Source organism: Notamacropus eugenii, chromosome 1, assembly GCF_028372415.1.
Source record: "Notamacropus eugenii isolate mMacEug1 chromosome 1, mMacEug1.pri_v2, whole genome shotgun sequence".
Lineage (NCBI taxonomy): Eukaryota > Metazoa > Chordata > Mammalia > Diprotodontia > Macropodidae > Notamacropus > Notamacropus eugenii.
In genome coordinates this window covers 114,352,510-114,496,688 of record NC_092872.1, presented here as the reverse complement: position 1 = coordinate 114,496,688, position 144,179 = coordinate 114,352,510, and the positions used below count along the sequence as shown (strand labels likewise).

The window sequence follows — 144,179 nt, the reverse complement described above, 5'->3', positions numbered from 1 at the left end:
TATCTGATGGCATTTGTATTCACCTCGGGCAGACAATGAGCAACTGCTCATTTCATCAAAGAACTATTTATGAGGCTGTAAAAAAGATGAGTTTCTCCGAATAGTCTCCAAATTAAACTTTTTAAAGTTTAATGTTGGCACACAAGAATAATTACAGTTATAAACCATTAAGCATTTAGAGAAAATTTATAGGACTGGAAGGAGAAAATTTACAGCTGTGGCCTAATACAATAAATTTTCACTGTAAAAGCAGTTCCACAGAAACATTTCTATTCTGGACTTTAGAAAAAGAAAATACCATATTAAGATCACCCAAATACCCAGATAATATACTTGGACATTATTTATATAGAAAGATGAATACCTTTGTAAGATTCTGTTAATTAACCTTGTAGGAAAGAAGTCAGTATTTTTTAACATCAAGAAATACAGTGCTACAAAATTATTTGTAAAGATAAACTACAAACATTGTCTTTTCGTAGAAGACATTTCAGGGCCTTAAAATTCCCTTTCTTTTCCTCTCATCCCCAATTTAAGATGTAGTGAGTATTAAAAATAAGATCAACTATGTCTCTGAACTAATATCAGAATTTAATTTGACTTTTTCTTAGTAAAACTCTTTCAGCTTAATACTTGAATACTCCAACAAATCTATGACTTCAAGCATGTAAGTATTCCATCCAACTTTACAGATCTCAACCCCTCCCTGCCTGTGTATCTTGTAATGTTATTATCTATCCTTTCATAATTTCCCCAGGGAAGATTCATCCCAGAGGAGTTACTGGGGCTATCTTCACTTTTTCAAGACATCATGAGGATGCTTTTTGACTGTTTTTTTATTCACTTTTTCCATGTGAGCAACTAATTTTTTCTATGTGTATTTGACGATATTCCTTACAATTTTTTTCTCAGATCCTCATTTCTATTATACTACAGATTGTTCACATGTCAAAATGTGCCTCTCTACTGTCCATTGGGTGACCTTCCACTTAAAATTTTAAATATAACAGTGTAAGGAGACATACTCTTAGTGCCTCCCATAGATCGCTCATTATCTATAGGTACTCTTGTTAGAGGTGCTTTGTCTCATTGGCTGTCTGTTTTAACAGTCAATATTCATAATTCTTTGCAGGTGTAAAGTGATTATTCATCTAATTTGAAGGTCTAGGTGATGTAGTTACTGAGGCACCTAAGGAAAAAAAATAAGAAAATAGGTTTTTTATAGTTGTTAGTTGCTTTTAAGAAATCCAACCAAATTTTTTTTTATCTGAATGACTCAAAGATCAATGATTTTTCCCACTTTTCACAAAAGCTTACCTGAGAGTTATGCTTTTCATAAGGTGCTATTATTTCTTTTAGATCAGCTTTTTTCAGACACATAAGTTGAAACGTCACTAAAGAATGTAGAGCATAGGGCATTGAATTGGAGGCAGAAAGACCTGGATTCTAATTCCTCATCAGACATGTATTAGCTGGGTGATTTGAGGCAAACGATTTAACCTCTTTGTGCCTCATCTTCTTCCTCTTCATAATGAAAGGATTGGATTTGATGACTTCTAATGACCTCTTGATATAAATAGGTGACCCTCTGAATCAAATAGAAGATAAGACTTGTAACGAAAGAAATTTTTCAATCTACTTATCTTTACAGTTTACATCAGCAAGGTCAAATTTGGGCTCACATCCAAACACAAATAGGAATTCTCTTAGCATGTCTGCATGAGAACATCAAATAAGACAAGAATTAGTGTCTATGTGTACTATGCCAATTAGTGGAATTTAAAAAATCTCCTTACGAATTCATCAGAGGAGAAAGAAATGTTAAGAGTGATCAGAGAACCACCTTTCATATTCATAAAAGTTAGAATGAACATGAGATTATGCCATCAAGCACAATATAAACATAATAATATCAATACAAGGCAGAGACCGGCACTGGATCTGTGATTGCATAGTGTAGGGAAGCTGAGTTGTGAAACTCCATCTCAATTATAGATAGATACCTTTGTGACACCTTAAGGTCTTAGAGAGTAATTCAAAATAATGAGAGATTAAATTACTTGTGCATAAACACATAGCCATTTTGTTTTAGTGACAGTATTTGAACACGGGTCTTGTATTTGAGTCCAATTCTTTAATTACTATACCACTCTGCCAATAAAAGAACAAGAACAAGTTGTTTTAGTGAATAGATGAGAAAAGAAATAGATAATTGATAGATAGTATAAGTAGATGGATAGATAGGAAGACAGATTGGTAGGTAGATAGATAGACAGACAGACAGACAGGTAGGTAGGTGGGTAGATAGATATAGATAGATAGATAGATAGATAGATAGATAGATAGATAGATAGATAGATAGATAGATAGATAGATAGAAATATAGGTAGGTAGGTAGGTAGGTAGGTAGGTAGGTAGGTAGGTAGGTAGATAGGTAGGTAGGTAGATAGATAGGTAGGTAAGTAGATAGGAAAATAAATGCAATAGTATGATGGCAAAACACTGAGTGAATAGTAAGAGATTCTCAGTTCAAATCCCAGCAAGTATGTGCTTGCAGTATGACTTCCGACAAGTCATTTAATATCCACTTTTCTCTCTAGTTTTCTCATCCATAAATGCATGTTTTGGACTTTTTAGCTTTAGAAGTACCTTACATATCTAGATTTGTGATTCTATGACCATGTTGCCAGAGTATTCAATAGTTTCCTCTTTCGATTTCACTTGTTGTTTGTTCTTCATTCAAAAAAGAGGAGCATGACATCTGAAAGGTGATGTCATAACTTGCAAATAATCGCTACATATAGGACAATAATCCTAACAGAGTTTTTACTTCTCAAGTGTCTGTCAATAACTACCACTCCAAAAGTCACATAAATTTAGTATAAGTCTACTTAGAGAGCCAGAGGAAATATGGATTCATATTCTATGTCTCAGTCTTGCTAGTCGAATGAGCAAAGCTTCATAGAATACTAGTATAATGTGGAAACAATCAGAGGATGTATATGATGTCACTGATAATTGTTTGGTAAACCTCTCTACAACATCTCAAACGAATGAACATAACCTTTCCTTGAAGATTGCCAGTTGGAATAATCACATTTCCTCCTCAAACAGTCCATTCTACTATTTATGTCCTCTTGGGTCAAGCAGAAGAGGATCATAGTTTCTCTGACAAGAGTTTACCTAGGCAGACCAGTCTAGCGTGCAGAGTACAGACTAGCCTATCTTTCAGAGCACAGACCAGCTCAGCATGAGAAGTGCAGACCAGTGAAGAGCTGTAGGGACAGGACATGGAACAGGTTTCAGGGCACCACCAGCAGCAGTTCCCAGAATGCTCAACCTACAAACTCCAGAAAACTTCAAAGGGCAGCAGAAGAGCTCCTTCATCCAGGAGAGAGGAGTGAGGTTTGGACTTCCAGCAGCAAGCACTGCAGCAGCAACTGCCATTTTTGAAGCCATCCGCCTAGAGCCGCTGAGGGAACAGAACAGCTGATCTAAATCTCAGCCCTGAGTGGGAGCCCTTAGCCTAAAGCCTCTTGGGGAACTGAGCAATTGATCTGATTCTCAGCCCTGAGCTCCATCAAGGGGTGAGGAGCAGCACTGGTAGTGGAGGTGGAAGAGGTTGTGGTGAGAGAATTCCAATTCTGGGCAGAAAGGTTTTTGGTTGCTCGCAGATCAGTGTGCAGGTGAGGAGAGGAGTAAACTCCCTTCGCTTGGTGGTGCCACATTGGATGAACTGAGTATACTCTCCTCTTCACAAAGGACTCAAAAGTCAGGTAACTCACTGGGAAAATGCCCAAAAAAGGGCATTAGGACCATAGAAGGTTACTTTCTTGGTGAACAGGTATTTTCTTCCTTCCTTTCAGATGAGGAAGAACAAAGTATAAAATCACAGGAAGTCAAGGTTTCGGGGTCCAAAACTTCCAAAATAAGTATGCAATGGTCTTAGGTCATGGAAGACCTCAAAAAGGATTTGGAAAATCAAGTAACTGAGTTGGAGGAAAAATTGGGAAGAGAAATGAGGGAGATGTAAGAAAATCATGAAAAGCGAGTCAACAGCTTGCTAAAGGAGACCCAATAAAATGCTGAAGAAAATAACACCTTTAAAAATAGGTTAACTCGCTTGACAAAGGAAATCCAAAAAGCCACTGAGGAGAAGAATGCTTTAAAAAGCAGAATTAGCCAAATGGAAAAGGATGTTCAAAAGCTCACTGAATAAAATAGTACTTTAAAAATTAGAACTCAGCACTTGGAAGTCAATGCCTTTATGAGAAAACAAGAAATTACAAAACAAAACCAAAAGAGTGAAAAAATAGAAGATAATGTGAAATATATCATTGGAAAAACAACTGACCTGGAAAATAAATTCAGGAGAGACAATTTAAAAATTATGGGACTACTTGAATGATCAAAAAAGAGATTAGACATTATCTTTCAAGAAATTATCAAGGAAAATTGCCCTGATTTTTCAGAACCAGAGGGCAAAATAAATATTGAAAGAATCCACAGATCACTTCCTGAAAGATATCTGAAAAGAGAAACTCCTAAGAATACTGTAGCCAGATATCAGAGTTCCAAAATATTACAAGCAGCTAGAAAGAAAAAAAAATCGAATATTTTGGAAACACAATCAGGATAACACAGGATCTAGCACGTTCTACACAAAGGAATTGAAGGACTTGGAATATGATATTTCAGAAGTCAAAGGAACTCATATTAAAACCAAGAATCACATACTCAGCAAAGTTGAGTATAATGTTTCAGGGGGAAGAAATAGTCACTCAACGAAATAGAGGACTTCCAAGAATTCTTGATGAAAAGACTAGAACTGAATTGAAAATTTGACTTTCAACGCAAGAATCAAGAGAAGCATGAAAAGATAAGCAGGAAATTGAAATCATAGAGAACTTTGTAAAGTTGAACTGCTTAATTTCCTACATGGAAAGATAATATTTGTAACTCTTGAGACTTTTCTCAGTATTTGGGTTGTTGGAGGAATTATACCCCCCCACACACACACACACATACACAGAGCACAAGGTGAGTCAAATAAGAAGAGATGATACCCAAAAAATAAAACTGAGTGGTGAGAGGGAAATATATTGGGAGGAGAAAGGGAAAAATGGAATGATGTAAATTATTACTCTTAAAGGAGGCAAGAAAAAGCTTTTTTAGTGGAGGAGAAAAGGGAGGAGGTTGGAGGGGAAAAGGAAAGCTTACTCTCTTTACATTTGGCTTAAGGAGGTAATGACATGCTCACTCACTTTGGTACGAAATTATGTCTTGCACTACAGAAGTGTAGGGGAGAAGGGTACAAGTGGAGTGAGTGAGATGATAGAAGGGAGGGCAAATGGGGAAAGGGTGTAATCAGAAGTGAACACTTGTGGGGAGGAACAGGGTCAAAAGAGAGAATAGAATAAATGGGGGGGCAGGATAGGATGGAGGGAAATACAGTTAGTCTTACACAACATGCCTGCTATGTCTTTTGCAAAACTAGACATATAGATCCTATATTGAATTTCTTGTCTTCTCAGTTGGGATGGGTGGGAAGGGAGAAAAGGAGAGAAGTTGGAAGTCAAAATAGTAGGAACGAATGCTGAGAATTGTTTTTGCATACAACTGGGAAATAAGAAATACAGGCAATGAGGTACAGAAATCTATCTTGCTCAAAAAGAAAGGAGAGAAGGGGATAAGGGAAGAGAAGTGTGTTATAAGGACCACATATTGAGGGAAGGGATAATCAGAATGCAAGGCGTTATAGGGTGGGGGGATGGGAGAGATGGGGAGAAAATTTGGAACTCAAAATTTTGTGGAAATGAATTTTGAAAAGCAAAAATAAATAAATAAACTTAAAATAAGAATTTACCTTCTGATCTCATTATTTTACACATAAGGAAAATGGTTTTAGTTTCAGGGTCATGAATCAACATCATTTAAACTTTTTCGAATATATACATTTAGTGTTCTTTCTGGTGGTGAATGAGAACAACCCCTCAGATAGTGGGACAGGACTTGCTCCAAGGTGTACAATTGAATGCCACACTCAGTTGCTACTCCCCAACCACAGAATAGAAACGGGCACAGGGGGAACTCTCTCAGGCACTATCTCTGCCCCCCCCCCTACATCTGTCTCTCTCTGTCTTTCTTTTTCTCTTTCTCTCAGTGTGTGTGTGTGTGTGTGTGTGTGTGTGTGTGTGTGTGTGTGTGTGTGTATAGGGGAGCATTGGACTGGAGGATATATTGACATGTGTTTCCAGTGTTTTCCATGTGGTAACAGAAGCGGTAAAGGGTTGTTACTATATCTTATAAAATTCCCAACCTGTACTACATACACAGTAGTTTTCATTGCCTGACTCATAGCAAACTTCACAGTGATGCATATCACAGCTTTTGAATATTATGGCACTAAAAAATCAAGGCGGAAAAGCAATGGGAGAAGAGGGGAAAGTAACACGTTATTGATGAAGGTAAGAATCATTCTAACCATTCTGGAAAGTAATTTGGAACTCGGTCAAAAATGTTCTTAAAATTTGAATGCTTTGACCCAGTGCTACTCCAAGGAGATCAAAGAAAGGAAAAGGATAGATAGCAATATAGTGTACTATGCATATATACGTACATATACAATTATAAACCATAATATATGAATATATGTATATGACATCTATATTGTTATCCGTCTTATCTAGATATAGTAAAATATAGGTATTAAACAGCTCATTTTGTTGCGTTCAAGAACTGGAACACATGGTACTGCTAATCAATAAGGGAGTGGTTTCTTTTTCTGATTTAGGTGGGCACATAGGAGGAAGAAAGTAATATAGTTTTTTTTTTTATCTTTTACCTTAAAATTAAATTAAAAAAAAAAAAACATTTATCCCTCTCCTATATGATGATTTGTCAAATAAGGATAGGTATTATATGCTCACTCCTGTTTTGATGTTAGGTAGATCACTTTCCCAAGAGCCATCATTACTAATGACTTTATTCAGGGTAGCTTTTGTCTTTCTGACGTCATTGCAACATATTTTTAATAACAGGGTTGAACATTTGTATCCCCTTAATGACCACTATTTAGAAACGTGAAAGGAAATTTGTATTAAGGACCTACTATATTCCATGAACTGTGCTACACTCTTCACAAATATCAACTGATTTTATCACATTGCCTGTCAAGGAACGTCTTACTGTATTTTTTGTGGATATAGGAATATTCACAGAAGTGTTGGACTGACCAGTAATGTTAAAACAGCAGACATTTTCCACAAGTACACATTAATTTACGCAAAGGATAGCAGAAGCTGTATTCTGAAATACTTATTCACCTGAGGAATAATGGGGTAAGTAAAGAGAAATTACAAATATTTATGGATGACTGTTTTCTGAGTCAGAGAAAATCAGATTTCAATTCCCAGAAGAAAAAAATACTCATGTGTATCTCTATTACTGGGTGATGTTTTCAGATCTTAGATGCTATCATGTGAGGGTCACAAGAGGATAAAAAGGATAGTTTGATGTTGCAAAGTGCTAGCCTCTGAATAACCCATGTTATGACATCTCATAATTCTTTGTAGCTTTTTTTTTTTATGGAGAGACATTTAACAGTGGTGTCAAACTCAAATAGAAACATAACCCAATAATCCATATGTAGGGATTCTTGCAGCCTGCATCTTGACCAAATTTAAAATGTGAAGTTATCTATGTTTATTGAATTTTTTTGTATTTTGTTATGCATTTCCCAATAATATTTAAATCTGTTGTGGGCTGTGTGCTGGAGTGTTGCTGGCTGCAGGGTGGCATCTTTGAAACTTCTGATATAAAGTATGTCCCCCACTCAAAAGGATAAGCAACATATGAGAAAGTCAGGGAGTTTATTGAAAGAAAATTTCTTTCTCCTTTCTGATTACTTTTCTAACTCTTACATAACAAAGCAAATTCTAGGAATTGGTCAACTCAGTCTCTCCCATATGTTGGAAATATCCAGAGACAGAGAATCCCAGAAAAAGAGAAGGGCATGTATGTCAGACAGAATGTGTATTTGAATAAAAAGCAGGGAGAAACTTTTATATATCTGACACCACAAAGTCAAAGTGTTTCTCTAAATCACCACAGGGACAAACACCATTAAGTTATGCTTCAAAGTGAGTACAACAAGGGAGTCACGTTTATTTTTATTCATGATTGAGTAAGTAGCATGCTAGTTATGGCGATTTATTTTGTCATCTAATTGTCCATCTAAGACTACTAATGAAAAGACAAAGCACAACCGAGGTTTATGTCCTTCATTTCATTTCTACTGGTGATCTTGACCAATTTCTTTCTCTTAGGATATATTTGCTACTGATAACTACCTTAAACACCTGTGATTTTGCATCTGTGGGGTCAAAATTTTTCCCTTGCTATCAATAAGAGTAAAAATTAACATGTAGGTGGTGTATTTTCCTTTCACCTTATAGAAATGGTGCTCTTTTCACATGATAAAAGAACTTATAACAGCGAATATCACTGTGAAGAAACTTACATATTTTTGTCTTAATTGAATTTTAGTTTTAATTAAACAGTTTCAGTGTTCTGTCTTTCACAATGAGTTTGAGGACAATGAGCATGAGTCACTCTGTACTGTAATCCTAGCATTCTCTTTTAAACAAACCAACAAACAAAAACCATTTTATTTCAGTGAATCAACAAACATTTATTAATGATCTACTATGTTCAGGGAATATGCTGCCCAAATTTACATCTTTATTTCACCCTTTTATATTTAACTTTGCTTTATGCATTGTCCTTTCCTTCTTTTATTTCATTAGTCTCTCTATGTCCATCTGTGCCTTCCCTCCCTTGCAATAACCTATCAATTTGGTTGGAACTTTCCTGTCCTTAAAATAAAATAAATCCATCTCTCAAACTAGATATACTTTTAAGCCACCGTCTTATATTTATTTTTTGTAACAATCAAACTTATTGAAAAAAAGACTATTTGAAGAGATTGCCATTTAGTTTTTATAACATTTTTATACCTGATATACATAGGAGATACTTATGTATTTTTTTTTAAATTGTTCAATGAATTTACAGTAATTCCACCTCATTGCGGCAAGCTTACTGAAAGCTTTTGGTCTATATTTTATTAAATTCCTTCATTCCCTAAACTTTTGAACACTTGAGATTTGCTGCTCTAGCAGAACATCACTTTTACTTCACTTAATTGACAACATCAACACCTTTTATATCCCTCATCTTCTTTGACTACTCTGTAATATTTGACCATGTATTCTTTCTCAAAACTCTTCTTTTCTGACACTGATTTTTCTTGGTTTTCCTTTAATATTTCTACTCCCATATCTTTTTTTCTTAATGTTTTCCATTTTTCATGCTCTTCAATTTTCCTTTTGATTCTTCCTATCATTCCCTCTTCTCTCTCCCTTGACTATTTCATTTGTTCCTACATGTTCCATTTTCTCCTCTAGATCAGATCACACAAAAATTTATATCTTTATTGTTTACATTTTTCAACATTTATAATTCACATTTTGACTTTTTTTGTTCATCTATACAAAGATTGGTATTAAAATTTTCAGAAAAATTTATGCTATGTACCATTTCCTAGACAAAGAGCAATTGCTTCTAAACTTTAAAACTTTACTTATCCTACTTTCTCTGCCAGACATGCCCTCCTTACACTTTCCCACTTCTAAATTCCAAAGTGTTCTTTAAATTCCAGTTCAAATGACACTTTCTCTATGAAGTCTTCCCTCATTTCCCAGATCCTCTCAGGCATGGTGGAACTTATTTCTATATTCTCCGACCTTCTTCTTTCTCTGTATTCCTTTCATGAAGGACATTTTACTCTAACTTTTTCTCTTTGAATTATTGGCATTTCGTGTCTCCTCTCTTGGTCGACTATTATAATAAGCCACATTTATATAGCACTTTTAAGTTGAGTCTCACAATAACTGACAAGTAGGGATTTTGATCTTAAATTAAATATAAGGAAAAAAGAACAAAAAATGTTATATGATTTACTCATGGTCATTCAAAACCTAAGTGTCAGAAGATTTTTTTTTCTTGTAAATCTACTTATTTTCAGTTTTCAACATTCACTTCCACAAATTTTGAATTTCACTTTTCCTCCCCATTTCTCCCCTACCCTCACTCCAGGACATCATGTAGTCTGATTGATTTTTCCTCCTTTCTATCATCTTCCCCCCATCTCCTTCCCTCCTATTTTCCTGTAGGATAAGATAAATTTCTCTACCACATTGGTTACATTTTTTATTTCCCAGTTGCACGTAAAAACAGCCTCTAACATTCGTTTTTAAAGATCTGAATTCCACATTCTCTCACCCCTTCCCTGCCCACCATCATTGAGAAGCCAAGCAATTTGATTAAGGCTATGCATGTGTGGTCATGAAAAATACCTCCACAACATTTATTCAGTTCTCTCCTTTGACCTGTCCTTCTATTAAAGTGTTTGCTTTCAATTACTCCTTCCACCAATATAAGTAGGTTTTGCAATTAAAACTAATCTAGTTGGCAAACTGGTATGCATGCCAAAAGGAGTGAATGGCAGGCTCATAGCAATGTGCTTGTGACTTGCAGGAAAACACCATACTATCAACATCAGTGTCAATGCTCCCACCATGACAAAACCTGATGAAGTCAAATAAAAATTTTATGAAGACCTAGAGACCCTTATATCAATGTGTCAAAAGAAGACAAGCTTATAATTCTGGGTGACTTTGATGTTAGAGTAGACTCAGACTACCAGACTTGGTAGAGAGTCCCAGGGAGGAATGGAGTTGGAAAAAACAATAACAATGGTCATTTACTGCTTATGACGTGTACATCACATGACCTTCCCTTCACCAACTCTGTTTTCCTTTCACCAAAATGCAATAAAACGTCATGGACACAACCTCCAAGCAAACAATGGCATCTAATAGACTATGTATTTGTAAGGAGAAGAAACAGACAAAATGTGAGAGTGGCAAAGGCAATGTGTGGTGCAGAGTGCTGTACTGATCATTAACTTATCCTTACCAAGCTAAATAATAGCATTCATCAAAAGTGCCTCCCAAGGCAAAGAAGAAGAATTAATGTCATCAAATTAAAGGTCTTGTCTGAGCATGAACAGTTTATTGATACCTTGAAGGGAAACTTGAGCCAACAGTCACTAAGCAACAGTAGAGCAGAAAAGGAGTGCGCAGCGATTTGATGTATAGCAATGCATTTGCTCATTGGGGTCAGAACACTGGCAGACACCAAAACTGGTTTGATTAAAATGATGGGGAAATCCAGAAGCTGTTAAATAATAAATGATAACTCCACAGGACTTGCCAGGAAGGTAATTCATTTAGTTCTAAGAAGACATCATTTAATTCCATCAAAAATAAAGTACAAACAAAGCTTAGAGAGATGCAGGATTCCTGGCTCAGTATGTAGGCAGATGAAATTCAGTTTTATTCTGTTAGTAACAATTCAAAGCACTTTTATGATTCCTTGAAAGCTATTTATGGACAAAAAACCTATGGTGTATCAGAACTATTCAGTGCTGATAGAGTCACATTGAATAGTGTAAGGACATGATTCTAGACAAATGGGCTGAACACTTCCACAGAGTTCTTAACAAACTGTTATCAGTCAATGCTGAGGCCATTAATCGTTTACCTCAAGTGGAAGTCAACTCCTTCCTTAGCTGAACTTCCAACTGAAGATGAGGTTTTGAGTGCCATTAGGCTCTTTTCATATGACAAAGCAACTGGTGCTGATTCTATCCCAGTTGAGATTGACAAGGTACGGGGACCGTTGCTCATACAAAAGCTGACTGAAATTTTCCGGGTTATATAGCAAGAGGAGGTTACCCCCAGGAGTTCAACGATGCCTCCATCGTCCATCTGTAACAAAAATGTAAAGGGAATAAATTCTTCTGTGACAATCACAGGGACATCTCATTCTTGCTAGAGTCCTCCTTAATAGACCAATCCTTCACCTGGATCATATACCTGAGAGCCAGTGTGACTTCAGAAATAGTTGAGAAACAGTCAATATGGTGCTTACTACCTGAGAACTACAAGAAAAATGCAAGGAGTGGATCTGACTAAGGCTTTTCACACTGTTAGTCGTGAGGGCTTATGGAAAATTATGTCAAAATTTGGTTGCCCAGAGAAGTTCATCAGCATTATACGTCAATTTCATGATGGAATGTTTGTCCAAGTTCTGGACAGTGAACAATACTCTTATGCGTTGCAATTCACCAGCGGAGTAAAACAAGGCTGTGTGCTTGCCCTGATGTTTTTTTCGCATGATGTTTTGTCATGTTGACTAGTGCTTTCAGTGATGATGATGAACAAGGTATCAAGGTAAACTACCAGACTGATGGTAAGCTCTTCAATTTAAAAAGGCTACAAGCTCAGACCAAAGTGGAGGGAGTTTTGGTGAATGATATTCTGTTTGCAGATGACTGTGCACTCAGTGCAGATTCTGAAGCTGAGATGCAGTGAAATATGGATCAATTCTCTAGTCCCTGTGACAAGGCTGGACTATACTCCCCCCTCAGCCAGGTGATTAGCTTCTTCCACTGAATATTGAAACAGTCTTTAGCATTTTTGGTTTGAGAAGTCTGGAAACCACAGCCATAGCCAGGGATTCAGTCCCCTATTTCGTGTTCCTGCTCAGTCTGTTCCATTCTCTGCATACCACTCCAAACCTGGCGCAATAGACCCTTCCTCTTAACCTTCCAGATTGTCTTGACTAAAAACCTGCTTCATTCTGTTATTTTGTGGCTTCTGCTGCTCTAGAAATTGTTTAGAGTAATTTTTAGACGTTTTTGAGGGGTTTAGGGGAGAGCTGTAACAGGTTTCTGCTCCTACTCGGCTATCTTAATTCTGCCCCTCTAGAAGTAGGTTTTAAACCAGGGTCTACCTCACACTAAGTCCAGTACTCTGTTTACCAAAGCAGACACACTCCCATACAGAATATACAAGAAGAAAAATGATTGTGATCCATCTTTGTGTTGGAAATGCATAGCTTATCTAGTAGGCATTCAGTAAGTGTTCCTTTTTATGTTGAGTGAATTATATTAATTAAATCCTGTTGCTTTTCAGTTGGCCAAAACAATGTATTAGTTATTTCTCAGAAATCCATGATTTATTTTGTAACGTGATTAAACTTTGAGTTTAATACCAGTGATTTGACTGATAATTGAAAGAATTCTAAAAATTCTAAAGTTAAAGGGTTTTTCTCCAAGTTGGTATTTTCTGTAAAGTGTTCATAGACATCAATGATCAGAATAGATTTCTATAAAGAATAGGCGCACTTATTTAAGATAAAAACAAGATATAAAAATGAATTCCATCTGTCCATTCTCTATTGTAATATTACTCAGTCTTTTAGAAAGGGAGAAATATAGACTTTAAATAAGATCCTCTAGAGCAAATGCATGGAGGAGCAAAGCATTCAGTAGGTGAAGAAATGGCACTACTCTCCACGAATAAAGCTAAGAATATTTGTATGTCCACTGTCTGAGCATAATGGTCCTCTAGGAAATATAGAAATGGATTATTATTTAACATCTTTCTTAGTGATATTTTGTTTACTAATTATGTAATGATTAGCTTAATTTTAGTTCCTAAGAAGCACGAAAAGAGTGGAAAGAACAGGAGAGAAAAGAAAATGGCTTATGGAGTCAGAACAAAAGAAACATTTCTTTAGTGTATTGAACTCTTAATGTTTGATATTTTACTACTTGCAGACCCAGAATCTCTTGCCTTGTCAAGTGAAGGAACGAGAGTAACGGATGTTGGGTGATTACAATTTCTGTGTTGTTTTCTAGCCATCAGAAGTCTAAAATGTTTCCAGAATTGCTGCAGCTGCAACTGATGCCATTACAATGAACATAACAATTTGCAAATATATATATGGAGTAGGACCTTACTGACATGGAGCTTTTCCCTAGCTGAATAAACTATTTGACCTGTCTAGCCAAGATTCCCCTTCCCTTTCTTTACCTTTCCATTTCTTTCCTTTAACTTTCCTTCTTTTTCCTCTTCTTTCCTTTTCAATTGACCTCTTTTGAAGCATGGCTAGAAATGTGTTACCTGTACCAAAAGGTTAAGGATGTGATAGTGATAGTCATGTTCTTTACAGAATACAGAGATTTTTTTATGAAATAGTTGGCATACATAAAATAGTACATTAATGATCCTGTCTTTCCATAAGGTTAACAATATTCTGATCTTTTGTCATTTCTGCTAAATTTCTGGTTGTCTGCATTTTTATTTGGATTTTTTTCCCGTATTTATTTGGATTTTTTTATGGATAGGTATGTGGAAAATACTTTCATTTTTATATTTTTAATAGTTTAATTATTCCTTTGTAAACTGTTTGTCCATGTATTTTACCATCTTAGACATTGGGAATTACCTTTAGTCACATATTTCTGTTAGCTGTGTCTGTAACTTGAATATTGCATATTTATCTGAGATATTTGACATAAAAGTTTTTCTAACTCAACCAAATATAGTCTATTCTTTTCCTAGATGCTTTTATTATGTTCATGAAAAAAGGTTTCAATTTCACCAAATTTATGTACTTTTTATTTTATAATTATCTTTTCCCCTTATTGAGTTATTTTTTTTTTACCCTAACCTATTGTCATAACTGTGAAAGGCTAACTGAACCGATGCTTTAACTTTAATATTCAGGCCATGCATCCATTTTGAGTTTATTATGGTATGTGATATAAAATGTTAGTCTAAACATGTTTTCTGCCAGTTTAGTTTCTAGTTTTCACAGAAATTTTTGTAAAGTAGGGCATTATTTCCTAGTGATTTATGTTTTCGGATTTATTGAGTTCAGCATAATTCACCAAACCAAAATCCTGACAAAAAAAGGAATTATTTTCTAAATATACAGTAATTACAGCTGAATCTACACGAAAAGACAGAAACAGTGTAAAAGTGTAAATATCATTAGAAAACTTAGATACTTAGCATTTGTATTCAGTGATTACATTCCCTAAATCATTCCTTCAACAAAAGCGCTGAGTGTAAGCAATTTTACACATTTATGACTCGGGATCCAGCTGTTGACATAATACTTATTTAATCCATGGGAGTGACTTGACCAGTTCTAAGATGTGGGGCACATTGATTCAGACCAATCTTGGGAAGGAAAGGAACACTTATAAGGGTGAGAATGATCAAATAAGGAAGAAGATAATGGAAGGTTAGAATATACATCTACATACACGTGTGTATATATAACGTACATACATATACACACATATATAAGATATATATACATATATATAACCACACATACATATATACACACACATAAACAAACACGTGTGTGTGTGTGTGTGTTTGTTTCACAGAGTATAGCATAGTGACATAACCTAGAGAGGAAAAGTGTCCCATCCAAAAAAAAAGAGAGAAATAAAAAGTGAATTGAAGTCTATATTCTCTCCCCCAAATTTAAGTCTTGGCAGACACATGAAACTTGTCCAAATATAGATCCTACACAGGAGAGTGAGGATACCCAATAAGCTTGTCTTTGATGGTCTTTATAGTAATAATAAAAGGAGGAACCAAAGAATGAAAATTAATTTGAATAATTCAATTAACTGAATCTATAAATCACTACCAAAAAGTGACAAAAACAAAAAAGATCAGATGCAGTCTTCAAATTCCTTGACCTGTAGTAGTTAAAATTTAAAAGTTCAATACTAACAACAAAATTTCAAGCACTAAGGAGGAAGGTCTTTATATATGAAAGAAAGAAAACTTGAAAAATGCAAGATTATCCGAAAAACTGGAAAAGAGAATGAATTACTTCATTCCAAAAGAGGAAAAAATCTCAAATTATAATCCCCAAAGAGTTATGTTATAATCCTGAGTGAAAGCTTAAAAAAGGGCATTCAGCAAAGAAGACTATTGAATCATTACCGCAAAAGCAAAAGTGAATAGATTATTCAACTTGCAAGCATTTTGAACAAGGAAAACATAAAAAGACAAATAAATATGATTATTAATTTTTTCATGCTTAGGAGTAAGTGTTTAGAGATTTCTTTTTGGCATAAAAGACATTATAAAGAAGGATAATCGAGGTTCAAAAAGATCTTAAGGAATTAAAGACATTTTTAAGAGCTTAAGACTTTAATAGCAATAAAGAATGATAAACAACTCTCTTTTCATTTGTTTGTTTTCATTTTTTTTGCCTTAGCATATGTGACATAGAAGTCACAAGTATACTACAAGTATGGGGATCAAAATGAACAGAAACATACATACATACAAAATAACTCTTACCGTGTCTCATAAATTTAATTTTTTTCAGTCAGATTTTGTAAATCTTCCAGAGGAACCAGATAGTCTGAACAGCTCCCCTCTAAAAAGCTCTCTTAAAGATATGAAGGGATATTTTGCCTTTCACCAAGTTTTTGCAAAGATAAGAGATTCAGATTAATGTTAGCACCTATCAACTCGGCACATACTGAATGAACCTCCAAAACTGTTAAAGGAAAGCTATCTACTTATGCAATTTTAGTCACATATGTCAGGAACCCATTATTAATTAATTGCATAAATGTCTGTTTGGAAAGAGTTTCTCTGACCTTTAAAATTTGTCCTGGCTAACTCAGAAAAGAGCTCACCATTCATGAAGTTCCCACCTCACTTTTTTTTACAATAATTATGAAACAAAAGATGAAATTCCATAGCAGAACAGAATCAAATAGATTAAGTACATATTTTTAAGTTCACTAAACAAAAAGATTAATGTTAATGGTTAAATTCACCTTCAGGTGAGATGTCTATCAAAAACCATTATATCCTCTAATGACTTCTTTCCCTTTTTAATTCTGCCAATGGCAAATAAAAAGTTCTCTCTCTTCAGATGGTTAACAAAAATGATATTTCTACTCTTAGTTTGACCACTCCATACTCCCTTTAATTGTCTGGATGTTCATTCTGTCTATGGGGATTAAACGCACACTTTATTTTGATTAACCATTCAAAAGAGACTGATTAAGTTTTCTTTCAAGAAGGAACAAGTACTTAAGATCAGAGCACTTACAGTACTAATCTTGAATTAAAACAAACAAAAAAAAAAACTATTGTGTCATGCTTCCATAACACTTGAAAGAGACAGTAAAGGAGCATGCGAGAAGGTGGGGGAAATTTGGATTCGTTTTCTATGGAATAAAGTCTACTAGTGATTTTCTTTTGTGAAAATGAGGAAGGAAATGAAAAATTTTCATAAATGCTGAGAAGTGAGATAAGCGGCAGAAACTAGAAGATCATACAACCTCGTAAAATCAATAGGCTAGCAGGGAAGGTATAATAATTGCTTTTCAGTTGGGGTAGCATATGACTAAAAGCAAGTGAAGCGATAACATTCGTTAAAAACTACAAGGATGAAGTCATGTCAATATAAAAAAGGGATATTATTATGGGTTTTGTGTGAGGGGAACCTTCATATCAGGGTATCCCCTTCCTAAGAAAAGGGCCTGGATGTCAGTTCAACACTCACAATATCCACTCCTAATCCTACCCTATTGCTTTTTTTCTTGGAGGTAGAGAAAATCTCTCAAAGGAGATTTCTCTAAATGATTCTGCCTTGTGAGAATTTTCATTGACTGAATCTCATTCTTGGAAATCCCTCCCTCTGAATCTCTGTCTCTGAATTACTTCTCAGATAAAGTCATACTTTTTCCAAGGAGCCATTTTTGGTCCTCCAAACATTTCTTTTCTTTTCTCAGAGAATATAGCCCTCCTAAACTTATCTTGTACATATTGTATTTGTATAGATGTTTATACGTTATCTCCACCAAGGCAGCAAAGTGCCAGAGTAGATAAAGAACTGGACTGGAGGCAAGATGACTTGAGTTTAGATCAGGAGACACCTAAGAACTGTTTCACTCTGGGTAAGTAACTTTACCTCTGCCTGCTTCAGTTTGATCAAAGTAAAATGCGTATAATAAGGCCTATTTCAGTATTTCTGTGGGGATCAAAAGAATTAAATATTGTAACATGCTAAGCATAGTATCACATATGAATTGCTCATGTTTCTTGTCTTCTCCAAGGATAGTACCTTTGATGTCTGTGATTGCACTTTTTTGGCCTTTATTGGTAACCCAATTGCTGAGCATTTTGCTTGAAATATAGTAAGTGCTTAATAAATAAATGTGGATTTAACTTGAAAGAAGATATAGCATATGTTGTGTAAAAATATAGACCTTGCTAACATTTCACAATAATTGCTGTGCGTTGCTCACATAACCAACTAACAATTATTGAGTATTGACCGTGTACCAGAAGTCTGCCACAAAACTGCTAACTCTGGAGACAATATCTGGAGGGATATAATTTAATGAATGAAAGCTTTCCCATATCCATTCTATATCCAATACCCATAATTTTATAGACAAATTTACATCCACCCTTTTTACCCATGTAGCGCTGGATTTCCAGCATCCTACCACAGAATTTGTTGTTGTGAAGATGAGATCCTCAAGAAGACACCATCCCAGAATTTGTCAAATGTTAAGATTTTGAATTTACCTTTCTGGCATGTTGTATTTTGAAGAATTATGACAGAGAGAAGCTGGAAGGAGAGTGTTCCATCTCCAACTTGTGTCATACAGTTGGGCAGAGTCAAGTTGAAGCTCTGACATCTGAATGCTTGTTCTCCCACCCCTTCCACTCAGAACATTCTGAGTTGTGAGCTACCAGTCACACATATGATCTGAAAGTGATAATTAGTCAAGCAAAGAAAGTATCACAGTAAGTAATACCCTCTAAGTCTTTTTTCTGATCCCAGCAAGATAGTAGTTTCTCATTTAATAAACAATGCCCTCTTCAATTACCAATAATACTTTCATTGATAGTATTTTCTTATCTTTTCCGTAGAGTCACCTCCTCAACTCGGAACTGAGTCAGAGTCAAGAAGACAATATATACCTGACTATAACAATGTCAACGTGCAGAACACAATCATAAAACAACTGAAAATGAAAGTTGTAAAATAACAAAGAACAAAAGTGGCTTAAAAATATAGATATGAGAAGATATCTTTTCCCATCCCTTTATAGAGGTTTGACTAAGGGTAACCACATTTGGGAAATATTGCTTGTATTTTCATATTTTTGAAAACATTAATCAATTATTTTTAATTTTTGTGTGTTTTCTTCTCTCGACCCTCCCCGATTATTTGGTATTTGGAATGACTCCGGTAGCACGAAATGATATGTGAGGAATGTGAGTTATAGGAAAACAAATAATACCAATGAAAATACATTTTATAAAACATAATAAAGTTGTATCAAGTATTTAATTGATTCAGAGGACCAAAACTAGAAATTTAGACACAGCTTCTTGGACAACTAAATTGAAAAAAAAAAAGCCGAGACTGCAAAAAGTTTTGAAATGCTTTTGAATAGGGTAAAATATTGTGGAAAATTGAAACGCAGTCAACCTGTACCCAAGTGAACCAACAGTCTATTTTTCCCGGATATATTTTATTTCTTTTAAATACTAGAGAATGTACACGTGTCATTTTATTCCAATTCTACACTAGAATCACTCCACGGTAAGTTCCCAGAATGAATTTGACTTCATATAAAACACTTGTGGAAGAGCTACCTAAGTTGTAGGGCACATGAAACAAATTAAATTGAAATTTTCAGCACCCGAAAATAGTACAGTAACATGCCACATATTTCTACAAATGTTATTTATTCAACTTTTGATAGGAAGGATTATCTCATTCCCTGTATTTCTGTCTCTGATACCTGACACAAAGTGGCCACAAATTAAAGGTTAGTTGATTGATTAACTTTCTTTGATTATATGACTGATGATATTTTTTTTGCCTCAGCTATACATATAAATTATTATAACATCAGAAGTGATTCTGACAAGAGGGCAAAGTAGGTCAGAAAATTTCAAAATCTCTCTATTTCCATCACAAGCAAGACATACTATCCCCTCAGAGTGAATGTAGAGCACTAAAAATAAAGACGTGTTGGGGAAGAAGAGTAGACCTCCTGGTACAATGGGAGAGGAATAGGAAAAAAATCCCATTACTGAGGTTTGGTCCCTTGAAGTGTAAATACCTCCAGGCTATTTCCACTGAAATAGAAAGTGACAAGCCTGGGGCTAGCTTGGTTGGGAGGTAGCCTTGGCCCTAGTTACAGGGATTTCCACATCCAAGACAGTGTGGGGAGTTCGCATCTGAAAAGGGGAAGATTGAGGAAACTGTTGTGATAAGGGACACTGCGTCTAACTGCGCTACCAGCAAGCTGCCCTAAGCAAGAAGGAACCAGGAAGTGAGTAGTGAGTGCAGAAGCAGTGGGGCAGGGATTCTGCTGGCTGTTGATACTTACAGAAGGGCAGAGTTCTAGGTTCAAATCCCAGGCTGGAGGAGAGAAGGAAAAGAGGACCTGAAGCCAGAAGTAGTACTCCCATACTCCAGGACTAGAGATAATAACAAGTTGCTACAAAAAACAAAACAAAACAAAACACAGCAAAACAACGTGAAAATGATTGAGCTGGCAAAGGCAAAAGAACCCACCATAGAAAGTTACTATCTGAATAGAGAAGCCCAGGGTACATCATCAGAGGAGGAAACTGAAGGAAAATAAAAAGTTCCTCTTAGTCCAAAGTGTAATGTCAAATAGTTACCTGCCAAAAAAAAAACTCATATAAGAATTTTATAAAGGACTTTTAATAACAAATGAGAGGGACTGAAAAATAATTTTAAAAAATAAGAACAATCCAAGAAAAGCAAGATTATGAAAAAAAAGGTTTTCAACTAGAAAAGGATGTTAGAATCTTTTATTTTTTTAATTATTTATCGATTGGCTTAGTTATTTGTTTGTTCATTCATTTATCTTTCTGTTTATCTGTTTATTTATTTATTTTTAATTTTCAACATTTTCTGTCATAAGACTTTGAGTTTTAATTTGTCCCCCTTAGCTCTGCTCTTTCTTCCCCAAGATGTTAGGCAATCTGATAAAGACTATATGTGTACGTTTGTATTAAATATATTTCCACAGCGGTCATGTTGTGAAAGAATCAGAACAATAGGGGAAAAAATTAGTAGAAAAACAAACACAAAAGAAACAGAAAAATAGCATGCCTCAATCTGCATTCATACGCCATAGCTCTTTCTGTGGTTATGGATAATATTTTCCATCATGATTCTTTTTCAATTGTCTTAGATCATTGCCTGGCGTGAAAGAGATAAGTCTGGTAAAGTATGTACAGTGTTCTCCTGGTTCTTCTCGCTTCACTCAGCAGGAGACAGAATATTTTTTTAGTTTATTTATTTTTAGTTTCCAACGTTCACTTCCATAAGTTATAAGTTTTCTCCCTCTCCTTCCCCTTACTGTAGCCCATACATATACATTTCTATTATATAAGACACAAATATAAGTAGATTTTTAACACATAAAATTGTAAGGAATACTTGGGGCAGTTAATTTGAATTTTAAAAATGAGCAATTGCAAGCTAATAATTTTGACAAATAATAGAATATCGAAATAGTACTATTTTTATTAATTAATATTTAATATGATGTTTTGCCAAATGTTAATTAAATGCCATATAATATTTTACAATTTTAATGTATTAATAATTTCGTAATTACATAGTTATTGATTACATAATTATGAGTTAATCACACAGCCAACAGATATACCTTACCATTTATAGAGTTTTTAAGATCATCCAATTTTTTACAGGTCAGTAAATTTGATTGACCGGCAAGTACTGTAAACAGAACATGAAAATCGTCTCGTGAATACATATTCAGTTGACATCATAGCTATTATGGCCTCACTGGGTTGGACTGGAAAGTGAAGGTCTCAATTGCACTTAGCAGCTAAACCAATTTCACAGAACCTAAAAGTATGGAGTTACTAAAAACTACTAAGTGGTGTGAATTCCCCTGAATACTAAAGGAACATATCATAATTTCAGAGTTGAAACTAAATCAGGGTAAACTGGATTTTGTCCCAAAGTACAAACAGCCAGGCTGGAGCAATACTTTATAAGGCAAAGTCTCCAAGCCCACTATTTCCAAGCCTCATGAGACTTTAACAGAACCATGAAATTAATTGTTTCCTCTCCCTCAGTCGTGCTGAGGTTGCCATTCTCAGTGTCTGATCTTCTACCTCTGTACCAGAACATAACCCCTTTCCTCCTTCTTTCTCTCACTACTTTCATCTCCTTCTCACAGGCACAAGGTTTAGAAAGGTTGAAGGTTATATTTAGTTGGCCATAATGCATAGGTGGAAGATGCTGAAAGCGATTCTCTGTGAAGTGGATCATTCCCTTCTCCCATTTTGACTGCATCCAATACGAATTGTCCTTTGAACTGCAATCATAAAGAGGAAATGTGGTGTATACAGGAGAGTGCTAGAAATGCAATCTGGAAGATATAGGTTTAAATTGTTCTTCTGACATTTACTTTATGTGAGACCCTAAGCAGGTCACTTCATATCTCTTTCACTTGGTGTCCTTATCATTAGAATGAGGAAGTTAGATTTTGTGACATTTAAGGTTTTTCAAACTCTAAATCTGTGATCCAAAGTTTTCATCACAGGCACTGAGATAGTGCTGCATACTTTCATAGCATAGAGATCAGTGATATTAATCTTGCCAGGTACTTTTTAACATCTTATGGAGAAGCTAAATGCATGAATTAAATGGTAGTACCTAAAACATCTTCAGCTTCCCCAGTCCCAGACTCACCATTTCTGCCTATATTGTGAAAACTCTTCCATGGATATCTGTTTTGATACGAGACAGATTTCTCCATTCTTCTCCATTTACCCTTCTCCTAGTGAATTTCTCTATTTCATTCTTTCATTTTTCTTTTAAGATTCTCCCAGAATAATGCCCACATTCGTTTCCTCGGTCTACTATATTTCTTTTAACTGCCCTAAAGATAACATTCTTAGGGGTCACAAGTACCTCCTCATATCATAATGCAAATAGTTTAATCCTGTTAAATCCCTTGATTTCTCACTCATTTTTACCTTTTTATATTTCTCTTGAATGTTGTTCTTGAACGACAAATTTTCTACTCCTCTCTGGTGTTTTCACAAGGAATTCTTGAAAGTCTCCTATATCATTGAATATCTGTCTTTTCCCCATAGGGTTACACTCAATTTTGATGGGAGGGTTATTCTTTAGTATAATTTGAGCTTCTTTGCCTTTCAGAAAATCATATTCCAAGCCCTGAACTACATTACAGAGGTAGCTGTTAAATCTTTTGTTATTCTGACTGTGGCTATATACAGTTTGAATTGTTTATTACTGAATGCTAGCAATGTTTCCTCTTTGACATCTCAGTTCTGGTTTATAAGTATAATATTTCAAGGATTATTCATGTGGGGATTTCTTTCATGTAATTGGTGAATTCTTTCATTTTTTTCTTTTCCTTTTGATTCTAAGATATCTGCGAAGTTTTGTAATCACTTGAAATATGACATCTAGGGTTGTATGTATGTGTGTAACAGCTTTTAAGTAGTTATGTAATTCTTTTTTTAAAATTATTTTTATTTTTTATTTTACTTCTTTTCAGTGTACTACAATCACTTCCATATAACTTATATTTTTCCCTCTCTTTTCCCACTACCTTCCCACTCCCTCCCTGAGATGGCATCCAATTTTATATAGGTTCTGCATATACGTTCCTAAATACATTTTCACCTTAGTCATGTTGCATAGAACAATTAAAATGAATGGGAGAAATCATAAAACAAAACATAATACGGGAAAAAATGATCTGCTTCAATCTGTGATTGAATTCCATAGTTCTTCCTCTGGATTTGGAAGGCATTTTCCCTTGAAACCACTGGGAATTTTTTAAGTCCTTGCATTGCAATGAAGTACTAAATCTATCACAAAAATTCTCACAAACTGTGGTTGCTGCTGTGTACAAAATTCGCCTGATTCTGCTCCTTTCACTCAGCATCAGTTCATGTAAGTCTTCCCAGGCCTCTCTGAAGTCTTCCTGTTCACCATTTCTCCTACCACGATAGTATTCCATTACATTCATATACCACGATTTATTCAGCCATTCCCCAATTGATGGGCATCCTCTTGATTTCCAGTTCTTGGCCACCTCAAAGAGAGCTGCCATAAAAATTTTGTGCATGTGGTACCCTTTTCTATTTTTATAATCTTTGGGGATACAGCCCTAGAAGCACTATTGCTAGGTCAAAGCGTATGCACATTTTTGTACCCCTTCGGACATAGTACCAAATTGCTCTCCAGAATGGCTCGATTAGATCACATCTCCCACCAACAACGAATTAGTGTTCCAACTCTCCCATATCTTCTCCAACATTTATCATCTTCCTGCTTTGTCATGTTAGCCAATCTGATAGGTGCGATATAGTGTCTCAAAATTATTTTGATTTTCATCTCTCCAATCGGTAGTGATTTAGAGCGTTTTTGCATAGGACTATAGCTTTACCTTCTTCCTCTAGTCATATAATTCTCATATTTCTTTTTTTCTATTTTCCAAGTAAGTTGCTTTAGTCTTTGCGATATTTTGCATTTTCTTCTCCTTTCTAGTAGTTCAATTTTGTTTTATTAATTTTTGATGTTTCATGGAATCATTAATTCCCACTTGATAAATTTTTTTTATTTTTTAGGAAATTCTTTTCTTCAATGATGTGTTGGGCCTTCTTTGCACCAATTCTGATTCTTAAAGTTTTTTTATTCAGTCATGTGAGTGTGTGCATATATATGTGTTTTATCAAGTTTTACCTGGAACTGAATAATGAATGGCAGAACTGACACATGATTCCCCAATTCTACACCCAGTTCTAGTACAGGAGTCCTACGGGTATATTTTTCGGCACAGGTGTTCGTCTCCTTACTGTCCTTGGTTTCTGTTTCTGCCCCATAGATTACAGAAGGTATTCCTCCACTCATTACCTGTGTGTGAAATGTTGCACTATTAACCAGCACCTAATCCATCTTTCTGCAGACTTTTATTTCTAAGCTGACTAAGACAGGAAAAATGACTCACTGCAACTTTCTGTTGGATTTCTCGCTCAAAATTCTGTTAGGTCTTCTCTGTGTATGTTTTATAAGACAGGTTCACGGGAGATTTGTCAGTTAAGATCCAGCAGTCCACCATTGTGACTCTTCCCTTCAGTGATGATATATCCAAATGACTGTGTTCTTGCTATCTAATTAGAATCAATTGAAGATATTAAAAGAATATGAGGAAAGTTTAATAGAAGTGTTAGATTATTAACATTCACAAATATTAATCAAGCAATTATTATGTACTACAACCTATGCAAGGTCCTGGGAATGTCAAACCAAAAGTGAGGCGATTCTTGAAATGAAAGACTTATACTGTTGTTGGAAGAGAGAACATGTAGATATAGATAAAGATAGTTGTAGATATATGTGACTAGCTCAGTGCTGAGTCTGGAGTCAGGTAGACCTGAGTTCAAATACAGTCTCATACACTAACTGTATGACATCAAGCAAGTCACTTAACCCTGCTTCTTTCATTTTCCTAATCTGTAAAATGAACTGAAAAAGGAAATGGCAAATCACGTCAGTATTTTTGCCAAGGAAACTGAAAATGGTGAACCAAATAATTGGACATGACTGAAATGACTTACCAACAACAACCACATACACACAAACAAGTACACATGTGTGCATGGATATATGCATGTATGTATACGTGTCTGTAGAGAAGGTACAAATAGATGGTAAAGGGAGGGTTAGAACAAACATTCGCGGAAAAAGTGAAGCTAAGGCTGAACCCTACAGGAAACTAAGGATCTCTGAATCAAAGGTGGAAAGGGAGTGAATTTGAGTCATGACAGATAGCCACGGCAAAGTCAGACATAAATAATGGATTGTTGTAAATGACAAATTTCAGAATCAATTTGGTCATACTGTAGATTACAAGAAGAGCTATAATGTATATTAGTATCAGAAAGTTAGACTAGGGCTACATTCTGAAGGAATTTCAAAACAAAGTAGGAGTTTATTTTTTACTTTAGAGGTAATATAAGGCCACCAGTTTTTACAAAGTAGGAAGTTTCTTCTTCAGGAAACTTGTTTTGACATTTGGGTAAAAGATGTTTCAGAATAGAGAGATACATAGGGCAAGGTAGCAATTGTCATTATGATATTTCAAGTATGTGCTGAACACTCAAATTAGGCTGATAGCCATGTGAATAGAGTTAAATTTATGGGTTTTAGAAATATTATGAAAGTAGAAGAAAAAATGGATCAAATATGGATGATTTCAAACTGGCACTTGACAAATGACAGCATAGGGGAGCCTTAGCCAAGTATTGAGTATGTCTATATCTATATATAGATATCTTTATATATCTAGCTATAGTGATATAAAGATATATGTACACATATATGCATGTGTTTTGTGTGTATATGTGTATGTATTGTAAATGTTTATATATGTACATATATATCGGTGTATGCACACAATTCACATATATCCATATGTAAATGTTTGTAAGTACGTATTATATAGCATGTGAACACATGTATGTGCACACACGCATAATCTCAAGGAGAGGCACTGACCCTGTGAAGATGAAAATAACTGTCACCTGGCCATATCTGAAACATGAGATTTTTTAAAAATTATTTTTATTTACCAATTGAAATTCATGAAAACTATGCCATCATCTCAAAATCTCCAAGATCTTACCTTGAGGTGTTATATATGATCAAGGAAAATCAATACCAGTGGAGTGAAAAGGGCCATCTGACCGGATTCTATCATTGGAATGAGGAATATGAAAAGATTTTTTTTAAAATAAATTTTCAACTGCCTCATGCATGTTACAATATTGGCTTATTTAGTTCTTGTGTTTCACAATGATTTTAGACTAGAGAGCTTAGGAAGCATTTCGTTTCCAGGGAGGAAAGGTTTGCTTGTGTCTATGGTATCTACAAGTTGATGAATGCTATTTTGTGTTAATGTTATGTCGCTTAGTATGCATGATTTCCTATTGTTTTTGTTTTTCTGTTTTTTTGTACTTGGAGGAGAGGATAGGGGAAGCATTGATTTTGTTGCCAGGAAGAGTGCAAAGTGAAAGATCATTAATTCCCCCATAATTTACACCTTCAATATCGAACACCCAGTCTTGCTATGTGAATATCTTGAGCAGGTAGATGCCATTGATAGCTTCCTGGAATTGGAGTCAGGAAGAATTGAGTTTAAAGTCAATCTGAGAAATTTACTTGCTGTGTCATTCTAAGCAACTTACTTAACCTTTATTTGTTTCATCTTCTTCATCTCAAAAATGAGGATAATAATAGCATCTTACTGGAGGGCTGTGAGGATAAAATGAAATAATATTTATCAAGTGTTTGCAGACATTGAAATGCTATGTACATTTGAGTTATTGTTATTCCTATTGAATTAGTATTTTCATGAATGCAGGAAGACAATAGCAGCATGAAGAGAAGTGAAGTGATTTCTCTTATGCTAACTCAAAGAATTAATTATACAAATAAGCTTTGTATCTTGGGGAAAGTTGTGGAATCAGGAAAACCTGACTGTACACACCGTGGCTAAATGATCCCGGGATCTCACTACTCCACAACTCTCACAATTAGCACAGTATTTTGATTGGTTTTTAAATTTTTTTTTTATTCATAGAAAGCTTAAATTTACCTGTTTAAAACATGTATTCCATTACTCCTAGATCTGTCCTCTTCTACTAAAGAGAAAAATGTTTTAAGGAAAGCCTTCAAATACTTGAATGCAGATAAAATATCACCACCTTAATCTTCTAATTTTTGGGCTAAATATTCCAAGCTCCATCAACTGGTGGTCATAGAACAGACTTATATTCTTTTAACTCCTATAGTGCCTTTCTATGGGTGCTTTCCAGTTTATCAATTCTTCTCTAATAACAGTGTCCAGAATCAAACTCAATCCTCCTGATGCCATCTGACTATGAGACCTGAGTACAATGAGTATATTGTCACATTATTGCTGAAAGCTTTCCATATATTATGTATGCCAAGATTACATTAGATTGTTTTTGGCTGCTTCATAACACAGGTGATTCATATTGAGCCAGCAGTTGATTAAAATTCAGAATTTTTTTAAACTACCATCTAAGCATGCTTCCCCTATAATTTATTACTTTTGAAGTTGCTTTTTTAAGGCCAGGTAAAACTTTCTCCAGTTCAGCCGTTTTTTCAGTCATATATAATTCTTTGTGACCTCATTATGGGTTTTCTTGGCAAAAATACTGGACTGGTTTGTTATTTCCATCCTTCTCCAACTCATTTTACATGGGGAGTGGTTGAGGCAAATAAGGGTAAATGACTTGCCCAGGTTCACATTTTGGTATCCACTGTGTTAACTGATACTCCTAAGTTTGATTCATATTCAAGTGAGAGAAGCATATAATCATTGATTTTGTCCAAGTATGTTTACAGGTAAAAATTTTTATCAATTAGACTTTGAATATGCAAGTAAAATATAGAAACAATCAGAGAACCCTAAAACACAGAATTGAAGACTTTCTATGGAGTTTACATTGAACCATTAATGATTAATCTTAAGTACAAAAATCCAATTAGTTATATCATTTTAAAATATTATTTTATTCCTGTTTCATAAAAAGGCACATTACACAAGCCCCCAAATATGTGTGCATCTTGAATCTATTACCTCTTTTTCAAGATGAGAGTTACATATATTTTCATGTAGATATAGATATGGATAGATAGATAAATAGATAGACAGACAGACAGGTAGATGATAGATAGATAGATAGATAGATAGATAGATAGATAGATAGATAGATAGATAGATAGATAGATAGATAGACAGACAGATGAAAGTCAATCGTGACTGGTCATTTCATCAGTCAGAGATTTTATGTTTTCTACTGTAAAACACATGCTATAAATATTTTGTGCATGTGAGTCCTTTCCTTCTGTCTATGATATTGTTAGGGAACAGGACTAGTAGAAGTAATCTAACATTATGGAAACAATGAACATGAAATTACACTTTGAGAGACAACTAGGGATAGAAGAGACTATTATGCTATGATTAACAGAGTTATAAAGAGTTGGACAAGACTGAATCACTGAAAAATACTTCTCAATTCATCTAATTTCAATGACATCTAGTTTATATCTCTCCATCTTTTCCACAAAAAGAGGATGAAGTGTCAAATGTTTAGCTAAAATCACAGTATTCTATATCTACAGCATTCTGTAGAAATGTTATTTAGTGACCCTGTCAAAAAAAAATAAGAAAGAAGATCTGCCTGGAAGGACTTGTTCTTGATGAAGTAATGGTGGATTTTGTAATCATTGCTTCCCTTTGTTAATTATTAATCATCTTTTAATAAACCATTTTAGAATTTGTCATTTAATCAAATTACTGAACTCTGTTAAATTTCTTTCTCTTCTCTTTTTAGAAAATGGTAATAACATTCACCCTTCCCTAACTTTACTCCACTGCTCAAATTTCTGATGATCTTTCAACAGATAAAAGATAGGATCTGTGGGACTTGCTAGCACCCAGAGGAACATTGATCCTTTGGAAAGATAGCACAAAAAAAAATCCCAGTGCAACTGAAGAGTGACAATACAAAAAAAAAAAAAAAATTCCCAGAACCCAATTAATACAAACCCCGTGGTAAGAGATCCCTAACAAAGACTACCCTGAAGTGATTCAGAAGCTAGAACACAGCATTTTTAAGTGGGTATGGAAGCTCCAAAATGCAGAAGCAAAGAGGAAGCGTCTCAAGCAGAGCCTGCTGCTTTCAATTGCCTGGAAGCACTGTAACAAGATGGAGAATATAGGCAGGGCATAGATACAAAGACTCCTTTGAGCTCAGTAGGAGGGGGTAGAGGGTGAAGATGGCTCCAAGCATAGCCTGATGGTAGGAGTAGCCCTGAAGGCTAGTGGTAGAAGGAAGGCAAAATGCAGAGCCCAACACAGAGCCCAACAAAAGCCTTAGCGCAGGAGTCTACTGAAGGGCAGTCCATGAATAGCCACACTCCGACCCATGATATTCAGGAGAGCAAGGGTATGTCTTGACCAAAGCACAGTTCACTCTTCAAAAGAAAAAAAAAACTATACGACTGAGAGAAATGATAAATGTCATGAAGGAATACTTTGGAATGAGAAATGCAGGATGGAAATCGAAGAGGAGTAAAGTAAGAGGAAGAGTTTCCTTACTAAGCTGCCTTCTAAGAAATCTAAAGAAATTCTTAGGGAAAAAAACCAAGGAATAAAACAACATATACATATATATATATATATATATATATACATATATATATACACATACATACATACATACATACATTCACACACATACACACATATATGTAAAATGAAGATATAAAATGTAATTGATGAGAAAAATTTATGGCAAGAATTATTTCCTTAGAATGAAATGTACCCTAGAATGAAATGCATCACCCTAGAAATGAATTCCATGACAAATAGGGTGGAACAAAAAGACAACAATGACTCAATTAGACAACAAAAATATTAAAGCAAAATAATTTAAGAAAGAAAATAGAAGAAATTTTATTAAATATATTAAAAACAGGTGATCAAGAAAATAATTGAAGGAGAAATATTTAAAAAATGACCAGCCTCTCCAAAAAGTATGGCAGCAAAAATATCTGAATACTTTACTTTAATAAATCACACATAGAAACTGTACAGAACTTCTGAATTTGAGGGCAAAATGAAAATTTGAGAATTTGCCAATCACCTACTGAAAGAAACAACAAAATCAAAACTTCCAGGAACAGCAGAGCCTCAATGTAGATCTTTTCAATCATTGATCATATGCTTTAAGAAGTCAAAAAGAGTTCAGATCTCAAGTGTTACATGGGATTTGGCAACTACTACTGAGGGGAAAAAAGAGAATGTGTAATATGATATTCCTCCCAAAAAAGATTTTAAGGCATAAAATTAAAAAAAAAATAGTGTCTTGGAAAACTAAATGCATTTACGTAGGGAGAAAACTGAACTTTTAATTAAATAATGTAAAAGAAATCCAGTTGAAAAGGACAACATTGAGGATACCATTTGAAATGGAGAAACAGGATGCAGATATGGAAAGAAAGCTGTGTGGACAGCAAGTTAATATGTGGAGATATATTTATTATATATTGATAGTGGAATAAGAAGCAAATGTTCTCTCAGAAACTCTCTACCTTTGTGGGTCACTAAGATAGATAAAGGTAAAAGAAGACCTGTGAGTGGTTTTGTTCTGATTTGATGATTTATGAAGACAAAAATGGAAAGGGCTGTCTTTACTGAGGAAGAAAGACACAGGGAGACATAAATTATGATAACATTATAGGATATCTATTTTGGAAGAAGATGGAGAGGATCAGACTCTCATCAACCTCACTTTCATCTGAATCAAATAAAGGAAGATGGAATGCAATTACACATTTACACGCAAATCAAGGTATGAAAATGCAGTAAATTCAAAAGAGAAAGAAAGAGATAGGATGAGGTAGACTGGAAGGAAGACTTTAATTGGCATGTTACAAGAGCAAGGGTATTCGAATAAAGACAATTCAAAGTCCTAAAAAATAAAGGCAAGATTAGTAAAACTGAGAGTAAAAAAGATTGAATTAATATATTGAAGTAAGAGTTGGCTTTATGAAAAACAAATAAAATAGATATACCAGAGAAGAAAACAAAATGACTGCTGTAAATGTGAAAAAAGTGAAAAAAAAACTAATGAAGATGAAATTTAAACAATTACAAGAAATTATTTTGTCTACATATATGCTAATACGTTTAAATACTTCAGTTAAATGGAAGAACATTTACAAAAAAAATATATAAATTGTCTAGATTAACAGGAGGGAAGCAAAATGACTCAAGACCTATTATACAAAAAAAAAAAAAAGAAGAAATTGACTAGACTGTAAATGAACTTCTTAAGACAGAAACACTCGGACTCCAACGATTTACAAGTGAATTCTATCAAACATTTGAAGTTCAAATAATTCCAATATTAAATTAGTTGAAATAATAGATACACAAAGGATCCTACCAAATTCCTTTGATGAAATAAATAAGACATTGTTGCCTAAGCCAGGAAGAGTGAAAACAGAAAAAGAAAATTGTAGACAAATATCAATAATGAAAATGGATGAATAAACTAAATAAACAGCTAGCTAAAAATTACAATAATATATAACAAAAATTATATATTATGATCAAGTAAGGTTTATACTAAGAATGAAGAGATGGTTTAACATAAGGAAAACTATTAACATATTGGATTGTGTGTCCGTCTTTCGTTCCCCAAGAAGACCATGCCACTGGAGAAATACTGACATGACTTGCACTTGACTTTTGTTTTGAGTGAGGGAGGGAGATGCAGGTCACTAGTCTCACTTCTCCTCCAGAGTCATCTGAATCTAGTGACCAGGTATTCATCAGGATGACTGGAGATGATCCAGGGTGAGGCAATTTGAGTTAAGTGACTTGCTCAAGGTCACATAACTAGTGAATGTCTAGTATCTGAGGTGAGATTAGAACTCAGGTCCTCTTGACTTCTGCGCTGCTGATGATCTACTGCACAACTTAGCTGTCCAACATAATGGGTTACATCAATAATGAAAGTAAAAAAAATCACATGGTAATATCAATAAATACAGAAAAAGTTTTTCACAAAATTCAACACTGTTTTATTAAAAACACTAGAAAGTAATAGTATAAATTAATTTTTCTTAAATTGATAAAAAAAAACATTTATCTAAAATCACCAGCAGAGGTGGAGCCAAGATGGTGGAGTAGAAAGACACACATACACTAGCTCTGAACCCACAGCCCATAAAATATCTATAAAAAAGAACTCCCAACAAATTCTGGAGCAGCAGAAGCCACAGAACAACAGAGCAGAGCAGATTTCTGTTCCAGAAAGCCTTGAAAACCTCTCACAAAAGGTCTGTTGTGCCCCAGACCCAGAGCCGAGCCCAGCTCTACCTTGGCCGCGCAGCACGGAAAGGAGCCCATCTGAGCGGGTTTCAGGGACAAAATCTCCAGTGGCCCCAAGGGTCCCTCCACCCACGAGGCCTAAAGGTTGGTGAAAGGATCTTCTCGGCTTGCCAAGAGGGGAGTGGGGTGCCCCCATAACTCAGGCCCCCTTGGGAGGCAGCAGCAGAGTTGGGAGCAGAAAGGGGCTCCCCAAGCAGGCAGGAGCTCAGATTAGTTGTTGAAGGTCTCCCCATAAACCCCCTGAGGGAACTGAGCCCCGAGAGGAGGCCCTGCTCCAACCTGAGCAGCTGAACTTAATCTCACACTGAATAGCAGCCCCACCCCCGCCCAAAGCCCTGAGGCTGGGAAGCAGCATTTGAATCTCAGACCCCATGTGCTGGCTGGGCGGATCTGGAGGCGTGGTGGGGGGTGGAAAGAAAACTCAGAAGTCAAGTCACTTGCTGGGAAAATGCCCATAAAAGGGGGGAAAAAAAAAAGATTATAGAAGGTTACTTTCTGGGTGAACAGATAATTCCTCGCTTCCTTTTGGATGAGGAAACAACAATGCTTACCATCAGGGAAAGACACAGAAGTCAAGGCTTCTGAATCCCACACACCCAAAATAAATATAGCATAGGCTCAGGCCATGGAAGAGCTCAAAAAGGATTTTGAAAATCAAGCAAGAGAGGTGGAGGAAAAACTGGGAAGACAAATGAGAGAGATGAAAGAAAAGCATGAAAAGCAGGTCCACACCTTGCTAAAGGAGACCCAAAAAAATGCTGAAGAAAATAACACCTTGAAAAATAGGCTAACTCAATTGGCAAAAGAGGTTCAAAAAGCCAATGAGGAGAAGAATGCTATAAAAAGCAGAATTAGACAAATGGAAAAGGAGGTTCAAAAGCTCACTGAAGAAAATAGTTCTTTCAAAATTAGAATGGAACAGATGGAGGCTAATGACTTTATGAGAAACCAAGAAATCACAAAACAAAACCAAAAGAATGAAAAAATGGAAGATAATGTGAAATAGCTCATTGGAAAAACAACTGACCTGGAAAATAGATCCAGGAGAGACAATTTAAAAATTAGGGGACTACCTGAAAGCCATGATCAGAAAAAGAGCCTAGACATCACCTTTCATGAAATTATCAAGGAAAACTACCCTGAGATTCTAGAACCAGAGGACACAATAAGTATTCAAGAATCCACCAATCAGTTCCTGAAAGAGATCCAAAAAGAGAAACTCCTAGGAACATTGTGACCAAATTCCAGAGTTCCCTGGTCAAGAAGAAAATATTGCAAATAGCTAGAAAGAAACAATTCAAGTATTGTGAAAATACAATCAGGATAACACAAGATCTAGCAGCTTCTATATTAAGGGATTGAAGGGTGTGGAATAGGATATTCCAGAAGTCAAAGGAATTAGGACTAAAACCAAGAATCACCTACCCAGCAAAACTGAGTATAATACTTCAGGGGGAAAAATGGTCTTTCAATGAAATCGAGGATTTTCAAGCATTCTTGATGAAAAGACCAGAGCTGAAAATAAAATATGACTTTCAAATACAAGAATGAAGAGAAGCACGAAAAGGTAAACAGCAAAGAGAAGTCATAAGGGACTTACTAAAGTTGAACTGTTTACATTCCTACACGGAAAGACAATATTTGTAATTCTTGAAACTTTTTAGTATCTGGGTAGTGGGTGGGATTATACACAGACACACACACACACACACACACACACACACACACACAGAGACAGAGCACAGAGTAAATTGAAGAGGATGGGACCATATGTTAAAAAATGAAATTAAGCGGTGAGAGAGAAATATATCGGGAGGTGAAAGGGAGAAATAGAATGGGGCAAATTATCTCTCATAAAAGAGGCAAGCAAAAGACTTTTCAATGGAGGGAAAAAGAAGGGAGATGAGAGAAAAACATGAAGTCTACTCTCATCACATTCCACTAAAGGAAGGAATAAAATGCACAGTCATTTTGGTATGGAAACCTATCTTACAATACAGGAAAGTGGGGGATAAGGGGTCAGCAGGGTAGGGGGGATGATGGAAGGGAGGGCATGGGGAGGAGGGAGCAATCTGAGGTCAACACTCATGGGGAGGGACAGGATCAAAAGAGAGAATAGAAGCAATGGAGGGGCAGGATAGGATGGAGGGAAATAGTTAGTCTTATACAACACGACTATTATGGAAGTCATCTGCAAAACGACACAGATATGGCCTATATTGAATTGCTTGCTTTCCAAAGGGAAGAGGGGGGAGAGAGGGGGAGGGAAACGAAGTTGGAACTCAAAGTTTTAGTAACAACTGTGAAGTACTGTTCTTGCTACTAGGAAACAAGAAATACAGGTAAAGGGGTATAGAAAGTCATTTGACCCTACAGGACAAAAGAGAAGATGGAGACAAGGGCAGAGAGGGATGATAGAAGAGAGAGCAGATTGGTGATAGGGGCAATTAGAATGCTCGGTGTTTGCAGGTGGGGGGAGGGGACAAAAGGGGAGAAAAATTTGGAACCCAAAATTTTGTGAAAATGAATGCTAAAAATTAAATAAATAAATAAATAAATAAAATAATAAAAATAAAATAAAATCACCAGCAAACATTATTTATAAAGGGAGTAAAGCAGAAACCTTCTCAGTGATGTCAGGTGTGAAAAAAGGATTCCAATTGTCACCACTACATTAATCAGTAATGTAATAGAAATCATAGCAATAGCAATAAGAGAAGAAAGAAATGTAATCACAATAGGGAATGAGCTAATAAAAATATCTTTTTGCAGAAAATGTGATTATATACTTGGAAAATCCCAAAGACTCAAGGAAAATATTAATTGAAACCAATAATAATTTTAGAAAAGTAGCAGGATATAGAGTAAATCCACATAAAATATTAGCATCCCTACATGTCATAAACAAACTTCAAGAAAGGGTAGTAAAAAAAATATTCCATTTAAAATGATTCTGAACAGTATAGCATATCTTGGAGAACACTTGCCAAAATAAGCCCTGAAATTACAAAATCGAAATTATATTTTTAAAATTATGCAAATAAAATCGCATTTAAATATTTGGAGAAGTATTGTTCATAGGTAGCCATGGCAATTAAAATAAAAGTGATATTCATACCCAAACCAATTTATATATTCATTGCTATCCAAATTAAATTACCATTGTATTTGCTGGTTAAGAAAAAATATGTAATAAATTTCATTTGAAAAAGAAGAAAAGAATATCAAAAGTAATAATGGAAAAGAATGCAAAGGATGGAGACTTAGCAGCACCATGTTAAAGTATATTATAAGGCAGTAATTATCAAAAGAGTCTGGTACTGGCTAAGAACTTTTTCTAAATAATAAAGTTTGATCAGTGAAGTAGAGTAGAAATGGAAGAGCAAATAATCTTTACAACCGAATGTTTGACAGTGTAAAGACTTAAGATGTTGGGATAAGAATTCTTTATTTCATAAAAATTGTTAGGAAAACTGTCAGAAAATGAACAGAGACCATTTATGAAGAAAAGGTCAAAATGCATACAAGACAAAGATACAGAGAGAGATTTGCAAGAAATTTAGATGAACATAGAAAATGGTACTCATCAAACTTATGGACAGGCAAATGATACATGAAGAAATGAGAGATAGTGAGCAAAGTTAAGTATGAATACGATTATTTCAATATCAAAAAATTTAAACAAATTTTTGAACAAATAAAGAAGCAGAGAGGATAGGAGGAATAGGAGGAAAGCAGAAAATTTTTATACAGTTTATCAGATAAAGGTCTCTAAAATATATTACTGCCAAATCTACAAGAATACAAGTCATCCTTGGTTGATAAATGGCCAAAGGATATGAATGGGTAGTTTTCTACTGAAGATATCAAAACAATTCACAGTAATAGGAAAAATGTGCTGCTCTAAAACCATTATTGATTAGAGAAATGCAAATTAAAACATCCTTGAGAAATAAAATTTTACACCTACTCGATTGGTTAAAAACAGATGGAGAAAGTGAGAAATATTGGAGAGAATGGGGAACATTGGGACTAATTCACTGTTAATTGAATTGTGAACTAACTCAGCTATTTTGGAGAGCAATCTGGAATTAGGCCCAATGTGCTATTAACGTAGCTATGTACTATACCTATTTCCATCTTAGCCATGTTGCAAAAGAAAATGCACTACAAATAAAACAATTAAAACAGTCTTTTTTAAAAAAAGTATGCTTAAAGCTACATTTCCTCCTCTCTTCCTTTTTCCTCCAAAAGCACATCTCTTTTTTGCCTATCAGTTTTTATATCATGTCAACATAATCAGTTCACCTCTGCCCCCTCTCTCTGTGTGGAATTCTTCAAACTGCCCATAATAAAGGGTGAAGTTCTTCGACTATACAAGTATCATTTTCCCATGTAGAAATCTAAATAGTTGAAACACATTAAATTCTTTATGGTGAATCCCTGATCCCATGTGATTGCAATCACTATCGATCCTCAGGATCCCTGATCTCTTGATTCTGGAAGTGACACTGCCCATCAGGGCTTCTATTTCCTCTTGACTTCAATTCCTCCTCTGTGCCAATGAGCTATGATCCAGAAGTGAATATAGGCGATGGATTTTCCAAACAGCAACTGCCCTCTGCCCAGTGTTAGCAAAGGGATACCTATAATCTCTTTCTCACCAGTTGCCAAATCCTCTTACTTTATCTGTTTGGAGAGCTCCCAAAGATGTTACTGATTATGTGAATACCACCTCAATCCCACCATACGGACTCTGGGATTGCCTCCACTCCCCACGTCACAGACCTCTCTTTCCAATCTCCTATGTTGTCTTCTAGTGGGAAAATGTTGCACTCTGACATTTTGTATGCTCTTTCTCTCCAGAATTTGATATGAGGTGCTATTATATTTCTTTGTAGGGGACAGATGAAAGATCTCATTTGAATATTTTCTCTTCCGTTTTGTCTTTGCCCTTTGTCTTAAGTATATTTGTCACCACTCATTAAATAATATTTTCTTTTGTCCTCTTCCATTCTAAATAAAGTACTTTGTTCAGTTTTTTCTTGAAATTTTAAAAGGAAATTTAATTTCCATGGGTGCACTTCCATATACCCTCAAGATCTGCCTTTATGATTTTTTCACCCCACTTTGCTATTTTTCAGTTTTGCTAAACTTAGAATTTGCTTTTTTTCTTTCTTCTCTCTAGTCATCTAATTATTTTTCTTCTTTTTCTCTAAGTCAAGTGTTCAAAATGCCCCTTCGTCTCTACTCCTCAACTTATTTTGATGTACATTTTTTTCATTTTTATTCATTTTTCTAAAACAAGACTCAACAAAATTGTTTCTTTCCTATCCTTTTCATGATTTTATTTTCTTTTTTAAGTATTTATTCTTAGACTAATGATTCTTATATTTGGTCATTATTTCTTTATCCTCTCTATTCCTCATGAACATTAAGCAATTAATGTACCTCCCCCTTTTTGGATTCTCTCTTCTAAATAGTTTCTATCTCATCACTCTGTAAGTATTGCCCTCTGCCCCAAACTTTAATTTTATTAACTATTGTGCTTCAATCTTAAAGGGAACGCTTCCTGAAGGAGACATGGAATTAGCCAATGGTACAAATTTGTGTGTCCATTATTCTTCCATTCTTGCTTCCCTATCGTTTTCCTTACTCATCACGAAGTTTTCTCTTTTTTCACGTGTTCTCATTTTTCTGCATGTCAATTTCCCTGTGCTCTTGAGATCAGATGTTATTCAAGGAAATGCAGTGCTTTTTCAGAGACTTTTCCCTGTCTAAAATAAAATCCCTGGGTATTCGATCTGTAAGTAAGATCTTTATACTTTTTAAAGAATACCTATCTTCCATAATGGGCTCTTCTTCTGTCAGACTTCCTCCCACTAGTGAACTGAGACTTCACTTCCTTCTTTCCTCATTTTTCAGTCTCTGCTTTTGCTATTGAATTTTCCTATTGACTTCATTTTTCCTTGGAGAATATTGAAGTTATTTCCTTTCATTGTTCAGTATTTATTTATAATAAATAAATGGACCCACAACACATTTCCTTCCATCTTTTTCTTTTGTCTGATTTTTAATTGTTCTCCCAGACTATTTAATCTAATAAAATTATTAGTAATAATGATATTAGAATTATTATTAGTGATGATGATAAACAACATCAGCAAAAACAGCAAAAATGACAAAACAGTGAAGAATAAAAAGATGATGATGATGATGATGATGATGATGATGATGATGATTATGATGATGATGATGATGATGATGATGATGATGATGATGATGGTGCATGATTGTGGTGGTGATGATAGCTTTTTATGTTGGGTGATGTGAAGCTGTGTCTATATCATTTCAGGAGTATTCTGCCCAAAGTAGTTTCTGCACTTAAGTTACACTTTTAGCCATGTTTCGAAACGTACTTTTGGAAAAAATCTTTTAATGATCTTTCTTGACATTTTGTTTCATTGTTGATGGTTTTTTAAGTCTATGTTTTTAAACCAATAAGTATCTTTCTCATTCTAGTTTTTTTCCCCCACCTTTTCTAGCCCAAGTAATTTCTTCTTTTAGTGTTAATTAATCAATCTGTTTTACTACTCAACATTCACTTCCAAAAGATTTTGACTTTCAAATTTTTCCCCATATCTCCCCTCCTTTGTTCCAAGATGGTATGCATAGTGATTACCCCTTCTCCCAATCTGACCTTCCTTCTATGACCCCCATCCCTTTCTTTTATCCCCTTCCCTTCTATTTTTCTGTAGGGAAAGATAGATTTCTAAATCTCATTGTCTATGTAGACAACATATCTTATTTTCTAGTAGCATGTAAAAACATTTTTTAACATTCAGTTTTAAAACGTTGAGTTCCACATTCTTTCTCCCTTTCTTTTTCCTCACCTTTCCTAGTTGAAAATGAAAGCAATATTATATAGGTTATATATGTGTAGTCATGAAAATCCCTTTCCTAGTGGTCATGTTGTGAAAGGCATACTATATTTCCCTCCATTTTATCCGGCCCTCCATTTATTGTATTCCTCCTTTCACCCTGTCCCTCCTCAAAAGTGTTTCCTTCTGACTACCCCCTCGTCCCATTAGCCCTCCCTTCTATCATTCCTCTGTATGTAATTCCCTTAACTACTACTTTTGTTATAGTAAGACAGATTTTCGTGCCTTATGTTATTGCCTTCATAAGTCAAATTGGATGACAATAAGGTTTACTCCTTTCCTCTCAGCTTCCCCTATTCCCTTCAATTGTAAAAGATTTTACTTGCCTGTTTTATTTGAGATAATTTTCCCCATTTTACCTCTTCTTTTCTCCTTCTCCCAGTACATTCATCTCTCACCACTTAATTTTATATTTTAGATGTTATTGCTTCAGATTCAACTCACCATGTGCCTCTGTATCTCTCTCTTTTTATCTAATCTATATTTCTCTACCCATCTCTCTATCTATATTCCCCTACATATCTGTACATTTCCCTCTCTCTCTCTCTCTCTCTCTCTATCTCTCTCTCTCTCTCTCTCTCTCTCCCTCTCTCTATCTCTCTCTCCCTCTCTCTCTCTCTCTCTCTCTCTCTCTCTCTCTCTCCCTCTCTCTCTCTCTCTCTCCCTCTCTCTCTCTCTCTCTCTCTCTCTCTCTCTCTCTCTCTATATATATATATATATATATATATACATATATATATACACACATATATATATATTTACATACATAGGTCTATATATGCAAACATATATACATACACACATATATACATATATGTATATACATATATGTATACGTGTGTGTATATACATGTGCGTATGTTCCCTCCAACTATCCTAGTACTGAGATAGGTCTCATGAGTTACAAAAGTCATCCTTCCATGTATGAGTAGAAAGAGTACAACTTTAATAAGTCCTTGATGATTTCTCTTTCCTCTTTACCTTTTCATGCTTCTCTTGATTCTTGCATTTGATGTGTTCAGCTCTGGTCTTTTCATTAAGAATGCTTGAAAGTCCTCTATTTAACTGAACATTCAATCCCTCTCCCTCAAAGTATAATACTCAGTTTTGCTAGGTAGATGATTCTTGGTTTTAATCCCAGCTTCTTTGACCTCCTGAATATCATATTCCAAGTCCACTGATCTTTTAATACAGAGGCCACTAAGTCTTTTGTTGTCTTGATTGTGTTTCTATAATACTTGAATTGTTTCTTTCTGGCTGCTTGTAATATTGTCTACTTGACCTGGAAGCTCTGAAATTTCGCTACAGTATTCCTAGGTGTTTTCCTTTTGTGATCTCAATCATGAGGTGATCAGTAGATTCTTTTCTATATCTCTTTTCCACTCTCATCGAAGAATATCAAAGCAGTTTCCCTTGATAATTTCTTGAAAGATGATGTCTAAACACTTTTTTTTTTAAATCATGACTTTCAGGTAGTCCAATAATTTTTTTAAAAATTATCTCTCCAGGATCTATATTATATATTAATTGTTTTTCCAGTGAAATAATTCGTGTTGTCTTCTATTCATTCTTTTGATTTTGTTTCAATATTTTTTTATTTATCATAAAATCCTTTGCTTCCATTTTCTCCCTTCTGGTATGTAAGGAATTGTTTTCTTCAGTGAGCTTTTGAACCTCCACTTCCATTTGGTCAATTCCGTTTTGAAGGCATTTTTCTCCTCATTGGTTTTTCTGACTTCTTTTGCCATTTGAATAAGTCTATTTTTAAGGTGTTGTTTTCTGTAGCATTTGGAGGGGAGGTCACTTTTAGCAAGCTGTTGACTAGGTTTTTTTTTTCTTCTAATTTTCTTGCATCTCTTTCACTTTTCTTCCCAATTTTTCCTCCACTTCTCCTCCTTAATGTTCAGAATCCTTTTTGAGTTCTTACATGACCTGGGACAAATTCACATTTTTATTGGAGGCTTTTTGTGTAGGAGCTATGACTTTGTTGTCTTGCGGTTGTATTATTTTGATCTTTCTTGACTTCAAAGTAAGATTTTGTTGTCTGATTTTTCTCTGTTCTTTCCAGATTTATTTGGACTGGGAATTTGTTTCATTCTCTCATTTTGTGGGTTTTGTTTCTCTGTTTAGTACCAATTTTATAGGTATCTGGAGGGGTTTGGGAGAGAGCTCAAGCTAGTCCTTGCTTTTGCTCCACAGTCTTGGCTCTGCCCCCTGTCAGTACTTTCATTACTTGTCCCTTATTTGTTGCTATATGTATTCACGCTTATCCCTCTCCACCTCCCCAATGCCCCATAATCTATAGAACCTTAAATAACCTGCCCATGCATTCAAAAATGTGACTGAAATTTTGGTCTCCCTAACTCCATAGCCTGGGTTTTTTTAATTGTATCCTCTGCCATAACTTAAATCCTTAAATGGATTTATGATCTCATAGATATTAGTTTTTACTCTATGAGTATGAGTAATGATCTCCCCACACATTCTTTTCCTATGTAAATATTGTGTATATTTTCCAAGTAATCACATATGAGGGATCTCTCAATCAATTTTAGGTCTTCATTTTTTTTGCTTTTATTGTCTCAAGATCATTGCTTTTATTATTTCAGGAATACCCGCTTTCTTTAATTCTCACTATATTCCTGACTAACTTCTTTTTCTAGGCATATGTGTTCCAAATCACATTGCTTGTGAAACTGTTTAAAACAAAGGTTGTCTTGATGATTTTACTCATGATCACTTCCTGAATTAATAATGCATTTTTCACTTTAGCATAATCAAGTGCCTCTGACTGAATAATGTGATTAAAGAAGATCTTTTCCACCCATTTATGGGCCTGCAAAGATTTGTAGGAAGTTTCATACCTTTTTCTAATGAGGCCCTGGTTTTTAAAGCTTGTGATGTCCTCTGGCTCTGAAAAATGTATAAATACTTTCAGGTAAGCTATACTTTGGGGCTTGCTGACTGGAAGTGTTTTATTTGGCCAGATGAGCCTCGAGGAAGCTGCTAAAGGAGTTCCCAGCTTTGAAAACTCAAATGTTGCTGCTTCTCTCTCTCTTTGGTAACTATATATAATGGTCAGGCAGTTGACTCTGTCCGTTGATCTGTGATTCATGTATTGCTCTGTCAGGTAGTTGGAAGCACTCTGTTGGTCTGTATTACTCTGTATTTTCTCTGAAGCTCAGGGTGTTGTCTTTTTCCCGTGAACTAAGTGAATAATATATGTGCTTTATTAAAGTGATTGATGACCCTTCAAACATTGTCTTTCCTTTTAGAAAAACAGATCAAAGAACCTGTTATAGCAGCCCAGCCCCTGTGTATGTCAGGGTGCTTTATACTACACTTACCAATACCCAAAAAAAATTACTGAAAGAAATTATTTCTCTCTCATATTAGCAGCTAATTATTATAACTGGAGAGGTCCAATTTTCCCCCTATCATAATTACTTGTCCATTTTTTCCAGAACAGGGCTGATATACAATAAGATTAATATTCTCTACATTCAGTATTGCTATTTTGCCAAACTAAATCAGGCTTGGGTTAGGTATACAAAATCTTTGTCTAAATTATCCAAGTCTGGAGGTGGTCTAGGTTTAGAGATAGTCTCTGTCCAAGAATAACCTAATGTCACTCTCAGCTCCTCAGTGGAATGAGCTCACTTTTTTTTGTAAATTTCACCCCTCACTAATTGCTAACCAGTCAGAGTTGATGGCAAACTTCTAAACCACTCCTCTTCCAGAAGGGCATAAAAACCGTGAGATCACCTCCATGATTGTGTTTGGTGTAAGAGAAAGATGGCCATATGAACATTCTTTTGTTAAAATGTTGGCATTAATAATAAAATAATTAAATTACCCAGAAATTGTGTGTTTTGAGACTTTTTAAGCTGTTAAACTTAATGTTATAGAAACTACCCTTGCAATAAAGAATTAATTAAGAGTAATAAACCAATACATTGGTCATGTTTGAGAACATAAGTTGCATTTCACAATATTTATTCCTTTGTATGTTCAATTCATCTTTATCAATATGTTACAACCTGCTCTCACTCAATAAGCATTTTTTTTTCTTTTTTCTTGGCTTCCTTACGATTGTGAATTTTCTGAGATTTTTGTATTCTGTTATTTGAAGCTACATAGCATATATGAAATACTAATATCATAAAGAGATTGGATTTTGAGGTGGAGAATAGTTTGCATTCATGGCAGAAAAAATTGCACAGCCTCTCAAATAACATAGTTAGCTACTTGTCATGGATCAAGACAAGAAATGTTATTTGTCAATTTTCTTTAAGCTATTAAATTTCCTTTGTAGTCTTATTATTAGACCATACTTACTAATATGAATAGAATAAAGTAACAAGGAACTTTTTGTGGGTGAATTTAGGTTGTTTTCCAGTACTTTTGCTAAAAATGCTCATGTATTGACAGATGGGCTAGATTCTCTCCCCCCATCCCCCAGCCTTGAGGAAATGATGTGAGTTAATTCCTCAATTCGTGCAATGCACTAGACTTCTGTCAACAACAACACAAACTAACTAAATTGAAATGATGAAAACAGATATTACCAGGCCAAGCTGACAATAGTGGCCATTTGCTATTTGTCATGACTGAATCATTTTGATAACAATTATTAATATTTACTGTGATAGAAATTGAAATAAACGAACCATTAATTTGGCACAAAGGGATCCAGTTCTAGTGCATGTCACCTATTAAATCTTTTTGAACACTCTTCCAGTTTCATGTTCTAATTTCATTTCAACTATTCATTGTCAAAGGCCACTAAGGTCCTTGAAAAAGGCAAAGTCATAATAGGGGATAGAATTTCTAAATGTTTTTAAAATATAAAATAAGAGTTTTATAAATAAGAGTTTGACATTACCTGCACAATAATCAATGATATCTAATAACTGAAAAGAAAGTTGATTATTAGGCATTGTTCCTCAATAGGAACAAAATATATTTTGTTTTGTTTATTTAAAGAAATTTTAGTAACTACATTCATAGCAGAAAACATCAACAGCAATAACATGAGAATCCTAGTCATGCAATAGTTTATTATTGCAGAAATTCTGATATAATTTCTTTAAAGTTCTAATAAAAATACCAGCCTGCTAAAAGAAAGAAGCAAATCATTGCTGTTGACAACTAGACTTACACCCATACATGTGCTTGCGTGTGTAACCATACTCAATATATTTACATATACATATATATGTACACACACAAACACACCGACACACATAGAGTTGCTTATTCTTATGTATGTGTGTATATTCTACTATAAAAATATAGCAAGATATAGTATGTTAAATGAACTCAATATATGGTATGATGGTGGAAATATTAATTTCCCATCATTAAATGACTGAAAACCATTAACAGGGTTTCTTGGTAATTAAGTGAAAGAGATGAAATTGAAGAGAATTTATGTGAATGTTGTCCCTCTGGAAGCGGAAGGCTCGTAATCTGGCTACCTTTTTTTAAAAGTTATTAAAAGGAGAAGGTGTATTTCATTGGACTGATTCATTTTCTTTAACTCCAAAGGGGAAGAGTAGAACCAATGGGTAGAAGTTAGAGGTGATCGATTTCGGTTTCCTCGAAGGCAGTATTTGATAGCACTTAAAGATATGAAAATGGAATGAGTTCCCTCATAAAGTGGTAAGTTTCAAATAATTGAAAGTATTTAAGAAGAGTCTGATGACATTTTGTCAGAGATATTTTAGCAGGGATACAACCATAATTCCAGAGGCTGGTCTTTATGGTTTCTTGCAAAACTAATATTCCATTACACAAAAAAAATATATACACTTTTAAAGTCTGAATCCCAAATTTTCCAAAACAATGAGTTCCAATACAATTTTACGGACTTTTGAGGTTATACTTCTTTTTACCTGGCAGAGCAACACAAATATTTATTTTTATATATAAAAGTTGGTTGATTTTTGTCCTTTCTAAAAGAGGACAAAATGACATCACCATGATAAAGCAAAGTTCCAGTGTATAAAAGTATCAGTGTGTAGAAAGAGAAATCCCGTTTTAAGCTCTGTTAGACACTATAAAATATATGGGAGTCGACCTGCCCAAACAAACCAAGGGAACATATGAACACAATTACAAATCACTATTGCCACAAATAAAACTACATCCAAGTATGTGAAAAAACATCATTTGCCCGTGGGTAGGCCAAGATAATATAATAAAAATGACATTTCTACAGAAATTAATTAGCTTAAGCAGTGCCATATGAATCAAACCACCAGATAATTATTTTCTAGTGCTAGAAAAAATAATATTAAAATCCATTGGGAAGAACAAAAGTCCAGAATATCAAAGGAACTAATGAAAAGAAATACAAATAAGGTGACATAGCCCTCTCCGATCTTAAATTGTGTTATAAAGCAGCTATCATCAAAACCACTTTGTGAAGATGGCAGAGTAGAAAGACACATATACGCTAGCTCCGAACCCACAGCACATAAAACATCTGTAAAAAAAGAACTCCAAACAAATTCTGGAGCAGCAGAAGCCACAGAACAATGGAGCGGACGAGATTTCTGTTCCAGAGAGCCTGAAAACATCTCGCAAAAGGTCCGTCGCGCTGTGGACCTGGAGCCGAGCCCAGCCCTGCGTTGGCTGCGACACTGAGAAGAGCAGATCCGAGCAGGCTTCAGGGGCAGAATCTCTAGCAGCTGCACGAGTCCCTCCATCCACAGGTTAAAAGGGTTGGTGAGAGGGTCTCTTTGGCGGGTCGAGAAGGGAGTGGGGTGCCCCCATAACTCAGGTCCCCTCGGGAGGCAGCAGCAGAGTTGGGAGTAGACCAGGGCTCCCCAAGCAGGCAGGAGCCTGGATCCATTGTTGAAAGTCTCTGCATAAACCCCTGAGGGAACTGAGCCCGTGGGGAGGCAATGCCCCCACCTGAGCACCTGAACTCGATCTCACACTGAATAGCAGCCGCCCCCTCCTCAAGCCCTGAGGCTGGGAAGCAGCATTTGAATCCCAGACCCCAAGCTCTGGCTACGAGGATCCAGAGGCGAAGAGGGTATGAAGAGAACATTCAGAAGTTAAGTCACTGGCTGGGAAATTGCCCAGAAAAGGGAAAAAAAATAAGACTATAGAAGGCTACTTTTTTGGTGAACAGGTATTCCCTCCCTTCCTTTCTGATGAGGAAGAACAATGCTTACCATCAGGGAAAGACACAGAAGTCAAGGCTTCTGTATCCCAGGCCACTCAATGGGCTCAGGCCATGGAAGAGCTCAAAAAGGATTTTGAAAATCAAGCAAAAGAGGTGGAGGAAAAACTGGGAAGAGAAATGAGAGACAAGCAAGCAAAGTATGAAAAACAAATAAACACCCTGCTAAAGGAGACCCAAAAAAAATGCTGAAGAAAATAACACCCTGAAAAACAGGCTAACTCAACTGGCAAAAGAGGTTCAAAAAGCCAACGAGGAGAAGAATGCTTTCAGAAGGAGAATTAGCCAAATGGAAAAGGAAGTTCAAAAGCTCACTAAAGAAAATAGTTCTTTCAAAATTAAAATGGAACAGATGGAGGCTAATGACTTTATGAGAAACCAAGAAATCACAAAACAAAACCAAAAGAACGAAAAGATGGAAGATAATGTGAAATATCTCATTGGAAAAACAACTGACCTGGAAAATAGATCCAGGAGAGACAATTTAAAAATTATGAGACTACCTGAAAGCCATGATCAAAAAAAGAGCCTAGACATCATCTTTCATGAAATTATCAAGGAAAACTGCCCTGAGATTCTAGAACCAGAGGGCAAAATAAGTATTCAAGGAATCCACTGATCACCTCCTGAAAGAGATCCAAAAAGAGAAACTCCTAGGAACATTGTGGCCAAATTCCAGAGTTCCCAGGTCAAGGAGAAAATATTGCAAGCAGCTAGAAAGAAACAATTCAAGTGGAATTGTGGAAATACAATCAGGATAACACAAGATCTAGCAGCTTCTACCTTAACGGAGAGAAGGGCATGGAATAGGATATTCCAGAAGTCAAAGGAATTAGGACTAAAACCAAGAATCACCTACCCAGAAAAACTGAGTATAATACTTCAGGGGAAAAATTGGTCTTTCAAAGGAAATGAGGACTTTCAAGCATTATTCATGAAAAGACCAGAGCTGAGAAGAAAATTTGACTTTCAAATACAGGAATGAAGAGAAGCATGAAAAGGTAAACAGCAAAGAGAAGTCTTAAGGGACTTGCTGAAGTTGAACTGTTTACATTCCTACATGGAAAGACAATATTAGTAACTCTTGAAACATTTCAGTATCTGGGTACTGGGTGGGATTACACACACACATGCACACGCACACACACATAGAGACAGAGTGCACAGAGTGAATTGAAGAGGATGGAATCATATCTTTAAAAAATGAAATCAAGCAGTGAGAGAGAAATATATGGAGGAGAAAGGGACAAATGGAATGGGGCAAAATTATCTCTCATAAAAGAGGCAAGCAAAAGACTTATTAGTGGAGGGATAAAGAGGGGAGGTGAGAGAAAAACATGAAGTTTACCCTCATCACATCCCACTAAAGGAAGGAATAAAATGCACACTCATTTTGGTATGAAAACCTATCTTACAATACAGGAAAGTGGGGGAGAAGGGGATAAGCAGGGTGGGGGGGAGGATGGAAGGGAGGGCATAGGGAGGAGGAAGCAATTTGAGGTCGACACTCATGAGGAGAAACAGGATCAAAAGAGAGAACAGAAGTAATTGGGGGCCGGATAGGATGGAGGGAAATATAGTTAGTCTTATACAACACGACTATTATGGAAATCATTTGCAAAACTACACAGATTTGGCCTATATTGAATTGCTTGCCTTCCAAAGAGAGGGGCTGGAGAGGCAGGGAGGAACAGAAGTTGGAACTCAAAGTTTTAGGAACAACTGTGGAGTACTGTTCCTGCCACTAGGAAATAAGAAATACAGGTAAAGGGGTATAGAAATTTATTTGGCCCTACAGGACAGAGGAGAGAATGGAGACAAGGGCAGAGAGGGATGATAGAGGAGAGACCATATTGGTGATGAGGGCAATTGGAATGCTTGGTGTTTTGGGATGGGGGGAGGGGACAAGGGGGGAGAAAACTTGGAACCCAAAATTTTGTGAAAATGCATGTTAAAAGTTAAATAAATAAAATAAATAAATAAATAAATAAAAACATCAAAAACCCCACCTTGTACTGGTTAAGAAACAGAGATAGACAAGTGGAATAGATTAGATACTCAAAACAGTTATCAATTCAAATAGGAATCTGCTGACTGATAAACCCAAAGACCCCAGGATCTGGGATAAGAACTTACTGACAAACATTGCTAGGAACCTGGATAACAATGTGGCAGGAAATGGGCATAACCCGAAGCCTGAAACTTTACACAAAAATAAAGTCCAAAAGGATATGTGATCTAGGTATAAATACTATTCGATAAGGAAATGAGGGGAGCAAGGAATAGTGTATTTCTCAGATTTGTGGAGAATGGAGAAATTTACTACCAAACAAGGGATAGAGAACATTATGAAGTTTAAAATGGATAACTTTGATTCCATTAAACTTAAATGTTTTTGTACAAACACAATGCAAGAAAGATGAGGAGAGAAGCAGAAAACTGAGAAAGAATTTTTGCACCTAGTGTCTGTTATAAAGTCCTCATTTCTAAAATGTACAGAGAACTCTGCTAAATGTAAAAGAATACACGTCATTTTCCAACTAATAAATGGTCAAAAGTTATGACCTAGCAGTTTTCAGAGGAATAAATTAAAGCTATCTATAGGCATATGAAAAAATGCTCTAAATCAGTATTTATTAGAGAGATGCAAATCAAAACAACTTCGAGGTACCACATCACAGATATCAGATTAGTAACATGACAAAACAGGAAGATGATAAATGGAAAAAATGTGGGAGAGTTGCATCACTAATTCATTGTTGGTGGAGTTGTGAACTGATTCAATCTATCTGAAGAGAAGTTTGAAACTATGCCCAAAGGATTAGAAAAATGTGCATATCCTTTGACCCAGCAATATTGCTTCTAAGACTGTATCCCAAAGATATCATCAAAATGGGAAAAGGTCCCACGTATACAAAAATATTTACAGCAGTTCTTTTTGTGGTGGCCAAAAACTGGAAATCAAGAGGATGCCCATCATTTGGGGAATGGTTGAACAAGTTATGGTATATGATTGTAATGGAATACTATCACACTATAAGTAATGATGAACAGGTAGAATTCAGGGAGACCTGGAAGGACTGATGCTAAGTGAAAGGAGCAGAACCAGAAGAACTTTGAACACAGCATGAACCACAATGTGTGAGTTTTTCTGGTAGGTTTAGACCTTCATAGCAATGTAAGGACCTAAAAAATTTTCCCACTGGACTTTTGAGGAAAAATATCTTCTACATTCAAAGAAAGAACTATGGAATGGGATCGCAGAATGAAGACCATTTTCTCTTTTGTTACTTTTTATGTTTTCTCCCATTCATTTTAATTCTTCTATGCAACATGAATACAATGAAAATATTTTTCATAAGAATGTATGTGTAGAACTCATATAAGGTTGTGTGCTGTCTTGGGGAGGAGGGAGACACAAGGGCAAAGGAGAGGGGGGGAGGGGGAAAGTTGAAGATATATGAAAGTGATTTTTGAAAACTAAAAACAAATGGATTAATTAATTTAAAAAATAAAATTAATTTAAAAAATAGTTCATTCAAATAATAATTCACTCTTCCAGTCATCTTATTTTCATAGAATATATTATTTTTTCAAAACTCAAATTATGCCCATTCCTAGAAGTGCTTTTTACATACTAAATATTCAATAAATATTTTTAAAATTTAATTTAATCATTTCTTAGGAAAATACATAGGCAATAATAATATAGAATATATATTATAGTGAATATATATAATATATAATATAGAAAATATAGAATATATATTATAGTGAATATATATAATATATAATATAGAGAATTACATATTTGGGTTGGAATATAAACCATTTAATATTATTTAGTTCTTTATTATTTCCCTTTTCTGTTTAACTTTTTATGCTTCTTTTAGTCTTGTATTTGAAATTCAAAATTTCTGTTCACTCTGGTCTTTTAATCAAGGATACTTCAAAGTCCTCTATTTCAGTGAATATCATTTTCCCCTAAAGAATAATACTTAGTTTTGCTTGGTAGGTGATTCTTGGCTGCAGTCTTAGATCCTTATCCTAATGTCATATTTCAAGCCCTCCAATCCTTTAATATAGAAGCTGCTAAATCTTGTGTTATCCTGAGTGTGGCTGCATAGTACTTAATTTTTGAGTGTTTTCAGTATTTTCTCCTTTACCTGGAAGCTCTAGAATTTGACTATAAGATTCCTGACAATTTTCATTTTGAAACCTCTTTTAGGAGGTGATTAATGGATTCTTTCAACTCATATTTTGCTCTCTAGTCCTAAAATATCAAGGCAGTTTTACTTGATTTCTTGAAAGGAAATTTCTAGGCTACTTTATTGATTATGGCTTTCAAATAGTCAAATAATCCTTAAATTAACTGTCCTTAATCTATTTTCCTGATGGCTAAATTTCTCCAATGATAGAGTTTACATTTCTTCTATTTCTCGGTTTGTTTTACATTTCTTCTATTTTTTTGGTTTGTTTTACTGTTTCTTGATGTTTTGTGGACTCATTAACTCCTTGGTCCATTCCAAGTAATACAGGATTATTTTCTTCACTGAACTTTTGTAACTCTTTTTTTTTGGTCAATTTGGTCAGTTTTGGCTTTTGACAAATTCTTCTCTTCAGTGATTTTTTTGTGTATCATTTTCTCTTTGTCCAATTCTGCTTTCCATAACAGTATATATCGTGCATCCTTTTACCATTTGGCCTACTCTGTTATTTTTGTTTCTGTGTAACAGACTTTTATTGACATGTTGACCAACTGCTTTAGGTTAGTTATTTTAAGATACAATAGTCCTGTGAAGTAAGTAGTACACATATCATTAGCCCCATTTCTAAATGAGGCAACTGGGTCACCAAAGTTAAACAGCTTGCAAGGACCAGAGCTGAGATTCAAGCACACATTTATTTTTTAATTTAATTAATTTATTTGTTTTCATTTTTCGGCAGTCACTTACATAAGTTTTAAGCCTACTCTGTTTTTTAAAGTGCTATTTTCTTTAGCATTTTTGTGCCTCTTTTATGAAAATATTTAATATTTCGCATCATTTTCTTTCATCACTCTCATTCCTCTTCCTCCTTTTTTTCTTTACCACTAATTTTAATTTGAAAATTCTTTTGGAGCTTTTCCATCACCTGAGACAAATTCAAATTTTTAATTGAAACATTGGATGTAGGAGCTTTGATTCTGTTGTTTTCTTTTGAGTGTGCATGTTTTTATGTTCCTTGTCACCATAGTAACTTTCTGTAGTCAGAGTTTTTCTGCACTTTGCTCATTTTTCCAGCCTGTTACTTTTGTATGTCATTAAAGTTGGTCTCTGATTCAAGAGTAGGGTTCATTCTGTCCCAAGTTTCAGTGGTTTTTGTCCAGATTTTTTCAGAGATACTTGCAGTGAGTTGTGAGTTTTCAGTTCTCCCCATGTGATGTGACATAATGAGAGGTGTTTTTACTACTCTCTTAGCCTGTGTTCTGCGTTATGAGTGACCACAATCACCCTTTTCTGTCCTGGAACTGTGTTGAGTTTCCCTGCTCAACTGCAACTATAAGCTATCTTGTGCTTACCTTCTTTCTTTTCCTGTTACTACCACTCAAAACTGCGATTCACATTTGAGTAAGGGCGAAGCAGTGGAGTGCTACTCCCAGTGCCAACATAGAGAACCCTATAATCTTCTGACCACTTGTTTTACCACCTTATCTTCTGTGCATTGGGAACTCTGGAAGCCATTGCTGCAGCTGCTGATTCAGTGACTTCTAAGGCTTACTTCTGGTTTGCTGGGGCTGGTCTAAAATGGTGTGGCCTGTACTGGACTGTGCTCCACTATCCTTCTGATGCAACAGACCTTTTCTGCTGACCTTCTAAGTTGTCTTGGGATAGAAATTCTTCTTTTTTTCAGTCTTTGATTTTGTGGGTTCTATCATTGTGAAACTTATTTAAGGAAATATTTTAAAGTTATTTGGAAGTGTTTCGGTGGAGCTCAGAGAAGTCCCTGCCTTTTTTTCCTTTCATTTTGTCTCTGACCCCTAAAGTTCACCATTTTTGTGAACATGTGGAACTAATATAGAATAAGCAGAAATATAGAGGGGGAGAGAGGCAAAATATCTGTCAGAAGAGTTGGAACCAGATGGGAATTGCTTTTTTTTTTCCTATGAAGCATTGCCTTCCATTCTTTGTTCTTTGTAGTACGAATACAAATGGGCCCAAACAATTGAAAAAAATATTTTACTTTTGTTTGATTGATTCTCTATCACATTGCCCACAGCTGTTGTTTCAAGTCATGTCTCTGTGAAGAACATGACATCAGAGAGAGGATGACATGACTTGCAATTGACTTTACTACTCTGTTGGCCTGTGTTCTGCATTATGAGTGACTAAAATCACCCTGCTGCGTCATTTTCTCCTCTAGAGCCCTCTAGAGCAGTTCAGTGGTCAGATATAGATCAGGATGGCTGGAGATGACCCAGAATGCCCCCAAACAGGTAAATTTCAATGGCCAAAAGCTACCTACTTAGTTCAGGGTTTACTGGTAAGCTTTATTTCTCAAAGAACAAGCCTTAAATCAATTTACTTGGAATCTCACCTATTGGATAACAATAGTTCCTTGTGCCAGAACCAGTTAATGATTTTTTTTTGGGGGGGGGGGGGCAGTCCTAGCTCTAGGTGAATGTAACTGTTTCTCTTTTTGCCAACAGCCCTGAGGGTATGCTCCTTAAGTTTGATTTTTTTTAAATTAAAGGGGCCATCCCTTGACTCATTTCTTAAATAGACTATTCATTGCTGAATGGACCTCACTCAGAGAAAAAACTTTAGATTAAAAGGGTGAAGACTTTCTGCTGCATCCTGGGTCATTGACAGCAGTACTGAAGGATATCTGGCCACTGGACCCAGATAGCTCTGGAGGAGAAATTGAGGCTGGTGACTTTGCACAGTCTTCAATCACTTAAATCAAAGTCAATTGCAAGTAATATCATCTGCCTGATGTCATGATCCTCTTTAAAGAGGAAGGACAAACGACAACCACTACAATGCTCTACCGTTCACAATCAACTTTCTATAGTAAAGCTCTTTATGTAAATTTCTGTCATTTTCTTGACTTTTTTCCCCTAAATTTAATTGTTTTCAATGTTCAACAGTCACTTGCATGTTTCAAATTTTCTCCTCCTTCCTACCTTCTTTCCAAAGACAGCATGCAAACTTACATAGCTCTTTATATATGTTATTATTAAACACATTTCACACTAGCCATATTGCATAGAAGAATTTAAAATATGGGAGAAAGCTTGAGTAAAACTAAATAAATCCAAAACATAACAAAAGAGAAAATAATTTGCTTCATCCTGCTTTCTGACTCCATGTTTCTTTCTCTGGATATGGACTACATTTTGCATCATGAGTGCTTTAGAAATGTTTAAGGTCCTTGCATTGTTGTGAAGGGCTAATTCTATCAAAAACAGTCCCTACATACTATGGTTGTTACTGTTTAGAATGTTCTACTCACTTGACTCAACATCCGTTCATATAAGCCTATCCAGGTATTTCTGAAGACTTCCTGTTTGTCATTTCTTATTGCACAATAGTATCCCATTATATTCACACAGCACAGCTTGCTCAGCCATACCCCAACTGATGTGCATTCCCTCGATTTCTGGTTCTTGGCCATCACAAGAGGAGCAGCTGTAAATATTTTTGTACATGTGGGTCTTTTGCCCATTGTTTGATCTCTTTGGGGTACAATGCTAGAAGTGCTATTGCTGGGTCAAAGGGTATGCACAGTTTCATAGGCTTTTGGGCACAGATCCAAATTGCTCTCCAGAGTGATTGGAACAGTTCCCAGCTTCAATAACAATGAATTAGTGTTCCACCTCTCTCACATCTTCCCCAACATTTATCATTTTTTGGTTTTGTCATGTAAGCCAATCTGATAGGTGTGCTGCGGTTCCTCAGAGTGGTTATGATTTGCATCTCCTTAATCAATAGTGATTTAGAGCATATTTTTCTGTAAATATTGTTAGTTTTTTCCTCTGAAAACTGTCTGTTCATAGCCTTTGAGCATTTATCAATTGGGGAAAACCTTGTATTCTTGCAAATTTGACTCAGTTCTCTACTAATTTTAGAGATGCAGCTTGTATCACAGACAAGAGTTCTAAAAATTCTTTCTTAGTTTTTTGCTACCTGACTAATCTTGGTTGCATTGGCTTTGTTTGTGCTAAACTTCCCAATTTAATGTTATCAAAATTATCCATTTTGCATTTCATAATGTTCTCTATCTCTTGTTTGTCATAACAAGAGATTATTTGTTTGTTCCTCATTCTCCATTAATCTGTCAAAAAAAAATTTCCTTCCTCTCCTAATTTGTTTATAGTTTCAGCATTTGTACGTAGATCCTGAACCCATTTGAACTTTTTTCTGGTATATGGTGTGAGGCATTGGTTTATGCTCAGTCTCTTTCACACTATTTTCCAGTTTTCCCAGCAGTTTTTGTCAAACACTGAGCTCTTATCGCAGAAGCTGGGGTCCTTAGGTTTATCAAACAGCAGACATTGACTACTGTTTTATGTGTATCCATCCTATTTCATTGATCTACCCGACCTATTTATTGGCTTGTACCAAGTGATTTTTGTTGATTGCTGTTTTATAATACAATTTAATAAATGGTCGACTAGGCTACATTACCTAGCTTTTCTTCTCATTAATTCCTTTGATTTTCTGGATATTTTGTACTTTCAAATGAATTTAGAGGTCATTTTTCTAGGTCTATGAAATCGGTTTTTTTTTGATAGTTTGAGTATTATGACACTGAATAAATAAGTTAATTTAGGTAGAATTGTCATTTTTATTATATTAGTTCAGCCTTCACACAGGAAACTGAAGTTTTTCCAATTATTTGGATCTGACTTTCTTTGTGTGAAAAGTGTTCTGCAATTGTGCTCATTAGTTCCTGGGTTTGTTTGGGCAGACAGACCTGCAAATATTTTATATTGTCTACAGTAATGTTGAATGGGATTCCTCTTTATATTTCTTACTGTAAGAATTTTTTAAAATAATATATAGAAATGCAGATCATTTATGTGTGTTTGTTTTGTATCCTACAATTCTGCTAAAGTTGTTTATTAGTTCAAGTGTATTTTTTATTTGATTCTCTAGGATTATCTAAGTATTTCAGCATATCGTGGACGAAGAGTGATAACTTACTTTCTTCTTTGCCTACTCTAATTCTTTCAGTGACTTTTTTCTACTATTATTGCTAAAGCTAACATTTCTAGTACCATAGTGAATAATAGTGGTGATAATGGACATGCTTCTTTCACCCATATCTTATTGGAAATGCGTCTAGCTTATCCCTACAGTATATAATGCTTGCTGATGGTTTTGGGTAGAAATTAACCATTTTAAGGAATGTTCCATTTATCTCTATGCTTTACAGTGTTTTCAGTAGGAAATGGTGTTATATTTTGTCAAAAGCTTTTTTCTGCATCTATTCACACAACCATGATGCTTCTTCTAGTTTTGTTTTTGATATGATCAATTATGCTGATAATTTTCCTAATATTGAGCAAAGGCTACATTCCTCTTGTAAATTCTGGCTGATCAAAATGTATTATACAAGATAAATTGCTGCAGTCTTTTTGCCAATATCTTATTTAAAATATCTGCATCTGTATTCATTAGGAAAATTGGGCTCTAATTTTCTTTCTCTGTTTTGGCTCTTCCCCAGTTAAGTATCAGCACTATATCAGTATCATGGAAAGAATTTGATATGATTCCTTCTTCTCCAATTTTCCCCAATAGTCTATATACTATTGGAATCAACTGTTCTTTCAAAGCTTCATGCAATTCACTTGTAAATCTATATTGTGGAATTTTTTTTTCTAAGGACGTCATTGATGGTTTTTCCAATTATTTTTCAAAGATAGGGTTATTTAGGCATTTTATTTCCTCTTCTGTTAATACAGGCAACTGATATTTTGGTAAATATTCATCCATTTCACTGATTGTCAAATTTAAGGGTATAGAATTGGACAAAGGAATTTCTAGTTATGGTTTTAACTTCCTGTTCGTTGGAGGTTAATTCCTCCTTTTCATTTTGATAGTAGTATTTTGATTTTCTTCTTTCTTTTTTAAGAATCAAATTGAACAGAGATTTATCAATTTTATTGTTTTTTTCATAAAAGCACCCCTTAGTTTTCCTTATTATTTCAATGGTTTTCTTAATGTCAATTTTACTGACCTTTCCTTTGGTTTTCAGCATTTCTAATATGGTATATAATTGGATATTTTCAATTGGTTCTTTTTCTAATTTTCAATTGCATGCCCAATTCACTGATTTTTTTCTTTCTCTATTTTATTCATGTAAGCATTCAGAGATACAAAACTTCCCCGAATAGTGCTTTTGCTGCATTCCATTAGTTGGGGTATGTTGTCTTATTAGTGTCATTTTCTTGAATTGAATTTTACATTATTTCTATGATTTGTTGTTTGATCCACTTATTACTTAGGATTTAACTTCCTATTTATTTTACTTTGAATTTCCTATTAGTTTTTGATCTATTTTTCCATGCCCTTTTATTACGTAGTTATTTTTTTCATTGCATTATGATCTGAAAAGAATTAATTGACTGTATCTGCCATTCTGCACTGGATTGTGGGTTTTTTAATGCGCAATTGCATTGTTAATTTTTGTGAATGTATCATGTGCCACTGAGAAGAAGATATATTTATTTCTATCCCCCTTCAAATTTCTCCAGAGGTCTGTGATATCTACCTTATGCAGAATTCTATTCACCTTCTTAACTTCTTTTTTACTATTATTATTATTTTTTAATGTTTAACAATCACTGCCATACAATTGAGATTTTATCCTCCCCACACCTACCCCCCAAAACCCCCCTCCCTCCCCACGACTGCATACAATTCTGTACAGGTTCTACATATACTTTCCTATTGAGTATATTTTCACTATAGTCATGCTGTGTAGTCAGACTAAAATAAATGAAAGAAATATAACAAATCAAAACATGATACACAAACACATACACATACACAAACATGATCTGCTACATTTTGCGAATGACTTCCATATTTCTTTCTCTGAGTGTGGAAGGCATTTTGCCTTGAGAACCACCATTGGGATTTTTATTTTTTATAAGAAGTTCTTGCGTTATTACAAAATTCCAAGTCTATCAGAAAAAACTCTTACACACTGTGGTCGTTGCTGTGCACAAAGTTCTCCTGGTTCTGCTCCTTTCACTCAGCATCAGGTCATATAAGTCCTTCCAGGCCTCTCTGAAGTCTTCCTGTTCATCATTTCTTATGGCACAATAGTACTCCATTACATTCATATACCATAATTTATTCAGCCATTCCCCAATTGATGGACATCCCCTTGACTTCCAGTTTTTGGCAACTACATAGAGTGCTGCTATAAATATTTTTGTACATGTGGGACCCTTTCCCATTTTTATGATCTCTTGGGGATATAGTCCTAGTAGCGATATTGCTGGGTCAAAGGGTATGCACATTTTTGTAGCCCTTTGGGCATAGTTCCAAATTGCTCTCCAGAATGGTTGGATGCGCTCGCAGCTCCACCAACAATGAATTAGTGTTTCAACTCTCCCACATCCTCTCCAGCATTTATCATTTTCTTGTTCTGTCATGTTTGCCAATCTTATAGGTGTGATGTGGTACCTCAGAGTTGTTTTGATTTGCATCTCTCTAACCAATAGTGATTTAGAGCATTTTTTCATATGATTATAGATAGCTTTAATTTCTTCCTCTGAAAATTGCCTGTTCATATCCTTTGACCATTTATCAATTGGGGAATGACTTGTATGATTATACATTTGGGTCAGTTCTCTATATATTCTAGAAATGAGGCCTTATCCCCGAGCTTAGCTGTAAAAATTCTTTCCCAATTTACTACATCCCTCCGGATTTTGGTTGCATTGGGTTTGGTTGTGCAAAAACTTCTCAGTTTAATATAATCAAAGTTATCCATTTTGCATTTCATAATGCTTTCTATCTCTCCTTTAGTAAAGAATTCTTCCCTTCTCCACAGATCTGATAAATACACTATTCCTTGCTTCTCCAGTTTATTCATGGTATCAATCTTTATACCTAAATCGTGTACCCATTTGGACTTTATTCTTGTGTACGGTGTCAGGTATGGGTCTATGCCTAATTTCCGCCACACTGTTATCCAGTTTTCCCAGCAATTTTTGTCAAACAATGAGTTCTTATCCCAGAAGCTGGGGTCCTTGGGTTTATCAAACAGAAAGTTGCTATATTCCTTGCCTACTGCATCTTGAGTGCCAAGTCTATTCCACTTGTCTACCTCTCTGTTTCTTAGCCAATACCAAGTGGTTTTGATAATTGCTGCTTTATAGTACAATTTGAGGTCTGGTAGCACTAGGCCACCTTCCCAAGCATTTCTTTTCATTAGTCCCTTTGATATTCTGGACCTTTTGTTTTTCCAAATGAATTTTGATATTATTTCATCCAGCTCTAGAAAATAATTGTCTGATAGTTTAATTGGTATGGCACTAAATAAGTATATTAATTTAGGTAGAATTGTCATTTTTATTATATTAGCATGGCCTACCCATGAGCTTCTTAACTGCTTTCTTCTTTATTTTGAGGTTAGATTTATCAAGTTCATAGAGGGGAGAGGTGAGGATCCCGCCAGCATAGTTTTGCTGCCCATTTCTTCCTGTAATTCCCTTAACTTTTCCTCTAAAGATCTGCATGCTGTACCACCTGGTGCATATTTCTTTGGTAATATTACTTAATGCACTATGGAGCATTTTAGTAGGATATTCTTTCCTTCTTTATCTCACTTGATTAGATCTATTTTTGCTTTTGCCTTTTTTTCTTCAGTTTTGGATTTCTACCTCAGTTTTTTTTTACTTCAGCTGAAACATAATGTATTCTGTTCCAGTATTTTATCTTTACCCTGAGTACATTTGTTTCAAATGTGTATCTTGTAAACAACATATTGTAGAACTACAATATATGCAGCATATTTTAGGATGCTTTTTAACGCATTCTGCTATCTGCCTGTGTTTTATAGGAGAGTTCATCCCATTTACCCTCCCAATTATGAATACCATCCATGTCTTTCTTTCCATCCAATTCCACTCCCCAATTGTGCTTTTATTTCTCGTTTCTCCCTTACCTTCCTCAACACAGTTTTACTTTCTAATACCACCTCCCTCAGCCTTCTCTCCCTTCTATTGCCCCCCTCCTTTGTCTCTCCCCTTTCCTTCAATATGTCTTCCCTCCCTTCTGCTCATGGCCTCTCTTTCTTTCCCTTTTTCCCCTTCTAATGCCTGTAGTTCAAGTCAGATTTCTATACTTAACTGTGAACTTTGGACCTCTTTTTTCATTTGACCTATTCTACTTTTTAAGGCTTTTTTGTCCTCTGTGGCTTTTTGTACTTCTTTTGATATTTTAATTAGTCTAATTTTAAGATATTAAAGTGTTTTGAGATGTTTGGGGGTGACTGCTAGCTCTTTCCTGCTTTTACTCTGCCATCTTGGCTCAATTCCTTTATGACTCCCCTTTTTTTCTTTCGTTTTTGTTTTATTTATTTAAGTTTTCAACATCCATTTCCATAAAATTTTGAGTTTCAAATTTTCTACCCATCTATCCCCTCCCCCACCTCAAAATGCCTTGTATTCTGATTACTCCTTCCACCAATATGCCTTCCCTTCCTAAAATTTTGAATTCCAACTTCTCTTCCTTCTTCCCTTCCCACCTATCCCCACTGAGAAGACAGTCACTTCAATACAGGCTATATATGTGTAGTTTTGCAAATGACTTCCATAATATTCATGTTGTGTAAGAATAACTATATTTCCCTCCATCCTATCCTGCCCTCCCATTTTTTATATTCTCTCTTTTGACCTTGTCCCTCCCCAAAGGTGTTTATTTTTAATTGCTCCCTCCTCCCATTTTCCCTCCCTTCCATCATTGCCCCCATCCTATTTGTTCACTTCCCTCCTGCTTTCCTGTAGTATAAGATAGGTTTTTGTACCTAATTGAGTGTGCATGTTACTCCTTCACTGAGTCAAATGTGATGAGAGTAAGCTTCACTTTTTTCCCTCTCACCTCCCCCCTTTTCGTCTCCATTGAAACAGCTTTTTCTTCCCTCTGTTATGAGAGATAATTTGTCCAATTTCATTTCGCCCTTTCTCTTCCCAATACATTCCTCTCTCACCCCTTAATTTTATATTTTTCGATATGTTCAACTCAAACTTCCTGTTCAACTCGAATTATACTCTCTGTCTCTCTATCTCTGTCTCTGTCTCTGCCTCTCTCTCTCTAAGTGTGTGTGTGATTGTGAGTATGTGTGTGTGTGTGTGTGTGTGTATAATCCCTCCAACTACCCAGATATTGAGAAAAGTTTCAAGAGTTAAAAATGTTTTCTTTCCATGTAGGAATGTAAACTGTTCAACTTTAGTAGGTTCCTTGCGATTTCTCTTTCCTGTTTACCCTTTCATGCTTCCCTTGATTCTTGTATTTGAAAGTCAAGTTTTCTTCTCAGCTCTGATCTTTTCATCAAGAATGCTTGGAAGTCCTCTATTTCATTGAATGATCATTTTCTCCCCGAAATATTATACTCAGTTTTGCTGAGTAGATAGTTATTGGTTTTATTTTTAGTTCCTTTGACTTCTGGAATATCACATTCCACCCCTTTCAGTCCTTTAATGTAGAAGATGCTAGATCTTGTGTTTTACTGATTGTATTTCCACAGTACTCAAATTGTTTCTTTTTTTTTTTTATTTACCTCCTTAACCTCTTTCTTGTTTATTTTAAGGTTGGATTTATCTAGTTCAGAGAGGGGGAGGTTGAGGTCCCCCACTAGTATAGTTTTGCTATCAATTTCTTCCTTCAACTCCCCCAACCTCTCCTCTAAGAATCTGGATGCTATACCACTTGGAGCATACATGTTTAGTAATGATATTGCTTCATTGTCTATGGTGCCTTTTAGTAGGATATAGTTTCCATCCTTATCCCTTTTGATTAGATCTATTTCTGCTTTTGCTTTGTCTGAGATTAGGATTGCTACTCCTGCCTTTCTTACATGAGCTGAAGCACAATATATTCTGCTCCATCCTTTGACCTTTATCCTATGTGTATCCCCCCGTTTCAAATGTGTTTCTTGTAAGCAGCATATTGTTGGATTATGGCTTTTAATCCATTCTGCTATCCGTCTCCGTTTTATGGGAGAGTTCATGCCATTCACATTCACAGTTATGATTACAATCTGTGTATTTCCCTCCACCCTCTTTCCCACCATTTGTGCTTTTAACTCTCCCATCTCCCTTCCCCTCCTCAATAGTATTCACTTTTCTCCCCCTCCTCCTGCAGCCTTCCCCTCCTTCTTTTAGCCCCCCTCCCTTTTAGTCCCCTTTACTCTTATTGCTTCTTTCCTCCCTTTTAGCCACCCTCCCCTTTCTTCCCCCTTCCCCTCCTACTACCTATAGAGCTAGTTAGGATTATCTACTTAAGGTTATTGTTCCCTCCTTTGAACAAATCAGATGAGAGTACCTCTCAAACAATGCTCATCTCCCTCCCCTCCTTCCCTCTACTATAGTTTTGTACTTCTTCCTGTGATATAATTTGCCATTTTCTGCTTCCCCCTTTCCACACCTCCTATTACATTCCCTTCTCATACTTAAATCATATTTTTGACATGACATCATTTACTTTATGCCCGTTCCCTCTACATATATCCCTTTTATCATAATAGCTGCACAGTTCTCAAGATTAACAGGTATCATCTTCCCTTACAGGGAGGTAAACAGATTGCCCTAATTGAGTTGCAAGTTTTTGTTTTTGTTTTTTCCCCTCTGTTTACCTTTTTATGATTCTCTGGAGACCTGCATTTGAAGATCAAATTGTCTATTGAGTTCTGGTGTTTTGGTCAGGAAGCTCTGGAAATCCCTTATTTCGTTGAATGACTTTCTCCTTGCCTGAAATGTTATGCTGAACTTTGCTGGGTAGTTGATCCTTAGTTGAAGTCCCAACTCCTTTGCCTTACGGAATATTGGGTTCCAATTCTTTCGATCTTTTAATGTAGAAGCTGCAAGGTCCTGTGTGATCCTGACTGTGTGACCTTGATATTTAAATTGTTTCTTTCTGGCTGCTTGTAGTATTTTCTCCTTCACTTGATAGCTCTGGAATTTGGCAACTATATTTCTTGGGGTTTTGAGTTTGGGATCCCTTTCCGGTGGGGAACGGTGGATTCTTTCGATGACTATTTTGCCCTCTGAGTCTAGTACTTCTGGGCAGTTTTCCTTGATGATTTCCTGGAAGATATTGTCCAGACTCTTTTCTTCATCATGGGTTTCTGGCAGGCCAATAATTCTTAGATTTTCTCTCCTGGATCTATTTTCCAGGTCAGTTGTTTTTCCAATTAATTATTTTAGATTTTCTTCCATCTTTTCATTCTTTAGATTTTGTTTGACTGACTCTTGTTGCCTCATTGAGTCATTAGTTTCTACTTGCCCAATTCTAATCTTGATCGTATTGTTTTCTTCAGTTAGCTTTCGCATCTCCTTTTCCATCTGGCCAATTTTTCCCTTTAAGGAGCTATTTTCTCCATTTAATTTTTGTACTTCTTTTTCCATTCGACCAATTTTCCCCATTAGGTTTTGGGTTTCCTTTTCCATCTGATCAATTTTCCCTATTAGGTTTTGAGTTTCCTTTTCCGTTTGATTAACTCTTCCTTTTAGGGAATTATTCTCTCCAGTTAATTTTTGAACTTCCTTTTCCATTTCTTCAATTTTCTTTTTCAGATTGATGTTCTCATCAGTGAATTCTTTTTTTATGGTTTTAAAATCATTGGCCAGTTTTTCTTTTATATCCTTCTTCAGACGTTCCAGGTAATCTAGTTGTGCTTGCGAGAAATTCATAGTCCCATCTGAGGTTTCAGATGGAAGTACAGTCTCAGCTCTGACCTCTTTGGTGTTTGTGTTTTGGTCCTTATCCCCATAGAAAGATTCTATGGTTTTTTCACTTTTCGTCTGCTTTTTCCGATTCATGATGTTGGCTGAGTGTTGTAGCTTTTGGTTCTTTCAGTCAGAAGATACAGATCTTTTAAGTTGAGTTGATGTTTGTCTAGGCTAAAAGCAGGCTTTTTTTTTGTTGTTGTCGTTGTTGTTTCCCAGATCAACCCTGGGTTTAGCTTGATAGGTGTGTGGGAGGTGTGGTCTGGTCTCAGGCTATCTCCTCAGCTGGCCTGAGGCAAAGGCAAGGTCCAGGGGGATGGTGATCCCAGCTTCCCTATTGTCTTCCCTTTTCCCCTGGAGGGCTGGGGCACGCCTAGAGGCTAATGCGTGTTCCCGCCCCTCCTGGGGCTCGTCTCCCGGGCTGAGGCTTGCTTGGGTCTCAGTGCGAATTTTTCTCTGCCCTGGGTCGTCTGTCCCTCCAGATAGCCTCCACCACGGTAGGAAGAATCCCCCTTTGCCACCTCTCCAGCCTCTGGTGTTATGAGACCACCCGCCCCCTTCTGCTGCTCCCACTGATCCGGGATCAATCTGGGGAAGAATTTTATGGTTCCCTCACGGTCATCGGGGGGGAGGGGAGAGCACTTACTGATCACTCCGGCATCCCAGCTCCTGGATGTTCAAGTAGTGACCCACTGAAGTCCCGTCTTTAGGCTGAAGATTTCAAAGGCTGTTGCGCTGATATCGTTGGCTCGGCCTGGCTTATCTCCTGCTCCGCTGGTCTCGCCCGCCACTCTCGGGCCCCTCGGGTCGCCTCCGCCCTGCCGCACCGACGGCGCTGCGCTGTGCGCCGGGGTCTTACCCCCGCGGAACAGATCCCTCCCGTGGACCTTCCAGTCCAGCCTGGGCTCCGAATCTGTCAAAGTCCGTCTCCCACTGGATTCTACACCTCCAAAGTCTGGTCAGACTCTCCCCCCAGATATATCCAGAGTTTTTCCAGGAGCTTAGGTGAGTCGTTGCTTTCACTCCGCCATCTTGGCTCCTCAAATTGTTTCTTTTAGCTACTTGCAATATTTTCTCCTTGACCTGGGAACTCTGAAATTGACTCCATTTTCCCTTCTCTTTCTCAACTAAGTTTTACTTTTTTTCTACTGCCTCCCTCAATCTTCCTTCCCTCATATCCACTGCTTCCTCTTTTTTCCCCTTCCCCCTCCTACTGCCTATGACATAGAATTTATAACAAACATTCCTATTATTGTATGATGGACCTGGGAACTTCTTGAAGGGATGAGAAATGTTGGTAAAATAACATAGTGTAATCATTTCTTTTTAAATTTATCAATTTATTTTTAGTTTTCAACATTCATTTCAGCAAGATTTTAAGTTCCAAAGCAATAAAACTAAAGTACTATGAAATGCTGACAAAATGGAGATTTACAGTGATGTTTATTTAAAATATTTCAATGCAAACTTTCGGGTGGATAAATGTAATATCTACATATTTCATTATATTATTGCTTCATGAATTCATCCTTGTTGGTACTTCCTTTACCATCACACACTAATCTTTTCGCAGAGTTTTGTTTTTTTTTAAATCAGTTACTTTGGTTCAAAAAGCAAAAGAAGTCATTATCTACTAGACAATTGTTCCTTGGTTAAATTCTCTGAACTAAGAGGTATTGTGCATCATTGCATGAGAGAAATATTTTCTGTCCCCAGATTTGCCTTCAAAGTCTTCCTGACTTTATAGGGCTGGCCAAAGTCCAGATTCTGTTGGCATCTGTGGTTATCTCTCACAACATGAGGAGATATTCAAATAGGACTTTAGTGGAATATTATTTATATGTGTACTCAAAATCAGGAAATATAAGATTGTTTGCTTTATTTGCTAGGGAACATATGAAATATTTCCCTAATAGCCATGAATTCATGAAGCAATAATATGTTTAGTGAATTATCAATAGCAGTAATTAAATCATGTACCTGCAAAAATATGTGAAAAATTAGACTACTGGAGCATTTTGATCTTTTTGAGGACTTCAGCATTATGGATGTGTCTTAATGAACCCTGGTCCTAAGTAGTAGATAGTTTGGCTTCTGGGTTCTACTCTTTAAAATTTTGGTGTTAAAATCCCTCCCAATATCTGTAAGAAATGACTGAAAAATTTCGAGAGCAGCAGAACCCACAAAATAACAGTGTAATGATTTCTTTCTTTTTGAATTAATTAATTAATTTTTAGTTTTCAACATTCATTTCAGCAAGACTTTGAGTTCCAAATTTTCTTCCCACCTCTCCCTACCCCCACCCCAAGACATTGCTTCCATTCCGACATAGTAAATTTGTAACTTATAAGACTTTTCTCATTATTAGAGTAGTTAGAATGAGTATATACAGACAGAGATCACAGGTGTGAGTTGAGTATAAAAAGATAATATCTAAAAAATAAAATTAAAGGATGAGAGTGGAATGTATTGGGAGAAAGTAAAAGGAAAAGGTCAGCTGGGGCAAATTATCTCATACACCTTCATTGAAGCAGACCTGGGAGACCATTGTACACAACAGCAGTCATATTGTGAGATGACTGACTTTGGTAGACTTAGCTCTTTTCAGCAAGGCAACAAATAAAACCACTTCAGACAACTCACGATGTAAAATGTCATCCACATCCAGAAAAAGATATATATGGATTCTGAATGCAAATCAAAGCATGGTATTTCCTCTTTTTTTATTTTTACTTTCCTTGTCCATTACATGAGAGTGTTGAGCAGCATGACTTTTGAATTCCTTTCCAATTCAACGTCAGTGTCTATCACAATAGACTAAAATGACTTCAGCCTGGATCCAAACAGACCTGTGACTTTGGGCAAGTCATATTGATTTGTTAAGCATGTTTCCTCATCTACAAAAATGGGGATAATACTATATATTCCTTTCCAAATTATAAAATTGTTTTAATATAAAATGAGATAATATAAGGAAAAGTACTTTGAAATGTAATGAACTATTAGCATCCTATGTCTTGAACATTATTTATAGCATTTAGAATATTTCAAGTTGATCCCTCAAGCAAATAGTCACAATCACACTAAAACTATTAAAGTGCTTAAATTAATCACATTTTTATTAGTGGAGGGTTTTGTTTTGACTATTTGCTGGTACTTTGCATAAGGCTACAGTAAATTGACAGCAATAATCAGAAAATGCAGTCTGTGACAGATGCCAAAATATTCATTCAGAATTTTCTTGTAACTAGCTATGTAATCTTGGATAATTCATTTAGCATCTTGCAATCTAACTTCAGTAACAATAACAAATACCTAGCTTTTTTATAACACTTTAGGGATTGCAAATTACTTAAAGAATGTTTACTCACTTGCCTCTAGTAACCATCCTCTGAGTCAGGTGGTCTTATTATCCCCATATTATACTTGAGGTAACTGAGGCAGAGAGAGGTTAAGTTGCTTCTCGAGGTTCATGTAGATAGAAAATGTGAGATAGAATTTGACCTCAGCCTTAACTCCACGTCCTCCATTCTATCCACTGTGCCTTCTAGTTTGCCATTTCCTCATTCATATAATGAAATAATTGGAGTAATCCATTCAGAGTTTCTTCAAGTATTAAAGGTCTCTTATTCTGTAAGAACCATAAAACACTGGTAAATCAATGTGTTTTAATGTATATTTTACGTTTTTGCTTGGCAAAATAATTAAATACAATATTTTCCTTATAGAAGTTCCTATCTTTTTCATTTTGGTCTTGATTGCTATTATTGTACAATGGGCCTATAATATAAACAGTACATCTCACACTTTCTCTTTCATTCACCAACCTTTCTATGGCCCAAGAGAGCACTTTGTCTTTAGCAATTAGCTGAATACTAACACAGCCTGATCAGTTCCTACCCTATGCTTTCTTATTCTTAATCATGATATTATGGCAGAAATGGAAGTATTAGAAAAAAAGTCAAACACCTTGATTTTGCTAATATTTGCAAAAAGATTTTGACACTTTGCAACAGAGAGAAGTCAAAAGGGACAAATCATTAAGAATTACCCTGTGTATTTGTGTTGTGGAACCATATTCTCATTAGAGATCAAATACAGATTACAACCTATCAAGATCTTCTCATTCTTTGTTTATACAACGATGTACACATCCTTGGCCATGTCTTTTCTTAAGTATTTCATTTATCTGGGTCTAGTTCTGGTGTAAAAAAGAGAGACTTTTATAACACATCCCTTTTTATTTACTAGCTATATAGGTAAAAGTAAATAATTTATTCTCTCTGAGGTTCACTTTCCTTGTCAATAAAAGGAAATATTGAGAAGTATTATTGTTGTTTAGTCATTTCAATCGTGTCCAACTCTGTGCAACCACATTTTCGGATTTTTGGCAAAGATAATGGAGTTGTAAGTCATTTCCTTCTCTGGCTAATTTTAAAGATGAGGAACTGAGGCAACAGGGTTGAGAGATTTGCCCAGAATCACACAACTAGCAAGTAGCTGAAACTGACTTGAACTTATAATGAATTTTCCTGATTCCAAACCCACTGCATGACTTGGTTCCACTTCATAAGTATAATATTTAGTAAAGTTATTGTGAAAATCAGCTTAAATAATATATTTAAATCACTTTGCTATGCTTAAATACCATATGAATGTTTGTTACTATTACCATTATTGTTATGCATGGACACCAGTGCAAAACTTGGGATATTTATCTTGTGATATTCACTGCTCATATGATATTCATCTGTATCTGTATCTAACCAATCAACTCATCACCTTTTCTACTTAAATGTGTTCTTAGCAATATCTCTTATAACACTTTTTTCTTACTAGTCATCAGTGGTAAGATTTCCGTTATAAATTCCCATTCTTCTCTTGAGGATCCTTTCAATCCTTTGAGGGAAATATAATATTTCACATTACATTTCCTCCAAGTACAGTAGCTCAAAAGGCTTCTCAAAGATGAATAGTGTGAGGCAGTATAATGTATAAATTAGAAGAAGCAGCAGTATGAGGACATTGTATGAGGGAAGATGTAAAAGCAGTCAGTCATAAGATCAATAAAAGACACAGATATTAGAGGACAAACGTAAGAGACAGAAGTGATGTGCATTTTCATCAGAGATCTGAAATAAGAAGGAAAGTGAAGTAAAAGAGGCATAAATAAGAAGATTATTCCAAAAGGAAAATAAAAAGCTACAAAGAAGAACGTTATTGCTCCAGCAAAGGCAAGAGTTTACCAAGAGAAAAATAAAAATGTATTGAAAGCTTGTTCTAAATCCATGTTTCCAAACTGCTGGCTTGGGTTAGAAAGTTGTAGTGGTTTACAAGCTTTTTACATGAAAGCAGAGCTATTAAAATATAAGTAGAAATGACTTCTAAAAGTTTGCATTACCTGGTTCTTTCTTTCCTTGAGAATATTTTTATACATTGCCCTTTTTACCCTGCTCCCATATACTCTACTCCCAAAGGACACATCATGTCTTGACTTGGTGTTGTCACTGGCTTCCCCCATGCTTTGGATTTTCTCTCATCTTATCCCCTTATCTCTGTCTCCTGACATATCTCCTTCATGTCTCAGCTAAAATGTCACTATCTTCAAAAATGTTTTCCTTTCTCTTTTAATTCATGTGTCTACATCCATCCATCCATACACACATATGCATGTACACACAAGCATACACACATGTATATGTACACATATGTGAATATATCTTATTTTTTATAAACAATTGTGAATATGCTGTCTTCCCATTATAATATTAACTCTTTGAGAGCAGGGTCTGATTTTTTAATTTTTTTTTCTTCGCAACCCTAGCATTTAACTCAATGTCTAATACATACTAAGAAATTAATAATACATGTTGATGTAACTATAACTGCTCTTCTTACTCCCCTTCTACCTCTCTTTCTCACCTGGAGAGGCAGAGTGATGTAATAAATGTAGTGTGGAACTGAGAGGTAGGAAGACTCAGTTTTTAACCATACTTTAACTATGCATACATACTTGCTGTATTGTCAATTCTCCTACTTGCAAATTTGGACTTCATTTGCAAAATTGGAAAAATCTTACCTTTCCTACCTTCATCATAATGTTGTTATAAAAATCAAATTAAATAACATTTTCAAAATTCTTTGTAAACCTTAAAGGGCTAAACATATTTCAGCTACTATTGTTACTTCTTTCCCTCATTTGCCAAGAATCTGCAGTGAAATTTGAAGAGTCCAGCAATCGGAGGTACATATTTAAATACATTACCAGTCTACACCTTCATTTAAGTCAAGAAAACCTGAGCTATATAGCAAAACGAAGTCAACCATTTTCTTACTACTTCACTTTTCTCTATTTCCACTTAATTTACTTATTGCCATTGTAATTTAAGTGGAAAGATCTTTCCCATTCATTAACAGACCCTTGTGACCTGCTTAAGTCACATGTAAGCCTAAGCCTCATGATTTGGAGTCACATGAAGACTGTGGAGAGAAGAGTTTGCTGAAGGGGTGGAGTAGGAAGGGTGGGGCAGGAACAGGCAGAGCTACAGCATAGCTGAGAGGAAGTTAGACATGAAAGCAGTCAGAGTTAGGAAGAATGCAGGAAAGCAAGCAGCTGGCTAGGGTGAGAGAGAGAGATTGTTTGTGATTTTGTTTAAGGGAGCCTACTTGTTATGTGTTTAATGGAGCTAGTTTGTGGGAAGCCTAGCAGGCAAAAAAGCTTAGGGCTGGTGTTGTGTTCTGCAGTGTTATTATGTATAGAGTTTTGTTCCTGTGAATGATTTGGTTTACTGGTGTAGGAATAAATGTTTTGATTCAGTCTTCCATGTGGAGAGTCTGTGGTATTTCCCCAATTTAGAATTGTGCTGAGATATTCATTGCCACTGTGGGTGATGTGACTATTACTTTAGTGCTATATCTGTCAATGAGAATTATTCACTGAGAGATATAAGAAACTTTAGAGGAAGAGTTTTTAACCTGGAGTCCATGAATTTAAAAAAAAATAGTTTGATAATTATATTTCAATATACTTGGTCTCCTTTGATATCTTACGTATTTTATTTTATGTATTTAAAACATTTTCCCTTAAAGATTATCAAAGAGTTCCATCCTGCACTAAAAGGTTGAGAGACTTTGCTTTAGAATTTCATTTATTCAAAACCTTTGAGTTACAGTTTGGGAATGTGAGACAAAGAAAAGTTTGTTCAAGATTAAATAGGAAACAAATACCAGTGGCAAAAGTCAAACAACGTTCCTCTTGTTCACACCTGAAACACTACAGAGGTTCTCAGAAGATTAACCATTTTACATATTTGAAAAATGGTAACTTAGAAAATAGTTGATCAGGTTGTACGAAGTAGATAAGGCTGGAGATCTGTAGTACAGATTGAACTAAGCTCATATATGGTGAAAGTGTTGAAACAGAAAATCTTAGTAATGATTACAGTTGAAAGTCCACATATGTTGCTTGAATTTGGGGCAAGTTATCTAACATATCTCAGTATTCCGATCTGCAAAATTAGAACACTATCAATTCTGCATCTGCTAAGATAGTTTTGAAAAAAGTAAAATATCCTTGGAAATTCTAAAATACTGTAGAAATATGCTGAATTATTACTGCAGTCTTGTATCTGAATCACCATGAAGATGTTGTTGCTTTTTTTTCAAAATCCAGTAGGACTAGTATTACGGAACGAGAAAACTGTATGAGTTTACTTGGAAAATTATGGGAGAGAAGGGGGGTACCTAAAAGAGGATATTGAAAAGGCAGTTTGAGTTTTGTGTGGTTTCCTCTATCATTTCACCATGTGACGAAAGACTTAGATCCAAAAAGTTTTGTTCTCATCCCTGCTTTTCCCTTTAGAGAGATCTTGACAAGCCACTGAGTTACCACCAGTAAGACCAATAAGAATTTAGTTAATTGACTTGTTATCTCTCTGATAAAGGCAAACATTAAGGTCACATGGTGACAAGAAAGAGGATGAAGTACAAAATTCTTTATCTTCCCTTTCTTTTTTTTTTTTTTTTTGGTTTATTTTTTCTCAGATTCCTTCAAGCAAGCCCACACATACACCACGTTAGAGTGTAGATTCTAATGTTAATTCTTTCATCTCCATGGGAACTCTCAGACAAAGCTACGCTCTGTACTAGTAAGGACATGTTAATTGCCCCATAATATCATGATTTCAAGCAGCCTATAGGCTCTGACCTCATTTTTCAAATATCCACTTGCACTGAGAGTCCCTAGATGATGGCCATATCTCTCTCAATGATTTAAAAATATCTCTGGTGAGTAGAGCATTTCTTTACTATTATTATTAACACATCTCCATTGGTTGTGTTTCACTTTATAATATTCACCATTTGACACCTTCCCAAAACTAATTTTACAAGTTGCTCTCGCCTCAATATCAATTATTCAATGAACTTCAATTAGTTTCTACCAAGGAATATTTGTGGGAAATGTATAGTTAGAAAATAAATAGGAATGCCTCATACTATGAACACAGCCTTCTCAACTAGCTCATTCCCTGGAAAAAATGTACTCAAAAGTTCTTATTAATAAGAAATCCCATTACAGCCATTTCTACTTGTAATGAAGCAGATGTATGATTTTTTCCTTTATGTAAAGGACATGATGTCTTGGTTCCTGGGTTAATTCACCACTCAGCTGAGTCAAGCCTGTTGCTTGTAAGATCTGGTTCTGTTCACTTGCTGCTGCTGGTGCCAGTAAACTCTGCAATGAACCCATGCTGATCTTTTGAAAGTCATATAGTCATAACAGATCCTATTGTATCTCAGTCACTTAAGATCTCGAAAAAATACCCAAAAAGGAAAGATAAAATGAGGTACAAGTATGTATGCAAAGCTACATGGTGGTTTGACTGTTGGGCCTTCCTCTGTCACTACTGTTTCCTTTACCTAAAGGCTGAGCAACCTTTTTTCTTTCTCTTAAAACCACCAGAGAAGAGAAATCAAGATTGTCTGAACCATTTTTTAAATGTCAGTTCTGGTTCACCAGCCAGTTAAAAGTCTTTCCATCACCACAGAGCAAGTCAAAAGCAACAGTCCAGGAGCCTCTCCACCACATATTTTTAGCAGACTTATTTAGTGTTTATACTCAACATTTTGAGTCTCCACTGACTACTCCCATTATATTTATTTAATAAATGAAAAACTACTAGTACCATAAGAAGGAGGCAGTACTTATGAGTTCAGACCTATCTCAAGATTTCTTCTTTGCCTTGTCTTTGTAGACTTGCAAAATTATCTCAATGCAATAAAAAGAACAGGTTCCAAAGTCAAAAGATCTGAGTCAAATCCTAAATCTGTATGACCATGAACAAATCATTTAAATTTTCTGAGAATTACTCTCCTCCTCTCTAAAATGAAGAGTTAGTCTAGATGACTTCTGAGCTCCCTTATGGCTTCAAATCCCCAGGTCCGCAAGATAAGGCTGTTTTCTAATTTTGTAAATGGGAACGTTACACTTAAATATTTCCAAAGTCATAATTTCATTGATATAGCTACATCTTACACTAACACAGATGGCAATTTTTCATTGATGAAATAGGATACATTCATGCACTTCTGTGATGTCCTCCCCTCCAAAAAAATATTTTCCTGATGGTTAAAATTCTCGTGCACTGGGTCTTATTTTCTTCATCTGTAAAATGAATGGGTTGGTATAGGTGGCCTATGAGGTCCCATTGAACTTCAGAACTATGATTTTATGATTTTCTCATAAACAAAAACACTTTATACAAAATTTTTGCAGTACTAATAATATCTTATATCGCTTTCAAACACAACCAGTTAACAATAATCTATTTACCAGATGTTTTGTGCCAGACACATTAGTGAGTGTCGGCTATACCAACATAAATGCAATAGTAGTCTTTGCTTTCAATTAGCTTAAATTCTCAATGTAGAAAACACTGTGCTCCAACTTATAAATATTACAATTACTGTTTAATAGAGTATCTCCTATAAGTCAGTATCAAATTACCTGATATACCTGAGTGTATATGTGTGTGTGTGTGTGTTGCTTGCATGTATACCCAGGCCTCAACAGTCACACATTTAACTTTCAGAAGTTCAAACATTTGTGTTATTTTACTAATAACCTCATTTTCACTTTCTCATTGGCATCCTTGAACATTTGTGGTCATGTGTATTAGAGAAAAAAGTGAAAGCCACAACGCATGCAAGTTTTTGGAGTGGTTGTTATCTAACTAGGCATTTCATTGGACTTATTCAACCTGTACTGTAACTACATCTGTAGAGTAATATTGCCAATTGCTGAAACATGCACATTTCCTCTTAATTCAGGATTATATGGAAGACTAGGCTTTGAAGTAAGAGACCTGAGTTTAAGTCCCTGTTCTACCACAAACTTGCTATGTGATTTTGGCCGATTGAATTCAGCCCTATGGATTTTAACTTTATATTAATTTCACTACATAAACTCTATGTTTCCTTATGTTCTTAAAATATAAATGATTTGGGAATTCATAACATGGGATATGAATCAAAACATAGGTAAAATTGTTGAATATTATCTGAATTCTCTAGGATCATTTGGAGTTCAGGAAGGTAAGAAATATTTATAAAACTATAAGGTTATGCTTTTGCTTTTTACCTCATGTACCACCACTGTATCTTTCAGATTCCAGCAAGTTTTTGTTTTGTTTTGTTTTGTTTGCTGTGTACTCTATCATAGAGATCTTTAGGATAAGTGTTGTCTAGGAGGAGGATAGCTTTACTGATAAGGGTCAAGATTCGAGGATAAGTTATTCAATGGGGTCCTAGGCTTGGTAACAATTAATTGAGAACTACTTATATCATTCTGCAGGAGACCTGAAATCAGAATATTTAAATTAAATGCTGTCCAGCATGGACGTGAGTCCAAAACTTTAGTAGTTAGCTTAGTGTAGTAGTTGCATAGCTTTTCTAATTTATGCAGATACTACTAACAGGAATTTAACCACTAACTTCATTGCATATGAATATTTGTAGTAACTATTCCAGAGTATTTATCTGTGTTTGGTACTCTCAGAAGTTGGAGAAGATGTGAAACTTCATAAAGAATACATTAGCCTGAGAATAAGTTGAAGGAAAATATGCTCCTTCATGTTCTAGTTTGTTTTTTTCTATTCAGGTGATAGTCTGAATATAAATTCTTGATATATAAAAAAGGATATTGATTCTATGAAAAGATATTTCCAAACAGGCATTTGAAATATTTGGTGATCTACTAGGCTTCAACTAACCTTCGAAAAATTGTTGACACACTGTGAATACAATATTTGATCTTTGCCTGACCTCCATTGGGGAATTAGTTGAATTTTCTTGCAAACTTGTCTAGAACAATGAAGAGTCTAGAAATTACGCTCTAAGAAGTTTCTAACAACTAGTTGTAAATAAAAGTTAGTGCCAGATAATCACTCATGTTGGGAAGAGCTAGTCAACTGAAACTTCTCTTGCTAAAATTACCAATGATTTCTTAGTTGCCATATTTAATCTGCTTGAACTCTTTATGAACTCTAAACATTCTGATCATCCTCTTGTCCAAAATCTTCTTTCCTCTCTATGTTATTAAGACACCTCTCTTGGCCCTCTTCCCATCTTTCTCAGCCACCTTTGTTAAACTCTCATTTCAGATATACTTCAAGGCCCTGTTATAGACTTCTATTTCTATCCCTCATCTCTCTCTGAAGTACAACCTTATATATCACTTGCCACTGAACATTTTGAAAGGTATCTCAAAGTCAACATATTCAAAAAAAGGTAGTCATCTTTTCCCCAAAACCCACTCTTCTTTTTCTCTTGAGAACATTATTATTCCTGTAATCACCCTCCATATTTGTCACTGTCCTTTCCCTAATCCTCATCTGTTGCCAAATATTATCAGTTCAAATCCCACAGCTTTTCCATTTCCCTGTCTTTTCATCTATCTCTCTACCAATGTCACTTTAGCTCAGTACCTCATTACCTCTTTTCATTACTGCTACAACAGACTCCTAATTGATCTCCCTGTCTTAAGTCTCTCCCCATTCGAATCCATCTTCAATACAGGTGCCAAAGTGACATTTTTAAAGCCTAGCTTTGACAATATCGTTCCCTTGCACAATAAAGTACAGTGAGTCCCTAATACTTTGGAGTCAAATATGAATCTATCCATCTGGCATTTACAACTTTTCATGAAATGATCTGAAATTTGCTAGAGGTTTCTAACCTCATTACATATTCATCCTCTAAATATGTTATATAGTAATTCAATCTGATTTTATTACTATTTTTCATACATGATACTCAGATTTTTGGATCTAGTAAGTCAGTCAGTTAACAAGTATTTATTAAACATTTGCAATGTATCAGACACTATACTAAGTATACAAGGAAAATAAAATCCCTACTTTCAATGAATTTACATTCAAATTGGGAAGACAATATACAACTACTTAAGTACAACTACTTAAGTACCTATAAAATATATACAGGAAAGATGAAAGGTGATTTGAGAGTTGGAAATCAATAGCAACAGAGGTTAGACCATGAAAGGTTCCTCTTCGAAGATTGGATATGAGCTGAGTCTTGAAGGAAATAAGAAAAACTTAGAAATGGGGGTGAGGAGGAGTAACATTATAAATACAGGGGATAGCCAGTAGAAAATATGCAAATGGAAGATCAAGTGTCATGGTTAAAGAACAGAAAATAGATTGGCATTGTTGGATCATAAATGTGAGGAAGGGTTGGTTTTATTTTGTTTTGTTTATCCCTCATACTTGGGGACACCCTTTCTTCAGTCCTCTTCATTCTCTAGTTTCCTTTAAAAGTAACCTAACGAACCGTTACCCATAAGAAAAAAAATCACTCAAATCTTCACCCCTGTCCCCAGTTACTAGTGCCCTATGTGAGGCTGCATCCATTTTGTATATATTTAGACATATGAAAGTAGTCTTCCACCATAGAATTTAAGATACTTGAGGGTAAGAATAAAGAGGGAATTTCACATTACTATGTTCTTCAAGAACTAAAAACACCTGTCAATACTGTCCCTACTCTATATCTGGAGAATAATGAAATTAGTTTCCAGCACCTGATTATCATAATTGTTGTCGTCGTCATTATCATCATCATCATCATTATTTTGCCTCAAATTATATCTTTGGAACCCATAAAGTAAGAGGAATCACCTATAGAGGCTGATTAATTCATTCTGAGTCATCTATGGACCCACACTTCAGATTACAGAACAGTAGGTCTAAGGATACTAACCTCGTCTTAATAAGTGCAGACATTTATAATTTGGAAGTAACAATAAGTTATTGAGGACTTCAAGATTGCTATGTTACTACCCTAGTGAAATGGGGGAGATTTTTATTAAACATATCGTATGTTGATTCCCACTCTTAGGAGATATTTAATATATAGAATGAATTAAGCCCTAAATGTGATGATATGTACCACATATGACCAAGTATTTGTCCTGCTTAACGAAATTCTCATTTGATTTCATTTATTATGGTACTCCTTGTAATCTATGTGTTTTATCAATTTTATTTAATAATAATTTAGATTTTATTTACTTAAATGTGATCTGTGAATAAGGAATAATTACTTATGTCTATTCTTTATATAAACCAATAAGAATTGTATGGTCAGTTCATATTTGTACCAGTATAATTTGTAGGGCCTAAATATGTATTTAACTGGGGAGGGGTGAGAGCAAGGGAAGACATGGAAGATTTTTGTCTTGAGAGGACAACGTTTTCCAGCCGATTACATTCACACATAAACAGAGAGCCAATAACTGCATTTTATGTGAAACTTGTGTTTGGGTGTTGGGTGACTGAGGAGGAACTACTGCAGCTGCCACTAGAGTTTATGAACTCAAATGAAGTATATGAGCAAAAAAGCTGAAATCAGCCCAGTCAAAAGTCTAGTGTCTGAAACAAATCAAGGCATATGATATGATCTAATAAAGAGCATGCACACACACAAATACACAAAGCAAAAATGAACAAAAGCAAAAAAGGAAAGGTTGTAGAATTGGGACAATAAAGCTGTCTGCACTGAAAAGAATATCCCTTTTCAACACTAGTGATGATTGTTTCTCAAGTATCTAGGGGGAGAAAAAGAAGGCCAGAAAGGGAGCAGAATTTGTTCAGGAAAATATGCAAGATAATTTACCTTAATATTCATTTCAGTTCCAACTAAATAGCTTACCAGTTCAGTATTTTTATGTGTTTTGATCATGGTAAAATATGTAGACTATGATTTTAGACGATTTTAGAAATTTTTAGATTTCAAATAAATTGGAGGCAAATACTCAAGTTTAGATCATGTGCAATGCACATTGACCTGTAATACAAGAGAAACCAGATATTAGTGGCACACAACTTATAGAAATGATCACATAATTCCAGTGTATATATACTTACATATAAACATATCTATCTGTCTATCTATCTATCTATCTATCTATCTATCTATCTATCTATCTATCTATCTGTCTGTCTGTCTGTCTGTCTGTCTGTCTGTCTGTCTGTCTGTCTATCTAGATATATATATATATCCTATGATAACAATTTTACATGAAAGTATATGGTATCACAATGTAACACAAGGCAAGTGTAGTGTAGCATAGTACAGAACAGTAACAAAATAGCGTGATTTAGTATAGCATAACACAGGATAGCATAGCATAGCATAATATAGCAGAGTATGTCATAGTAGAGTATAATATGGTGTGGTATGATATGGTACAACGTACTATATAGAGTAAAATGATATAATATATGCTATGATATGATTGATATATGACATGAACTTATTTTTCCCATATTTTATATACTTATTCATGTACATGTTTCTTGTTATAGGATATAGGGTAAGATAAGTACTACTTTATTTTCGCCTAATATTCCAAGCATGCAGCATGGTTTCTGACACACAACAGGTATTTAAATATTTATTACCAATAATATGTTCTAACAAAAATGAGATATTTTGTTTGTCAATATAATTCTTTCCATTATGCTCTAAAGTTTCCTTTAAATAAAACGTCCTCGTATTGCCACGTTAAAAATGAAAAATAAATGTTTTAATGTGAATATTACTTATTTTGTCCATAGCATCACTGTAGTTGAAAGGGAAAACTCAAAATCATAAATTTGTTACTCATGCTTCTAATAAGTTGATTTCTTCTTGACATAAGGGGTTCTGTTGTATCTAGAATTATCTATTTTATGTGCAAATCACTGTGTCTGATTGAATATATAAAATTAATTTCTTAATCAATGTAATTTCTAGAAAAATTTCTAGAAAAAATTTTTTTAGTACTCTTCTTATTATAGTGCCAGACATGGCTGGTCCTTGATCAAATTATGAAACACACTTCGGTATATATTCTCCTCCCACGTTTGCATTCACCGGATTTCAAGTTCCAATGCTGCACTCTGATTTCTTAGATCCTTACACTGCACTACCACCTCTAGACTTGTACTCATTAAGCATTTTAAATTTAAATCTTTCTATTTATTTTCTGTAGAATATAAATTAAAATATAAAATTAGAATATAAACTAGAATATAAATTCCTTTTAAGTGGAGATTATTTAATTCTTTTTTTTTTTTCTTCTTCAATTCCTAGCAAAGTACCTAGCACCTAGTGGAAGCTTGACAAATATCTATTAATCTGAACATTAATAGATATCTTCCTTGTTACTTAAAACCTTAAGTGGGAGAAACATAGTCAGTGATCAATAAAAGAAAAATATGGTTTAACTCCATCATAGGAAAGTGTGAATGATTGATACCTTCTGTTATTTCAGAAGATTATAGGTCATTAGGTCCAGACCAGACATCATCAAAATTTTTTGCATCTTAAGGTAACATCTTGAATGTAACAGTGATAATGCTTATGATGATAATGATAACTCCCATTTACATAAGATTTCGAGGTTCACAAAGGACTTTCTTCAATGCAACACATGAGTCAGATTATTTTCATTTTGTTGAAACAGAACTTAGGCTAAGAGAGATATTAATTTGCTTATGGTCATACACAAAATAACTGATGAATGAATATTTACTGACTGAATGTGTAAGCAAGTTAATGATGGACAGGATCTTCAGACTGTTGAAGTTATGGCTTACTGCTGTATTGACTTAACAAAAACAAAGAAAAAAGATAAGAGCATTGGATCCAATCCATTAGAGGCTGCCTTGTCACAAGAATTACATGAACCTTATGTGTTGTTCTCATTTCCTATAGAAAAAGAAAGAAAAAAGGAAGGAAGAAAATAAAAGAAAGTTTAGAACTAGATAAGAGTCTTATGAACCGGTTCTGAAACCAACTGACTATAGAAATGTAAAGGACTTTCCTCATAACAACCTTGTGAGGTAAATAGTTCGACTGTTACTATCTCCATGTTACACATGAGACTGAAACTAAGACAGGCTCAAATAAACATTATCAGGAGACTTTGAGAAACAGTATCTTATTTCAAAATCATAAATCTGAAATAGCATTATTGCAATATCATTTGATTATTATTGGGAATGGGGGGAAAAGCAGAACATTATAGTAATATTCATATTATATTGAACAGAGAACTGCCTGGACCACTCACCCTTACCTTTTTGGAGCCTTCATCTTTAAATCGGTGAAACTGATTTACTTATCACAATCTTTCACTTCAGCTCTATACATAACTCTATGGAAAACAAATCACCAAGAAATGAATGAAATAAACTCTCCCGTTCCTCTCTCTCTCTCTCTCTCTCTCTCTCTCTCTCTCTCTCTCTCTCTCGCTCTCGCTCTCGCTCTCGCTCTCGCTCTCGCTCTCGCTCTCTCTGTCTGTCTGTCTCACACACACACACACACACACACACAGACACACGCACACAATGAAAAGAAGCACCAACAATAGAATTTTTGCAGAGAGGATGTTCAGGGAATTTCTGAATGGTTCAAAATTATTACTACATATGGCCAAGTGGAAGCTATCAATTGTCTGTAAATCTCCTAAGTATTTTGACCACGAACAATGACTAATTAAAAAGTCCACTTTGAAAATGACTGTAAATGTTGAAATCCAATACTCTTCCATTTTAAAGATTTAGTGTACAAGATAAGCTAGTGACTTCCAGAACACATTGCCACATGCAGGTCACATGACCTGCAAGATGACAGATTTATTGACATTTTCACTATACCTTTAAGTACAACCCCTCAACATATGCAAAAAAAAAAAATGAAAAAATTGACCAGATATAAACCAATTCTAACAAATTCATGACAAAAAAAAGAGAAAATAGTGGGGAGGTAAAATCCTTATGGATTAACACAGAATAACTATAAACCTTAAATTACTCTCTAGCACAGCATAACCTAAGAATATTTATATTGGGGCTTATCTAGAGATTTTGAACCCCATACTAGATAGACTCAACTTTAATAAGAAATCCACTCCCTTGTCCTGCAACAGGTAGACAATTACTGTGCAGTGAAGAAAAAGAGGTCTAAAAGGTACCTTCAGGGTAGTACCTGTTACTAAGTTAAGGACCAACAATATTTAAGAGACTTTGTTCAGAAGAACGTCTCTTTCAAACAATACCTTGAAAATGGGGTAGATGCTGAATCAACCCAGTCATGAAAATGAAAGGAGAAAAACTGAGAGGATATACAACAAAAACTTTGATGGGAATGAAAAAAAGGGAATGAAAGCCAAACTTGGACAGATCTATTTTCATTGGATGATACTTTGGACAGGAACCCTAGTAAGTAAACTCAATTTCCTTTAATGGAACGAGGCTGAAATAAGAGTGCAGAAAAGTATCTAGGGTTTACTCATCAACAAAGGGGTATGCTATAGAATGTGAGTGATGTGTTCATACAATAGAAAAAAAAAAGATTGCAAGAGAAAACTGATAAACAAAAGCCTACATCATGGTTCAGGGGGTAAATCAATAGAGAAGATTATAAATCCAGAAATAAGTATGAGTAGGAAATTCTCCAATAGGTACAAAGCTATGTCAACAAATTCAATAAGACAAAGAAAAGTAAATCAATATATGATGAAATACAGAAACACAAGGATTCCCAAGAAGGTAAGTAAGAGCAAGGAACTTCAGAATGGTGCAGAATGGGAATGGAAAGAGAAATGAAATAGAAGAAGAAACCAGGAATGATTAGATGACATAATTTTGAGGTTTCAATTTAACATCAACAAACATAACTAATATAACGCTTAAATGAATTCATGATGGAACATTTCTCTAAAGAATTGAGACAGAAGTGATCTCAGAAGTTACCTAATCTAAATATATCAATTGATAGACATTGAAACTAAAACATGGAGATAAATCTTGGGAAATTTTCAATATTCCAGGCTAATACTTTTGAGTTTTTGGTGCTGAATTGTTGAACTTGACACTTATTACCTTTTAAATTTTTTTTTCTCGTTAAATGAGGCCATATCATTCAAGTCTGCCAAGAACTTTTGGGGGGAATTGCAATTCTGGTATCTGAAAAGGTTCAAATTAGCTGAAAAGTCACAAAACATGCCATTTGTATCTCCATTTCAACTATCTATATGTTCCAATATATTGGATAATTTAACAGAATCATAGATTATTTTTTATTACAGTGTAAAGCAACTTCAGTGGCTAAGTACGCCAAACTATACCAAAATAATTCTCTATTACGTAAATTCATAGACAATGAAAAGTAGAAATACAAAAGAAATAAAAGAGACAAATATCAGACAAAGAAATCCTTTTTTCTTTATGATTTTCCAGTAAAGGAAGATTTGAAACAGCAGCTTCTTACTCATTTAGGAAGAAAACCCTGTGCATAAGAACAATAGACTCACAATGTTTACCTTAGTTTCATCTCTGTTAATGACTAGCTTATGTAAGAGAAAAAAAGAAAACTTGAAATAACAGTTTCCTTGTACAGCTAAGTGAACTCTTGAGTGCATTTATATTTAATGTTTTTTAAGGATTGCTAATGTAATAAGGAAGTCAATCTATATATTCTTTTTACTTATGAAAGTGCAGCCTAAAACCCTTGGTCCCTATTCACCTACGCATATCCAGAAATGAAATAGGTATGAAGAATACATTACTTCATATAATTTCATCAACCTAGACTCTCATTATGCTTTGCTAAAATGGAAAGAGATTTGAAGAAAATTTAAAAAGACAATAAAAATGGTTTGTTTTAAGAGAAATAGCTGAGCCACAGGTGGTTAGGAGTGCAAAATGTCAGTTTAAGAATATAACCAATTTCTAGGTAATCATGGGAATCAGTTGTCCCTAAAAATGGCTAGGGGGAATGATAGAGAGGAAGAGACTGAAATTTTTAAGGCTGGGATAGCAATGCACCATTGAGTTCTAAAAATGTAAAGGGACAGAAGAGGGAATGTGGATTTTTACATATTTCCTTTGCAAAGTTCTTTTGGTTAAAATTATGAAGCATTTCTCTCACAGCCTCAATTCTATGACTTAGCAGTATCTCTGAAAATAGTTACTTTTTATTCTGAAATACTCAGTGTTTGATAATGGCTGTAGAGCACTGATTTCTGGTAAATGATTTCAAGTGTGTTCCTAGTACAGAGTAATGAAAGAGAAAGTGAAGGAGAGAGCTAGCAATTGTGTGTGTGTGTGTGCTTGTGAAGCTGATTGAGAGACAGAGAGACAGAAAAGGCAGTGAGAGAGAGAGAGAGAGAGAGAGAGAGAGAGAGAGAGAGAGAGAGAGAGAGAGGTGCCGAAAAGCCTTTAATTTCCCTGTAGATATATTCTTTTTAATGCACAAGTAGTAAGAATTCCACTTCACTGTTGTGTTATCCAATTTCATAAAAAGCCCGTGCCTCGTTCTTTATGAGTAATACAAGTTAGTTATGTTTAAGTCAAGGGTAAAAAAGTAAGGGAATCATTGTCAGGGGAGATTTTTTTTTCATTTTTACCTCAGTAAAATCCAGCACTACAGAATTGAATTGTCATCTTGAGAATTTTCCCCCAGGAATAGATCTGATCATGAAGTTTCCTTGACCTACAAAGTTAGATTTTATTGGTTTAACTTGGCAGAGATGTTGATTAAGGATAACTAAATCTTATATTTATGATTTATTTCTTAGAAACTTAGATTTATTCATTTTGTCCTCTGTGATTTTCTTTGCAGGTAGGCCAAGAACATTTACATATGTGTGTATTCAGTGATTATTTCTAGTGTTTTGATACATAGGATGTTCAAATTGCAAGGGATTTTAGAATTCATCTGGTCCAACCCCCTCATTTTATAAATGTAATGTAGTAGACAATTGTATAAACTGAGTTTGCAAAGTATTTTACATATATCACCATATTCTTATTTGATTTACATTTGATGCTTGTTTTACTTCTGTTTATTGTCAAGGAGAATGAAGATTGGAATGGAAAGTACAGAACAACAACAAGAACAAAAAGGCAAATGAAAAGTTGACATTCAAGATGAGAGAGAGAGTACTGTGACTTGATATCTTAATGAATTTGTTACCTGTCTTAAATGACCTTCACCTAGCATACTGAAAGTATGCACATGCAATTGTGATTGCAGCTCTATTTTAAGGGATCTTTGAAGAAACAAAGGAGAAAAGATGGCAGAAAGCAACAGAATTAGTGAGAGGTAGGTGACGAGATGTTTATTTATTTTATTTTTGTAGAGTAGAGGGTCCTTCCTCTAGAAAGTATTGATTTCTATACGTTAAACTCCTGAGCCCATTTGGAGGAACTAAATGCTGATCTCTTTCATGGCACACTGGATCCTGTGGAAAAGGCCTTAAGAGATGCCAAACTATATAAATCACAGATTCGTGACATCATCCTGGTGGGTGCTTACATTCGACTTCCCTAAATTCAGAAGTTTCTGCAAAACTTCTTCTATGGCAAGGAGCTCAGCAAGAGTACTAATCTTGATGAAGCTATTGCATATGGTGCAGCTGTCCAGCTTGCCATTTTGTCTGGAGATATTTTTTTAATTTATTTATTTTTACTTTTCAACATTCACATTTTGAGTTAAAAATTTCTCCCCATCTCTTGCTTTCGCCCATCCCAAGACAGCATGATTACAACTTCTGCCAATCTCACCTCCCTTCTATTACACCCTTCCCTTCTCTTATCACCAACCCCTCTCTTTTCTTGTAGGGCAAGATAGATTTCTATACTCTATTGCTTGTTTCCCTTATTTCCAAGTTACATGTAAAAACAATTTTTAACATTCATTTTTAAAACTTTGAGCTCCAGCTTCTCTCCCTTCCTTCCTCTCCACCTATCCCCACTGAGAAGGCAAGCAATTTAATATATATTATTCAAGTGTAGTTATGCAAAACACTTCCCTAATAGTCATATTGTGAAAGATTATATTTCTCTCCATCTTATCCTGCCCTCCATTTATTCTACTCTCTTTTTTGACCCCATCCCTCCTCAAAAGTGTTTACTGCTAATTATCCCTTCCTCTCATTTGCCCTCCCTTCTATCATCCCTCTCTACCTTCCAGACTCACTTATCACCTTCCCTCCTACTTTCCTGTAGTGTAATGTAGATTTTCATACCAAATTGAGTGTGCGTGTTATTTCCTCCTTAAGCCAAATCTGATGAGAGTAAGGTTCACTCTTTCCCTCTCCCCTCTCCCCTCTTCCTCTCCACTGAAATTCTTTTTCTTGCCTCTTTTATGGGAGAGATAATTTGCCCCATTTTATTTCTCCCTTTCTCCTACTACTATATTCCTCTCTCACTCCTTAATTTTATTTTTTTAAAATATTGTTCCTATTCAACTCACCCTGTGCAGTTTGTCTATATGCATATAATCCTTCAAACTACACTAATACTAAGAAATATCTCAAGAGTTACAATGTTATCTTTCCATGTAGGAATACGAGCAGGTCAACTTTAGTAAATCCCTTATGATTTCTCTTTCCTGTTTAACTTTTCATACTTCTCTTTTTTCTTGTATTTGAAAGTCAAATTTTTCATTCACCTATGGTCTTTTCATCAAGAATACTTCCAAGTCCTCTATTTCATTGAAAGACCCTTTTCACCAAAAGAAGATTCCATAGTCTGATTCTTTTTCTGGTTTTTTGCTAATTTCCACAGCTATTTTCTTGACTGTTGAACTCTCTGTCAAGGTAGTTCTCTGCTTCCAGTGCGGGGTGAGGGTTGTACTCTTAGCCCCTAGATTCCACAACAATCTGTGGGCCCAGAGCTCCATAAACAGTGTCTGCAGCTGCCCCTGCAGCTGCTGTGGCTTCTGTAGGTTCATAACCCCATCCCCCTCTGCTGTCCTGGGGCTGGGGATGGAGGGTTCCACTCTCACACAGGTCCCACAGGTTTTTTCCACTGACCTTCCAATTCATTCTCACATTTTGGGCTTGTGAAGTCGAGAAACCAGCACTAGTGTGAGACATTCATTCCCATCCCCTCTTCCCCTCCAGGTCTATTCAGGTCTTGTCTATGCTGGCATGACCCATGCTGGACTGCACTCTGCTCTCAGTGCAGTGAGATAGATGCTTCCTGTCAACCTTCCAGGCAGTCTTCGGCTAGAGATTGCTTCATTACATCATTTTGTGGATTCTGCAGCTATAGAATTTGTTTAGAGTCATGTTTTACAGGCATTTGGCTTGGCTTGGGAGGAGAACTCTAGAAGTCCCTGCTTCTACTCTGTCATCTTGGTCCTGCCTCTCTTTTCTGGAGATAAATCTGAGAATGTGCAGGACTTGCTCCTGTTGCATATTACTTCTCTTTCCCTTGGAACTGAGACTGCTGGGAGAGCTTTGGCAGTTCTGATCAAGCATAATACCACCATCCTCATCAAGCAGACACAGATCTTCATCAGCTATTCAGACAACTAGTCTGGTGTGCTTTTTCAGGTTTATGAAGGTGAGAGAGCAATGACAAAGGATAACAAGTTGCTTGACAAATTTGAGCTCACAGGAATATTTCCAGCACTGAGGAGGGTTCTTCAGATTGAAGTAGCATTTGACATTGATGCAAATAGCATCCTCGATGTTTCTGTTGTGCATAAGAACACAGGGAAGCAGAACGAGATCACCATCACTAATGAGAAAGGACCTCTGAGCAAAGAAGATATTGACCATATGGTCCAGAAGACTGTGAAATACAAGGCTCAGGATGAAAAACAGAGACAAGATGTCTTCCAAGAATTTTCTTGAATTTCATGCTTTAAACATGAAGGCATTGTAGGGGATGAAAACCTGCAAGGCAAAATTAGTGATGAAGACAAATGGAAGTTCCTTGATAAATGTAATGAAATTATCAACCGACTGGATAAGAATCAGACTGCTGAGAAGAAAGAACGTGAAAACATAAACTGAAAGAATTGGAGGAGGTCTGAAACCTCATCATTACTAAGTTGTACCAGAGTGCAGGGGGCATGGAAGGAGGCATGGCATGTCTGGTGGTTTCCCAGGGGATGGAGCAGTCCCATCTGGAGGTTGTTCTTGATCTGCCATTGAAGAAGTTGACTAAACACATTAGAAGAAAGAGCATTCCACATAGCTTTCCAAATATTCAAGGGCACAAATCTGTACCAAGGCAATAGCAGTTTAAAAGTAACATTTAAGCTACTATGTAAATCTGGGCATTCTGAATATTTGAATATGTGTAGAAGGAGAGAAGTGAACAACATCGCATTTTATCATTACTGCAAACAAGAGGAAATGCAGTTCTTGTCCTGGAGAGTAAGATCTATTTAAAATTGGAAGAAAAAAAAAGAAAGGAAAGAAGGTAAAGTCTGAAAGTATGGGCCAAAGATTTGACTTCACATCTCTGCACAATTTTGAAATACAGGCAAACAAATCATAAGAAATGTAAATAGTGATCACAAATAGTCAACATAGTTTTGTTAACAACATGTCTTGGCAAATTAAATTTATTTTCATTTATCTAGACTTTAGCAAAACCTTTAACATTTTTTCAAACTATTCTGGTGGAAAAAAATGGAGAGATATGAATAAGAAGATCTGGTGAAATTGAATCTGTAAAATGATTGGCTCGAAAGAGAAGTTACTTGTTTGACTTCCTCAGATTTGAAACATGAATTTGGATAATAACCAAAATTTTCAGGTATGAAGATGAGAGAAAGCCTGAGAATGATAGATGAGAATGTTACTGAGTAACAGAATTTAAAAAATAATTTTAAAAAATAATTTTAAAATAGTTAGCAATGTAATATAAATATTTATTCTTAAACTATGGATTAGCAATCAACATAAAAAATACAAGATAAGAAAGACATGCTAAAGTGCAATTCCTACATATGTGGATTTGGGTATTTCATTAGACAGCAAACTTGACGTAAGAAACCAGAAATGTAATACCGTTTTAACTCAGAAAAAGATGCATAATGTCCAAGACTAGAACAGATGTAGTCCTGCTTTAATATTCCTCACTCAGGTCACATATGAAATATTTTGATAACTTAAAGACCCTATTAAAGAATGTTAATAAATATAGAGTTTCAAGAAGAAGCAGCTAGATGGTTTGGAGCCTGTTGTCAGAAAGATCAAAATTCAAATTCATCCTCAGACACTTACTAGTTTTGTGACCCTGGGTAAGTCACTTCACTCTGTTTTCCTTAATTCATTGGAGAAGGAAATCACAAACCATTGCAGTATCCTTTCCAAGAAAATAGCGTAGACAGTACTGGTATTCTAAGGTCCACAAGATCTTCAAGAGTCAAACATTCTTTAACAACTGAAAGGCAAGAGCAATTCCAAGGGCACAATCAGAATGATAAAGTGTTTCAATTTCAAACCACATGAAGGCTCTTTAAATAAGATTAATAGGTTACCTGAAAGCTTTCTGTCATATTTGAATGTTTGTTGTTAGGAAGGATTAAAATTACTCTGATTGTCACTTATACCTTATATCTCTTGCCTCTGAAACAAAGTGAAAGCTGAAGAGACAATTTTAAACTTGATGTAAATGAGAGAGGAAAAAAACAGAAAGGATACAAAAAAACAAAAACTTCTGAAGTATTACAGCAGTTGAAAATACAATGAGTTAGCTCTGGAGATAATGAGTTTTCCATTACTAGAAATCTTGAAGTAAAGATCAATTGCTGAATATTTGTCAGGTATAATATAGAGAGGAACCTTGTTAAGGTATGGGCAGACTAGCTAAGGTTCTTTCCAACTCTGCAACTTTGTGATGCTCCCAATACATCTCTGAGCTGGATGTTACAGGTATTAATGAAGTTTTACAGATGAGGAAACGAGGTTCAGGGAAATCAAATAGTTTGCAATATTCAAAAAATCTAGGAAGCAATGAATGTAGAATTAAAACTCTCCTGATTCTACATCCAACATATATTATACTAGATTAAACTGCCTCTCTAATTATAGGGGAAAATGAGGCACAAACAGAGATTAAGTGATACTTCACATTTAATTAGAATGTAACAGCCAGATGTTGACACCAGATTTTCTGGATCATTGTTTGTATCCACAATGACTCTACAACTCTATGTTAATATAGTTCAAGACATTCAACATAAGCAAATAGGGTAAAAACATTTTATGAATTTTAAATGCTAAGTAAAATGCTTATCCTATAGAATTTGAAGTCTTTACAAACATTTTCTTATAACCCTGTGAGGCACTTAACACCACTGTTTTTATTTCTGATTTTCAGATAAGGAGATCTAGGAGTTCTAAGTGATATTTCTTCAGTCACAAAGCTAACACACATTAAGCTAAAACCTAAGCCTTGTGACTCGACGTTCAGTCCTATTTCCACTAAACCTTACTGCCTTTCTATGTCTCTCAGTGTGTTTCATCCAGATTTATGATTTCATGGGTATAAGGAGCTTCCAATGAGGAAAGCCCCTAAAGTAATGCGTATTGTCAACTGCTTTTCTATTTATCACTTTAGGGATTACAACTTTTATCATCTTAAAGAACTCAATCAGAACATAATGACTTACCTAGTATTATGCTGCCACTAGTTATTAGGAGTAGAATTGAAAGTCAGCTCTTCCACATGCAAAGATTGATGCTAGTTACTTGTCATGCATCCTCTTGGGTCTATATGTAACAACAGAAATAACTTTTTCGTGAATTAAGAGGAAAAAGCAGAAAATAAAGTAACTGCTTGAGATGTTGAGATAATCACAATCAATAAATGAGAAAATGTAATTACTCATATTGAGAGATTTGAATCAAGTATCTTAAACTCAGAAGAAAGTAAAAAGTGCCATGGACAAAATGTTATTCTCATTGGAGAAAAATAATCTCACAATTCTTGAGGAATAGAAAACATGGTTATAAATAGATTTTGGACTCTTATTTATTTATTTGTTTATTCCAGGGTAGTTTTGTAACCATTAAATCCACAAAAGGATTGAAACCAACATTTCCCGTTCAATTTGTTGAAATCCTTCGTTTTCAAGGAAGACCATGACATCAAAGAAATGATGACATGACTTGCACTTGAATTTTCTTTGAGAGAGGGAGGGCTGTGCAAGGTCATCAGCCACACGTTCTCCTCCTGAGCCATCTGGATTCAGTGGCCAGATATTCAGCAGGATGACTGGAGATGCCCCAGGATACAATGGAAGACCTTGGCTTTTTTGGCTAAACCTTATTCAGATACTCTCTTAGAGTGAGGGGAGGCCCATTCAGTGAACAGACCTCGTTAAGAAGTAAGCAGGAATTGGCCTTTTAAATGAGCAAAAGAAAAAAAAAATAATGTTGTGAGGGAAAGAGCAACATTTACTATTGATAGTCACTCTTAAGCCTGGAGTGTCCAGAAAAGAGCTATTAAGTAGAGTTAGGACAAGGACTTATTGGTGTGAAATCTATGGGCTTCAGAGTGCACTGGGTTCAAAGTTTTGGGAAAGACAAGAAGGAAAGAAAGACAGACAGAAAGAAAGAAAAACAGGAAGGAAGAAGGAAAGGAGAAAGAAGGAAAGAAGAAAGAAGGAAGGAAAGAGAGAGACAGAAAGAAATCTAGCCAGTAAATCCCAAGTTAACTGGGCATCCTCTGGCTATACAAATTTACCTTCCTTTGGAGAGGAGAAGGAAGGAGGGGGACAGAAGGGAGATGATGAGTTGAATCGCCCAGCTAGCTCGGTCCTCATTCAGGCAGCTCGGTGTACTCACAGGTTTGTGTTCATCCTTCATTATATACTATTTCATTAATAACCTTGATATTCTGGACTTTTTTGTTTCCCAATAATACTGATGTTATTTTTATAGCTCTATAAAATACATTTTTGGTAGTTGTATTGTTTTGGCAATGAATAAGTACATTAATTTAGGTAGAATTGTCATTTTATTATATTAACTCAATCTACCCATGAGCAACTGATATTTTTCCAATTATTTTAATCTGACCTTATTTTCTTGAAAAGTGTTTTGTAATTGTGTTCATATAGCTCCTTGTTTTGTTTTGGCAGTACACTCCCAAATATTTGAAAATTTCTTTAGTTACTTTTAATAGGATCTCTCTTTCTACTTCTTGCTGTTGCACTTTCTTGGTAATATATAGAAATGCCAAGGATTTAAGTGGGTTTATTTTATATTCTGCAACTTTACTAAAGTTATATACTATTTCAAGTAGTTTTTTACTTTACTCTTTAACTACATAATCATATCATCTGGATGTGTGCTGATGGTTTTAGGTAGATGCTACTTATCATTTCAAGAAGCCTCCATTTATTCTTATGTTCTCTAGGGTTTTTTAATAGGAATGAGTGTGGTATGTTCTCAAAAGCTTTTTCTGCGTCTATTGAGATAATTATGATTTCTGTTAAGTTTTGTTTTTGATATGGTCAATTATGTGGATAGTTTTGATACTATTCAACCCACCTGTATTCCTAGTATAAATACCACTTGATCACAGTGTATTATGTTCATGATAAGTTCTTGTAATCTATTTTTTTAATTTGACATTCATTTTAACAAAATTTTGGGTTCCAAATTTTCCCCCCTTTTATCCCCTCCCCCCCAAACACCAAGCATTCTAATTGCCCCTACCACCAATCTGCTCTCTCTTCTATCATCCCTCTCTGCCCTTGCCTCCATCTTCTCCTTTGTCCTGTAGGGCTAGATAACTTTGTATACCCCTTTACCTGTATTTCTTATTTCCTAGTGGCAAGAACAGTACTCGACAGTTGTTCCTAAAACTTTGAGTTCCAACTTCTTTACCTCCCTCCCTCCCGACCCCTTCCATTTGGAAGGCAAGCAATTCAATATAGGCCAAATCTGTGTAGTTTTGCAAATGACTTCCATAATAGTTGTGTTGTATAAGACTAACTATATTTCCCTCCATCCTATCCTGTCGCCCATTACTTCTATTCTCTTTTGATCCTGTCCCTCCCCATGAGTGTTGACCTCAAGTTGCTCCCTCCTCCCTATGCCCTCCCTTTCATCATCCCCTCCACCCTGCTAATCCCCTTCTCCCCCACTTTCCTGTATTGTAAGATAGGTTTTATACCAAAATGAGTGTGCATTTTATTCTTTCCTTTACTGGAATGTGATGGGAGTAAACTTCATGTTTTTCTCTCACCTCCACTCTTTATCCCTCCTCCAATAAGTCTTTTGCTTGCCTCTTTTATGAGAGATAATTTGCCCCATTCCATTTCTCCCTTTCTCCTCCCAATATATTTCTTTCTCACTGCTTGATTTCATTTTTTTAAGATATGATCCCATCCTCTTCAATTCACTCTGTGCACTCTGTCTCTATGTGTGTGTGCGTGTGTGCATGTGTCTGTGTGTGTAATCCCACCCAGTACCCAGATACTGAAAAGTTTCAAGAGTTACTAATATTGTCTTTCCATGTGGGAATGTACAGTTCAACTTTAGTAAGTCTCTTATGACTTCTCTTTGCTATTCACGTTTTCATTCTTCTCTTCATTCTTGTGTTTGAAAGTCAAATTTTCTTTTCAGCTCTGGTCTTTTCGTCAAGAATGCTTGAAAGTCCTCTATTTCATTGAAAGACCAATTTTTCCCCTGAAGTATTATACTCAGTTTAGCTGGTTAGGTGATTCTTGGTTTTAGTCCTACTTCCTTTGACTTCTGGAATATCCTATTCCATGCCCTTTGATCCCTTAATGTAGAAGCTGCTAGATCTTGTGTTATCCTGATTGTGTTTCCACAATACTTGAATTGTTTCTTTCTAGCTGCTTGCAATATTTTCTCCTTGACCTGGGAACTCTGGAATTTGACCACAAAGTTCCTAGGAGTTACTCTTTTTGGATCTCTTTCAGGCGGTGTTCTGTGGATTCCTTGAATATTTATTTTGCCCTCTGCTTCTAGAATCCCAAGGCAGTTTTCTTTGATAATTTCATGAAAGAGGATGTCAAGGCTCTTTTTTTGATCAAGGCTTTCAGGTAGTCCCATAATTTTTAAATTGTCTCTCCTGGATCTATTTTTCAGGTCAGTTCTTTTTCCAATGAGATATTTCACATTATCTTCCATTTTTTCATTCTTGTGGTTTTGTTTTGTGATTTCTTGGTTTCTCATAAAGTCATTAGCCTCCATCTGTTCCATTCTAATTTTGAAAGAACTATTTTCTTCAGTGAGCTTTTGAATCTCCTTTTCCATTTGGCTAATTCTGCTTTTGAAAGCATTCTTCTCCTCATTGGCTTTTTGAACCTCTTTTGCCAATTGAGTTAGCCTATTTTTCAAGGTGTTATTTTCTTCAGCATTTTTTTGGGTCTCCTTTAGCAGGGTGTTGACCTGCTGTTCATGCTTTGACTGCATGTCTCTGATTTCTCTTCCCAGCTTTTCCTCCACCTCTCTAACTTGATTTTCAAAATTCTTTTTGAGCTCTTCCATGGCCTGAGGCCATTGAGTGGTCTGGGATACAGAAGCCTTGATTTCTGTTTCTTTGCCTGATCGTAAGCATTGTTCTTCCTCATCAGAAAGGAAGGGAGGAAATGCCTGTTCACCAAGAAAGTAACCTTCTATAGTCTTATTTCTTTACCCTTTTCTGGGCATTTTCCCAGCCAATGACTTGACCTCTGAATATTCTCCTCACATCTACCTCGACTCCTGATCCTCCCAGCCAGTGCTTGGGTTCTGAGATTCAAATGCTGCTTCCCAGCCTCAGGGCTTTGGGTGGGGTTAGGGCTTCTAGTCAGTGTGAGATTATGTTCAGGTGCTCAGGTTGGGGCAGGGCCACCTCACGGGCTCAGTTCCTTTCGGGGCTTTATGCAGAGACCTTCAACAATGGGTCCAGGCTCCTGCCTGCTTGGGGAGCCCTGGTCCGCCGCTGCCCCAGCTGCTGCCTCCCGAGAGGGCCCGAGTCAGGGGAGCACCCCACTCCCCTCTCGACCCTCCAAAGATACCTTCTCACTAACCCCCACCACCTGTGGGTGGAGGGACCTGCGCGGCCGCTGGTGATACCATCCCCGAAGCCCACTGAGATCTGCTCCCCTTGGTACCGCGGGCATGGCAGGGCAGCACTTGCCTCCCAGTCCCAGCGCCCAGTCCGTGGTGTGAAGGACCCCCCGCGAGAAGTCTGCATGTCCCTCTGGAACAGAAATCTCTCTCGCTCCACCATTCTGTGGCCTCCACCACTCCAGAATTTGCTGTAAGTTCCTTTTTACAGATGTTCTGTGGGTTGTGGGTTCGCAGCTATGTATATGTGCCACTTTCTACTTTGCCATCTTGGCTCTGCCCCCCTATTGTAATCTTTTAGCTAATATTTTATTACAATTTTTGCTTCTATATTCATTAGGGATATTGACCTATAATTTTCATTCTCTTTTTTTACTTTTCCCAGTTTTGAAATCAGTACCATAAAGGTCTCATAAAAAGAATTTAGTAGGACTCCTTCTTTGCCTATTTTCCCAAATAACCCACAAAGAATTTGAATTGATGTATGCTTAAATGTATGAGAGAATTTGCTTGTAAATCCAGCTGGCACTGCAGATTTTTGTAGGCTGTTCACTGATGGCTCTTTCAATTTCTTTTTCTGAGACAGTGTTAAGTATTTTACTTCCTCTTCTGTTAATCTGGGTAATTTATACATACATACATACATACATACTTACATACATACGTACATACGTACATACATACATATATATTCATTCATTTAACCAAGATTGTCAAAGTTATTGCTATACAATTGGGCCAAATACTTTCTAATTGTTTTTGTTTAAATTTCCTCTCCATTAGTGGTGAATTGACCCTTTTCATTTTTGATACCGGCAATTTGGTTTTTTTCTTCCTTTTTTCAAATCAGATTAATCAACTTTTACTATTTTGTGTTTTTTAAAACAAAACCAGCTCCTATTTTTAATTTAATAATTCTCTTCATTTATTTTAATTTACAATTTATTTTTCATTTTTTCAATATTCATTTCCACAGGAATTTGAATTACAATTTTTCTCCCCAACTCTCCCGCACACCCCTACACCCAAGGACAGTGTACACCTCATGTATCTATCCCTTTCAGTCTGCCCTCCCTTCTGTCATCCCCTTCATCTTCCATTGCCTTCCCTTCTATTTTCCTGTAGGGCAAAACACATTTATATACCCACTGCCTGTACATCTTATTTTGCAATGGCCTGAAAAAATGATTTTTAACATTCATTTTTAAAGCTTTGAATTCCATATTCTCTCCCTTCCTCCCTCACCACCCACCTTCATTGAGAAAGCAAGCCATTCAATATGGGTCCTGCATGTGTAGCCACGCAAAACAATTCAATAACAGTTATTTTGCAGAATACTAAACACATTTCCCTCTGTCTTGTCCTTCCCTCCATATATTTCATTCTCTCCCTTGACCTGTCCCCCCACAATAGTGTTTGCTTCTGATTATCCCTTTCCCCATTTTGTTGTGTCTTGTATTATCTTCCCTCTCTTATCGCCTTCATTCCTGCCTTTCTGCAGGGGAAAATAGATTTCCGTATCCAATTGGGTGTGTGCTATTCCCTCCTGTAGTCAAGTCCCATGAGAGCAAGGCTCACGTTATCCCTTTCACCTCCCCCATCTCACCTGCCATCGTAAAAACTTTCTTGCCTCTTCCATGTGAAATAATTTGATATATTCTACTACTCTCTTTGTCTTATCCCTAATACATTCCACTCAATATTAATTTGTTGCATTCTTCCTTCATATTCAGCTCACCCTGTGCCCTCTTTCTATCCCTATCTCTTTCTCTATCTCTATCTGTATACATTCACCCATATACATACCTACACATATACATGCATGTATATAATGAACACATACATACCCATACACATCTACACACACACACACACACACACACACACACACACACACACACACACACTGTATTTCCTTATTTTATTTCCACAATACTTGAATTGTTTCTTTCTGTCTGCTTGTGATATTTTCTCCTTGACTTGGAAACTCTGGAATTTAACTCTATTATTCCTTGGAGTTTTCTTTTTGGGTTCTTTTTTATGAGGTGATCCATGAATTCTTTTCATTTCTGTTTTACCTTCTGGTTCTAGAATATCAGTGTAGTTTTCCTTGATAATTTCTTGGAAGATGCTATGTTGGCTCTTTTTTTGACCATGGTTTTCAGGTAGACAAACAATTTTAAAGTTATCTCTCCTGGATCATTTTCCAGTTCAGGTTTTTTCTAATGAGGCATTTCACATTTTATTCTATACTTTCATTCTTTTGATTTTTTGACTGATTCTTGATTTATCACAAAGTCATTAGCTTCCATATACTCAATTCTAATTTGATTTAATTCTAATTCTATTTCTAATTCTAAATTGTTTTCTTTTGTTAGCTTTTGTACCTCCTTTTCCATTTGGCCCGTTCTAATTTTTAAGTTGGTTTCCTCTGTGTAATTTTTTTTTTTTCCTTTTGGTCAATTGCATTTTCAAAGTAATTGCTCATGTTTTTCTTCTAGCTCTCTAATTTGAATTTTAAAATTCTTCTTGTCTTCTTTCAGGAAGCTCTTTTGTGCTTGAGACTGGTTCATATTCTCCTTTCAGGTTTCACATCTTGTTGGAATGACAATGCTGCTCTCTTCTGAATTTGTCTTTTGGTCTTCCTTTTCCCCATATTAAGGATCTATTGTCTTTGTTTTTCTATGTTGTTTCTTTCTCATGAGGTTTGCCTTTTTCCTTTTAAAGTTGATCCCTACTTCTGGGCACTTGAGGCACTGTCCCACCCTTCTTGTGGTGCTAGAACACTGGTTATTGGCTTTGTGTGTTGAGACTTCACTTTCTGGCACCTGGAGGCTGTAGAATATGTAGCTTACCCGGTGCTGAGCTGGAACTTGTAGTGGTGGCTGGTGGGCACCAATGCCAGGCTGGATTTTATTGAGGTTCCCCAGGATTACACTGAAGCTCCTGGGAATGAGGTGTGGGTGTGAGGGTAGTCTAGCCATTGGGGGTTGCTTCCTTGTGAAGGGCTGTGCTAAGATGTGGGTGGGCTCAGCTGCTGGTGGAAAACTGTAGGCCATGCAGCTGGTAGTTCTCCTTGCTGGTGTCTGGCTGTTCCTGTGTTTTGTGATTTTGTTTAAGGGGGTTAGTTTGTGGGAAGCTTAGAAGGGGAAAGGCTTAGGGATGGTGTTGTCCTCTTCATTGTTATTATGTATAGATTATGATGGATTTGTCTTTCTGACATCTGAATAAATGGTCTGGTTCTGTCTTCCGTATGGAGAGTCCATTGTGTTTCGTTATTTAGAATTGTGCCAGGATATTCATGGTCATTGTAGGATCTATGAATATTGCATTGGTGTTACACCTTCCTTCCCCTTTTCCTTCTCTCCCTCACTCCCTTTCTTCCATCCTCACTCCATCCTTGTTTCTTTTTTCCCCATGTCTTTCACTCTTTATTTTGCTCACCCATTCCTTCTTTCTTCCTTACATCTTTCTTTTTTCCTTTCTTTTATTAACTCTTTTAAACATTGCAACAACCCTATGCAGATAGATATTTTAGGTTTTACTATCTCTGTTTTATAGATGACAAAAGTGAGGCTAAGGAAAGCTAAATGACTTTTCCAAGGTGACATATGTGGGAAATATCCAAGTCATGATTCAAATCTGGGTCTCGTCAGTTCCTAGCCCTGTACTTTATCCATGGCATGGTGCTTTCTCAACAAGAAGTACAAGACATGGTATATCACGTTCCTTAATTCTAAGCTCTTCACTCCTCCTATTAACACATTGTTTTTATCATTACCAGTGTTTTGCCCTATTTACATTCATTAACTGAAGTGAATGAACACAATCCATGTAAGTTAAGTGGTATAAAGCGTACAGATATCTGCTTCAAATTTCAAACTTCCAAGCATCATTAAATGCCTACTATGTGTCGGATACTGTGATAGGTGGTAAGAATGCAAAAACAAAAACAATGTCATCAGAGCCCTCAAGGATCTTTTATTTTACCAAGGAGGGGAATAGGGCTTGCACATTCAGAGACAAGAGAAGAACTGGTTTTGCTGTTGTTGCTCAGTTGTTATTTAATCATGCCCACCTGTTTGTGATCCCATTTGGGTGGGGATTTCTTGGCACTTTGCCACTTACTCCTTCAGTTTACTTTATTAATGAGGAAAGTGAGGCAAACAATGTTAAGTAACTTGCCCAGGGGTGACATACCTAGTAAGTGTCAGAGACCACATTTGAACTCAGGAAGATAAGTCTTCTTGATTTCAGGCCCAATGTTTTATCCACTATGCCACCTACCTGTCAAAGAGTTATTCCATTTAGAGTTGATGCCAATCCTGTTCACAGATGAAGAGGCAATAGGTAGAGTCAAAACAGCAGTAGATCTGGAATCAGGGGACATCTTCTAAATTCCCACCCAGCTGTACTCATTTTAGATTTCTGTGACTTTTACAGTAACACTCATTTTGGACTTCTTTGACTTCTGTGCTATGATCTACCTTTCCCTTGCAGCCAGGTACGTTTCCCCACCCCATATTTTCATTTTTCTTTTAATGTGTTTCCTCTGCCATTAGATTTCAAGCTCCTTAAGTGTTGTTTTTCTTTTTTGTATTTTTATTCCTAGTATTTAGCGCAATGCCTGGAACACAGTAGATACTTAATAAATGTTTATTGGCTATTGACTATTGACATGAGGTTGATGCCTATGTTTGTTACATATTGTTTATGTAAGCAGGAAAGTAATTTCTTGCTGTTGTAAGTAAAGAGAACTTAGTTTCTCCAGCTATAAACAGAAGGCTTTCTATTAGGTGATACTTCAGTTCTTTCTTTACCTTTGAATCTTATGAACTTATGAATAAAGGTTTTTCTATATGCTTTTGATGTGAGCAACTGACAAGTTTTTGCATGTCCTAAAATATTTCAAACTAGACTGAATTGTCTTGAAATTTCATTCCTAGAGTAACTTTTATGGTTAAATGCATTTTACTCAGGAAGCATTTCTAAATTTGCACATGCTGCTTGAAAGGTGTAACTTTTGAGCATCCCATTATATACTAAGAAATTATATGAGAATAGTAATATAAAAAATTATGTCAGAGGACCATTATGAGAGCCACCCAAAACCAATGGGCTAATTATTCCTTCGCTCTTAAATGCTATAACCACTTGTAAAATCAGTTTTACTCCCTGCTGTCTCTCTTACAACTACTTTATTCTCTGTAGCCTACTGTCATCACCTTATTCTTTGTCTTCATTACCACTTGAACAAAAAGGTGAAGAGAGAAAAAAAATTACATAAATTGACTTTTACTTACTAACCTAACCTCTGACTTCTGCCCAATTAACCATTTCTTTATCAGCTTAGCATTGTTGAAAAAGAATAAAATTATGACCTTTTCTTTTGTATATTCTTATCTGTCTTCTATAAACTGAACCTTCACATTTACTATATATATATACTACATATACATATACTGTGAATGTGCATTTGTACATGTGTGTGTAGTACTCTGTGGGAGTAAAGGGTGCGAATATTACTATATGCCAGGTGCTGCAGAATGTGCTTTACAAATATTATCTCATTTGTATTCACAATCATCCTGTGAGGTAAATGCTATTTTGATGCCCTTTTTAAAATTGAGGAAACTGAAGTGCATAGAGTTTAAGTGACTGGATTACCATCACAGTACTAATAAGTATCTGAAGCCAGGAATGAATTCATATCTTCCTGACTCTGGACCAAGTAATCTACCCACTGTGCCACTTAGATGTCTATTGATTTGAGAGGGAAACAAAGGACAAACAAATAAGGAAGAAAAAGAATGAGTTCCTGCCCCTAGGTGTTTATATTTTACTGAAATCCTAATGCAATAATTTCCTTCACCTAAGTAACTCTGAATATTGATTGTCCAATTGCTTAAAGGCCTTTCCTAATTGTCTTTACAAATCTGATCCTTATCTGTTTGTTTCGACAAACTCAGCCTTCAGTTTTATCCTTCTGGTTTGTATGACTTGAGTAAAAATATTCTATTCCTGGAGAAATCATTTGGCTGTTTTAAATTAAGTAAAATGTGTTAGGTCTCTGAAGGCAATAGATGAGTCATTTCCATAACCCCTCCCATTCAGAACCCATTTTTACTTGATTATCTAATCTAAGTATTGTAAGACTAATGATATTTGACCATTTCGGTTTGAATAAGAATGGGTAATACAGTTGTAAAAATGCCTAGTACCAGATTACTAGTGAGACTACCTTACAGAATATTATATTTCAAACCCTCTAATCTTTTGATGTAGAAGCTGCAAAGTCCTAATCAGTCCTGACTGCTGTTCTATCATACTTGAATTATGAGTAGGTCAGGGAAAAGTAATACAAATGACAATTCTACCTAAATTAATTTGCTCATTCAGTGCCATGGCAATTAAACTATCAAAAATATTTTATAGAGCTAGAAAACACAATAAATACAAATACATAAATGAATGAATGAAGTAGGTGCTTGTCTGCTCTACTATCCTGTGTTTCAGGATCTCTTGCTAACCTGTGAAGGCGGGTTTTCTGAGAAACCTCCTGCTCACTGCTCCCCTTCAATCAAAGCAAGAGGGACATTTCCCAATAATCTCCCTAACCTCCCAATCTAAAAGACTGCTAGGGCTAGTCTTTCTGCTGGCTCCACAGTCCTAGGATTTTTCCTGAGGTGATAATCTCTGGGTTTTTCAAGGTCAATAAAGGAAGATGAAAGTGACTTACTGCTTACTCTATCCTCATTGCTCTTGGAAGTTGAAATAGGTGAATTTCAAGCATTCCGTCTGTGTTCTGAGAGTTCTAGAAACAGCCACTGCTTTTGAACTGCCATTTCAGACAGGCTGGCCTGTGCTCCATTCTAGCTCAGGACCAAGAGATCCTCATGCTGAGCTTTTAAGTTTTCTTTGGGAGTTCTGCCACTCTAGAATTTATTCAGACTAATTTTTTTTTTTGAAAAGATATTGAAGGGGGTTTGGGTGAGAGCTCAAGAAAATCCCTGCTTTCACTCCAACATCTTGTCTCTACCACTCAATAAATCCCCTTCTTCCTATTTTTCTACTAGGGACTTAGCTACTGCATTATTCATCCTATTACTTGTCCCAGAAAAGATGCTATTTTATAAGATCACTTGTATGTTCACACAAATTCTTATTAAAATCTGGAATATAGATATCCTTTCAGTTTTGCTTCGCTGTCGAGATGCATATGTCAGACTCCTTTGATTGATTGCAGACCATTTTCAGGAAGTTATATAATTTTTCTGGGCTTGAGTGATCAGTGCAGTGTTATCAATAAAAAAAGAGAATATGAAGCACTTCATTAATTATTAATATTATTGTGATTGTTGTGTGTGTGAGGATTTACTTTTTCTCAATTACATGTAAATAAAATGTTCAAACATTTCATTTTTTAAAAATGAGCTTGAAATTCCCTCTCTCCTTTACTTTTTTCTTTCCTCACTCACTGAGAAAGCAAACTATTTGATAGGGGCTGTACATGTGTAAGCATGCAATGCATTTACCCATTATCCTTGTTGTAGAAGAAAATGCAGACATCGTCATCATCATCGTAATAGAAAAAGATTTTGAAAAAGATGCTTCAATTTGCATTCTGATTCAATCAGTTTTTTTTCTGTAGTTAAATATCATCTATCATTTTAAGTCCTTCAGGATTGTATCGGATCATTGCATTGCTGAGATTAGCTAAGTCATTCTCTGTTTACCATCATTCCATATTGCTCTTATTGTGAACAGTGTGCTTCCAGTTTCACACGTTTCAATTTGCTTCAATTCATGTAAGTCTTCCCAGGTTTTCTAAAAGGATTCTATTCATCAATTCTTATACAAAATAGTATTCCCTCACAGTCATATACTAAAGTTTATTCAGCCATTCCATATTTGATGAGTATCCTCTCAATTTGAAATTCTGTACTGCTACAAAAAAAAAAAATGTTGCTACAAATATTTTTGGGCAAGCGAATCCTTTGCCCTCTTTTATAATCTCTTCGGAGTACAGAACTTGTAGTGGTATACTGCATCAAAGGGTATGCACAGTTCCATACCCTTTTGGACATAATTCAAGGTTATTCTCCAGAATGATTGGGTCAGTTCACAACTTCACTAATAGTGCATTAATGTCCCTATTTTCCCATGTCTCCTCCAATTTAGCATTTACCTTTGCTATCATGTTAACCAATCTAATAGGTATGAATTAGAGATGATTTAATTTTCATTTCTCCAACCAACTTAGAGCATTTTCATATGATCATTGACAATTTGATGTCTTCATCTGAAAACTATCTGATTTCTTTTGACATTGTATCAGTTGAGGAAAGACTTGTATTCTTATAAATTTGACTCAGTTCTCTATATATTTATGAGGACCAAGTCCTTTATCAGAGAAATCTGATATAACTCTTTTCCAAGTTTCCTTCCTCTTTTCCAATATCGATTGCACTATTATTTGCTTCTCTAAAACCTTTTTAATTTGATGAAATCAAAATTCTCATTTCTGAATGTTGTAATCCTCTCTGCCACTTGTTTGCTTGTAAATTCTTCCTCTATCCATAGCTCCAATATTTAAAATATTGAATGTTCCCTTAATTTGCAAATTGCATCATCCTTTATGTCAAATTCATGTACACATTTGTATTGCCAAAACATTTTTCACAGCACCAATGGGGAATATGAATATGCCTGCGTTGTTCTGCACTGCAAAGTATTACAGATTTTCCATATAGAAGGCAGAAGAAAAACATTTATTCAGGCACCTGAACTCCAAATTCCAACAGCAGAAAGCCAAATCCGTCGTAGTAACAAAGAAGTTAACACATTAGCCCTGCAGGAGACAATGCCATTCCCAAGCTCTCCTTTCTCCCTTCTCCCCCACTGGGATCTTCTCACAAACACGCACAAGACTAGCTGTGCTGGCCTTTGTCCTCTCTCATCTGCCCTAACTACTCTTCACAGCTTCCTTCTAGTTCTGCTCCACCCATCCTGTTCCATCTATTTAGCAAACTCTTCCCACCACATGTGACTTAGGCTTCCATGTGAAAAAGCAGATCACATGGGTCTATTAATGAATGGGAAAAATCTTTCCATTTAAATTACCATTACACATTTTGATGTCATTTTGGTGTATAGTGTGAGATACTGATCCATGCCTAGTTTCTGCTAAAGTTCTCCCCTGTTTTCACAGAAATTTTTGTGAAATATTAATATAGATTTCTATACTCCATTGCCTATGTATCATATTTCTCAGTTACATGAAAAAACAATATTAACATTCATTTTTATAACTCTAAATTCCAAATTCTCACCATGTTTCTCTATCTTCATTGAAAAGGCAATTTAATACAAGTTATAAATGTGTAGTCATGCAAAGCATTTCCATATTATTTATGTAATTTTCGTTCACTTTGTCCTTCCTCAAGTGTTTTCCTGTAATTTCCCCGGTCCCCATCTGCCCTTCCCTCTATCATCATCCCCTCTCTTATCCCCTCTCCCCTGCTTTCCTGAAGGTTAAGATAGATTTACATACCCAATTGAGTTTGTATATTATTTCCTCCCTAAGCCAGTTCTGATGACAATAAGATTCATTCATTCTCTCTTACCTTCCCCACTTCTCTTGCATTCTAAAAGTTTTCTCTTGTCTCTTTTATGTGAGATAATTTATACCACTCAACCTCTCCATTTCTCCTTTAAAAGTAAATTCCTCTCTCACCTCTGAATGAACACACACACACTTACTTCCTGTTTTCCCACAAACTCCTTTTTGTCTTTATTAAAATTTTTCTTTCCACACCTAAATCCAAACAATATCTCTTCACTTTCTTTCCTCTATGAACTATTGCCTTCATCCATCTCCCTTTTATATGAATATGGGAAAAGAACAAAGTTGACCAACACATTAACAAATCACAAGAGGACAATCCCCTTGTTATAAGTACAGAAACAGAAATTCAAAGGAAATGGTAAATTAATGAACTCTCCATTTAGAGATTACCTCTCATACAGCAGTTCTGGGGAGGAATATCAATCTGATGCAATTTTCTGGTCTGATGCTCCTTCAAGCAGTGTCCAGCAGAGCACCTCAACATGTTCTTCCCTTTATCTTCTTGTAGAAATCCAGATGTCCACTCTCCTACAAAACTGACCTTAATACAATTTTAGATTATCATTACTATCACTCTTACAAATTCAAAATTGGAAATTTTGCTAATTGTCAAATTGTCATGTTTAAGAAATTCACATTAGAACCCAGCTTTTACATTTTACATTAATTCACTATTCTTTTCCCCCATCAAGAAGATGAGATTTCACTCGAGTCAATAACAGGCTCCAGTATTTACATAAATACAATAAATGATCATTTTTAACACAGTATATATCACATCATAAAACAATTTCAGCTTCTGGTCATGTGACACTTCTTTTAAAGCATTTACAATATAGACCACAAACCATTTTTCTTTTAACATTAGCCAAGTGAGATAACAATTATGTATGCTAATCTCATAGGTTCTCAATCTAATTGTTTCCATACTATTACTAAGAACTAAAGGACCCTAACTTATTGTTGCTGTTCTAAAATCCTAAGCCTAATAGCTTAATTTTAGACTTAACCTCAGATGTTCCCCTACCAACAATTTATTATGTAATAGATCTGGTACTATGCTTACAAAACTTTTGATTATATAGAAAATTGCCATAAAGTGTAGGGACATATCAAGGAAACACCATCTCCCTAACTTCATGTCAATTCTAGGTAGGAGTAGATTGTCAACTGGCATTCAGCCACGCTTAAAGTCCACCAGATGTCAATGGAGAAATTCAGTCAGGAGAGTCTTGCCTCAGTTCAGGCTGAACAATCCCTCTCCCAAATTTCCCATGAGATCACAGCCTTGCAGTTCATACCAGCATCTCACAGGCTTACTGGAATCATGGATTGGTGTCTGAGATTGCCTTTCTATATATCCACACCTGGAGTTAAACCCAGAAGGACAGTCAGTTAATAGTCCCATAAAATCTTAAACTAGTAAGCTCCAATAATCAGTTTTAGACATGGCTGTAATTTCACATTGGCAACTAGTAAGCTCCAATAATCAGTTTTAGTTATAGCTATAATTTCACATTGTCTAAGGAACATCTACTGAGCAAGTCTTAAGTGGCTTACGTGCCTTTTTATACATGTTCTAGTTCCTGATTAAATAACAATCATAAGTTATTGATCTGATAAATTTACATCTGTCCCTTTCTAACCCTGCTCAATCAAAAAGAATGAGCTACATATATGATCAGTTCAAACACTAACTTCAACTTATGTTCATGAAATGAATTCAAATCAAAATAAACATTTTCCATCAAAACCAGATATTACCAGAGGCTACCTGTCTCTAAGAAACTTGGACTGAAATTCTTTTCCCCAATCTGAAGATGTCTCTAATTTAGTCTCAGTAATTAATTCAGTAAATTGTTTTTCACACTAATTGCTTTTACATCATTTTGTAACATGTAAAGACCTCATTCCAAGTTGGGACCTTTGTCCATTACCCCCAAAAGAGTTTTAGTCCTATTTGTCTAAAAGGCCCTGGAAAATCTCACCTTAAAAAACTCCTTTGTTTTCCCCAGGGATACTGGCTCTCCCGAGGCCCACTCTATCACTATGCCCAAATCTCTGTTTTACTTTCCACTCAGTCCTATCAATCAAAATCTCCAGGTTACTGACCACTCCCATCAAGACCATATCTGAAGCCCCCAGACCACCTGGGGCCACCCTTCCTCAGTAAGGGACCCCTTCTCTGAGTCCCTCTGTAGATAAGATACAATTATAGTAATCCCTAAATCCCAGTCTTGTTCTATGGAACAATGATACAACACCACATTTATATTTTGGTTCCCTTTCCTTTATCTAATTATTCCCATTACATTCAGGAAGAATGTTGCCAGGGATTTTATCTTACATCTTAGATCTTAAATTTGTCCTAAAAGCCAATTACTGAAGATCATTTCTATACATTTTCAAATTCTCACCAAAGCAAGTTCTTTATACAATCTCCTCAGCAGCTGGGGCTGTACTTTTTGACCAGCTTGAGGACTTCTCCTTTCTACATATACACTCACTGTACCAGCTTTTTCATAAACAGCAAACAGATTTTTCATAAGTGGTAACAAAATTGTTTTAGCTGTGAACACAAATCATAAACTTCAGATGACATCAATTGCATTTTCATCTTATAAAAATTATTGACAGAAGGATGGGCTGTCTTACCAAGTACAGATGGTGACTGGATGGCTTTTCCATCCTGACCCACCCCTCTTCACCCTCTACTCATGGCTGTGGCAGTGTGCTGAACCTAGGTACTTCAAGGGTATAGCTGCTGCCCCTTCAATAAAATAATCCCATGCTGGGTCACTAATAAGAACAGCAGGTGCTCCTGAGGGATATTGTGGAGCCACTTCTAGCCAACAGATTGCCGGACTATTGGGCTTGCCACCCCAAGAAATCTTCCTTCAGTAGTGGGGTCTTCCAAATATATCCCCAGTTTTTCTCTAACCAGAAAGAAGTCTGAGATGGAACATGCACTCTAATTGTCCCACTTCTTTCAAGGGAGGGGCTGGAGAATGCTCCCCGAAATGGATTAGGCTGCAAGGTCAAGGGATCTAGATGGCAATGGGAAAGATCAGCTGACACGTGAAGAGAGGAAGGGGTCAGGGGCTAGATACCCAGAGACTACTGTGGGAGTGGGACCTGAGACCCAAGCAAAGTTGCCTCAGAAAGAGGGGCTATGGTGAGTCACACCTCAGCAAGACCTGTTGCTAGGGCCTGAGAAGCTTATATCCATTTTCCTTCTAGGCACAGAGTGTAATTCTAAGTGTAAGAGTATTCATGTTTAAAGTCCCCAAAATGGGCCATACTTTGCGGCCCTCTAGGCAATACTGAGACCAAACAGTGTTGCAAAAAAACACTGGCTTTTTCCTTTTAAGTTCTTTAGAGAAACTAAATTTTTCCCAATTTTATACAAGACAAACCCAAAGGCAAATTTTTGGGGGGACTGAAGAGGATTGACCCATTACAAACATGGGGCTATAAGTTCCTCCCTCTATAAAGGAGAATGTGAAGATAAGCCTTGGAAAAAAATACAAGAGAGAAGACCCAACTGACATTTCTCTAATTCCCTAGCGCCAAGGGAATTCAGAGAGTTCAGTACACGTTTCCTTATAGGGCATCCATCCTTGTCTATGCTTTGGAGGGTGTGCCCAGGTCCACAGCCTCGAACACAACCACTGTAGCAAAATTCTGAGGGAAAGACAGCCTTCTAGCTGCCTAACATCCTGGGACCTGGTGTCAGGTGCAAAAAACACTTCCAAGGTGCTTGGAGATGGAGAAGGAGAAAAGGGAAAGAGAGGTTTCCATACCTTCCAGTCTTGACTGAAGAGGATCTGTAGTTCCTTGCCTCTTATTTTCCAATCCCTGTAAAACCTTTATATAATAAACTAACTTACAAATGTAAGTTGGGTAGGTCTTCCAAAAACCATACGAAAAATTTCACAAAGTATTTCTTAATACAATAAATATTTTCTTCACTAAAGAACAGTTTACAATTTATCATAACAACCTTGCACTTAACTGACAAAAATTACAAGAAAAGACTTAAAATCAAAGCCTTTTTACATTTGCCCATAAGCTTCCTTTTACAAACGTAAATGCTTGATTCATAAAATTTCCTTAACAGCAGAAATAAACTTTTAGCATACTTAATACATTCTTAGATGGAACAGGCTTGAAAATCACACCTGTACACACACACACACACACACACACACACACACATATGTAAGTATGTATATTTATATATGTATATATTTTTAAAAGATTCTCATTTTCTTAATAAGAATCTTACAAAAAGGAAAATCTTACAAAAATTCATAACACCTCTTTTTTAAGCAATTCATCATTTGTTTAACAATTCAATTCCTGATATAACATTTAGATGAATTACCTAAAAATTTAAACTTATTTAAGTTTATTTAAAACAATTCATTCAGCTTACCACCACATGGGCACACACAGGTCATAGCCTGATATCCTATCAGATAGAGTAATCTTAAATTTGATTGAGTTATTAACTATATTAAATCAAGTTACATGATATTTTTTCTCTTCTTAAAAAACTTCCTTACACCCTCAGTACTTACTGAAACCATCTCCAATCAAAACCCTTATTTTTCCAAGACTCTCACTCCCATTACTCAAGACTATCCAACCTTTCTCCACATTTTCACTATAACTGTCTGTGCTGAAATCCCCTTCCAGTTTAAATTTACCATTATATAGCAAACATCAGCCTTTTCACTGGTTTTTTATAACCAAATATACGTTTGATGTTATCAAATTTCTGTCACATTCTTTTGAAACCCCAATCCGTATATAACAAACTCTAAATTTAAAAATCGTGTAACAATTACATTAGATTAATGTTGCATCTAGCATGTATCCATCCTTATGTTAAGCACTTTACAATCATAAATGCCAAATAACAATATCTTTCTGTTTAATTCTGATAGGAAGAGCATTCTGAAATATTGCTTTGTATTTCCTTTTTTCCTCAAGTTAAAAAAAAAAAAACTTCCCTAGAAGGACTAGTGCCTGACCACTTTCAGCTGTAAATAACCTTTTTCCTTTTACTCTACTTCCCTAAAGAGCTGAAACGCCATCCACTGTCTCTCCTTTCTGCTGAGGTCCACCAGACAAGGAGCTTTCCGAATTAACTCAGACAAGAAAGAGGTTAACCCTAACCCTAGTGCACGTGGCCTGAGCACAAGGACAGAGCTGATGCTTCTAAAATAAATTAATGAAATTCTAAAGTTAATTGCAATTTTACACACATTGTCTGGTATCAGATACATTTACTTAATTTAACCATAAGGTACAGATTTTAACTTTGAGATATTATTAAATCAAATCTCAACTTTTCATTCCAGACTGCCTGGACTTTTACTCTGCTAATTTCCATTGCAAAAGAGATCGTCCTTTAGATAAGGTAGGGAATTACCTGCCACTCCCATATCTGAGAAGGAAAGACTTTCCCAGATTCAAAAAAATGTTTTAGATCATATCAATTAAAGATCCTCCTTGTCCAGGCAAAAGAGTCTAAATAATTTAACACTGACAAAGGGTGACTTCCAAGCATGAAGCTTAATAACTAATAGTAATAATTACAAATCACAGGAAGCAACTTTAACATTTTTAAATGCAACAACCTTCCTTAACTTTGTCTATTGGTTTCCCAATCAAGCTGAATTTGGATGGGGGAGTAGGGAGTATGAGGTCCAACCACATTCCACCCATATTCTTCCCCTCCTTTTATATTAAAAAAGAACCAAATACTCAACACCTCTTCCAGCTTCTTTATTCCTTAAAAAACTTAGAGGTTAAGAGCCTAACAATTTAATTTAACAATTTAACTAATACAGCCACATTTTTTTAAGTTGAATACTCTGAAAAGAGACAAAATCTTTCTAGCCAGGGTTCTAGAATTCAGAAAGCAAGATTTTTTTTAAAGCAACTTCTTAAAAGTTTTCAAACTTGCTATTAACACCATTATCAAACCAAACAATAAAGTACTTTTGTTCTTTCTCTCTAGCTCACTCACTCCTGAGGCTGTTGTAATCAAGGAGAGAAGGAGAGAGGGAGATCAGCCCCAGCCACTGTGACTGGTTTAATTTCCAATTTAACAAAACACTTTACAGACACACAGAGAAACGCATAACAGATAGAGCAATAGATTCTCTATTTTTAGTAAATAAACTATTTTCAGAGTAGACTGGTCAAAATTCAACTATTCATCTCAATTTACTCTGACTCCAAGTTAATTTTAAGGATTAAATTCCTCCCTAACAAACTCACTCCAGCTTCTGGGACAAGCACCTAGAGGTCCTGACACTAGATGACTTAGGGAAATACAGGTTGGTCGCTCTTGGGACTAACATCCCTGGGTCCCAGCAACCACCATTGTTCTTTTGACCTGAGAGCAGATCAAATCCTACCATAAACTCTCCTTTCCACTATGGCTCAAATTCCTGGGATTCTGTCCAAGTCTTCTCTATTTGGTTGGTGCCAATAAAAAGCAAAAACTAAAACAAAAGAAAAACGCAAAACTTCCAGACAGGAAAAAGGGGCCATCAAAGAGACTGCCACTCCGAACTCTCCTTCCTCAGTAAAAGACCGATCCAGAGTAGACGTTCCTTGTGTGACCTGATCTTTTCCCAGTATACTGACTTATGTGGTCTTCTGGCACAGTTTTCTCCCTTCCTTCCTTCCTCTGAACTTCTACCTGTGGTCCAAGTGTGCTTAGACTGGAGGAGATGTAACTTACAAGAACTGTAAACCCCCCCCCCCAAAAAAAAAAACCAACAACAGCAACAACAACAACAGCAACAACAACAAAACACCTTTCTTACAGGAGCGCTCATCCTGTAAATTTAATCTCACTTCCTCCAAGGCAGCAAGTTGAGTGCATCTCGTTTGGGGGAGTCCCACGTTGGGTGCCATGTTTGTCAGAGACAAGAAAATTGATATCAAGAAAAATTTATTAAAAATGGAGTTCAGAGTAGGGAAGGGCTACGTTGCTTCCTCTGAAGGAATGGGTAGCTTCCAGCATGGCCACTGGAAGGACTATGACCAGGTCAAGATGAGGGAGGAGCCTTATAGAATTAAGAACTTTGGATTTCCCACTTTACTGTTCCCTGAACATGTGACTTCATGTTCTCCTCTCTGATAGGCTTTTTCTCACACAGCTCCATAGGCCTGAAATTTAGTTTTTGACCTCTAACCTGTCCATGGTAGGCCACAACACCCCATCAAAGTGTGGAAATAAAACTTACTTCCCGTTATCCCACACACAATACTCAATTTGTTTCTTTCTGGCTGCTTGCAATATTTTTCCTTGACCTCAGAACTATGGAATGTGGCAGCAAACTTCCTGGAGAATATCATCTTGGAATCTCACTCAGAAGGTGATAAGTGCATTCTATAAATGTCTAATTTACCCTCTAGTTCTAGAATATTAGAGTAGTTTTCCTTGATGGTTTCTTAAAAGATGATGCCAGGCTCATGTTTTGATCATGGCTTTCAGGTAGTCCAGTAATGTTTAAAATAGCTTTCCTGGATCTATTTTCCTGTTCAGTTGTTTTTCGAATGAGATAGTTTATGCTGACATATATTTTCATTCTTTTCTTTCATGTTGCATAATTTCTTGATTTCTGCATAGAGTCATTAGTTTCCCTTTGCTCCACTCTAATTTTTAAGGAATTATTTTTTTTTTCTGTGAGCTTTTGGACTTCCTTTTCCATTTTGCCAATTCTGCTTTTTAATGCATTCTTCTCTACATAGGTTTTTTGGACCTCTTTAGCCATTTTGTCAAGTCTATCTTTTGACATATTTTCTTCTGTATTTTTTGGGTTTCCTTTCCAAGCTGCTGACTCATTTTTAATGATTTTCTTATATTATTCTCATTTCTCTTCTCAATTTTTCCTCCACCTCTCTTAATTGGTTTTCAAAATGTTTTTGAAGCTCCTCCATGGCCAGAGACCAATTTACATTTTTCTTGGAGTCTTGGGATGTATGAGTTTTGACTTTGTTGTCTTCTGAGTGTGTTTTGATCTTCTTTGTTACCAAAGGCACTGTACTCTGAGCTTTTCCCCTTTGCTCATTTCCCTAGCCTATTTCTTGACTTTTTAACTCTTTGTTAAGTTAGGACTCTGTTACCAATGTGGAGTGCATACAGTCTCAATCTTCTTGGGGTTTTGTGGAGCTGTTTTCAGAGATATTTTTCGTGATCTTTAGTTATTTCATGGTGTTTTTACTTACAGAGAGTGTTTACTACTCTCTTGCCCTATGCTCTGGTCTCTGAGTGATAATAAACTCTTTTCTGCCCTGAAAGTGTGAGGAGGATTCCCTCTTGACTGATGCCACCAGGTCTGCTATGCCAGTTCTTTTCCTTGCTTCGGAATTGCCAGACATGACTATGACCCAGATCCAAGTATGGGTAAAGCAACAGAATTATGCCTCAGTGCCAGCACAAAGTCTCGTTTAATTTTCTTCTGATCAGTTGTTCTATCACGTTACTGTCTGACAACTCCTGAAACAGATACTGCCACTGCTACTGCTGCTGTCTTCACTGCTGCGACTGCCACTGCAGCTGCTGATTCAGTCACTCTCAAGGCCTGCTCATATAGGGGCCAGGGTGGTGTTGGGTCCAGGCCTGAATCGTGCTCCTCCCTCACTCAGATCTCACAGCTCTTTCTTTTTTTTTCATTTTCTTTCTTTTTTTTGGATGAAAAATGTTTGGCCATATATCTGGCTTGTTCTTTCTTTCTTTCTTTCTTTCTTTCTTTCTTTCTTTCTTTCTTTCTTTCTTCCTTCCTTTCTTCCTTCCTTCCTTCCTTCCTTCCTTCCTTCCTTCCTTCCTTCCTTCCTTCCTTCCTTCCTTCCTTTCTTTCTTTCTTTCTTTCTTTCTTTCTTTTTCTTTCTTTCTTTCTTTCTTTCCTTCTTTCTTTCTTTCTTTCTTCCTTCCTTCCTTTCTTTCTTTGTTAATGTTCTACAATCATTACCAAAAAACTTAGAGTTTTGCCCCTCCACCTAACCCCCACCACCCCCCTCCCTCTCCAAGACACCATACAATTCTATATAGGATCTACATATACTTTCCTATTGAATACGTTTTCACTATAGTCATACTGCGTAGACAAACTAAAATAAATGGAAGAAATCGTATAACAAATCAAAACATAATACACACATATACATATACAAGCATGATCTGCTACATTCTGCAAATGAATTCAATAGTTCTTTCTCTGAGTATGGAAGGCATTTTGTCTCAGAAAACCATTGGGAATTTTATTTAAGTTCTTGCCTTATTACGAAGTTCCACGTCTACCAGAAAAAACCTCTCGCACACTCTGGTCGTTGCTGCTCACAGCCCTTTCTTACTGGCCTTCTATGTTGTCTTTGGTGTTTGTGGATTGAGAAGCCTGGAAACTGCAATAGATGCCAGTGATTCAGTCCTCTGCATTCTGGTTCAGGTTTGCTTGGACCTGACCTGTGATGGCACAGTCTGGGCTGCACTGCATTCCTCACTCCCCCTAGTGCAGAAGATCTTTCCTGTCAACATTCCAGGTGGTCTTGGGCCGGAGACTTGTCTCACTTGGTCTTTTTTTGGGTTCTGCTGCTATAGAATTTGTTTAGAGTAATTTTTACAGGTATTTGGAGGAGTTGGGGCAGATCTTGGATGAGTCCCTGCTTTTACTTTGCCATCTTGTCTCTGGCCCCTTGTATCTAACTTTCCTAATACAATATTAAATAATAGTGGTTATAATGGACATCCTTGTTGAAAGCTGTAGTTTATCAAAAGTTTTTAATGCATCTACTGAAATATCCATATTGTCTTTGTTGGTTTTGTTATTGATATGGTCAGTTATGGTTATAATATTGAATTAGTCCTACATTCTTGGTATAAATATATTCCGTGAAAGAATGTGACCTTTAAGTTTTATTGTTATAATGTACTTACTAGAATTTCATTTATTTTTCTTTTCATCAATATCCGTTAGAAAAATTAGTCTATAGTTTTCTTTTGCCTTTTTGTGTTTTTCCTTGTGCAGTTGTCAGCACCCTTTCTATGTCATAAAAGAAATTTGGTTTTACTCCTTCTTTGCTTATTTGTTTTTCAAATGAAGTAATGAAAATAATTGTTACTTAAATGTTGGATAGAATTCACATGTGAATCCATTTGATCCTTGAGATTTGTCCTTAGGGAGTTCATTGATGATTTGTTGAATTTATTTTTTTGTTGTTGATATAATCAAAAATGATAATAGTTTTCCTGCTCGGGGTCAGGGCCCGAGTCCCCTGGGGTCCCCCTGATGAACAGGTCTCTAACCAGCAGTGCCTGTCAGTCTGGGTTGAGCGAACTGTGAGCATTGAAGGAGGATGGAGACAGGGTGATAAGCAACTCTGCAACTCTGTTTATTCAGCTGAAAGTCAGGGTTTATAAAGGCTGTAACCACAATCACATGCAGGCTGAGCTCATCCCATTACTTCACCATCTCATGACCATTACTTCACCTCATGACTATCCCACGTCCTTACACCCGAAGTAAGTAACGAAGCTTATCTTGTTCCTGAAGCTAGTTCCTGGGTTCCCAGGCCCAATTGTAACTTTACTGTATGGAACATCAGTATCTGCAGGAACATTAGGTTTCAGGTTCATGCAGAGCTTCTGCCAGGGTTTGTGTAAGCACAAGTCCCACAGGAACAGACTTTGCCTCTGCTATAGCCTTGGTCACGGGAATTGCAGCCCCCTGGGCCCCTTACATCTTCCTAATTCTGAACCATCCTTGTATTCCTGCTATAAATCCTATCTGATTACAATATATTTTTCTCATTGTAAGTTGCTGAATTTTTGTTCTTAATGTGTTATTTAAATTTTTACCTCTATATTCATTAGAGAAATTAGTCTGTAATTTTCTTTCTCTGTTTTGGCTCTTCTTGGTTTAGGTATCAAAGCCATATTTGTATCATAAAAAGAATTTGGGAGGACTCTCTCTTCTCCAATTTTACCAAATAGCCTATACAGTATTGGAATGAAATGTTCTTTAAATGTTTGATAGAATTCACTTCTAAATCCTTGTATTCCTGGAGATTTTTACTGAGTAGTCCTTTCACTTCTTGTACAATTTCTTTTTCTGAGATGGGGTTATTTAAGTATTCAACTTCCTCTTCTGTTAATCTGGGCAATTTATATTTTTAATATTCATCTGTCTCATTTAGGTTGTCAAATTTATGGACATATGGTTAGACAAAGTAATTTCTAATTATTGTTTTAATCCCCCCCCTTTGGAGGTGGGTTCACCCTTTTCATTGTTGATATAGGTAATTTGTTTCCTTATTTTTTTTTAAATCCAAATGATCAAAGTTTTATTGATTTTATTGTTATATTTTTTTCAGAAAACCAACTCTTAGTTTTATTTATTAGTTCAATAGTTTTCTTAATTTCAATTCTATTAATCTCTCTTTTGGTTTTCAATATTTCTAATTTGGCATTTACTGGGAGATTTTTTATATCTTTTTCAGCTGCGTGCCCAATTCATTTATCTCCTCTTTCTCTATTTTATTCATGTAAACATTCAAAGATACAAATCTTCCCCGAAGAACTGCTTTTGCAGTATTCCATAAGATTTGATAGGTTGTCTCATTATTGTCCTTCTCTGAAGGAAGTAGTGAATTGTTTCTATGACATGTTGCTTAACCCATTCACTCTTTAGAATTAGATTATTTAGTTTCCAAATAATTTTTGGTTTATCTTTTATCACATAGAATTTGTATTGCATTACTATCTGTGAAGGATGCATTCACTATCTCTGCCTTTCTGCATTGAATTGTGAGGCTTTTATGCCCTAGTACATGATCAATTTTTACATATGTGCTACATACCACTAAGGAAAAGGTATATTCCTTTCTCTATCCATTCAATTTTCTCCAGAGATCTATCATATCTACCTTATTCAGAGTTTTACTCACCTCTTTCACTTTTTTGTTGTTTATTTTAAGGTTACATTTTTTTAGAAGCAGGGAATCATTTATTTTTATATTAATTTTATATGTTTTCAGTGTTCTACAATCACTACCATATAAATTAGATTAATTTTTCCCCTCCATCCTCCCTACTTCCTCCCTCCCTTCCTGAAATAACATACAGTTCTGTATAGGTTCTACACACACATTCCTATTAAATAAATCTTCACTACAGTCATGTTGTGTAGAAGAATTAAAATGAATGAGGAAATCATATAACAAACCAAAGCATAATACAAAAAAAAGGATCTACTACATTCTGTGACTGAATTCTAAAGTTCTTCTCTGTGCATGGAAGGCATTTTGCCTTAAAAGATCATTGGGAATTTTTTGAAGTCCTTGTACTGCAATGAAGTTCCAAGTCTACCAGAAAAATCTCTCGCACACCGTGGTCGTCGCTGTGCACAAAGTTCTCCTGTTTCATCTCCTTTTGCTCAGCATCAGATCATATAAATATTTCAGGGCCTCTCTGAAGACACCTTGTTCATTATTTCTTATAACAGAATAGTGTTCCATTACAGTCATATACCATAATTGTTTCAGCCATTCCCCCATTGATGGGCATCCTCTTGATTTCCAATTTTTGGCCATCACAAAGAGTGCTGCTAAAAATATTTTTGTACATGTCAAACCCTTTCCCATTTTTATGATCTCTTAGGGATAAAGTCCTAGAAGCGATATTGCTGGGTCAAAGGGTTTGCACATTTTTCTACCCTTTGGGCATAGTTCCAAATTTCTCCCCAAAATGGTTGGATCAGCTCACAGCTCCACACACAATGAATTAATTTTCCAACTCTCCCATATCTTCTCCAACATTTATCACCCAACTGTTCCGTCATGCTACCCAATCTGATAGTTGTGCTATGGTATCTCAGAGTTATATTGATTTGCATCTTTCTAATCAAAATCAATTTAGAGCATTTTTTCATATGATTATAGATATCTTTAATTTCTTCCTCTGAAAACTGCCTGTTCGTACTTTTTGACCATTTATCAATTCAGGAATGATTTTCATTCTTGTACATTTGACTCAGTTCTCTATATATTTTAGAAATGAGGACTTTATCACAGACACTGGTTGCAAAAATTCTTTGCCAGTTTTCTGCTTCCCTCCTAATCTTGCTTGCATTGGATTTGATGATGCAAAAATTTTTCAGCTTAATGTAATCAAAATTAGCCATGTTGCATTTCATAAACCCTTCAATCTCTTCTTTAGACAAAAATTTTCCCTTCTCCATAAATCTGATAAATACACTAATTCTTGCTCCACTAATTTGTTTATAGTATAAATCATTATACCTGGATCATGTACCCATTTGAACTTTATTCTTCTGTGCGGTGTGAGGCACTGGTTTATGCCTAGCGTCTGCCACTTTTATCCAATTTTCCCAAAAATTTTTGTCATACAGTGAGTTCCTGTCTGAGAAGATGGGCCCTTTGGGTTTATCAAGCAATAGATTGCTATATTCATTGCCTACTGTATCTTGAGTACCTAGATATTCCACTTCTCTACCCTCCTGTTTCTTAGTCATTAACACGTGGTTTTGATAATTGCTGCTTTATAACACAATTTGAGATCTGATAGAGTTAGGCCACCTTCCCTAGCATTTCTTTTCAGTAGTTCCCTTGCTATTATGGAGATTTTGTTCTTCCAAATGAATTTTGATACTAGTTTCTCCAGTACAAGAAAATAATTTTCAGATATTTTAATAGGTATGATGCTAAATAAGTAAACTGATTTAGATAGAATTGTAATTTTAATTATATTGGTTCAGCCTACCCACAAACAACTGATGTTTCTCCACTTACTTAGATCTGATTTTATTTGTGCAAAAAAGTGTTGTAATTGTGTTCATAGAGTCCCTGGATTTGTTTTGGCAGGTAGATACCCAAATATTTTATAGAGTCTGCCCTATCTTTAAATGGGATTTCTGTTTCTACCTCTTCTTGGGATTTGTTAGTAATAAGTAGAAATGCTGAAAATATGTGTGGGTTTATTTTACAACCTGCAACTTTGTAAAAGATGGTTATATTTTCCAGTAGTTTTTACTTGAATCCTTGGGATTCTCTAACTATATCATCATATCATCTGCAAAGTGTGATAACTTAGTTTCTTCTTTGCCTATTCTAATTCCTTCAATTTCTTTATCTTCTCTAATTGCTACAGCTAACATTTCTAGTACATATTGATTAATAGTGGTGATAATACACATCCTTGTTTCATTCTTGATATTATGGAAAATATATCTAGCTTATTTCCATTGCATATATGCTGAGGGTTTTAGATAGACATTGATTATAATTTTATGGAAAGTTCCCTTTCTTCCTATGCTCTCTAATATTTTTTACAAGAATGGGTGTTGTATTTTCTCAAAAGCTTTTCTTCTGCATCTGTTGAGATAATCATGTGGTTTCTGTTAGGTTTGTTGTTGATATGATCAATAAGGCTAATAGTTTTCCTAATATTGAACCAGCACCTCATTGCTGGTATGAATCCTACCTGATGTTAATGTATCATTCTCATGAGTAGTTACCATATTATTTTTGCTAAAAACCTTATTTAAAATTTTAACATCTCTATTCATTAGAGAAATTGCTCCATAATATCCTTTATCTGTCTTTTCTCTCCCTGGCTCAGGTATCAAAACAACATGTGTATCATAAAAAGAATTTGGGAGGACTTCTTCTTCTCCAATTTTCCCAAATAGTCTATATAATACTGGAATTAACTGTTCTTACATGTTTGATAAAATTCAATTATGAAACCATCTGACCCTAGAGATTTTTTCCTAGGGAGTTCAATTTCTTTTTCTGAGATGGGGTGTTAAAGTACTCAACTTCCTCTTCTCTTAATCTGGGCAATTTATATACTTTGAAAGTAATCATCCATCTCATTTAGATTGTTGAATTTATGGGCATAAAGTTGGGAAAAGTTATTTCTAATTATTGTTATAATTTTTTACGCACTGGAGATGAGTTCACCCCTTTCATTTTTGATATTGGTAACTTGGTTTTCTTCTTTTTTTAATCAAATTGACCAAAGTTTTATCAATCTTATTGCCTTTTTCATAAAACTAACTCTTACTTTTATTTTTTAGTTCAATGCTTCTCTTAATTTCAATTTTATTAATATCTCTTTTGATTTTCAATATTTCTAATTTGGTATTTATGTGGGGATTTTCCATTTATTCTTTCTCGGGCTTTCTCAGCTGTATGCCCAATTTATTGATCTCCTCTTTCTCTATTTTATTCATGTACGCATTCAAATATATAAAACTTCCCCTAAAAACTGCTTTTGCAGTATCCCATAAAATTTGGTGGTTTATCTTATTATTGTCCTTCTCTTGAATGAAGTTGTTGATTGTTTCTATGACTTCTTGTGTAACACATTCCTTTAGGATTAGATTATTTAGTTTCCCATTATTTTTTGGTCTGTCTTTCCATGACCTTTTATTACATATGATTCTTCTTGCTCTGTGATCTGAGAAGGATGCATGGAGTATCTCTGTCTTTCTGCACTGGATTGTGAGGTTTTTATGCCCTAGTGCGTTGTCAATTTTTGTACTTGTGCCATGAGAAAAAGGTATATTTCTTTCTATCCCCATTCAATTTGCTACGGAGATCTATCATATGTACATTATTCAGAGTTTTATTCACCTCTTTAAATTCTTGTTTATTTTAAGGTTAGATTTATCACGTTCAGAGTGGGGAGTTTGAGGTCCCCCACTAGTACAGCTATGCTGTCTATTTCTTCCTGTACCTCCCTTAACTTTTCCTCTACGAATTTGGATACTGTACCAATTCGAGCATATATGTTTAATAATGACATTGCTTCATTTTCTATAGTGCACTTTAGCAGGATATCATTTCCTTCCTTATGTCTTTTGATTAGATCTGTTTCTGCTTTTGCTTTGTCTGAGATTGGGATTGCTACCTTTGCTTTTCTTACATCAGCTGAAGGTCAATATATTCTGCTCCAACCTTTTTCCTTTACCCTGTGTGTATCCCCCCTTTCAAATGTGTTTCTTGTAAACAACATATTGTTGGATTATGGTTTTTAATTCATTTTGCTATCTATCTCCATTTTACGGGAGAGTTCATCCCATTCACATTCACAGTTACGATTAGTATCTTTGTCTTTCTCTCCATCCTCTTTCCTACTGTTTGGGCTATTATCTCTCCCTTCTCCCTTCTCCTCCACAATAGTTTTAACTTTTTACCCCCACCTTCCGCAGTCTTCTCTTCCTTCTTTCACCCACCGTCACTGCCTTTACTATTTCTTCTCTCTCTTTTAGCCTTCCATCCCCTTTCTTTCCCCTTTCCCCTCCTACTGCCTAAAGAGCTAGTTAGATTTGTATACTTAATTTTGTTATTCCCTCCTTGAACCAAATCAGAACCAAGTACCTCTCGAACAATGCTCATCTCCCTCCCCTCTCTCCCTGTCCTGTAATATAATTTTATACTCTTCCTGTAATATAATTTACCATTTTCTGCTTCCTCCTGTTCACATCTCCTGTTACAATCAATTTGCATGCTTAAGTCACATTTTTATCATCACATAGTTTACTTTATACCCATTCCGTCTATCTCTGAAAATCCTTTCTATATTTCATATTAGGTATACAGCTCTCTAGATTAATGAGTGTTATCTTCCCTTATAAGGAGGTAAAGATTTTGCCCAAATTGAGTAACAAGACTTCTTTTCTCCTCTTTACTTTTTTATGCCTGTCTTGAGACCTGCGTTTGAAGATCTAATTTTCTATTGACTTCTGATCTTTTTATCAGAAGATCTCAAAATCCTTTATTTCTTTTAATGTCCATATCCTTGCCTGAAATATTATGCTCAGCTTTGCTGGGTAATTGATCCTTGGCTTGAATCCCAGCTCCTTTGCCTTATGAAACATCATATTCCAATTCCTTTGATCTTTTAATGTAGAAGCTATAAAGTCCTCTGTGATTCTGATTGCAGCTCCTTGATATGTGAATGGTTTCTTTCTGACTGCCTGTAGTATTTCCTCTTTCACTTGATTTTTCTGGAATTTGGCAACAGTATTTCTTGGTGTTCTTAATTTGAGGTCCGTTTTGGAAGGTTAATGGTGGATTCTTTTTTTTCTATTCACAAGGAAAAAGCTCCAGTCCATTTTTTAATTTTTTTGAAAAATTCTTGACATTACAGAACTAAAGTGAAATGTATTAATATTCCACTCATATTTCAGGGACAAAAACAGAAAAGAAATTCATGAGCCCCCCCCCCAAAAAAAAAACAACAGGGTGACTGGGGGTCTATTGGTCACAGAGCTGCTGATGTTCTCTGACCAGAAGATGTCACTGCCGGGAGTGGACCCCAAAAACTTCGGGCGTGAGGCGAGTGAAGGGAAAAGGGGGAGAGGGTGGAAAGGCGAGGGGGTACCCACAGGCGGGCGGAGGAGGAAGGGTGGGGTGGAGGAGGAAGGGGGGAGAGCCACCCCGGGGATGGTGGAGGGTGGCGGATAGCAGGCCGGCTGGCAGAAGAGGGCGCGGGCTGCGGCTGCTCTGGTTGCTGCCTCTGCTGGTCTGGGCACGGTAGATTCTTCCAATGACTCTTTCGCCCTCTGAATCTAGTACTTCTGGGCAGTTTTTCTTGTTGATTTCTTGGAAGATATTGTTCAGACTCTTTTTTTCTTATCTTGGCTTTCTCCTGAATTATTTTTCAGGTCAGTTGTTTTTACAATTAGATATTTTACATTTTCTTCTATCTTTTCATTCTTTAGATTTTGAGTGATTGTTGATGTCTCATAGAGCTTATACTTGTCCAATTCTAATTTTCGTCCAGTTGTTTTCCTTAGTTAACTTTTGAATCTCATTTTCCATCTGTCCAATTAATCTTTTTAATGAATTATTTCCTCCAGTTAGTTTTTGTACTTCCTTTTCCATTTGTTCAATTTTTCTTTTTAGAGAGCTGTTTTCTTCAATGCATTCTTTTTTCATACTTTTAAAATCATTGGCCATTTTCCCCTGTATTTCCTTCTTCAGCTGTTGCAGGACTGCTTTCTGTGCATCAGCAGTTCATAGTCCCTTTTGAAATTTCAGATGGGAGTACAGTCTCAATAATGTCCTCTTTGATATTCGTGTTTTGGTCCTTGTCTCCATAGAAAGATTCTGTTGTCTTTTCCTTCCTCCTTTGTTGGGGGACAGCTCTGGACCGGGGTCCCCCGTGAGGACCGTGAGATGCCTGAGGGTCCGAACCTGCCCCCTTGTGGGGTACTGGGATGGCCCTGCTAACAGGATGGCTTCACCAGCGGGGAGGTACTTGGGAGGAGCTCGCCCGCCCATGGGAGGTACGGGGCAGGAGACAGGGGATAATAAAAGGGGATGATCACAAGGGCTTAGAGGAGAAGGGGAAGGGGAAGAAATGCAATAAAGCTTGCTGACTGCAACTCCTTTCAGGTGCTCTGCCTATTTATTGCCCTCCCCCAACCGGGAGAGGGGCCGGAGACGTCCGAATTCCGGGGATCGGTAAGTGGAGAGGCGAAGGCCCGGGAGTAGACCCCGGGCAGCTGGCGCCTGGACAGGGACCGCCATAAGGAGAGGAGAATCTGCCTTTGCCCCGCTACTGCGGGAAGATTCAGGCAGTCTCAGTATTGAGAAGTGACCAGGATGGGCCAGGGAAATAGTTTTCCCAACCTGAAGCCCGAAGATAAGGGAGTGCTTGCCTGTCAGCTGTATAAGCTTTGTAAGACCCATGGGCTTAAGCCCCACATCCGGGACTGTAGAACATTTGTGGAAAAGATCTGGGATGTTTCCCCTTGGTTAGAATATTGTGGGCTACACCCAGCCAAATGGGGCGTAGTGGGACAGCAGATGGTCGCCTATGAGAAAGAGAGCCCTGGCGTACTAACAGAGGAGGACTTTACGTTCTTTCAAGTGGTCGCCACGCTTCTGCGTTCGGATCCCCGTCCCCCCGGGCAGTCCAACGGCGAGACCCAAACAGGGCAGTCCCTTCAAGGGACGACAGAAGAAGAAGGGGAATCCGATGAGGATAATACTGAGCCCCAGCCCTTATATCCATGGGGTATGTTAAGAGAATGTGCAGGCAGGGACCAGGACCGCGCCCTTCAAGATGGCGCACGGCTGAGCAAGGGGCGGGACTCTAGAGCCCCGAGGGGAGGAACAAAAGGGAAGTTTGATGAGGAAGGAACGCCCAAGAGGGAGTGGAAGGTCCCCTGGAAAGTCCCTGAGACAAAGGGCTCGTCAGAAGGAACCCTTAAGAAAGAATGGAAAGTCCCTGGAACAACAAAAGAGGGCGGGGGAATTCGCAAAGAAGAAGTTTCAACAAAGTTTAGGAACTCCCAATCCTTCTGAGATCGGACCTAATGCCTTCTCCTTCCCCCCAGCCACCATGTCCTTGTCACAATCATCACAAGGAACGCGATCATTTACCTACGGGCGGTCTGGGCCCTCGGAGCCTCTGAGCGTACTCACTCAGAGCCTATCCGCAGCTTTGGCGGAGGGACTGGAGGTAGATTTAGAGGAGTGGGAGGGGGCAGGCGCTTACTCTGTCATCGTGGAGCGGGATCTGATGGGAAATGAGAACCGTTTACATCGACCAGTGCCCTTCAAATTATTGAAAGAACTGAAGGAGGCCGTCTCCAAATACGGCCCTTCGTCACCTTATGTGAAACATCTCCTTGCGAATGCCACAGCCACTTGGCCGTGGGCCCCAGCTGATTGGAGGGAGGTATCGGGGGCTATTCTTACACCAGGGCAGGTAGTGGCCTATGGCGCTGCCATTAGACGAGAGGCACTCAGATATTTCAAGGAACACAATATTGCAGGGACAGAGGACGCTGTGAATATGATAACAGGGGCGGGGCCATACTCGCAGCTTGCTGACCAGCTCCAATTCGACCCCCAGGTGATGGCTGCAGTACAGTATTGTCATATTAGGGGCTTTGCCAAGATTGACGCCCCAGGGACTATGAGGGATAAGTTGGTAGGGTTAAAGCAGAGGGCTAGCGAGTCCCCTACTGATTTCGTGAGTAGGGTTCAGCTTGCGGTCCGGCGGTGTCTTGGCTCGGGACCAGGAACGGATTCCCTCATAACTCATCTGGTCCGAGATGGCCTGCTTCCTGAATGCTCCCAAGCCCTAGCAGGCTTGGGGCCTCTCGCCTCCCTTGAGGAGATAGTAGAGAGGCTGTTAGACATTCCACCTAAAGACACCCACCAGGCCATGGTGACGGCGGTGGCCCAAGGGGTGACCCAGGCCCTTCAGGGTGCCAAGGACCAGAGGCAATGCTATCGCTGTGGTCAGATGGGGCACTTTAAGAGCCAGTGCCCTTCCACTAAGGTGGGACCACTGCCCACTTGTTTTCGCTGTGGGAAACCAGGTCATATTGCCAGATATTGCCGCCCTAAGCCGCAGCCTCAACCACCTTTGTTGGGAAACGGGAAAGGGGGCCTCCCTCAGGAGGGCCCCCGAACCCAGAAACATGTCTTCCCAGTGGGGACCGTAGGCCCTGCCCCTGCTCCCCAGCCCGGGAATTCTGCACCCCTGTCGTATCCGCAGCAGTACCAACAAGCCCTCCAAAAATTACAACCTTAGTATGCACATCTGCCACGGATCCCTCAGACACTGATTTAGTTATAAGGCCTTGGCATACTGAAGGGATTGATGTGCCCCCCGCTCCCTTTCCCCGCTTGGTGGTGGGACCCTCCGGCTATGTGCCATTCATAGTCCATACTCAATTGTTGTCCAGCAGGTCCTCCACGATTTATTTGACTAATCCACATTGTTATCTTATAAATATTGCCCCAGGGACTCCCTTTGGGAGGGGCATCTCCCTGCCTTGGATTGAAGAGCCTGAGCAGAACACCCATCAAATTAATTGGTGCTCTCCCATTGTAGGCGATCGCCCCATGATACAGATTCTGGTTGAAGGGTGTCCAATCATGGGTCTGCTCGATACTGGAGCAGATGTGTCAGTTATTAATGCATCCCAATGGGACCCCAGTTGGGCGGTGAGCGGCGGTGCTACCCCGGTTGCTGGAGTAGGGGGTGCTAGTTCAGCACTACGTGCTGCTAAACATTTGAGTTGGACCTTTGAGGATTATCAGGGATATTTTAGACCCTTAAAATTGGCCGGTCTTGCCTACGCCCTTTGGGGGCACGACCTCCTCCAGCAACTTGGGTTACACCTTACCACTCCAGAACACCTTCAGTTAAACATGCTGGGGCCACCGTAACGGTGAGCAGCCCGCCTATAACATGGAAAACTGAGACCCCTGTGTGGGTTGAACAGTGGCCCCTATCCCCCCAAAAGCTCACCGCCTTACGTTCCATAGTGGCCTCCCTTTTGAAACAGGACCGCATTGAGCCCACCACGAGCCCTTATAATTCTCCTGTTTTTGTTATAAAGAAGAAAATTGGATCCTGGCGCATGCTCATAGACCTTAGAGAGATTAACAAATGCATGCTGCCTATGGGGGCGCTACAGCCCGGTCTCCCCACTCCTGCTGCGATCCCCTGAGATTTTACTATGACAATCATTGATATCAAAGATTGTTTCTATAGCATTCCCCTACACCCACAAGATAGGATCAAATTTGCCTTTTCCATCCCTTCGGAAAATCGCCAGCAACCATATGAACGGTATCATTTTACCATGCTCCCTCAAGGGATGGCAAATAGCCCTACCATGTGCCAAATGTATGTCCATGCTATCCTCTCTCCACTTAGACAGCGCTTCCCCAAGGCCATTATCATTCATTATATGGATGACATTCTTGTTGCTACGCCTAGCCATGATTCCACAATGGCCCTTACTCAGCTTATGATTGATACCTTAGCTGCCCACGGGCTGACTGTGGCTCCAGACAAAGTACAGACCACACCCCCTTTTCAGTATCTTGGTTATGAACTAAAACAAGGGCGAATTGCTCGCCGTCCTCCGAGCATTGATCTCTCTCAGCTCTCCACTCTCAATGATTTTCAAAAGCTGATTGGCGCTATACAGTGGATGCGGGCAGTTATCCCTATCCCCGATGGTGATCTGTACCCGCTGTATGACTTGCTGCGAGGAGATCCCGCCCTACTCTCACCCAGACACTGGACATCCGAGGCCTTAATGGCAGCCAAGGGCATCCTCGACAGGTGCTCCGCTGTCGTTGTGCAACAGGAGCCCAATCAGCCCATTTATGCCACTATATTAAAAGCAAGTACCTTCATTGGATGTCTCTATCAATCACATGGCATTTTGGAATGGCTATACCCCCCTCGCCACAAAAGAGTCCTTCCACACAAGTGGCGAATGATCACCCAGTTTTTTCTTTTAAGTGCCGAATGCTGCCTATTGGCTTTTGGCAGATTCCCTGTTCTGAACTTGGAGGCATCGGAGGAAGCCCTGAGGTGTTTCTCCGATGAAATCCCAGAATGGGCCTCTCTTCTATGCATGTGTAATATTGCGAAGCTTCCGCTCCCCCTAGCGCTTAGAGGATGGGAAGTTCTTCCTATTCGGGTTCCCTTTGCTATTGTATCTCCACAGCCAGTTATGGAACCCACTGTTTTTACGGATGCCACCAAATGTCATAGGGCTGCAGTTTATATCCCTTCTAAGCAACTCCTTAAGGTGTACACCACCGAACATTCCTCAGCCCAAAAGAATGAACTAGTGGCAATCCAACATGCTCTCTCCATATTACCTAATGAGAGCTTTAATCTTGTCACTGATAGTTCATATTGTGCAAATGCTATTGCTGCCTTACCTTCTGCCCTTATTAATCCCTGTGCTTCAACTATAGCTCAAATCTTATATGATATTCAAGAGTCCATGTTACAACGCTCTACTTCTCTTTATGTATTGCATATTCGTTCCCATATGTCCACCATAGGACCAATTTATCAAGGTAATGATATTGTAGACAAAGCTCTTCTATTTCCTTTGCATTTAGAAGCACGAGCGGCCCATGCCAAGTATCACCTATCTGCCCGATCTTTGCGACGCCTTTATGGCCTGTCCAAAGAAGACGCTCGTCAAATAGTCAAACAGTGTGTCAATTGTGCCCCATTTCGCCCTCCTGCTCGAGACACCGCTGTTAACCCCCGTGGTGATCTCCCTAACGACCTTTGGCAAATGGATATCACGCACTTTGGCAAAGTCCTTATACATGTTTGTGTTGATATGGCCTCGAATTTCATCATAGCCTCTATACAGCCCAAAGAGACAACCCGCGCAGTGCTCGATCACCTTTATGGTTGTTTTGCCGCGGTTGGAGTGCCCCAAGCTATAAAAACAGATAACGGGCCAGCTTATACTTCTTCTGCCTTTGCCTCTTTTTGTAAAGAATTTTCTATTACTCATATTACTGGCATCCCGTATAATCCCACTGGTCAGGCCATTGTTGAGCATGCTAACCGCACTATAAAAACTCTTCTTTTAAAACAAAAAGGGGGAGTGAGGGCAGCGGGGCGCCTCTCCCGAGGTGATCTGGCAGAAGCCATCTTCACTCACAATTTTTTGCAAATCCGGGACGATGGCATAAGCCCCGCACAAAGGTTTTATCTCCATGAGATGGGGGGCAGAAGGGAAAGGCCGTTAAAGGCCCCTACTGCCTGCCTCACTGGAGCTCGAATCCGGTGGAGGGACCAAGAAGGCAAATGGCATGGCCCTGGAATAGTCATAGCGAGAGGTCAGGGGTATCTTTGTGTCCAACCAGATTAAGCCGACCCAGGGACTGAGATCTGGATCCCCACGCGATGGGCAGTCGAGCTGCGAGAAGCCGAAAGCAAGGAGGAGACGAGGGCGGCGAGGAAGGCACCACCCGAAGCGGGTGTGCAAACAGCGTGAGGTAACCATGCTCACACTTCTGATAGCCCTTCAACAGTTCCTACCTGGGTCCGAGGCTGTCCAGTCCAAATGGTACAACGCCACCCCCGCAGAGCAGCGAGCCGCAGATCAAAGGGGCGACACCTACTGGGCATTAGCACAGGGACTCCCCGCCCTAAGAGTGGTCGGAGGGGAAACCATCCTATCCCTCTTCTTATGTATGGCAATGCCTCCATCCTGACTGGGACCCCAAAAGCAGATTACAGCTACCTGCCGATAGAGAGAAGTCCCTCCAAACCACTGTCGTTGGTGTCTGTGACTCCTCCGGTCTGTCTGTACAGAGGGTGCAGAGCGAATGACTCCTCTGCTCCGTGGGGCCGCTTCTGCGTGCCCCTGACTCCCCGTGAACTCACTGAACCGCCAGAGTCCAATCCAGAACTGCTTAATCATAGCACCTCGGTCAATGTCACCTTGTTGGCTATCCCGTATGCTGCTGCCAACATGACCAGAGAATGGAGCCCTCCCGTTGTGCCTCCTCCTTGCCCGAAGGGTCATCCATTGACGTTTGACCCTTTCGCGGTCTGTTCTACAGACATGGCGGCTCCAGGTCCGCCATTGCCAAATGGCACAACGCTTTGGTTTTGGGATGCAGATAATATGACCTCTTATGGGAGAAGGCCTGCCCCTACTCCCGTCGTGATTCCCTATGGGAGGATACATGGTGACTTGTGGAAAATAGGGCCCGCCTTGGGAACAACTAATTTGTCAGTCGCGGTAGTCACTGGACCTAGTGGAATTTGGACTCAACCGGACTTGTACCAAACATGGCAACACGTGTCCCAGGGGAAGTATTCCTCCTGTTCAGACAGACATCAAAAGACACCGATTACCTCTGCTATGAGGTGGTAGCAGAAGTTCAAACACCTCCGAACAGTGCTTTTCTCCTGTGTCCCTCTAATAACCTCACCATACAGTATGAAGGACCACAGGCTAACCTACCTACATATAATGTCACTTGTACTCAACCCATTCTTACTAACACTCTTTGGAGAAACCATTCCTCCTATGTAGTTATGCTGGTTATAAATCCTCCCTATCAATTGCTCCCAGTTAAAGCTGAAGCTTTCACGCTCACACCTGCAGACCGCATTTTTAATACATTGATGAAGATATCGACGGGCGGACTTCGTCCCCGCAGCCGCAGGGATGGGATTGGGGACGTTTTGGGGTTTGTAAATCTGGCTATAGAATTGTATGAAGAGTTTCAGATCCTACAACTAATAGAGGAAGGACAGTTATTAGCTTCCACCCTCCAATCTTTCATGAATTCAGAGGTAGCAGCGTGGCACCGTCAGGACCATATTGATCACCTCCTCCAAAGTCAAATCACCGCCTTACAAGACACGGTGATTTGGCTAGGAGACCAGATGGCTTTACACCAATGCTACGAGATGTTGCAGTGCCACTACAAATATCACCCGCTTTGCGTGCTTAATCTCCCAATTGATTCCTCAACCTTCCCCAATCAATGGCCGGCGGTCCGCAAAGCCCTCCAGGGGGCTATGCTGGCTTATAACGCCACAGATGACATCCATCAGTTGGACTTGCTCATTGATCAGCTGAATAACCTCTCCAGAACGTTTGAGGAAAAGCGTGAACGAGAAGAGCGTTCCATCTTCGATTGGTTACAACGAATCCTGGACTTGCATTGGCTGCCAGGGGTGCTCTCCTCCGTTGCAGTTCTTGTCCTTATGTATCTCGTCCTGCCGTGCCTCCTGAAGTGCCTCCTGCAATTATTGACACGGACACTGGAGAGTCTTAAAGGCGATGTCTTGTCTCTGAGACACCGCAAGGGCAGGTCCCCATGGGGGGAATCACCCAACCTACCCGTGTAAAACAAAAAGGGGGAGATGTTGGGGGACAGCTCTGGACCGGGGTCCCCCGTGAGGACCGTGAGACGCCTGAGGGTCCGAACCTGCCCCCTTGTGGGGTACTGGGATGGCCCTGCTAACAGGATGGCTCCACCCGCGGGGAGGCACTTGGGAGGAGCTCGCCCTCCCATGGGAGGTACGGGGCAGGAGACAGGATAATAAAAGGGGATGATCACAAGGGCTTAGAGGAGAAAGAGAAGGGGAAGAAATGCAATAAAGCTTGCTGACTGCAACTCCTTTCGGGTGCTCTGCCTGTTTATTGCCCTCCCCCAACCGTGAGAGGGACCGGAGACGTCCAAAGACCAGGGATTCGTAAGTGGAGAGGCGAAGGCCCGGGAGTAGACCCCGGGCACTCCTTTGCTTTTTATTCATGATGGTTAGGTTTTGTGTGTTGTGGCCTCTGGTTCTATCAGCAAAATTCTAAAGAACTTGGTGCTGAACTGGCTGGTTTCAGAAAGCAAAGGCAGGTGAAATCTCTGTTTCCCGGATTAGCCCTGGAACTAACTTGTTAAGTATGGGGGAGGGGTGGTCTGTTCTGAGATCTCCTCAGCTGAGCTAGAGCAAAGGCAAGCTCAGTGTTGGCGATCCTGGCTGTCTTCCTGTTTCCCCCCCGGAGTGCTTAAGCACAGGTGGATTCTAGTGCATGGCTCCACCCCCCTGGAGCTCTGGCTGCCTGGGACAATTCTGTTCCTCAGCCACCATAAGGGGAATATTCCTGTGCTATTTTCCTAAGTTCAAGCTCTATGAGACTGTTTGCTCCTTCTGCTGGCCCCACTGATCCAGGATTTTTCTGGGGAAATATTTTATGGTTCTCTCAAGGTCAAAAAGGGGAGGGGGAGAGAGGATTTACCAATCACTCCTCCATTTTAGCTCCCTGAAGTTCAAGTAGGTTACTTACAGACATTTATTCTCTTGGCTAAAAGTCTCTGCTCAGCTGCTGCAGATACCTGGGCCTCCTTCAGCAGCTCTCACTTGCTTGGCTTGACTCTCTCCTTGAGCTCCTATCCTGCCATGCTGCCACTTCCTCAGACCACCCCCAGGCTTTCCTGTTCAGTCATGCCACAGCAGGGACACTGTGCTATGTGCTGTATTCTCCTCCACCTCATGGAACAGATTCTTTCCGTCGATCTTCCAGTCTGTCCTACACTGTGAAAGTGCCACATTCTGTCTTCTATTGGATTTTACATCACCAAAATTTGGTCAGATTCTCTTTTTAGCGTTGGAGTTGGTCTAAGAGCTTAGGTGAGTAGTTGCTCTCACTCTGCCATCTTGGCTCCATCCCCTTGAGGTTACATATATCAAGTTCAGAAAGGGGGTAGTTGAGGTCCCTATTAGTGCAGTTTTGCTCTCTATTTCTTTCTGTAACTCCCTTAACTTCTCCTCTAAAAATCTGGATACTATATTACTTGGTGCATATATGTTTAGTAATTGTCTATGTCCATGTTGCTTTTTAGCAGGATACAGTATCCTTCCTTATCTCTTTTGATTAGATCTATTTCTGCTTTTGCTTTCTCTGAGATTAGGTTTGCAATCCCTGCTGTTTTTTACATCAGAAGAAGCACAATATGTTCTCCTCCAGCCTTTTATCTTTACCCTATGTGTGTCCCTTTGTTTCAAATATGTTTCTTGTAAACAGCGTATTGCTGGAGTTTTTTTTTTTCAATTTTTATTTCTTTTAATTTTATTTACTTATGTTCTGTGTTCCACAATCACTACCATACAACTTAGATTTTTTCTTTCTCTCTCTCTCCCTCTCTCCCCCGATCTCCTCCCTCCTTCCCTGAGACAAAATACAGTTTTATATGGGTTCTACACATAGCTTCTTCTTAAATGCATTTACACGATAGTCATATTGTATAGAAGAATTAAAAATAATAGGAGAAATCATAGAAAAATCAAAATGTAATACAAAAGAAAACGATCTGCTACAATTTTCAATTCAATTTCATAGTTCTTTCTCTGGATGTGGAAGGCATTTTGCCTTAAAAGACCACTGAGAATTTTTTAAGTCCTTGCATTGCAATGAAGTTCTCTACGCCTAGCAGAAAAAATCTTCTTCCACTGTAATTGCTGCTGTGTACAAAGTTCTCCTGGTTCTGCTCCTTTCACTCAGCATCAGATCATATAAGTCTTTCCACTCCTCTCTGAAATCTTCCTGTTCATCCTTTCTTATAGTGTAATAGCATTCTATCACATTCCTATACCATAATTTATTCAGCCACTCCCTAACTGATGGGCATCCTCTTGATTTCCAGTTTTTGGCCACCACAAAGAGTGCTCTTGTAAATATTTTTGTACATGTGGGATCCTTTCACATTTTTATGAACTCTTGAGGATACAGTCTTAGAAGCAGTATTGCTAAGTCAAAGGGTATGCACACTTTTGTAGCCCTTTGCGCATAGTTCCAAATTGCTCTCCACAATGGTTGGATCTGCTCACAGTTCCAACAACAATGTATTAGTGTTCTAACTCTCCCATATCTTCTCCAACATTTATCATTTTCCGTTTTTGTCATGTTATCCAACCTGAGAGGTGTGATATGCTACCTCAGAGTTGTTTTGATTTACTTCTCTTTAATCAATAGTGATTTAGAATATTTTTTCATAAGACTATAGATATCTTTAACTTACTCCTCTGAAAACTTCCTGTTCATATTTTTTGATCATTTATAAATTGGAGAATGACTTGTATTCTTGTACATTTGATTCAGTACTCTATATGGCGCTTAAAACCTTCAGCCTGAAGACTGGACTTCGGTGGGTCAACTACTTGAACTTCCAGGAGCTGGGATGGCGGAGTGATCAGTAAGTGCTCTCTCCTCCCTCCTGATGACAGTGAGGGAACCATAAAATTCTTCCCCAGATTAATCCTGAATCAGCGGGAACAGCAGAAGGGGGCGGGTGGTCTCATAACAGCAGAGGCTGGAAAAGTGGCAAGGGGGGATTCTTCCTACTGTGGCAGAGGCGATCTGGAGGGACAGACGACCCAGGGCAGAGAAAATTCGCACTGAGACCCAGGCAAGCCTCAGAGCCAGGAGACAAGCCCCGGGAGGGGCGGGAACACGCATTAACTTCTAGGCGTACCCCAGCCCTCCAGGGGAAAAGGGAAGACAATAGGGAAGCTGGGATCACCATCCCCTGATCTTGCCTTTGCCTCAAGTCAGCTGAGGAGATCTCCTGAGACCAGACCACCCCTCCCACACACCTAACAAGCTAACCCCAGAGTTGATCTGGGAAACAACAACAACAACAACAACAAAGCCTGCTTTCAGCCTAGACACACAGCAGCCCAACTTAAAAGATCTGTATCTTCTGACTGAAAGAACCAAAAGCTACAACACTCAGGCAACATTATGAATCAGAAAAAGCACACGAAAAATGAAAAAACCATAGAATCTTTCTATGGGGATAAGGACCAAAACACAAACACCAAAGAGGTCAGAGCTGAGACTGTAATTCCATATGAAACCTCAGATGGGACTATGAATTTCTCGCAAGCACAACTAGATTACCTGGAACGTCTGAAGAAGGATATAAAAGAAAAACTGGCCAATGATTTTAAAATTATAAAAAAAGAATTCACTGATGAGAACATCACTCTGAAAAGGAAAACTGAAGAAATAGAAAAGGAAGTTCAAAAATTAACTGGAGAGAATAACTCCCTAAAAGGAAGAGTTAATCAAACGGAAAAGGAAACCCAAAACCTAATTGGGAAAATTGATCAGATGGAAAAGGAAACCCAAAACCTAACTGGGAAAACTGGTCGAATGGAAAAAGAAATACAAAAATTAAATGGAGAAAATAGCTCCTTAAAGGGAAAAATTGGTCAGATGGAAAAGGAAATGTAAAAGCTAACTGAAGAAAACAATACGATGAAGATTAGAATTGGGCAAGTAGAAACTAATGACTCAATGAGGCAACAAGAATCAGTCAAACAAAATCTAAAGAATGAAAAGAGAGAAGAAAATGTAAAATATTTAATTGGAAAAACAACTGACCTGGAAAATAGATCCAGGAGAGAAAATTTAAGAATTATTGGCCTGCCAGAAACCCATGATGAAGAAAAGAATCTGGACAACATCTTCCAGGAAATCATCAAGGAAAACTGCCCAGAAGTACTAGACTCAGAGGGCAAAATAGTCATCGAAAGAATCCACCATTACCCTCCCGAAAGGGATCCCAAACTCAAAACCCCAAGAAATATAGTTGCCAAATTCCAGAGCTATCAAGTGAAGGAGAAAATACTACAAGCAGCCAGAAAGAAACAATTCAAATATCAAGGACACACAGTCAGGATCACACAGGACCTTGCAGCTTCTACATTAAAAGATCGAAAGAATTGGAACCCAATATTCCGTAAGGCAAAGGAGTTGGGACTTCAACCAAGGATCAACTACCCAGCAAAGTTCAGTATAACATTTCAGGCAAGGAGAAAGTCATTCAACGAAATAAGGGATTTCCAGAGCTTCCTGACGAAAACACCAGAACTCAATAGACAATTTGATCTTCAAATGCAGGTCTCCAGAGAATCATAAAAAGGTAAACAGAGGGGAAAAAACAAAAACAAAAACTTGCTACTCAATTAGGGCAAACTGTTTACCTCCCTATAAGGGAAGATGATACCTGTTAATCTTGAGAACTGTGCAGCTATTATGATAAAAGGGATATATGTAGAGGGAACGGGCATAAAGTAAATGATGTCATGTCAAAAATATGATTTAAGTATGAGAAGGGAATGTAATAGGAGGTGTGGAAAGGGGGAAGCAGAAAATGGCAAATTATATCACAGGAAGAAGTACAAAACTATAGTAGAGGGAAGGAGGGGAGGGAGATGAGTATTGTTTGAGAGGTACTCTCATCTGATTTGTTCAAAGGAGGGAACAATAATCTTAAGTAGATAAGCCTAACTAGCTCTATAGGCAGTAGGAGGGGAAGGGAGAAGAAAGGGGAGGGTGGCTAAAAGGGAGGAAAGAAGCAATAAGAGTAAAGGGAACTAAAAGGGAGGGGGGTCAAAAGAAGGAGGGGAAGGCTGCAGGAGGAGGGGGAGAAAAGTGAATACTATTGAGGAGGGGAAGGGAGATGGGAGAGCTAAAAGCACAAATGGTGGGAAAGAGGTTGGAGGGAAATACACAGATTGTAATCATAACTGTGAATGTGAATGGAATGAACTCTCCCATAAAACGGAGACGGATAGAAGAATGGATTAAAAGCCATAATCCAACAATATGCTGCTTACAAGAAACACATTTGAAACGGGGGGATACACATAGGATAAAGGTCAAAGGATGGAGCAGAATATATTGTGCTTCAGCTCATGTAAGAAAGGCAGGAGTAGCAATCCTAATCTCAGACAAAGCAAAAGCAGAAATAGATCTAATCAAAAGGGATAAGGATGGAAACTATATCCTGCTAAAAGGCACCATAGACAATGAAGCAATATCATTACTAAACATGTATGCTCCAAGTGGTATAGCATCCAGATTCTTAGAGGAGAGGTTGGGGGAGTTGAAGGAAGAAATTGATAGCAAAACTATACTAGTGGGGGACCTCAACCTCCCCCTCTCTGAACTCGATAAATCCAACCTCAAAATAAACAAGAAAGAGGTTAAGGAGGTAAATAAAACTCTGGATAAGGTAGGTACGATAGATCTTTGGAGAAAATTAAATGGGAATAGAAAGGAATATACTTTTTTCTCAGCGGTACATGGAACATTTACAAAAATTGACCATGTACTAGGACATAAAAATCTCACAATCCAGTGCAGAAAGGTAGAGATAATCAATGCATCCTTTTCAGATCATAATGCATTAAAAATTACATGTAATAAAAGGCCATGGAAAGAGAAACCAAAAATCAATTGGAAACTAAATAATCTATTTCTAAAGAAGGGTTGGGTTAAAGAAGAAATCATAGAAACAATCAACAATTTCATTCGAGAGAATGACAATAGTGAGACAACATACCAAAACTTATGGGATACTGCAAAAGCAGTTATTAGGGGAAGTTTTATATCTCTGAATGCTTACATAAATAAAATAAAGAAAGAGGAGATCAATGACTTAGGCTTTCAGGTGAAAAAGCTAGAAAAAGAACAAATTGAAAATCCCCAAGTAAATACCAAATTAGAAATACTGAAAACCAAAGGAGAGAGAGTTCATCCCATTCACATTAATGGTTTTGATGACTATTTGTGTCTTTCCCTCCATTCCCTTTCACCTTTTTTATGATTTTAGTTATTACTTTTCCCTTCCCCTCCCCTATAGAGTTTTAATTTTTGACCACCATCTCCCTCAGTCTTTCCTCCCTTCTTTGAGCCCTGTTCCCTTTTAATCCTTTTTTCACTTACTACTTCTTCCCTCCGCTTTAGCCTTGTCTCCTTTTTCTTTCCCCCTTACCCTCCTATTGCCTATAGAGCTAGTTGCATTTCTATACTTAACTGAGTTTGTTGAACCCCCCTTGAATCCAATCAGATGATAGTACCTCTCTAACAGTGTTCTTCTCCCTCCCCTGTTTCTCTCTACGGTAATATATTTTTGTGCCTTTTCCTGTGATGGAATTTATTTCTTTCTCTCTCCTCCTTTTCACTTCTCCCATTACAATCCCTGCACACCCTTAAATTTCATTTGTTTTCATCACACCATTTATTTTATTCCCACCTCTTCTATCTATGTATATCCCCTTTTCATTTCACAATAAATATACAGTTTGCATCCCCTGTAGGGATGCAAACAGTTGCCCATATTGTGTAACAAGGTTTTTCCCCCCGTTTGACTTTTTATGCCTCTCTTCAGACCTGTGTTTGAAGATTGAATTTTCTGTTGAACTCTGGCGTTTTCATCAGGAAGGTCTGGAAATCCCTTATTTCACTAAATATCCATCTCCTTGCCTGAAATATTATGCTCAACTTTGCTGGGTAGTTAATTCTTGCTTCTCGCCCCGGTTCCTTTTCTTTATGGAACAATGTATTCCAATTTCTTCTGTCTTTTAATATAGAACCTGCAAGATCCTGTATGATCCTGTCTATAGCTCCTCGATATTTTAATTGTTTCTTTCTGGTTGCCTGCAGCATTTTCTCCTTTACTTGAGAGTTCTGGAATTTGGCAACGATATTCCTTGGTGTTTTTAGTTTGGTGTCCCTTTCAGGAGGTGAACAATGGATTCTTTCTATGACTATTTTGCCCTCTGCATCTAGCACTTCTATGCAATTTTCCTTTATGATTTCTTGGAAGATATTGTCTAGGCTATTTCTTTCATCATTACTTTCTGGTAGGTCAATAATCCTTAGATTTTCTCTCCTTGATCTATTTTCCATGTCAATTGTTTTTCCAATTAGATATTTTACATTTTCTTCTATCTCTTCACTCTTTAGATTCTGTTTGCCTCATTCTTAATATCTCATGGATTCATTAGCTTCTACTTGCCTGATTCTATTTTTTATCAAATTGTTTTCTTCAGTTAACTTTTGCATCTCCTTTTCCATTCTTCCAATTTTTCCTTTTAAGGAGTTATTTTCTTTTTTTTTTTAATTTAACTTTTAACATTCATTTTCACAAAATTTTGGGTTCCAAATTTTCTCCCCATTTGTCCCCTCCCCCACCCCAAAACTCCGAGTGTTCTCATTGCCCCTGTCTGCCAATCTGCCCTCTCTTCTATCATCCCTCTCTGCCCTTGTCTCCATCCTATACCCCTTTACCTTTATTTCTTATTTCGTAGTGGCAAGAACAGTACTCGACACTTGTTCCTAAAACTTTCAGTTCCAACTTTTCTTCCTCCCTCCCTCCCCACCCCTTCCCGTTGGAGGGCAAGCAATTCAATAAAGGCCAAATCTGTGTAGTTTTGCAAATGACTTCCACAATTGTAGTGTTGTGTAAGAACTAATTATATTTCCCTCCATCCTATCCTGTCCCCCATTACTTGTGTTCTCTCTTTTGATCCTGTCCCTCCCCATGAGTGTTGACTTCAGATTGCCCCCTCTTCCCCATGCCCTCTGTTCCATCATCCCCCCCACCTGGCTTGTCCCCTTATCCCCCACTTTCCTTTATTGTAAGATAGGTTTTCATACCAAAATGAGTGTGCATTTTATTCCTTCCTTTAGTGGAATGTGATGAGAGTAAACTTCATGTTTTTCTTTCACCTCCCCTCTTTATCCCTCCACTAATAAGTCTTTTGCTTGCCTCTTTTATGAGAGATAATTTACCCCATTCCACTTCTCCCTTTCTCCTCCCAATATATTTCTCTTTCACTGCTTGATTTCATTTTTTTAAGATATGATCCCATCCTCTTCAATTCACTCTATCTCTATGTTTGTGGGCATGTGCGTGTGCACGTGTGTGTGTGTGTAATCCCACCCAGTACTCAGATACTGAAAAGTTTCAAGAGTTACAAATATTGTCTTTCCATGTAGAAATGTAAACAGTTCAACTTTAGTAAAGTCCCTTATGACTTTTCTTTGCTATTTACATTTTGATGCTTCTCTTCATTCTTGTGTTTGAAAGTCAGATTTTCTTTTCAGTTCTAGTCTTTTCCTCAAGAATGCTTGAAAGTGCTCTATTTCATTGAAAGACCAATTTTTCCCCTGAAGTATTATACTCAGTTTTGCTGGGTAGGTGATTCTTGGTTTTAGTCCTAGTTCCTTTGACTTCTGGAATATCCTATTCCACACACTTCGATCCCTTAATGTGGAAGCTGCTAGATCTTGTATTATCCTGATTGTATTTCCACAGTGCTTGAATTGTTTCTTTCTAGCTGCTTGCAATATTTTCTCCTTGACCTGGGAACTCTGGAATTTGGCCACAATGTTCCTAGGAGTTTCTCTTTTTGGATCTCTTTCATGCGGTGTTCTGTGGATTCCTTGAATATTTATTTTGCCCTCTGGTTCTAGAATCTCAGGGCAGTTTTCCTTGATAGTTTCATGAAAGATGATGTCTAGGCTTTTTTTTTGATCATGACTTTCAGGTAGTCCCATAATTTTTAAATTGTCTCTCCTGGATCTATTCTCCAGGTCAGTTGTTTTTCCAAGGAGATATTTCACATTATCTTCCATTTTTTTTTCATTCTTTTGGTTTTGTTTCTTGATTTCTTGGTTTCTCATAAAGTCATTAGCTTCCATCTGTTCCATTCTAATTTTGAAAGAACTATTTTCTTCAGTGAGCTTTTGAATCTCCTTTTCCATTTGGCTAATTCTGCTTTTGAAAGCATTCTTCTCCTCATTGGCTTTTTGAACCTCTTTTGCCAATTGAGTTAGCCTATTTTTCATGGTGTTATTTTCTTCAGCATTTTTTTGGGTCTCCTTTAGCAGGGTGTTTACTTGTTTTTCATGCTTGCTTGCATGTCACTTAATTTTCTTCCCAGTTTTTCCTTCACCTCTCTAACTTGATTTTCAAAATCCTTTTTGAGTTCTTCCATGGCCTGAGGCCATTGAGTGGTCTGGGATACAGAAGTCTTGATTTCTGTTTCTTTGCCTGATGGTAAGCATTGTTCTTCCTCATCAGAAAGGAAGGGAGGAAATGCCTGTTCACCAAGAAAGTAACCTTCTATAGTCTTATGTTTTTTCCCTTTTCTGGGCATTTTCCCAACCAGTGACGTGACTTCTGAGTGTCCTCTCCACCCCGACTTCGCCTCCAGATCCGCCCAACCAGCACTTGGGTTCTGAGATTCAAATGCTGCTCCCCAGCCCCAGAGTTTTCAGCAGGGGCAGGGCTGCTGTTCAGTGTGAGATTAAGGTGAGGTGCTCAAGTCAAGGCAGGGCCGCCTCACAGGCTCCGTTCCCTCAGGGAGTTTATGCAGAGACCTTGAACAATGGATCCAGGCTCCTGCCTGCTTGGGGAGCCCTAGTCTCCTCCCGCCTCCACTGCTGCCTCCCGAGGGGGCCTGAGTTATGGGGGCACCCCACTCCCCTCTCGACCCACCAAAGAGACCCTGTCACCGACCCTTGTCACCTGTAGGTGGAGGGACCCGTGTGGCTGCTGGAGATACCGTCCCTGAAGCCTGCTCGGACCTGCTCCTTTCAGTGCTGCACCGCCAAGGCAGGGTTGGGCTCTGCTCCGGGCCCGGGGTCCGAGGGACCTTTTGCGAGAGGTTTTCAGTCTCTGTGGAGCAGAAATCTCCTCCGCTCTGTTCTGTGGCTTCTGCTTCTCCAGAATTCGCCTGTGGTTCTTTTTGTTACAGGTATTTTATGGCTAGTGGGTTCGGAGGTAGCATATGTGCATCTTTCTACTCCGCCATCTTAGCTCCGCCCCCATTAAGGAGTTATTTTCACCAGTTATGTTTTGTACTTACTTTTCCATTTGTCCAATTTTCCTTTTTAAGGAGTTATTCTCTTCACTGAATTGGTTTTCCATTTTTTTGAAATAATTGGACTGTTTTTCTTCAATTTTTTTAAATTTAGGTTTTAAAATCCTTCCAGAGCTCTTCCAAAAATCTCTTTGTCCTTCAGACCAGTTCATGTTCCCTTCTGAAGGTTCAGTTGGGAGTACAGTCTCAATGCTGACCTCTTTTGTATTTGTGTTTTGGTCCTTGTACCCATACAAAGATTCTGATTTCGTTTCTTTTCTGCTTTGCTTTTTACTCAAGATAATAACCCTTTTCCGGACCTTTAAGGTAGATCTCTGTGTCTTTGGCACAGGGAGCTCTGTCCCACAGTTCTTGTGCCTAAACTTGAGACTTTCTGTGTTGTGGCCTTTGATATTTTCAGCTAGAAATTAAATGCTGCAGCTCACCTGGTGCTGAACTGGCTGGTGTTTGAAAGCAGAGGCCATTTATGTCTTTTCAAGTTCCCCACTGTTACCCTGGAGGTAGATCATTAAGTGTGTTGGAGGGGTAGTCTGGATGCTGGAGGGTCCTCTGCTGAGCTGTAGCATGGGCAAGCTCAGCTTTCCGTACCAGTGTTGTCCAGATTCCACTGGGGTGCTGAGGAAAGCCTGCAGTCCTGCTGTTGGCAGTTACTGGTTTCACCCCCCTGGGATTCATGGTCTTTACCTACTTTTTTGAAGTGGGCCTGTCAGGGACAGCTCTAAACCTGCTCTGTTTGCCTTTGGGCACAGCAAGTAGAACCGTCCTTAGCAATCTTTCTAGCCTCCTGTGCTGAGAGTCTTCTTACCCCTTCTGCTGCTCCCATTGTTCCAGGGTTTTTCTGGCTAGATATCTGTGGGCTGCTCAACTTCAGCAAGAGGAGGGAGATAGCACTTACTGATCCCTGTGCTATCTTGGTTCCCAGAACCAGAAATCAAAAAAACTGACTTGTGGTTTTTAATCCATTCTGTTTACCACCTCCATTTTATGGGAGAATTCATTCTGTACATATTCCCAGTTATGATGACTCCCTGTGTCTTTCCTTCTATTGTATTTCCCCCATTTATGCTTTTAGTTCTACCTTTTTCCTTCCCCTTCTCAATAGTTTAATTTTTGACCACTGCCTCCTTCAGTCTTCACTCCCTTCTATTAGCCTCCTTCACTTTTACTGTCCTTTTCCCTTACTACTTCTTCCTTCCCTTTTAGCCTCCTCTCCTTTTCCTTTCTCCTTTTCCCTCTTACTGCCTCTCAGCCTCATTAAATTTCTATGCTTAACTGAATTTATTGTTCCTCCTTGAAGGAAATCAGATAGGAGTAAGTCTCAAACAATGCTTATCTCACCTCTTTCTGTCTACTCTATGTTTTTGTGCTTCTTCCTGTGATGTAATTTACCCTTTTCTGCCTCCCCTTTTTCTTTTTTTCTTTTTTTATTTAGCTATTAACATTTATTTTCACAAAATTTTGGGTTACACATTTTCTCCCCTTTTACCCCTCCCCCCCCAAACTCAAGCATTCTAATTGCCCCTGTGACCAATCTGCTCTCTCTTCTATCCTCCTTCTCTGCCCTTGTCTCCGTCTTCTCTTTTCTCCTGTAGGGCCAGATAGCTTTCTTTACCCCTTAACCTTTATTTCTTATTTCCTAGTGGTAAGAACATTACAGGTGATCCTAACACTTTGAGTTGCAACTTCTTTAGCTCCCTCCCTCTCCACCCCTTCCCTTTGGAAGACAAGCAATTCAATATAGGCCAAATCTGTGTAGTTTTGCAAATGATTTCCATACTAGTTGTGTTGAATAGGACTAACTATATTTCCCTCCATCCTATCCTGTCCCCAATTACTTCTATTCTCTTATGATCCTTTCCCTCCCCATGAGTGTCGACCTCGGATTGCATTCTCCTCCTCATGCCCTCCCCTCTATCCTCCCCCCCACCCTGCTTGTGCCCATTTCCCCCACTTTCCTGTATTATGAGATAGGTTTTCCTATCAAAATGAGTGTGCATTTTATTCTTTCCTTTAGTGGAATGTGATGAGAGTAGACCTCATGTTTTTCTCTCGCCTCCCCTCTTTATCCCTCCACTAGTAAGTCTTTTGCTTGCCTCTTTTATGAGAGATAATTTGCCCCAATCAATTTCTCCCTTTCTCCTCCCAATATTTCTCTCTCACTGCTTGATTTCATTTTTTTAAAGATATGATCCCATCCTCTTCAATTCACTCTGTGCACTCTGTCTCTATGTGTGTGTGCGTGTGTGCATGTGTGTGTGTGCACTTCCACCCAGTACCCAGATGCTGAAATGTTTCAAGAGTTACAAATATTGTCTTTCCATGTAGGAATGTAAACAGTTCAACTTTAGTAAGTCCCTAATGACTTCTCTTTGCTGTTCACCTTTTCATGGTTCTCTTCATTCTTGTGTTTGAAAGTCAAATTTTCTTTTCAGCTCTGGTCTTTTCATCAAGAAAATTTGAAAATCCTCTATTTCATTGAAAGACCATTTTTTCTCCTGAAGTATTATACTCAGTTTTGCTGGGTAGGTGATTCTTGGTTTTAGTCCTAGTTCCTTTGACTTCTGGAATATCCTAGTCCATTCCCTTCGATCCCTTAATGTAGAGGGTGCTAGATCTTGTGTTATCCTGATTGTATTTCCACAATACTTGAATTGTTTCTTTCTAGCTGCTTGCAATATTTTCTCTTTCACCTGGGAATTCTGGAATTTGGCCACAATGTTCCTAGGAGTTTCTCTTTTTCGATCTCTTTCATGCGGTGTTCTGTGGATTCCTTGAATATTTATTTTGCCCTCTGGTTCTAGAATCTCAGGGCTGTTTTCCTTGATAATTTCATGGAAGATGATGTCTAGGCTCTTCTTTTGATCATGGTTTTCAGGTAGTCCCAGAATTTTTACATTGTCTCTCCTGAATCTATTTTCCAGGTCAGTTGTTTTTCCAATAAGATATTTCACATTATCTTCCATTTTTCCAATCTTCTCGCTGTGTTCTGTGATATCTGTCTTTCTCACAAAGTCCTTAGCGTCCATCTGTGCCATTCTAGTTTTGAAAGAACTATTTTCTTCAGTGAGCTTTTGAATCTCCTTTTCCATTTGGCTAATTCTGCTTTTGAAAGCATTCTTCTCCTCATTGGCTTTTTGAACCTCTTTTGCCAATTGAGTTAGGCCAGTTTTCAAGGTGTTAATTTCTTCGACATTTTGTTGGTTCTCCTTTAGCAGGGAGCTGATCTGCTTTTCTTGCTTATCTTTCATCCCTCTCATTTCCCTTCCCAGTTTTTCCTCCACCTCTCTAACTTGATTTTCAAAATTATTTTTGAACTCTTCCATGGCCTGAGCCCATTGGGTGGGCTCGGACAGAGAATCCTTGATTTCTGTGTCTTTGCCTGATGGTAAGCATTGTTCTTCCTCATCAGAAAGCAAGGGAGGAAATGTCTGTTCTCCAAGAAAGTAGCCTTCAATAGTTTTATTTCTTTTCCCTTTTCTAGGCGTTCTCCCCAGCCAGTGACTTGACCTCTGAATATTCTCCTCACACCCACCTCGCCTCCTGGTCCTCCCAGCCAGCGTTTGGGGACTGAGATTCAAATGCTGCTTCCCGCCTTACGGCTTTTGGCGGGGGCAGGGCTGCTAGTCAGTGTGAGAATTAAGTTTAGGTTGTCAGGTCGGGGCAGGGCCGCCTCTCAGACTCAGTTCCCTCAGGGGGTTTATGTACAGACCTTCCACAATGGATCCAGGCTCCCGCCCGCTTGGGGAGCCCCTGTCTGCAGCCGCCTCTCAGCTTCTATCTCCCGGGGGGGGGCCGAGCCATGGGGGCACCCCACTCCCCTCTCGACCCGCCAAAGAGACTCTCTCACCGACCCCCATCACCTGTGGGTGGAGGGGCTTGTACCGCCGCTGGAGATTCCGTCACTGAAGCCTGCTCGGATCTGTACCTCTCGGAGCCACAGCCGCTGCAGGTCTGGGCTGGGCTCCGCGT

General features: G+C 37.2%; 1 pseudogene; it reads left to right on the top strand.

The window, feature by feature from the left end:
* Positions 1–29,980: 29,980 nt before the first annotated feature.
* On the top strand, positions 29,981–87,631 carry LOC140505999 (heat shock cognate 71 kDa protein pseudogene; annotated as a pseudogene).
* Positions 87,632–144,179: the final 56,548 nt, after the last annotated feature.